This window comes from Telopea speciosissima, chromosome 5 (assembly GCF_018873765.1).
Source record: "Telopea speciosissima isolate NSW1024214 ecotype Mountain lineage chromosome 5, Tspe_v1, whole genome shotgun sequence".
Taxonomy (NCBI): Eukaryota; Viridiplantae; Streptophyta; class Magnoliopsida; order Proteales; family Proteaceae; genus Telopea; species Telopea speciosissima.
Window position 1 is genome coordinate 28,813,119 of NC_057920.1, and position 144,179 is coordinate 28,957,297.

The following is a 144,179-nucleotide window of genomic DNA, read 5'->3' on the forward strand; positions in this document are numbered from 1 at the left end:
TGAATATGTGCAAGCTGCAATCCAAGTCCCCAATAATAATAAAAGGGGGAGCGTTCTCTGTGGGGGAGCGCTAGGGCCACTCATTTGCGGTAACTTATGAGAGCATTGTTATGTGTCTAATGGGACCCACTCTAGTGTGTGGGCGTTAGATTGGACCAGCCTAGTATGAGATAGATTAAAGGGCTTGATTTAATGTATTTCGTCAACTTAAGAGCTTTTGGCGTATCGGTCAAGTACCTAACATTTGGTATCAGGGTTGGGCATCACATCACGGTTTCGAGTCACGGAAAGGGCTACCTAGAAGAGGACTACCTGGAGTAGAGTAAAAGCCGTCAAGAAAGGGCTACCTACTACTAGGCAAAAACCCAAGAGCAGAGTGAAACCGTTTGGAAAGGGCTACCAACCGCCAGAGTGAAAGCTGCCTAGAGTGAGAGCCGCCGAGGATGACAGCTGCGAAAGCATAGTGGTCTGTTATATGCCTAATGGGACCCACTCTAGTGTATGGGCACTAGATTAAGCCAACCTAGTATGGGATAAATTAAGGGGCTTGATTTAATGCGTTCCATCAGCTTCGGAGCTTTTGGCGTATCGGTTAAGTACCTAAAAAACATGCATGCTAGTATCTTTGGGAACGAGATTTTTGCTTGTCATGGGGGTAGGGTGGTCATTTCGCCTCCCACTGTGTCTAGGAGTGCCCTGGCCCCCACAGAGAACATTTTCCCATATAAAAATATAAGCTGTCATACTGCAAACCAATTGGAACAAAGAACTCATTTTCTGATGATATAAAAATGGCATTATGATACAAAGAATTTCATTTTCTTATGATATATATAAGAATGGCATTGTGACTTTCTTCTCTTCTCTTCTCTTCTCCTCTTTCATACATAGATATAAACCATCTCTCTCTCTCTCTCTCTCTCTCTCTCATACAACATATGCACACACGCAACACATATGGAACCACTCCCTAAGGTTGTATGTGAACAAATGGAACTCTTTTATTTCCGTCCAATAGTAATCTATAGGTTCCCAACCATTCCCATGTTAGAATATGATTTTTTCTTTTGTTCTTGTAGACAAAAAACAAGAACGATATTTTTTGGTATAAATTAAGCAATACTAACGATTGTCCTAGAAATAAAAGAAAATTAACAAGAATTTTTAAAAACAAATTTTTCTAAAATAGGCAAGATGTAAATACAATATCAACTTCTAATCAAATATTAGAGCAAGGTTCCCTTCACCCACGATGAAGAGAGAACCTCTCAATACATTGGATTGAACCTTCGGTTAGGCTAAGAAAGTTTCCCTGCATCCATGATGAAGAGAGAACCTCTTATACATGAGATTGACTTTTTGATTGGACTGAAACAGGATATTTTAAACCTTCGTAAATAAAGAATGGGAGTTAATGATGGTATTTACTATTCTAAGACTCCAATCATTATTCACAAAAACAACAAAAAGAGTCCAATCATAGCATATGATGTTTACCAAAAAAATTAAACATCATAGGATATGATCTCGGATGAAGAGAGAAGAGATTCTCTCTTTACCCTTGACGAAAAACTTTCTACTTGAACATTTTAGATGTATTTGTAAACAATTTTTAAGATATGATTTTCAAAAGAGAGAAAAATGTGACATTTAGTCATTATAAAATTGCCACCAATAGAAGATGCCAATCCACTACATGATCTATTTCTTTTGTTTAATAGAACATGCACAATTAAAAATGAAAGTTGATCATGTAGGACCACATGACAAATTGGATGGATCCTAAATTTTGTGTGCAAGTAGACCTTGAGATTCCTTATTGACATGTAAAATAACAATCCATCAAGAGTTTGTCAAGTGGCAAATATATGATTTGAAAATGCTTTCTTTTTTTTCGTAAATATTTAAAGCTTGAAAATTCAAAACTATGGAATAGTGCAGAGGCTTAAATGAATACATAGGAGATGCATGCCAATACATTGATTGATATTTGATAATATTAAACTCTTAAATTCTTACAAAAAAAAAAAAAAGAAAACTCTGAAATTTAATTGGTGGTTGATCCACACAATATGCTAGTTATCCAACTGTCATATTTACATTAGTATTCCATTTACAATGAACATGGCCTTACAAAAGCCAAGTCGTTTGACTTTTTTTCTTTGAAAAATATTTAAAGGAAAGAATTGCCACGATGCTAGAGTATTATTTCTCTCTCACATCAGACAATTTTTTATTTTCTTCTACACTAATCATGTGGGCCCCATGTGGATGATACTGTTCTCCATACCACTATTGATGTGGTGTATAGATCCTGGAAAAATTATCCTCTCAGGTTATAAAGATCCTGTAGATCCCCCGCCCAAAAAAAAACTATCATTCCAAGGATCCCTCATTGATTCCCTCTCCCCAAAATTGATTTAATAAAAAATAGGGAAAATTACCTTGCCACCTCTTAAGGTTTATCTTAAATATAGAACGACCCCCTGTGTTTTGAAAATATACACCCAGCACCCCTAATTTTCCACTCCGTTAGTTAATTGTTAAAATGTTGGTTAAATTTTCCCTTAAGTGACTAATATATCTATTTCAGGGTGTGAACTTACCATTTTGCCCAGGGCATCCAATGAATGTGTTTTTCCATATTTACCCCATTTCTTTGAAACACTAAATTTTTTTCCCCCAATTTTACATTTAAAATAAACTTAATGGGACCCACCTATCATCGTTCCTCCTCCTCCTTCTTTGTTTCCTTCTTCTTCCTCCTATGGAACAACGCTCTCTTTTTCTGCTCGTTGCCCTTTCTCTATCTTTATGGGAACTTCAACAACTCACACTCGCTGCCCTCCATCGTTGTGTTCTCTCACCGGACCCATCTCTCGAATAACTCTCGCAAAACCAATCTCTCATCCCTCTTTCCACTCTCTGTTCTCCTCAATCCCCAAATAGAGACAGTCAAAACAATTCCATAGCCATAAATCCTTCACTGTAGTTATGAGCAGGGTATCAACGCGTCAGAGACAAGAAGCTCACGAAACCTGAAATGGGTCACCTCAACAAGGTGGGAGCCATTCCCATGAGACATCTCTAGGAGTTTCGCCTTGTCTCTGTCGAGGGCTTGGAGCCCAATCAGAGACTCATCGTTGATGAAATTTTCAATGAAGGTGATCTTGTTGATATCTCCAGAAAATCAATCGGCAAGGGCTTCCAAGGTCTAGACTTTTTCAAATTTATCGCCTCTTTAATGTTTCACAAAGAGGACCCATGATCCATTTTTCTCCATTTTGTTGCAGGTGGGATCAAAAGGCATAATTTTCGACGAGGTCCGAGGACTCACGGTTCAAAGAGTCACAGAGCATTGGGTTCCATTGGAGCTGGAACAACGCCTGGACATGTTTATAAAGGGAAGAAGATGCCTCGAAGGATGGGAGGAGCGAAGATGAAGATTAGGAAGCTTAAGATTATGAAGATTGATAATGAACTGAGGAGGAGGAGGAGGAGGAGGAGAAAGGACCGTGATGGGGTGGGTCTCATTAAATTTATTTTAAGTGTAAAATTGGAAAAAAAATAATTAGTGTTTCAAACAAATGGGAGTAAATATGAAAAAACACCTTCATTAAGGTATTAGGGATGCCCTATGAGAAAATGATAAGTTCATATCCTGAAAAGGGGTATATTAATCATTTGAGGGAAAACTTAACCAACATTTTAACAGTTAATTAATGGAGTGGAAACTTAGGGGGTGCGGTTGTATAATTTAAAAATACATGGGGTCGTGCTGTATTTAATATAAACCTCAAGAAGTGACAGTGTAATTTTTTCTAATAAATAAGAAAAAGAAAATGAAACCGTAATGCAAAGTGGAACCAGTATTACAAGTTACCGGTTAACACTTTGACCGTATATCATGACCGTGTAGGAGTGGTCTGTCGCCTAGCCGACGATTGTTCATAACTCATACTCTCTATCTTAATATACCCCTTTTCATATCCTGAAAAGGGGTATATTAATCATTTGAGGGAAAACTTAACCAACATTTTAACAGTTAATTAACGGAGTGGAAACTCAGGGGGTGCGATTGTATAATTTAAAAATACATGGGGTCGTGCTGTATTTAATATAAACCTCAAGAAGTGACAGTGTAATTTTTTCTAATAAATAAGAAAAAGAAAATGAAACCGTAATGCAAAGTGGAACCAGTATTACAAGTTACCGGTTAACACTTTGACCGTATGTCATGACCGTGTAGGAGTGGTCTGTCGCCTAGCCGACGATTGTTCATAACTCATACTCTCTATCTTAATTCTGAACGGCCATAACGAAACGTTTAATACCGGATGATTCGTGCTCATTCGTCTAGCGTGTCAGCCCTTGAAGCGTCGTCTTTCCCGCGAAAACTTTGCTCTCTCTCTCTCTCTCTCTCTCTCTCTCCAGCACTCTTCCTCTCACTCGCCGGCCATGCCATGAAGAATCAGAACACAACCCTCTCCTGCATCATAGATGTCTTCAGATACTCCCAAGAAGGATCAAAATGCGAACTCCATCGATCCAGATTCATCATCACACCCTACTGCGTTGGACAAGAAAGAATCAGAGACTTCTTCAACCACTAGGACACCGACCACCACCAAGGGCAAGCTGAGGAAGATCCCTCCGATCCCAATCCGTCGATCTCAGTTAAGGAATGCAGAATCCACCAATGGCAACGATGACGGTGATGATAACGATGAAGACGAAGACGAAGACGATGATGACGGTATTGGACCTGGAGCAGAGGACGTCTATTCTTCTTCTCCAATCTTTGCTTCTTCTCTTGGCCTCAATCATATCAGAACTAAGTCCTTTCGCTCCTCTTCTGGTCCATCATCATCGAATGTTGTTCCCTCCAATCTCGGCATTGATAAGAGCAAGGGCACCGACGGTGGTGGCGATGGTGGTCGTACCAAATGGGCTCTTCCCCATCACCCTAATCCAACCGTGGAACCAGGTCTGTAATCCGTTTGATTGGATTTTGATTAATAGATTTGAATAATCACATTTCTGTTAATTTTGTTTTAAATTGGGTTATTTACTTGTTGAGAGATCAATTGTTGGGTAATTCTCGTGGATAGGGAAAAGAAATCAATGGGCTCAATCAAAATCTTTGAGATTACCATATACTGCCAGTCCAGGGCTTGAGGTAATGAGTTTGTACTTAGTTGAGATTCTTTTAGGTTGTTTTTTTTTTGGTGCAAATTATTTTAGGTTGGTTGAGAAATGGAGTTTCTGGCTGTTCATTTCTGTGACATATGTGCTGTAGGCCTTTTGCACAACCAAGGATATCCAGTCTCCTCGTTTCCAGGCCATAATGCGGGTTACAAGTGGCCGGAGGAGGAAAAAACCTGATGTGAAGAGCTTCTCTCATGAACTATGTTCCAAAGGGGGAGTCCGGCCCTTTCCATTCTGGAAGCCTCGTGCATTTGGGCGAACAGAGGTAATCACTTAATTCTTCGTGATATGATTTTTGAAATTTTTTCTTTTAAGATTTGTATGTTATTTTGTTCAAATATTTCCTTAAATTTTTGTGGTATCCCTGTTTTTCCCCTGCCAGGAGATTATGAGTATTATTAGCACAAAATTTGTCCGATTAAAGGAAGAAGTTGACAACGACTTAGGTATTCTGGCCGGTGATTGGGTGAGCTTACTTGAAAAGAATGAAGATGCTGATCCCAAATGGAAAGAAATTTTGGAGGATTTGTTGGTTGTTGCTCGAAAATGTGCTACAATGTCACCAAATGAGTTCTGGTCAAAGTGTGAAACTATTGTGCAGAATCTAGATGATCGGCGTCAGGAGCTCCCCATGGGGCCCCTCAAACAAGCCCATACGAGAATGCTTTTCATTCTCACTAGATGCACCCGTCTAGTGCAGTTTCAGAAGGAGGGTGGTTTTGAGGATGACCATATTCTTGGACTACATCAACTTAGTGATCTTGGAGTCTATCCAGAACAAATTTTTGGGGGTGCAAGACAGGGTTTCAAGAACTCACTGAGTGTGAAGGAACCTAGTGAGAAGCATGTCATGAAGTCAAATGAGCAAGAAGAAAGCAGTTTGACTCTGTATGAAGATCTTAATTTTGAACAAAATTTTAGTTCTGCTGCCCCTTCCACCGCCAAAAGTGTTGATTCATCTACAAGCAGGGATAGGATATCTTCATGGAAGAAACTCCCATCTGCTGCTGAAAAGAACCAGAGCAAAGGCATGGATGAAAACGATGCTCCCTTTAAGGATAAATTGGATGCCTCACAACATCCAGATAAAACAAAATCAGAAGTCGAAGATAATGCTGAAAACATTAATACTCCACAATTCCCTTTAGGTAGTACAGATCTTTCTTCAAATGAACACAAAGTTTGCTGGGGTGATCAACAAAATGTAGCATATGAGAATTCCATGATATGTCGGATTTGTGAGGTTGAAATACCGACAGTACATGTGGAAGATCACTCTAGAATCTGTGCCATTGTTGATAGATGTGATTTAAAAGGCTTAACAGTGAATGAACGGCTTGAAAGAATAGCTGAAACTCTTGAGAAGATACTGGAATCCTATAGTCCAAAAAGTTGCGATACTGCAAGAAGAAGTCCAGATGCATCAAGTGTAGCTGATGTTTTTGATCCTCCATCTCCTAAGCAAAATAGTTTGTCTTGTCAATCTTCTGAACATGAGATTGATTCTGTACCTGAAGCTGATAATGTTCTTCCCATGAATGATCTGGAGGGTCTGCCCGACGTGTCCTGTAAGTCGCATTCTGTCATCGTGCCTGATCAAGGTATAGCAACATCATCAGCAGGAAGCACAACCCCACGATCTCCTTTAGTGACCCCACGGACTGGCCAAATTGAATTGCTGAAGTGCGGAAGGAGTACATTGTCGGAGCTTGAAAACTTTCAACAGGTAGTTTCTTGTCTTAGTTCCACCCAAGACATTAGTTTATTTAACACCTATAATATCATTTTTCTGCTTATATTTTCCAGTCACAGTTCAAATGGAGAAATAAGTGAGCACAGTTTCAAATGCAAACCCAACTCTTGCCACATGTAAAATTACTAATCTGTTGAACTAAGAATACCTTCCTAGATAAATATAATGCTATTTTATGCTGCTTTCAACTCCCAAGTATCTCAATTTTGCCTCCAAGAGCACCCCAACTTGTACTTTTTCTAGGCTAGTTTGCGTGAGACATTGCCTGTTTTTGTGAACAAACTTGATGTATATATAACCATCTGTTTATTCAATATTTTTTAGTTGGAAATAATTATGTCACAGTCCAAGAATAGGCCCTATTCTAGTATCAAAGAGGTATGGACTTTTGTTTTAATTGGTATTAATTGTGATGGGCTCAGCTATGGAGCCCAAAAGCTTAGTTGAAGGTGGTAGACGAATTTTAAGTCTTTTTTCCTAGTAGCATTAGGATTTGAAAGTCAAATAGCTTGTTTGGTCCTAGTTTCATTAGGATTTCTCAAGTTGTAGTTAATCTTTAATTCCTAGTCGGTTTAGAAGTTATTTTATACTGTTTTAAGTCAATCCTTGGTTAAATAAGTAGTGGTTTGAGTTGTATTAGTATTAGGCAAGTAGGAGTAAGATTTTGAGAGTTCTATTCTGGCTAATGTCAATATGAGATTGACTGGAATAGAGATTTGTTTTGGTTTAGCTGATTTTGGCTACTTATTGTTTCTGCTCCTGCTCAAGAATTCATACTCTTATCAGTCTCTGATCTTGTCTCCACTCTAGAAACCTTACCTGTACCCTAGTTACAGTTCACAGTCCCATGACAGTACCTGATACCTTATTCTGCACTTAATTTATTCTGTCATAAGAAACTCTTCAAAGAAAGGGCATACCCAGTGCACGAGGTTCCCGCCACTGCGGGGTCTGGGGAGGGTCATAATGTATGCAGCCTTACCCTCGCTTCATGGAGAGGCTGTTTCCCGACTCGAACCCATGACCACTAGGTTGCAATGGAGCAACCTCACGGTTGCCCCGAGGTCCACCTCTATAAAAACCTCTTCAACCCTACCCTATTCCCAGCTTCTTGTAGTTCAGCCTTTCATAACTGTAGGTTGTGCTGAATCAGGAAAGTATCATTTGACTAATACATTTTATCTTTTTGTGAAATCTTGGGTTTGGAAAGATGGAAGTTGTTGTGCAGTCACTACGGTTCATCTGCTTTCATTATTTTTTCTTTCCCGTAGTAGTTTACCAAATGCATTTTCAACTGCATTGTCTTGTTTGCTCTTCTCCATCAATCTATATTCAACACCCTTGTTCTATCTTGCTATTCTGCCTTTTTTTTTCATGTCACAAACTTTCCTTAACAAACTGATTCAGTATCCATGCGTATAATCTGCATTTTTTAACTCAAATTCTTTGCATAGAGTTGCACTGCTAAACCTTACAACAAGCCCAAAAAAGCATGCTTCAAGTTGTCAGAAAATTTCTTCCTATAAATTGAAAAGCGTACTCATGTAAAGTCCTTAAATCTACATGCAAGAAAGGAGGGGAGATGTTAAAGAGAGAGCATGTTGGACAGCATAGTGTATGACCATATTAGTATGTAGCAGTAGATTAACTTGCCACCAGTACCTACAAGCTTGAGAAAAGAAAGAGAGGAGAAGGAGAAAGAGAAGAGAGAGAAGACAATATCAATGGAGAAGAAGAGAACCCCTTGAGCCACGGTAGGATTCAGAAATCGTGGCCTAGGCCAAATACTTATACTATTATTAAAAATAGAGTTCAATTAAGAAACAATTACATGTGGACCCAAAGATACATAATACTAATAAGACTCTACTAGACCAAACCCAAACATAACTAACAACTATTACCTACTATGTCTGAAGCGATATAACAAGGTGAGGGGGACTCCCACTCACGATATAACATTCACTCTCCCTCAAGATATACATTCAACACTCCCCTTGTTGCTTTACTGATACTCTCAAAGGAGTATTTATAAAGTTTACAATATTGAGAAACCTACTCATTCTAAACTAGGAAAGAGAATAATACAAAATATACATGCAATATAAATTTTACATCATTATAGGATTCAGTATCAAACTTGCTAACATATATCACATGTGACGGTAGAGTGGCCAAGAAAGGAAACATTGATGTTGAAGGCATTGAGTTCGCCAGTAATAGACTTGGCAGTGGTTTAAAGTATCGACTGATACGATATGATACAGACCGTTACGTATCAGTGTCTGTCGATACCGATGCGATACATACCGATATGTCTCTCTTTTTTTTAAATGGACTGTCTCGAAATGTATAGGCTGATACAGGCCGATAAGATACGATACGACCGATACATATCGATACCATCGATACGTCCAATAAATGGTTTTGTGGGTGGTTTAATACGTATCGATATGTATCGGCTGATAAAAAGTGGCCAAGAAAGGAAACATTGATGTTGAAGGCATTGAGTTCGCCAGTAATAGACTTGGCAGTGGTTTAAAGTATCGACTGATACGATATGATACAGATCGTTACGTATCAGTGTTTGTCGATACCGATGCGATGCATACCGATATGTCTCTCTTTTTTTTAAATGGACTGTATCGAAATGTATAGGCCGATACAGGTCGATAAGATACGATACGACCGATACATATCGATACCATCAATACGTCCAATAAATGGTTTTGTGGGTGGTTTAATACGTATCGATATGTATCGGCTGATACGGCTCGATACATACCGATACATTACCGATACATACCGATACCATCAATACTTCCCATAAAAAAGCCATTTTCACTCACAGACTTTATACAACTCCTAATCTAACAAAAAAATGAAGGAAAACTCTCAACCAAGAGTCTAAAATCTTGCATTTAATCTTGGTTTTTCACACTATTAGACTAAAAAACGAATCAATGAGTGCTCCAACATCATCCGTTGCATCATCCAATACTCTTCATTGTTATAGACGATTACAACATGTAAGAAACCTCATCTTTTATAACAATTTCAATTTAATGCACTTGTTTGGTTATACATTATTCACCATTTTAGTGTTTATGCATGACACTTGTTATATATTGCTTATTTATATTGTATTTTGTTCCAAAAGTGTATTTCCATGTGTATCTTGACCATTTCTATGCGTATCGGTATTGTTCGATACGTATCTCCGATACGATACGATACGATATGTCTCTTAAAATCACCCGACCGATATGATACTCGATATTGGCACGTTGCAAAAATTAGGAAACAGACTCATCGAGCGTTTGTTGCAGGTCTTGTAAGGCCATATTGAGAGTCATGAGAACTCTCAGATGGAGAAGAGAAAGCTGTGTAGAGAGATTGCATATCTCACGACTCGTCTGTTTTCCAAGCACCAATGGAAACACTTCCTCAGAGAGGGAAGCAATAAGGAGAGTGCGAATCATCGAGTCCTGGCGAAGCCAGGCAGCAGTAGCAGTTTGCTCTGCGGGGCAGGGAGTGGTGCCATCGAGATGTCCAAATAGGTTTTGCCCATCGAGAAAGGGCTCAATTTGGGTTTACCAAAAAAGATAGTTCTTTAAAGTGAGTTTAATAGAGATGGAAAGAAGGAGAGGCAGCAACACCAGAAGTATTTTAAACTGGGTGGGAACCTTGCTCAAGATCGGCAGTAGAGGAGTCGGTGGTGTTATCATCAGCCATGCTCGACCGGAGAAGGGGAAAAAAAAACTCGGTGGAGTTTAGATGGCTCTTGATACCATGTTAAACTCCATGAAATTGGATGCTCTGCTGTTACTCTCAAAGGAGTATTTATAAAGTTTACAATGTTGAGAAACCTAGTCATTCTAAATTAGGAAAGAGAATAATGCAAAATATACATGCAATATAGACTTTACATCTTAATAAGATTCAGTATCAAACTTGCTAATCGATGTCACATGTGGCAATAGAGTATATCACATGTGATGGTAGAGTGGCCAAGAAAGGAAGGTCTATTGGATCGTTTGGAATATTCTCAATACCCCTCAAGCTGGAGTATTTATATCTCCTATACCCAGCTTGGAACAACCACCAAGAAATGCAGGTCTGAATAGTCCCTTGGTATCTTGCCTGAATTGACAAACGGAGTAGAAATCAGTTTTTTCATATCAGCATTCCTTACAAAGTGACAATCGACCTCAAAATGCTTAGTTTTCTCATGAAAACTGGATTACTGGCAATGTAAATCGCAACTTGATTACCACAATACATTTCCATAAGTGACTGAGAATCCTAACTTCTGAATAAGAGACTTTAGCCACATAATTTTAACTGCTTTTGAGCCATAGCTCTATGTTAGAAGATGAGAGAAAGAGTTTAGAACTGAAAATGCTTGGTTAGTCTATTAGACCACCCAAACTTCTATTTATAATAGAAGCCTCAAAGAGGAAAATTACACTGGTACCCTTACTATGACTAAAAGGAAAAAAATTCATAGTAAAGTACCCTTATACCCCCACCGTATACACCATACAATTTAACACTCCCCCTCAAGTTGGAGCATAGATATCTATCATGCCCAACTTGGATACAAACGGATGAAACAGTTTTCCACTCAATCCCCTAGTGAACACATCAGCGAGCTGATCTTCAGACTTCACGAAGGGAATACAAACAAGGCCACTCTCAAGCTTTTCTTTAATAAAATGTCTGTTAATCTCCACATGTTTAGTAAGATCATGCTGGACTGGGTTGTGGGCTATGCTGATAGCAGCCTTGTTGTCACAGTATAGCATCATGGGAAGAGAAATAGGAACACCAATATCTTGAAGTAGCCTCTGAAGCCATAATAACTCACAAATACCTTGAGCCATTGCACGAAATTCAGCCTCGACGCTTGATCTAGCCACCACATTTTGCTTCTTGCTGCGCCATGTGACTAGGTTGCCACTAAGAAAAGTACAATGCCTTGTAATAGACTTGCGATCAGAAGAGCCAGCCCAATCAGAATCCATATAGGCTTCAACTCGAAAGTGATCATGTGGAGATAGGAGAATTCCCTTTCCTAGTGTTGACTTCAAGTATTGAAGAATGCGATGAACAACCTCCATATGAGTGGAATAAGGATCGTGCATTAACTAGCTTACCAGGCTCACGGCAAAGGCAATGTCTGGCCATGTGTGAGATAGGTAAATCAGCTTACCTACCAACCTCTGATAACGACCTTTGTCAACTGGTTGTCCATCACATTCCTTCAGCCTGGTATTAGCCTCTAAAGGGGTTTCACTAGGATGACAACCCAGCAACCCTGTCTCTTTTAAAAGGTCCAGGATGTATTTTCTTTGGGAAAGATATATGCCTTTGGATGATCTAGCAACTTCAATCCCGAGAAAATATCTTAGCTGTCCTAGATCCTTATTCTCAAACTCACGTCCGAGAAACTCCTTGAGGTGATTCATCTCTTCCCTGTCATTCCCAGTCAAAACTATATCATCAATATATACAATAAGAATTGCAAGCTTATTGCCATGACGCTTGATGAATAAAGTATGATCAACATTACTCTGTTTGAACCCCATAGAGGTCATAGCCTTACGAAATTTGCCAAACCAAGCTCTAGGGGACTGTTTGAGACCATATAGAGCATGCTTCAACTTACATACTTTGCCACTTGTTGTGTCAGATGAGAACCCAGGAGGAACCTCCATGCACACCTCTTCATCAAGCTCTCCATGAAGGAAAGCATTCTTTACATCAGTTGTTGTAGATCCCACCCTAGATTCATAGCACTAGACAACAGAACTCTCACTGTATTTATCTTGGCAATTGGGACAAAGGTTTCCTGGTAATTAATCCCATAGGTTTGAGTGAACTCTTTAGCCACAAGTCTTGCCTTATATCTGTCTAAACTACCTTCAACTTTTTATTTGACCACAAACACCCACTTGCACCCAACTGGTTTCTTTCCTGGAGGAAGATCAACAATATAGTTGGATTTTAGGTTAGGGAAGCAAGTAAGAAAGGCAGGAGATGATGGAGAAGGAAGAAGAAGAAGAAGAAGACAAGAGAGAAGAGAAGAGTGTATTTCGGTGGAATGTGTTGTGTGTGAGAGTGAACTCTCCACACCCATATTACTTCATTAATAGACTTTGAGAATATTACATACACCTCCCTAGGGAGGTAAACAATAAGAAAGGTAAGAAATACAAAATATATAATGGGGACACTAAATATAAGACTAGTTCCCAAACTACCCTTATTATATGAGTTCTAACAACTCTAACAGTCCCCCTCAAGTTGGAGAATAAATGTCATGCATTCCTAGCTTGCACAGGAGAGTACCAAACTGAACAGAGGTCAGAGCCTTGGTGAAGATATCCGCTAGTTGATCACCAGTCTTTATAAAAGGAGTACAAATGCAGCCAGAGTCTATCTTTTCCTTGATAAAGTGTCGATCCACTTCAATGTGCTTAGTCCTGTCATGTTACACAGGATTGTGGGCAATACTGATGGCTGCCTTGTTATCACAGTAGAGTCTCATAGGGTCTTCAGTGTCAAATCCCAGTTCCTGAACAAGCCTTTTCAACCGTATGAGTTCACACACTCCATGAGCCATAGTTCTAAATTCTGCCTCTGCATTGGATCTGGCTACAACATGCTGTTTTTTGCTTCTCCATGTAACCAAATTACCTCCCACAATGGTACAATAACCTGAGGTAGATCTCTTGTTTGTAATAGATCCAGCCCAATCGGCATCAGTGAAGCCTTCCACTCTTAAGTGATTGTGTCTGGCATACAACAGTCCTTTCCTTGGAGAAGACTTCAAATATCTAAGAATGCGATACACAACGTCCAAGTGGCCACTCTTGGGGGCATGTATGAATTGGCTCACCACTCCCACAGCATAAGAGATATTAGGGCGTGTCATAGAGAGGTAGATAAGCTTCCCCACTAGCCTTTGGTACTTTCCCACATCAACAAGAGAAGGACCACAATCTTCTCCTAGTTTGTGATTCTGCTCAATAAGAGAACTTGCTAGTTTGCAGCCTAACATCCCTGTCTCTGTCAGCAAATCAAGCACAAACTTTCGTTGACATATGTTGATTCCTCTCTTGGTCCTTGATACTTCAATGCCTAAGAAATACTTCAAGGGACCCAGATCTTTGATTTCAAATTGTTGAGCCAAGTAGATTTTCAGTTTATCTATCTTAGCCATATCATCTCCAGTGACTACAATATCATCAACATAGACAATGAAGGCTGTGATGGTACCATTGCTCCGCTTGGTAAAGAGAGTGTGGTCAACTTGACTCTGGGAATATCCATTCTTCAGAATAGCTTGTCGGAAGCGCTCAAACCTTGCCTTTGGTGATTGTTTGAGTCCATATACTGCCTTCTTGAGGAGACACACCTTCCCTTTAGCTGAAGGGTATTTTGAAGCCTGGTGGGGTTTGCATGTACACTTCCTCTTCCAAGTCACCATGAAGAAAGACATTCTTCACATCTAACTGATATAATGGCCAATCATTATTGGCAGTCAATGATAAAAGAACTCTTATAGAGTTGTGCTTAGCTACATGAGCAAATGTCTCCTGATAGTCAATCCCATAGACTTGACTGTACCCCTTGGCCACCAACCTTGCTTTGTATCTCTCAATAGTACCATCAGATTTATACTTAATTGTATAGACCCACCTGCATCCAACTGGGACAGGTCCCTTGGGAAGATCCACCAATTGCCAAGTACCATTCTTTTCAAGAGCCATCATCTCCTCAGATATAGCTTGTCTCCACTTTGGGTCAGACATAGCATCAGTAACATTCCTGGGAATAGAAGTTGTAGAGAGAGCAGCAATAAAGTCAAGACCTGTAGGAGAAAGAGCATCATAGGAAACAAACTGGGTTATAGGATTAGTACAAGCTCTTTTTCCCTTTCTAATAGCAATAGGAAGGTCTAAATAAAAAATAAGAAGGTTTAAATCAGATGGAGGAGAAGGGATATCACCTGATTGAGGAGAATGAATCTTAGGATGTGGATCTGGATCCAAAGAGGACTCTTGGCAGGTCTTCTTTCCCTTATTATGCAAGCCTTCACCTCTTTTGTATTTAATGTGGTAATCCTTCTCCTTACCAGAACCACTGTCAACAACCAATTCTGTATTCAGATCCACATGTATAGCCCTGTGCTTTCCAATGTCAAGCACAAAGGGAGATATAGGTAGAGGATAATGAAGGAAATCAACAGCCCGTTCACTTACACAATTCTCCCCCTGAAGAGGATGCTGAGAAGGTGCAAAGAAAGGGGCAAACTCAAGGAAAGTGACATCTTTGGAGATTAGGCACCTGCAAGAAGATGGGTGATAGCACTTGTAACCTTTGGTAGTAGAAGAGTACCCAAGAAAGACACTTGAGAGCTTTGGGATCAAGTTTAGTACGATGTGATTTATTAACATGCACATTAACAAACACAGCCAAAGACTTTAGGAGGAAGAGAGAAAGCAGAAACCTGTGGAGATAAGATTTCTAAGGGAGATTTGAAATCAAGAAGTTTGGTAGGCATGCGATTAATGAGAAATGAAGCAGTGAGAACAGCTGTAGACCAGAAGGTCTTCGGAACATGCATGCCAAACAAGAGACTACGGGTGACCTCTAATAAATGGCGATTTTTCCTCTCAGCAACCCTATTTTGTTGGGGTGTGTCAATACACACGAGCTGATTGATAATGCCATTATTAGTAAAGAAGGCTTGGAGGCCACCAAACATGTATTCTCCTCCTTTATCAGAATGAACAATTTTGATACGAGTATCAAACTGAGTAAGAATCATCTGATAAAAATTCTGAAATGCATCACAAACATCACTTTTATGTTTCATAAGAACAATCCAAGTAGCACGAAAAAATTATCAACAAATGACACAAAGTAACGATAGCCAAATAAATAGGTAGTAGGGGAAGGTTCCCAAACATCAGTATGCACAATATGGAAAGGAGCAGCAGTTCTATTACCATGATATGGATAAGAAGAACGACACTGTTTGGCAAACATACATGGTTCACATTGAAAAACATGAGAAGAAGCAATAAAAGAAAATAAGTGAGGCAACTGTTTCCTTATTACAACAAAAGATGGATGGCCAAGACGACGATGACATAACATAATAGACTCCACAGAACTACTATCATTACGTCCACACACATAGGACTGAGCTGTGGGTAAAAAAAGGGTCGAAAAGGTGAAGGCCTTGCTCCTTACCTCCACTATCAATAATCCTCTTCGTCACCAAGTCCTGAAAAAGGCAGTGAGAAGGATAAAAGGTGACACAATAGTTTAGAGATTTAGTCAAATGACTCACTGATAAAAGATTAAGAGTAAGGCACCGTTTGGCAACGTTACTAGTGTTTCTGTGCCGTTTCTGACTAAAAACGTATTTTGGTGTTATTGTTACCAGAATAACGTTACTGGCTCCCTGAAAGGTGTTTGATAAACCTGTTCCAGAAACGTATCCAGAACACTATTAATACTGAAAGGTGTTTGATAAAACCTGTTTCTGTAACAGTTTTGTATTGATTAATATAAATTACAAAATTGCCATTTTTACTAAAATACACAAAGTTATGGATGGTAGGACATTAAAAATTATTTTTAATAAAAAAAATAAAAAAAATGTAGAAAACCTAGGACCTGTAACTAGTAACTTGAGAGAAGAGAAAAATGAGAGAATAATAACTTGTTGTCTTTATTGATAGGAAGGCTCCTCTATTTATAATAGAGGGGAAATTACAAATAGAAAGGGGAACTCCTAATCAGATTAGGAATTCCTAATCATGATAGGATTCCAAGTTACAATAGGAAAAAAACTAGAACTAACAACTCAAACTGAAACTAAGACTAACAACTTACAGTAGAATTAGGACTTGACATAATTAGAAACTAGGACTCCAACTAGGACTAGGAAAATAGAAGATACACATATCAACCAAATCACTGTTCACATGAACAGTGTCACATGAACAGTACTTCTCAACACTCCCCCTCAAGCTGGATTATACAAATAAGTAAAGAAAGAAGATCCAGCTTGAACTAAAGAAAAAAGAACTCCTAATAATGCTAACACTCCCCCTCAAGTTGGCGCATACAAGGTACTAATGCCCAACTTGAACAAAATGAAAAAAACTAAGTTGTAGTAAAATCCAGCTTGACATATGAATGCAGCTCCCAAATAAACCTTCAAGAACTTGAAAAAATAGATCTTCAAAACTTGGATAGACATGATTAGCAAACCGGGACTGGAATGTCTTCCAAAAAAGGCAGCTTTCAACGATCTTCAATAGCTATCTAGTGATAAATCTTAGATTGTCATAGTGACTTAGAATCTTGAAGTGAAATAAGTAGAGCAGCAAGTAGCGAAAACAAACTGAATCAGGCAGCAAAAAAAAACTGTATCAACCCAATCGAAAGTCCTCAAATAGGCAACAACCAAATATCTTCAATATTTCAATACTTCAATCTCCCCCTTACGGCAGACTCAACCCAATAACAAAGTAGATACCCATTGGCAATGGTGAAAACTCTGATCGTCTATGCTTTGCACCAAGTGTTCCTGCAAGTTCTGCTTCTACAATGTCTGCAGGTGTACTGTACATAATCCCCCCCTCACGTGTAGTACACGTGGACATAACAGAGATAATGTAAAAGATAGGGCAAAAACATAATATTCCAGAATTTTCTAAAAGTGCTATGGGTAATTACAAAGGAAGGAATGACAAAATTATAATTTACCAGAAGTTTCCAATGGTGTTATGGGTAAATGCCAAAGGTATGTTTTGGGATATGAAGGGAATTAGAATTATTGAAAGGGAACGGTGTTGGAAAAAAAAAGGATGGCATGACTGTAATTTGGTGGAAATCCACTTTTAAATACAATCCAAGCCTAAGGGCAAACTGGTAATAAACCAGAATTTTCAAGGGTCAATTGGGTAGTCAAATAGGGGAATGTATTAAAAGGTAATGGCAGTTCCGTAAATAACCAGAATTTTGCACGGGCCTTTTTGGTAAACAAAAAGCAATGGGATGCAATAAGTAAAATAATGGCTATGGAGAGTGGCAATCTTGTAAATAACCAGAATTGTTAAGGGGCTCTTGGGTAGATAATTTAGATGAAATCTACTTACAAATACCACCCAAGGCAAAAGGGTAATGTTGGAATGAGCAGTAAAATAAGGACAAAGGTAGATAAGAAAAGATGATAAGGGCATAAAAAGGAACTTAAAGAATAAAATAAAACGCTAGGAATAAAGTAGAGTAACCAAAAAGGAAACCAACTCATAAAAGGAAACCCACTTTGAGATATTGGATGTCTTCCTCACGCAACCAGCCAAAAACAATATAACGCTGTCTTCAACAGTTCAACCTCACGATGGGAGAAAGAACTAACCACAAGAGGAAAACGAGCCACAGAGGAAAACGAGAACCAGCAGCCAACTGATTCTTCGATCAGAAACAGCAGCAGCTCATGGAGAAAATTAATGTAATCTCCAAAAACTCAGATCAGAAAGCAGGGAAAGGAGGAGGCGGAACAAAAGCTGCAACTTCAACCTGCAACTCCAATCTGGCGGTAGGGGAACAACAGCGATAAATATTTGACTCCGTGGAAGAACAGCTTCAATCGAACCAGCAACAACAAAATACCAGCAAAGAATCGATACCACCAGAAATCAATAGCCAACATCAGAGAACAAGAGCCCATCCAACAACTAAGCCAAGCAACACTCAGCAAGACGAAAACCAGAAAATCAGAGATCTTCCTCACGATAAGCAAAGAGAAACTGAGCAAAAATAGGGCAGGTCCTGAACTCCAGCCCCTCGATCACCGTCAAAAAAGGGATTGCACCTTCAACGAAAGCAGGTTCTTCAGAAGCATCTACAGCCCGGAACCAGGTTCTTCATTAATCGATCAACAAATCAGTATTTAATCTGCAACTCATCTGAAGAGCAGAAATCAGATTCGAAATCTGATGTAGAGTTTTCAGAATCGAATAAATGAATTGAGTACATGAAACCCTAGTTCTTCTTTTTCTATGAACTAGGGTTTTCTTCTTCAAACCAGAAATTAAAATAGACTCTCAAAACAGCAATCTTGGAGAGAATCAGTCACTGGTTGCCTAGCTTTGATACCATGTAGAAAACCTAGGACCTGTAACCAGTAACTTGAGAGAAGAGAAAAATGAGAGAATAATAACTTGTTGTCTTTATTGATAGGAAGGCCCCTAGAGGGGAAATTACAAATAGAAAGGGGAACTCCTAATCAGATTAAGAATTCCTAATCATGATAGGATTCCAAGTTACAATAGGAAAAGAACTAGAACTAACAACTCAAACTGAAACTAAGACTAACAACTCACAGTAGAATTAGGACTTGATATAATTAGAAACTAGGACTCCAACTAGGACTAGGAAAATAGAAGATACACATATCTACCAAATCACTGTTCACATGAACAGTGTCACATGAACAGTACTTCTCAACAAAAAAAATATATTTAAAAAAGGTCTTGATGGATTCGAACCACCATCCCCTTGGAACATGCTTGAGACATCCTCATGTTCCAAGTGCTCTACCAATTTGAGCTAAAGACCCAACAAGTAAAGTTTGAAATTTACAAGTAACCATGAGACCATGCCACAAACCATGCTTCAATGATAATACTAAACACAATCAACCATTTCATTCTACATGTCAAACAAAGTCAGAATAAACAAATAAAAGAAAAGAAAAGAAAAAAATATCACAAAGCAAACATTAATAGATCACAAGTGGTAATCCAATGGAAGCAACAGAATTTCGTCAACACTTATCCAAATTAATTAGCTGTGCTGTAGCAAATTCATATCATGACTCAACATTATGTATGTAATCCAGTGATCCACCATGATGACTCAACATATGGATAACAGAGAGAAATATTGACAGTGGAAAAATAATAGAGGGAGAAGAAAAAAGAGAAGAGATGGTGATCAGATGTGGGGAAGCTTGTGGTGGGTCTTTTTTGAAACTTTGAATGGGGAGAGCTTAAGTGTTCAACAGTCCAAAGAAAGAGCAAAGATTGTAGAGTCTTTTGCAAAGGATAGAATGAAACAAGTTCCATATCAAAATCCTCAACTCTTTGTAACAGGCTTTGCAAAAGATGAACATGTAGTCAGTGAAACTGAAGACGCAACACCAAAATCCTAACAGGAATTGACAGCAAACCTTCCAGCAGAAACCTTCTTCAGCCTCAGCAACACCAAAATATGGTTCTCATTTCTCAAAGTGGGTGGAGGAGGTCCTTATTAGATACCTCTGGAAGAAAATATTTTAGTACCACTCCCCAAAACTGAGAAAAGTAAGAATGATGTCATGGTAACACAAAAATTCCATCAAATTCCTCAACTTGGTTCCAAAATCCAATAGGAGCTGTCACAGGAAAACAGGCCCACCGACTGCTTCTCTCCCTCCCTTGCACTTGACCCATGAGTCCAGGACACAACTACCACAGTTTCAAGATCAAAGAGCAACCGCAAAATGATAGGTTCAATCTCCAAAATACCATAGCTGGTTGATCCAATGAGAACCATGTCATGATAAGAAAAATGGATGCATAATTTCCATGTCTACCTTCGACGTTTCCTATAGCTAGTTTATGGGACTTCCCAATGCTTTGTGAATCACAGTGACATAATCCAGTCCCAAGTGCAAATGGCAGGTTTCATCAAGCCACAAACATTGACCAAATTCTTTTTATAAACCTATACAAGCAGTGGTGGAAAATGGACAAAGCCTATCCTAGACAGCCTTAAAGTAAAAACTAACAACATTACCTTGTAGTGGATAAAAGCAAGCAAGTGATTGCCATTTTGGAAACAGTAGATAATTTGAACAACAACAACTACAAATCCATACAAACAATTTGGAGGAAGAAACTTTAACCGAGGAGAGAACAAGGTTGATGCACACAATTAAGTGACAGTTAACACAAGCTGAGCAAAGAGTCATACAGTGCAAAAGCTCTGGCAGGTAATAGGTACAAACTCTACAAAAAGGTACAACCAAATTCTCATGTACAACAATCTGTCACATAGTGAATTATTGATAATTAGTATTAGAAAGAACCACAACTTCCTCACCTTTACAGTAATGTACTCTTCAAAGGACTCTCTATACTTTCCATAGAGCTGTTGGGCATAATCATGAGGGGGCTTCTGAGTGCATAATCTTCAGCCACTTGCTAGCCTGGCAGAAGGAAGGAAGGAGTGGGTTTAGAGTTTACTGACCTTGTTACTAGAGAATGATCAAATTTATGATTGATAGGTTGGACAATTAGAGCACCATCTACTCCTGCTTCTCCCATGCACTGCAGTAGCAAGCAAAGGATAATCAATGACCACATAAATATCACTTTTGTGCTCTTCAACTAAATATACAGTAATACCCTGCCCCCAATTGGTCATAATGATATCTTATTGATGAGGGAATATAATAGGAGAGAGAACAAAACACCAGCCATAAAGTGAGGCCAGGATATGTCAAACTTGCACCTCAGGCCAGTTAGGCATTTATTTTCCATTCATTCCACTCTTTGCAAACACATCTGCCAAAACAGTGATTTAGCTAGTATAGATCCCCTCCCTTTCTTTTTGCAGGCCCCATAGGAACAAAAGCACTGCATCAAATATTGGATGGTAGTTGAAGTCGGGACTCAACCCTTGGTCCTAAGTACATTCCTCCAGATTTACCAAGATTACATGTAACCTTAATGAAATCAAATGGATAATGAAATTAATGGTATCTCAATATAGAAGATATAGAATTATCCAACTTTCAATATCCTACTGCATAATTCTTTTATAACTATCCAAATTTATAATGAACCAAACGAGTCGAGTCAAGGATGTGCAGCAAAACTAATTTCCTCTAGTTTAAAGTAACCACCACACATTTTGTACAATGAAAGTGAATTAGCTATCCCTAGTGTGCAAGCAAGGACAAAATCAATTCACATCTCTTAATGAATTTCTATGATATAGCAGATGTTGAAAATCGTATCTTTAAAGACCCCAAAAGTCGAGGACTAAAATTAAATTTAATTAAACCTTATCAGTGACCGAGAATGGACAAAATCCAAAATTTATGTTATACACTCAGTAAATGCAATTGTCACTCTATAATACAGATATGACCAGAAAGGAAGAGCTGTTGCAAGGACAAATCACAATGATCTCAAAAATGAGTTGATAGAAGTAGAAGCAATCAGAAGCAGACTCAATGACCTCATTTAAGAGTTCATGTACTGGAAGACAATCACAGGTGAATCCACTAAATTGATCTCCAACTCAGTTCACCAGAACTGAAAATGGAAAACAACTCAAAGTGTATTTCCAAAACCAAACAAATTTGAAATTATTTTGTAAATTAGAATTTGGAACACAAACTTCATTACTTCCTTGAAGCAATGGAATTTATTCTGCATCTTCAAATACCAGACAGTTTAAAGTTGGGGGGGGGGGGAAGAAAGTTAGATAAGGAAACAAATGCCAATAAAAATAAGACGAGGAAATGCTTATAAGAGAGAGCCGCACGCACCTTAAGCAAGAAATCAACGCTTCCTGGTAATGACGGTTCTTGGCCTGGGAAATAAGGGTATTTGTCGGCAGCCTACCCAGAAAGAGAAACAAAAATGGTGAAAAAAAGAACGAGACAAATAAAATTAAGCAGAGTTGGGGTTTATTCAAATTTGGGTATTTTCACCTCTTCAGGGGAAGCCCAGACATGCAAATGAGAATCAATGATTTTGGGATGAAAAACCCTCTCAGACCCAACCATTGCCATCTTCGTAGCAGAGCTTCGAAATCTGAGATTCACCATGGAAGGTTTCGGACGTAGCGAAGAATAAAAATGGAAATGGGAGGTCCAAACCGATGAAAGCAGAGGTTGTTTCAGGCTTCTTAGTGCCGTCATGAGTCCATGAATGCCAGGTCTCCTACCATTTAAGGGATTTCGAAGATGCAGAGACTAGGGATTGTGCAATGAAAAAAAGAAGAAGAAGAAAAGAAGAAGAAGAAGAAGAAGAAGCAGAAGAAAGCAATAGAACTAACCCTAGATGGCGACGACGAGTTGCAGGCGGTAGGAGATCTCGAGCGAGCGAGCTTGAGGTTGGAGAAATCAGCACTGGAACTTGAGAGCTTGAGGTTCTTGTAGAGGTTGGAGAAATCAGCGCTGGTGACGACGAGTTGCAGGTTCTTTGTCTCCTTCCCCGTATTTCACCATGGAGGTTGAGAGAGGAGAGGTTTTAGGGAAGGGTCGAGTGAGAGTTGAGGGAGAGGAGACCTTTCTTCGGCTCCCTTTCTTTAAAACACGGGTAACACTTTTGGATTTTGGACCACAAAGTGGTAATAACAACAAATTGTTGCTATGTCAAAAAGGTTTTTTTAGTCATGAATTGTTATAAATTTTGATTTTTGTTATCAAAAACACCTGAAACAAAACAGGTTTATCAAACGGTTTTTCTGTGCCATTTGTGTGCTGGGAACATTATTGGCACAGAAGCAACAGAAACAAAATGTTATCAAACTGTCCCTAAGATTATGGACATGAAGAACAGAAGTTAGAGAAATAGATAATGTAACAGGGATACTGCCCTTACCAGAGATGGAGGAAAGGGAGCCATCAACTACCCTAACCTTATCCTTACCAGAACAAATGGTATAGGAATCATAATAATGGGACGTACCAGTCATCATAGTACTATATCTCGCGATATATCGGTATCTCGGGCCTACCGAGATATCCGAAATATCCGAGATATCGCGAAATATGACCGAAATATTGCATTTTTTCTGCAATATTTCGGGGGTCCATCTCAGGGGGTATTTGGCCATATCTAGGCCTGAAACTTCATGGACAACCTTATTTAAGCTTAATAAACACATTTAAACCATAAAATTGTAAAAATGTGAATTCAAATTGGTGTTTTGGGTTTGCACCCTTGATTGACATACGGTCGACGACTCTAATGTATAAATAGCTAAATACACATAGATTAATGAAATCACAACTAAAGTTACAAATTACAAGTGCTAAACTGCTAATAGTAGTTGCTGTGCCTCCCTGGATCAATCCCACTCATGCCTCGCTGGAGTCGACGTCCATTGCTCTCTATTTGAAGGACATATGTGGACCACGGTATAGAATCAGAGAAGAAACGAGTGTAGTCATCCACAAGTGTCACGTAAATGGAATCATCAACATACTGTAGGTAACCTATCCTAGGATATAAACTAGGGTTACCAATCGATCCAGTCCGTGAAGAAGATGATCCACTGTGATATGATGTTGGCGCCGGCGCAAGAGGCGATGGCATTGGCTGCATGTATGGCTGGTGAGGTTGGTAGCTAGGTCCGCTAGGGTATGCAAAGATGTTATCTACAAAAGATGATCCAAGTATGTCCCTGGGACTGGACTGTAGTCATAGTCCCCTACCCCACTAAATCGCCCATATGATGATGATCCATATCCATATCCACCGTAAGGTTGTGATGCACCATAATCCGATGCCAATGGAGTGGTATGTGCGTCAAAAGATGGGGCACGCCAATGTCCAGTCGGTCCTCCCTCCCTATCACCCATACTCAAACCACCAACAGAGCTAGATAGGTTATCAATGTCCATGTGATCAGGTTGCAACTGTGTTTGTCGACCTCTATGCTTCCTGTTGTATGTATGTAGGGGGCCTCTCGAGGGTGGGGGTGCGGGGGCACGTGCTCCGTGGTCCGTATCTTGTGTGGCATGATCAAACTGTGTCTTTCCAGTGAATCGGAGTGGCTCTACAGGTGTCGTATCCTGGGCCTCCTGGCCTACCACATAACGCTCTCGCATCTCGTCAAATTCTTCACCAAGATCACCACCACCAACATCACCACCACCATTACCACCACCAAGATCACCATCACCACCACCAAGATCACCATCATCACCATCATCACCATCATCACTATCATCATCATTTGAGGACTTAGACCAGTCTTCATCATCGCAACATTGCCACCAGGTGGGCTGGAATGGTATGGGTGAGGCTTCCTTGCATGTATCGACCTCGTCACCATATACTGCTCCACATCGCACCAATCTCAAGCTATCATGGGGTCGGGCCTACCTCCCTCCTCATCCAACACCGGCTCACCTCTATCCCTCACCCAATCCACAATAGGGTCCTTATCGTCTGAGTCAACTTGAAAGATGTCAGCTAGATCAATGGTGCCCCTCTGTCCCTCATGTCCCATGCGTATGTGTTGCAGTTTCAGCCTCAAGTTGTAGTGCACATACACCATGTCAGGTAAACGTTGAGACCTCAATCTGTTGTGCCTCTTGGAGTGGATGAGTGCAAAGGTACTCCAGTTCCTCTCACAACCAGATGCAGAACATGTTTGGGCAAGGACTTTAATTGCTATTCTTCTTAAGTTTTCAGCCGATTCCCCATACAACACCCACCATTCAGTTGCATTACAAGTTTACAACAAAAAAGACATGTGTCAAATGTTGTTTCAACTTTCAACTTTCAAATTTCAATACATATGTAATTTAAAACTTAAAAGAATTACCAGCATCACCACGTGTTTTTTATATATTTTTCTTAATTTCCGAAAATTAAAAGAATTATTTAAGAGCAGAAAAATAAATCCGACACTGTGAAGCCGTAGATCGGCCATTGGTGTCTAACATATATTTAATTCATTACCATCTAAGTCATTTTACCCCTAATTATTTCCTATTTTAGTTGTAGGAAAATGAATTTTTAAAACTAGAAAAAAAATAAAAAAAATACATATGGGAAAAAAATTTCGACACCGTGAGGCTGTAGATCGGCCTCCGGTGTCTAACATATATTAATATCATCAACATCCAACAACATTTGTACAAAGTATTTTAAAAAAAAATAGTTTTAGAGAAATAGAATTTACCTTAAATAATGAAAATAGGCTTGGATGATGAGCTTAGATGACCCTCCGACGTCTTCCCGGCGACAAGGAGCTTCAACAATGCTTGGATGAGGCTTGGAAGGGAGGAAGAAAAGCAAAAAATGAGGAAGAAGAGAGAAAAATTGATTTTTAGCAGCTCTCGGTCGAAATATCGACCAAGAGCTGCGAAATATGGTATAAAAGGGGCCTTAGTGTGACACTATTTGTCACTTTTTCAATATCTCACGATATATCGTGAGATCCACGATATATCGTCGATATCTCACGATATATCGACGAGATATTGTATTTTTTGATTTCGGAAGTGTTTCGTATCTCGGACATGTCGAGATTTACGAAATATGGCGATATATCGCCGATATATCGCGAGATTTTATACCATGCCAGTCATGTGGTTAGTGGCACCAAAGTCAATAACCCAAGACTGGGTTGCAGTAGAAGCTGAGGTGGAAACCTGCAAAGCTGAGGATGAAGAGGAGCTAGCCACTGTGGGTGTAGGAGATGTGCTCAGCTGTGACATGACCCTGCGAAACACTGCATCAGCCAAGGTGGAGTCATCCTGTGTAGCATCTAGTTCAGTCATCACAGAGTGTGCACCTCGAGCTCCCCCTCTATGGCCACCACAAGCACCACCTCGTGTACCAAGAGGACGGCCATGAAGAGTCCAACATCTATCCTTGGTGTGCCCAGATCTCCCACAATGATCACATTTAAACCTATCTCTGCCACCGCCACTAGCACCACTTGTCTCTACTGCTCTGTCTTCCCCATGGTTAGGCCCCTGGCCTCTACCACCGCCACGGGTGTCCCGAAAAGTGGAAGAATTGAGAGCTGATTTCTCAAGAGATGATGTTGGAGCTGGTGCCATAGCAACACACCGAGTCTCCTTACTCTGTAAATAGCCACAAACCTCATCAAGAGATGAAAGAGGGGACCGGCCTAAAATCTGGAGCCTGATTAGCTCATAATTAGGGTTCAGGCCACCAAGTAAGGAAAAGACATGCTCCTTTTCAAGAGTGCGATACACCTTTGCTTCATCCTCTGGGTTGGTCAACTGGAGGTCCCTGTAGTGATCATACTCCTCCAAGAGACTAATATAAGCACTGTAGTACTCAGAAATGGTCTTGTCACCCTGCCTCATTGAATTAATCTTTTGGTGAAGCTGATAGACCTTGGCAGAGCCACCTACCTTGTCATAGGTCTGAGAGACACTGTCCCAAATTACCTCGGCAGTTTCCTTTTGCATAAACCTTCTCCCAATCTCGGGCTTCATGGAGAAGATTAGCCATGTCATGACTGTGGAATTTTTTCGGTCTCCCATTTATCATAGCCAAGGGAGCCTTGCTCTGGGGCTTTAGTAGCACCTATAATGTACCCAAGTTTCCCTTTGCTCTTAAGAGAAAGCTTCACAGAGTGTGACCAGTCCAAGTAATTAGTACCATCAAGCTTCACGATGGAAATCTGAGGATGTGAAGTCTTATACACAAACTGAGGGGCTGTTGGAGTAGGCTGTGAGTCAGCCGAACCAAGTCCAGAGGTTTCCTAGTCAGCCATGATGTAGGGAAAATGGCACTTGACCATAAACAAGAGTACCAACAAAAAGTGGGGAGTACATACTCAACCCAAATATGGAACCCAACACATAAAACAGATTCAGCAAGGAAGAAAATCCATGAATCTTGATAAAAAAACTTCACCCTAACATTCTCCAAAGGATAACACCAACTGAAACAAGCTTAATCACTTCACACAAGCTGTTTCTATGCATTTCTCAACCAACATAGCAGCATATTGCAGTCCAAATACAAGAAGAACAAAAAATCTGCAGTCTCGACTTTACATGGGCAGGAAAAGAGATTCCACGAAAATGAGTACTACCCAAATAGGTCTTTCAAGCTGCAAGGAGGAACATATGGGACTAAAAGAACACTTTTGGGCGATTCTAGTGAGCCAATCCAAGGCTTAAACCCATGCCGATAGAGAGAGAACCAGGAACTTCAGGTTGAGGCTGGCGGTAACTCTAGCAGTGGCTGGAATGGCTTTAAAACTTCAAGGGAGCTTTAACAAAGCTCAAATAACATCTTCAAACACCTGAGTAGGTTATTTCGAACCTATTTCATGCTCCTATAACAGATTTTTTACATTGGTGTCTTCTCCTTGAAACCCTTTGAGCCCTAGGATTTCAAAGAGAAGAAAAAGAATAGGAGAAAGAGGCTGAATAAAACTCTCAAACCTCAAGCTCTAATACCAAGTTGGATTTTAGGTTAGGGAAGCAAGTAAGAAAGGAAGGAGATGATGGAGAAGGAAGAAGAAGAAGAAGAAAAAGATAAGAGAGAAGAGAAGAGTGTATTTCGGTGGAATATGTTGTGTGTGAGAGTGAACTCTCCACACCCATATTACTTCATTAATAGACTTTGAGAATATTATATACACCTCCCTAGGGAGGTAAAAGATAAGAAAGGTAAGAAATAGAAAATACATAATGGGGACACTAGATATAAGACTAGTTCCCAAACTACCCTTATCATATGAGTTCTAACAACTCTAACAAATATCCCATGTGTTATTTTTCTTTAAAGCCTTCATTTCTTCTACCATGGCTGCTTTCCACTTTGCATCTGCAAGAGCCTCCTACCAATTGTGTGGAATGCAAACAGTGGAAAGAGAAGAAACAAAGGTACGATAGAAAGTAGATAATGCATCATAAGTGACAACATGAGATATGGGGTGTTGAGTGCAAGACCTAATTCCCTTACGATAAGCAATAGGTAAATCAAGATCAAGAGAAGGTTGAGGAGAAGAGGGATTACCAGTGGAGCTCGGATCTGGCTCAGAGGACTCCAACAGAATAGGTTTAGGTGCTGTTGTGGTGGAGATCCCAACTTGCTTTTTCTTTGACTGCTTTCTATGAAAGACTTTGAGGTTCGGAACATCAATCAGCCTCAGCCTTTTAACCTGAGAAGTAGGCTCCCTTGTGTTGAAATATCAGTGTTCACAACATTGTTACCGTGGACAGGAAAGGGTGAAGGAACACAAATAGGGAGAAAAGGTTCCTGGACAGGCACATCTTCACTATTGCATTCCCCCTGAAGAGGTGCGAGGAATAATAGGGGACTGATTCATGAAAGACAATATCCATACTCACCACAGTATGGCGAGCAGGAGGAAAGTAATACTTATAATCCTTCTGTGTGGGAGAATACCCAAGGAATATATACTGTAAACCGCAAGGTTCGAATTTTCCAGGGGAATGTGTGTCATGGACATAACACACACAACCAAAGGTGCAATGAGGGACAACAAAAGAGGAAGACCCCTCCAAAACCTCAATAGGAGATCGAGCACCCAAAAACCGAGTAGGCATGCGGTTTATCAGATAAGCAGCAGTGAGGACAGCATTACTCCAGTACTGTGAAGGAACATGATGAGCAAACATGAGTGCACGAGCGACCTCCAAAAGATGGTGGTTCTTTCTTTTGGCTACCCCATTTTGGGCAGGAGTGTCAACGCAGTTGGTTTGGTGAATGATTCCATGATCAGCCAAATATTTTGGAACTAGCCCTCAGTGTATTCAGTACCATTATCACTCCTAAGATTTTAATGGTAACTTGATACTGGGTCTGAACCATTTTATGAAATAGTTGGAAACAACGGAATACTTCACTCTTATGTTGCATCATATAAACCCAAGTGATACGAGAATGACAATCTATGAAAGTAACAAACCAACAGTGACCAGAAATGGAAGTACGACAAAAGGGACCCCACACATCAGTATGAACCAAATGAAAAGTAGCACTGCTTCTTTGATTAACTAGAATATAAGTAGACCGAGTTTGTTTGGCCCTAACACATGCCTCACAAAAAAACTCAGTTCGATTACATTCTTTAACAAGTTTAGGAAATAAAAGAGACAAGATCCCTAGAGGAGGATGGCCCAAGTGGCAATGCCATTGATACAAAGTAGTAGAAGAAGCTGAATGAAGCTGAGGAGGAATCGAATGAAGCTGAGAAGGCAAGGCTGTTTATGTAGAAGCACCCTCAAGCAAGTAGAGACCACCATGCACCCTACCCAAACCAATCGTCCTCTTATGCTCCAGATCCTGGAAAATACAATGATTAGGGAAAAAGGTTACTTTACAATTCAACTCTCGAGTTAGACTACTAATGGAGAGAAGATTAGTAGTAAAATTAGGAATATGCAGTACAGAAGACAATGTAAGAGAAGGAGAGCAGCTTATGGAACCCTTCCCAGATACAAAGGAGAGAGATCCATCTACTACTTGAAGTTTGTCTTTTCCAGATGAAGGGGTATACTTGTGAAAGAAGTTGGAAGAACCTGTCATGTGGTCAGTGGCACCGGAGTCAATGATCCACGGAGTGGAAACAATTGATGCACAATGACCACTGAAAGGAATACCTGACTGAGCAAAATGGGAACCTGAAGAGGCCGGTGCAGAGGCAGGGAGGATGCAGCGGAAGGCCTGTAGCTCCTTCGGAGAGAGACCCAATTCGGTAGGGGGTGCAGTGGCAACTGTCTCTGTGTGATTAGCCTTGGTCTTGGGTTTACCCTTGGCTGGACATTTGGCTTCAAAGTCAGCAGGCTTTCCATGGAGCTTCCAGCAAGTAACCTTTGTATGGAATGGCTTGTTGCAATGATCACATCGAACAGCCTCTTTCGAAGAGGCACCCAAATGAGAGGAACTATCAGTAGTGGGAGTAGGGCTGGCCCCAACCTGGAGGGCTGATCGATCAATAGTAGGATTGTGCAGCATAGCAGCTCGGTGATTCTCCTCTGTATGGACCAATGCATAGGACTGCTCCAAGGAGGGAAAAGGAGATCTGCTCAAAACTTGAACCCGAATCTGATCGTACTCGACATTGAGACCAGTAAGGAAATCATACACTCGAATCTTGTCCACATGCTTGCGGTATGAAGCAATGTCCGCAGCATTGGTATGCTGGTAGTCGGAATAATGATCAAGTTTCTGCCATAAGCTTCGAAGGACAGCCAAATACTGAGAGACAGTTAGTTCCTTCTGGGTGGTGTCACGGACCTTCTTACGGAGCTCATACACTTGGGCATCATTCCCAAATAATGATCAAGTTTCTGCCATAAGCTTCGAAGGACAGCCAAATACTGAGAGACAGTTAGTTCCTTTACACCAGCCGAGATCTGGGCAGCAGTATCAAGCAACAAGTACCCACTAGAGAGCTCAGATTGCATAGAGTTGACCAAGAAGGACATCACCATGGAGTCATTGGCAACCCGTCTTTCCTGAGTAGGACCTTCCGCAGTTGGTTTCACAGTAGTGCCAGTGATGTGTCCAGTGAGGCCTTGACTTGCAATAGTCAAGTAGGTAGATCTGGACCACATCAAGTAGTTGGTACTGCCAAGCTTAATTGCAGCTGCAAAAGGAAGATTATCACTCCAAGGTTGTCCATCAGAACCAGAGGTAGCGGAGGTAAGGTCTGGACCAGTCATGATGACCCAAAAAAATCTGCAGAATCAGCAGCAACACATAAAAGATTTCTGAAAAATAGTCACAGCAGTAACTCCAAAATATCCGGTAGAAGGAGCTCAAATCTTGATCGACTACTTCTATTGCTGAGGTGAAACACTCCTCCAAACCAAGCTGTTGTTGATGACAGATGAGAGATCGATCTGCCCAGGGTTTTAGGAGAAAACCCTAAAAAATCAGATCCAAGGTTCACACCAAATACTGGGCAGAAAGGGCTGAAACTGTGATCGAGTTTCCCTTTTATGATGCTGAAGGACTCCTCAAAATATTGGCTTGATCTGAGATGGGAAAAGCTGAAATCGATGAAGTTAGGGTTTTGAACAAAACCCTAAAATCTGAAATCAAAAGTTGAACTTCACTCTTGCAAGCAATGATGGATGCTTCCACAGGTGCAGGACTTGATCTTCAAAGGAGGAGTATGATCTTCAATGTTGATGTAGACTCAACTCCAAGTTAGGAAGACTAAAAAAATCGCAAAAAGGTAGGAAGGCTCTCCAATCGTGATAGGGAAGTACTGCAAACCATCTCTCATAGTCTGTCACAGACATGGTCCCTTGCTGCAACCGAAGGAACTCGGCTGCCTTTGCATACCTCACCGTGATAGGGAAGTACTTCTCCCTGAACAACTCCAAGAATCAGGCCCATGAGATATGCTGGCCCACTAACACGTGCTGAGTAGTCTGCCACCACTGATCAGCCTCCCTTTGCAACATGTAGGTAGCACAGGCCATCTTCTGCTCGTCCGAACACTGAAGAATTTCGAAATTTTCTCCAATTCTCTCAACCACCCCTCTGGTATTGTGGGGTCTGCAGACATGCCTCTGAATGCTGTAGGGCATTCTCCCCACCCTGGCCGGTTACCCCAATGCCGGGGAGGAAAATGCCCAAAATATCTTACTAGATCACTTGTTCACTCCATGTATCTGATCACCATGAGCACCAGGGAGAACAAGCTCTAGTTTTAAGTTTTAACTTCTCTTTTCTTTCACACATTCACTTTCATTCAGTATTTCTTATTTTAATTCATTATCATATTAAGCGTCATTTCAATAAAACATTTCATTTCATTCAATAAGACATCATTCCACATTTTAACATAATCAAACTTATCATTGCATATCTTGCATTACCATTTCATTCTTTCACTAGCATAATTGCATTACCCTTGCATGCAACATATAGCATTTCAGTAAACTTTACATAGCCATGTCCCTTACACAATCATTAAGCATATATCATGATCTCATAACACACATGGTAGGCATTTATATTATCTCAAACCGTTAGTTTCTATTTCTATTTCTAAGTATTAAATGCATAAACCATATACTCAAGCAATTACCAACATTTGTAATACAACATATCATAACACACAATATTTATACATGTCCCCTCACCTTGATTTTAATGTGTTCGACTATTGCACACGTATCTCCCAACGATAGCAGTGCCAATATGGTTAACTAGAACCTATAAAACGAGTGAAACTTATCATATTTAATAACCTTTCAAGGTTACACAGGGTCTATACTCAAACCCCAAGAGAAAAACCCCAAAACAGTCCCTAAAAAGTCACTTTTTTGCCTGACGGTTGAAGCTGACGGTCGACCAGAACCTACAGTCACATCGACCGTCGCTCATAGTAGCTCTGACGGCCGACATCTGGTCAACCAGAGCTTTGACCTACACGATCCGGTCAATCGGATCCTGGGTTTCAGTCCAGGTCCGAGCTTTGCTCTGCTCTATTTCAGCAGGGTATAGCAGCGGTTTTGACCCCTCATACAACTTGTCAGTAGTTAAAATGTATCCAAAGCCTACTCTAATTCATTCTTGTTGTAATATGGGTCCAAGGGTAAATCTGTCTGTGGGGGTATTCTTGTATGTGGGTTTTAGTCCCACATTGCTTAGTTATAGTTTTGTTATATGATTTCAATATTATAAATAAAGGCTGGGCTCTGATCACATTGATCAAGCCAGTATTCACGGAATTCCACATGGCATCAGAGCTAAAAATATTCCGGGGATATGGGAAGTAAATTTTTTTTTATTTTTTCTCTCTTCTTCTTTCTCTTCTTCGTCATTCTGCCCTAAAACCACCCCTCCACCACTTCTGCCACCTACTGCCAGCCACCAACAGCCACCGCTAGCCACCGCCAACCCTCCACCGCCTCCACCAGCTACCGCCGACCACTGCAGGCCCTTTCCCTTCCTCCCGCCACCTCCGCAGGTCCCTCCCTCCTTTTTCCGCCACCTCTACACACCTAGGGGGGGCCTTCTACCTTGTTCGAATTTTTTTTCAGCCCTTGGTGGTGAGTTGACTCCCACCAAGGGTTTGTTTTTTCCCCTATACATGTTCTGATTTTTTTTTGGGATTTGTCTTTACCAATTTATCTCCAGCCACCATACCTGACGAGTCTGAGATCACAACTGCTTCGACTGGTTCTGAGGATTCCAACCAGTGGGACTTTGTTCCCTTTCCGGTGAATCCCATAAAGTTGAATGGCAGCAATTATCTTCTATGGTCTCGTTCCTGTTTATTTGCTATTGGTTCCCGTGGGCTCTCTAGTTATATCACGGGCACTAAGGTCAGGCCTACAGAGTCTGGATCGGCTCAGGATCGATGGATGAATTTCAATTTTTTTGGTGATGTCCTATTTGGTTAATTCCATGGACCAGACCATTACTGGTCGTTATCTGCTCCTTGACACCGCAAAAATTTGGAAGCCGGCTTATGACACATACTCTCAGGTTGGGAATGCAGCCCAATGCTATGAACTCCATCAGAAGCTCCATACTACTAAGCAGCTGGAGTTGTCTCTGTCCCAATATTACAATACCATGTGCACTCTCTGGCAGGAATTGAATTTTTTAGGCACACTTAAGGCTACCACGGATGTTGACGCTATAGCCTTCAGGAAGTGGGAGGATGGTTTACGGCTGTTTGATTTTTTGGCCGGCCTAAACATTGAATTTGATAATATCAGGTCCAATATTTTGAATCGGGATCCTCTTCCCTCTTTGGAGCAGGCCTACGCCATACTTTTGGCTGAGGACACAAGGCGCACTACTATGGTTCATCCCTATCACTCAGGAACGATCAGCCCTTGTTTCTGGTTCTCAATCTTCTCGTGGAAATTCCTCTCGTCCTCCTACTGATCAGCCAACTAGTGATCGCCCGCCTATTAAATGCGATCATTGTGGGAAGGACTGGCACACCAAGGACCGATGTTGGAAGCTTCATGGTCGTCCTGCGGATACTCGTGGGCGTGGAAAGGGGGGTTCAATCGGCCCGGTTCCTCTCGTGCTAATCGGTGCTGCTGAAGATCCATCGAGCAGTCTCTTTCCTCTGTGATGGCTGAGTTGCAAAATCTGCGGGATGTGATGAATCGCTTGGACACATCTTCTTCGGCATTTGTACTCCTTACATGGCGGCTTTGGCTTTGTCTCTACCTGCTCCTTCCAATGCACCTTCTTCCATAGGTATTTCTTTTGGTGGGAATTGCACTTCGGTCATGCTTGACTCTTGGGTTATTGACTCAGGGGCAACCGACCATATGACAGGTTTTTCCTCTGTTTTTACCACATATAATCCTCTTTCAAGCCAGTCAAAGTTTCGGGTTGTTGATGGGTCTCTTTCTTCTATTTTCGGGAAGGGATCCGTTCAGTGCACCTCCTCTCTCACTCTTTCCTCTATTTTACATGTTCCTAAGTTTACTACTAACTTGCTGTCCATTAGTAGTCTAACTAAGGATTTAAACTGCAAAGTAATATTTTTTTCCGACTCATTGTTTATTTCAAGATTTGGAAACGGACAATACGATTGCATGTGGTAAGGTGGTTGGTGGTCTGTATGTGCTTGAAAGTTCCCGGACAGCATTGACATCACAGCCAGCATCTTCTACTTTTGATTCTGCATTGCTTGAGTTGAATAATTGGCATCGTCGTTTGTTCCATCCCCCGATTGGAGTTTTATCTGCTTTATTTCCTAGTTTGGTGAAACAATGTAATAAACACAATTTTTCTTGTGATGCTTGCACTTTGGCAAAGCAAACTCGGAGTATTTTTCCTATTTCAGATAACAGAAGTTTGTGTCCTTTTGGTTTAATTCATTCTGATGTTTGGGGCCCTGCCCGTTGTGTTTCTACCTCTGGGTTTTGATGGTTTGTCACATTTATCGATTGTTTTAGCCGGACGACTTGGGTATATTTGATGCATAGCAAGAGTGATGTGTTCAATTGTTTTATGTTATTCCACAAAATGGTCCAGACGCAGTTTGATGCCAAGGTGAAGATTCTTCGCTCAGATAATGGCAAGGAATATATGGATGGTGCTTTCTGTTCCTATTTGGACAGCCATGGGATCATACACTAGACTTCTTGTGTTGACACTCCCGCTCAAAATGGAGTGGCTGAACGCAAGAATAGACATCTACTGGAGGTAGCTCGCTCCCTTATGTTCACCATGTTTGTCCCTCCTTGTTTCTGTGGTGATGCGGTGCTTACAGCTACTTACCTCATCAATCAACTTCCATCTCATGTTTTGGGTGGCCGCTGTCCCTTGGATATGTTGGTTGGCAAATCCACCTTTGTGGTGCCTCCAAAAGTGTTTGGTTGTGTTGTGTTTGCACGAAATCACCACGTCCATGGTAAGCTTGATCCCAGAGGATTATGGTGCATTTTTCTTGGTTACTCACCGACTCAGAAGGGCTATAAATGCTACCATCCTCTTGCCAGAAAGGTGGTGTTGGTCACCATGGATGTTGTCTTTCGGGAGTCGGAGGCTTACTTTCCACCGCCAGTACCTCTGCAGGGGGAGACTCAAAATAATGAAGAGGTCCCGCTGATTGCTCCTTTACATGTTGAGATACCAACCATTGAAGATGTTTCTATTGAACTAGAGGATGGAGTTACAACTCAAGAACAGGAAGTGGGACAGATTGAGTAACAGGTGCAGGGGGAGAGACTTGTGAAGTAGAAATACACTCGGGGAACTGATTTTCCTACAGATGGTCCTCGGTACAAAGAGAAAGAAACCACCACTGCTGCACCACCTACGCAATCGACATCTGTTCCTACTCCAAATCTTGCTCCTAGTCATACTTCGGGTAAGCCCCCTCTTGATCCTAGTCTTGATTTACCCATTGCTGTTCGCAAACAAAAAAGAAGTTGCACTCAGCATCCTATCTAAAACTTTGTATCCTACAACTCTCTAACTCCTGCCTTTCATGCTTTCATATCCTCTTTGTCCTCTATCTCTACACCTAATACTTGGCAGGAAGCAATCGCCGAACCAAAATGGAAGGAAGCAATCAATGAAGAAATGCTTGCCCTTGCGAAAAACCAGACCTGGGATTTGGTAAGTTCTCCACATGGGAAGAGGCCTGTTGGTTGTAAATGGGTCTTTTTGTGAAGCACAAGGCTGATGGTTCTGTGGAGAGCTGCAAGGCAAGATTGATCGCCAAAGGGTTCACTCAAACCCAAGGAATCGATTATCAAGAGACTTTTGCTCCTGTAGCGAAGATGAATACTGTACGGGTCATCATTTCTTGTGCTGTAAATCAAGGATGGGAACTCCAACAACTCGATGTGAAGAATGCCTTCCTATATGGAGACTTGGAAGAAGATGTCTACATGGAGGTACCCCTGGGTTTTACCTCTTTAGAGACTCGGGGGAAAGTGTGCAAGTTAAAGAAGGCCCTGTATGGTCTGAAGCAGTCCCTATGGGCTTGGTTTGGCCGATTCCACAAGGCTATGATCGCATATGGGTATAAGCAGAGTAATGTAGACCCCACATTGTTTGTTAAGAGAGTAGGACAACAAGTTACCCTTTTGATTGTCTATGTTGATGACATAGTAATTACAAGGCATATGATGCACATGAGATTCGTGAAGCTGAAAGCTTAATTGGGCACGGAGTTTGAAGTCAAAGATTTGGGTAAATTGAGGTACTTCCTAGGGATTGAGGTTGCCTATTCAGCTAAGGGCATATCTCTCTCTCAAAGGAAATATACCTTGGATTTATTGAAAGAAACAGGGATGCTTGGGTGTAAACCAACAGATACCCCTCTGGCGCCCAACACACATTTGAAGAGTAAGGAAGGTGAGCCAGTGGACAAAGGCAGCTATCAGAGATTAGTGGGTCGATTGATTTACCTCTCACATACCCGACCAGACATCACATTTGCTGTAAGCCTTGTCAGCCAATACATGCATGATCCTCACTCTTCTCACTTGGAAGCAGCATACATAATTCTCCGTTACCTCAAGTCAGCTCCGAGGAAAGGAGTATTGTTTTCTCCACACAGCCATCTCTCGATAGAAGCGTACGCTGATGCAGATTGGGCTGGCAGTACTGTTGATAGGAAGTCCACATCTAGATATTGCACATTTGTTGGAGGTAACCTAACTACTTGGAGAAGCAAAAAACAAGCTGTTGTGGCTCGATCTAGTGCTGAGGCTGAATTCCGAGCTATGGTACAGGGTATTTGTGAGCTTCTTTGGCTCAAAGGGCTTCTTCAAGATATGGGGATGAGTGTTGATCTTCCTATGTGACTCTACTATGACAGCAAATCAGCAATCAACATTGCTCAAAACTCGGTCCAACATAATCGGACCAAACATGTTGAGATTGACCGGCACTTCATCAAAGAGAAGCTAGAACAAGGAATTATTTGTATTCCATTTATTCAGTCTAGTGAACAGTAGGCTGATATCCTCACCAAAGGAATTAGTACAAAATTGTTTTTTCTTATTATTAGCAAGTTGGGCATGTTTGATATGTATGTACCAACTTGAGGGGGAGTGTTGTAATATGGGTTGAAGGGTAAATCTGTCTGTGGGGGTATTCTTGTATGTGGGTTTTAGTCCCACATTGCTTAGTTATAGTTTTGTCATATGATTTCAATAATATAAATAATGGCTGGGCTATGATCACATTGATCAAGCCAGTATTCACGGAATTCCACAATTCTCAAACATCTCATACACATTACCAATTTAACTGATGTAGATAAGTCACCTAAAGGGCTTATTTTATTACAAATAACTTTGGGTTGGGTTATGTAGGTGTTGGACTTTTAATCCCATGGGTTTATTTTGTAATTGGCCAATTTAATGAGCCTAAAATATGGGTAGAAAGTAGGAAAACGGAATTTGCTTCATTAGTTTAGTTAGAGTCCTATTTTGAGTCTGTTTTCTTTATTATTTCACTTCCTTTGTCAATTTAGGTTACCTTATTAGTTAAGGATAGAGTTAGGCCTTTCCTTTTTAGTGTCTAAGTCTATTTTTGAGTCTTCTATATAAGTTTGAAAGGGAGGCCAGCATTGTATATGAATTTGATTAATGAAATATTGGCTTTAGCCTTTGTGAAAATCCTGAGATAGGAATCATAGGATGGGTGAGATGCCCAGGCTGAGATAGCCAACCCCACCATTCCCCATTCCCTTCCCCATCCCCGTCCATCGGTTCTTGAATCCAAAACCCTAATTTGTTCAAATCGATCTCAAGAATGCTACAAACTGCTGGGATTTCTTTTCAACAGATTGTTACATTGATTTCTTGAAGATTATTACATCAAGATCATTGTTGCTTCAACAGATCATGAGAGAGAGAGAGAGAGAGAGAGAGAGAGAGAGAGAGAGAGGGCCACATCATAAGAGTTTTGATCCCAAGGTGGATTGGCTCTGATACTATGATAGAAAATCTTGGGGAAATATGGATTGTGTTGTTATGATCACATTCTCCTTTATTTATAATAGAAGAAGACAAAGTACCAACTATACCCTTATACTCTGATACACCCATATTACAACAAAACCTTCACAAATTACACCTTCCTGATTGCTTTCTGTTGATATATACATTTACGCTTCCCTTCCCTAACAGTTCAAGCTTTTAGGTGAAACGGTGGCGAACATGGTATCAGAGCAAGGAGGTCATGTGTTTGACTCTTGGGAAGTGCATCGGAAGGTTTTTTCTTGACATTTCATCTCCCTAGGTGCCATGTGATCTTGGCCACATGTAAGGACCATGTGATCTTGGCCTGCCCGTGCGAGGGAGTATTGATATATACATTTACGCAGTCCTTCCCTAACATTTTGAGCTTTTAGGTGAAACGGTAGTGAACACGTTCCCAATGGTAGCAAACAAACCTTACACTAATCACCCTTCTGATTATAATTTTGGAAACACCATGTATCCCACAACTCTTCCAAAGAAAAGACTAAACAATGGCTTAATAGTCGGAGTTACAAATTAAAAGCAACGACTTGATTCTCAATGTAAAGCTTTGGAACCCTAAAGATTGATATGCCAATAAGGTGTATAAGTCAATGTGAAAATCTTATAAATCACTCTTAAATAGAGGAGAAGGAATAGCCAAAAAATGTCGTTGTTGGAGTCTCTAACAGCTCTATTTAAAGCAGAGCTGGTCAACAGCTTGGAATGCCGGTCGAACCCCTTGGGAAATAGCCGTCATAAATATGGCCGTTCAGAGATGTTGGGAGAAAATGAACAATACCTGATCGACCCTCCACAGAGCCAGTCGACCAGCTTCTCTTAAGTTCCAAAACTGGTGCTCTTGGGAAACTTCATTCAGCTTCAGGTTGGTTGACTGGGACTTAGTCCGGCTTAACTTTTTGGGCCAGAAACCTTATGACCTTAGGCCAGTTGACGTCTAACTTGTGTTGGTCATCAAGCCTAGTCTAATTAACCAATTTAAGTCCATGAGTTCCTGTTTGCTCATAGGTGAAGTTCCCAATTAACATTTAATCCTTTAGTCAAGGATGGGTGACTTATGACTAAGTCCTTGCGATCTAAGAGATACTTGAGAATCATTTACAACTTACTAATCTAAATGAATTACAAATTGAAACTATTCCTTACTCTTCACGCCAATGTAGAACACCCTTGAAGATGTCCTTAGCCAATCTTGCTTCGAGGCGCTTCTCTTTTTGGCTTACTGAAGTGACTCTTGAAGCTTGATCATCAATTGATGCTTCAACACTTCATATCACAGTCATCAACCTTGGTCAAATGATCTTCCATTGAGATGCTTACTTGACGACTCATTCCATTTTCTTGGACTTGCCTTCTTGCAATTCTTGATGCTTGGAGAGAATACCAATTGAACCTTAGGCTCTTTCTTCACACAAAAACACATGTGAGTAATCACAAAAACAACACAAGGCATCTCTCACCTTCACCAAACAACAGCCTGTTTCCTTCTTTATTTTTTTCTTTTCTACCTACCTACAGTAAGCTTCATTCCTATATTTTCTCTCTGAATATTCATCATCTTCTGTTATCTTATTTAATTTAGTCTGTCCATCAGATCTGGATTATGCTGTCCATGAGTTCTGACCATTAGACAGGCCATATCTATCCAGCATAATCTCTCAGATCTGTTGCCCTTTCTCAACAAAACCAAAACCTTAGATCTCTCTTTGGGCCCATTACCTGGAGGCCAATCAGATCCATCAGATCTGATCGATCTGTATCTATTACCTCACATTCCACTCCTAATATATAGTTTTTGTTACTTCGATTAAATGAATTCATGTCATCCAATTAGATTTCTTCTCCTTGCCATACTACTGCTTTCTTTCTTTCTTATTACTTTTCCTTTTTCTTGGAATATTATTCTTCCAGCGGTTTACTTAAATGGATCAAATTACATTAACTACCACAATTATTTTGAACATTTGATGTCTTTTTATGACTATAGTCACAGATATTCTGTTTGAGTTATAGTTTTGTAGTTTGTTAAAAATGTTTACTTTATGAACTTTATACAATGGCAGATAAACAAACTATTGGATATTGCTCATGCTGTGGCCAGCATCAACACTAATGACTACAGTGCATTGGAGTATTTGGTTTGCCATCTTGAAGACCTGAAGTATGGGATTGAGGATAGGAAGGTGGATGCACTTATTGTTGAGACATTTGGAAGGCGAATTGAGAAATTACTGCAGTGAGTTCGGTTCTTTAATAGAATTCTTTCATTGACTCTTTCTGTCGGTCTGTTGAACAGTTGAATCTTATCATAGGATTCTCTTTTGATTGGATTGTGTTCATTCTTTGTCCCCTGATAAAGATATATTTTTCTTTTCTTCAACATACATCTCTCTCTCTCTCTCTCTAAACTTAGATTCAACTATCCTGTCTCTACAGGGAGAAATATGTACATCTTTGTGGGCAGATAGATGACGAAAAAGTTGATTCATCAAACATCATGCTTGATGAATACAGTTCATGTGAAGATGATGGTGTTCGTAGCTTGCGGGTGAACATGAATCCAAATTGTAAGGACCGGACATCTATAGAGGATTTTGAAATAATAAAGCCAATCAGCCGAGGGGCGTTTGGACGAGTTTTCCTTGCAAGGAAAAGAGCAACTGGCGACTTATTTGCCATAAAGGTAAGAATCTTTACCTCGTTTAATGTTTGATTTGTGTGACTGGTAGTCATTATATTTCAATGTTTGTATTCCTTGCTTTTACATCAAATATTGTTTTGTGGTAATTATTCTTCTTTTGGGAGGTTAGCAAGATTTGTTAAGACAATTCCATATAAGGCAATTCTTAGGACCTTGCGTGCTTCTTATATATATTACTCGTCACTAATTGGTGGGGAAGTTAAATTATCCATATTTAAGTCTGTCAGGAACCACTCCAAGAACTTGAAGCACATGAAAGCATTATAGCTGCTAAGGAATGTGGTTATTGATTGTATGACTCCAAATTCTGTAGGACAGAATCTAGAAGGTCTGCGGGGCTTTGTTGTGCAGATTGAGAATCCAGATAACAGAGTTTAAGTTCGGTCAGATTTGTCTGAAATTTGGGTATGTTGATGGGACAGATGGGTTCTTGGATTTTGATTGCAGGTTAAGACCCAAAGGAGAAAAATTAGTTGGATGGATGGAGATTCAAGAACGGGGAGAAGATCAGCTATGGTTGTATGATTATTTATTGGCAACCATCTTCTATAAAATCTGGAAAAATCAGAGAAGAAGGTACAGAAGCAGTAGTTGCGGATCTGTCCTATTTGGCCTCTCCCTTGTCATGTTTTTCATTTCTCGTATTGTGCTGTCATAAATGGTCTGAATATGTTGATGGAGGCCACTGAAGTCTCTCTCTTTGCCCATTGGTTTTCAGTGTTTGTTCTGATAACCTTATTTCTTTCATGTTTTGGGTCAACTATTTTCTGGTTAGTAGGTTTTGTGGGGTTAGTTCAGTCTTTCAATGAGTTTCAAAGTAATTCTTATCTAATGGGCATATCATCGTGCATGTACATGCATATCTACCTATTTATCATATATTTATATGTCTTTTCTAAAACTGCCAGTTTCTTCTGTTATAAATATTGAAAAGATGCAATGAGATTTTTTTTTGTGGGAGGGTAGAGAACCTAAGGAGAAATTCCATCTTGTGAACAGGAATTAGGTTGTTAACCAAAAGAAGTTTGGTTCCCTGAGTTAAAGAAAGGTGCTTTTTGGATGGAAGCCTTTAAAAATAATTATGGGGTGGTGAATTCTAGTGGGGATCCAAAAGGGCTGAGATGTTCTAATGGGTTGGGGTATGGAAATGAGTTAAGAGAATTCAAGAGAAGGTGAGGAGTAGGATGAAGTGTGGTTCAGAATGCAGAAAGGATTTCCACGTGGTAGGATAATCAGTATGGAAATGGAAGATTTTGTGAAAGCTTTCCATCATTATATAACTTGGTGGAAAGAAAAGGAATATCCAGTGCTGATTATATTGTGAAAAGTGAAGAGGGTGTTGTGTGGAGCTTGAGTTTTGCAATTAATTTATTAGGTGGGGTGATGTTACAGGAGTTCCATGAACTATTACAGCTTCTTGAGAATCAGCAAAATGGTGAGGGGAGAAGGGCAGAAGGTGGGACATTCACCCTATGGGTCAGTTCAGGGTCTTGTCCTTTATTTTTAATTGACAACAGGTATACAAATTTCAGCTATGAAGAACAATGGGGGAAGATCATGCCACTGAGAGTGAAAATGTTTGGTTGGTTGTTGGCAGATAATAAGCTGCTTACAGCTGACAACCTTAAAAGCTGAGGCTTTCACTTGGTGAGAATGATCTGTTTCTTTTGAGGGAGGAAAAGTTTTCCATGCATATGTTTGTGGAACGCAGGTTAGCAAAGCTATTATGGATGTATTTTTCTGAGGTGTTCTTAGCTTCTGGCAACAGTGTGTGTACCTTATTTAACTGAAGGCATATTCTTGGAGTGGGAAGATGTGATTCTTGGAGGGAATGGGAAGATCTTTAAGAGTATTATTACTTTTTGCATTTTCTGGTTGCTATGGACGGAGAGGAATAGAAGAGATTTTGGCAAAAATAAGAGAAACTTGAGAGATTTATGCAGGGTTAAGGTGCTCAAATAATTGCTGGCTGAAGCTCATAGGGAATTCAAGGATACCCCAACCTGAGCTTTTGGTGATGGTTTTCAGATCATGATATTGGAGGGTTTTTTCCTTTTTTTTCTCCCCTCCCCCCCTTGAAGTGGTTGAATGATATAACAGACTTTGTACTCCAGTTTTTTCTACTCTTAACAGATCAAGGGAAAAAAAAAAAGTTACAATATTTTGGTATTTTTGAGTTGTAATGGGTTTAGATATTTCATTATATAACATTTTTTTATGGTACTGTAAGAGATCAGTGTTGAATTGTAATTGAATTTTCTGCCGGGATAACATTCTTTACTAGGTTTTCAGATTGGTAACTTCAGTTTTTCTTTGGGCCCTTACCTGTTGCTGCATCACCAAATGAGCAGAGAAGGAAGCACAGTTTCTTCTTTAGCCTATAGATAGGAAGTGAGAAAAAAACATATGACAGTTCTCCACACTCTGACCCCCTAAGCTACTGATACTTCAACTTTGAGTTAGAAGGACTCAAGTACCACTAACCCTAGGACACTGTTTTTCCCAGTAATTGTGATGCAAGTGCATTTGCCATCCTATGTGATCTTATTGAATTTTCTAGCTGCTGCCTTGGTCCAATGGGAGGAGCGTTTCATCATTCTGTTAAGCAGCACTAAGTTGGAGGCTTGGAGCTGAACTTCCCGATGAGTCCCCTGTGAAAATGATGGTGGTGCAAACCTAGGAAACTGGTAGAGAAACTTGGAAAAATGGTCGGTGAGTGTTTTGTAATGTTTATCAGTACATCAGTGAAGAAAACAGGAAGAGGATCCATCAAATTCAGAATTTTCACAAAATTAAGGCCCATCATGAAAGGATTAGGAATGAGAAGGAACACAATAAAACTTGAAGGAAAATGAGTAGGTTTCGGTATAAGTTGAAAGTTGACTCCTTGTGCAGGTTAAGAAACTCAGAAAAGGATTATTAGGGAACTGTTGGTTCTCCATTAGTTGCTATTTTGGGAACTGGTTTGTAATCTCAGTTTTGCTTATCTGTTGCCAACTGAGACTTTTAGGAATTCATATGGGATTTTCACCTACTAGTTACATCAGTTTAACTATGTATTTACCTAGGGATCAAGGGTTCCTCCTAGTTTCTAAATTTGGGCAGTAAGCTGCCATTCCAGTGGCCTTACTGTTTAATGTCCATTCTGTCCCTGAACTGTGACCAAGCTTGGTGACATGAATATCTACCCCTGTTGCTGAACTGATTATTAAGTCTGTTACTGTTGCACTTAGTTAAGGTTTGATATGCTGTCCTACAGTACATTCGATCCTATTGATGGGTTGGGATCTTGCTTTCTGTTTAGTGACCTTAGCTCCATCACTTCTTGGGTTTTGCACAAAGCTTCTCTGCTTACAGGTCTTGGCTTCTAAAGATATTACATGCGGTAATAAATACACTGGTTGGAGTCATCTTTTACTAGTTTACAAGGCTCATCTGGAAAACTAGAGGATAAATGATGGTCTCAGTAGCTCCGGTAGCCATGGATGCAATGTAATTCTCTGGTTGATTAAGCTCCCACAAACATGTTGAAATTTCTTCTTACATCTATCTCCCAAGTGCATGATTTCACTCTTCAAATGCTATACAATCCATGGAACATACTTTTTCCCCCAAAATGTTAATTGCCAGTTGTGAATCATAACGAATAATGATCTTCTGAATGTTCTTTTCCAAACGTAACATCATTCCTCTGTATATGGTGAATAACTCCATAAATAATATTTACCTGACGCACCACTGCCCACATAGGCAAATAAGGGATCACCCGCTGCATCATGGACCAATCCCCCCCCTGAGAGGCCCTATCCTGATCAAGAGATCCATCACAGTGCAATACAACTACCTCCTCTGGTGGAAACATCCATGAGCATGCCTTTGGGAGTTGGGAAATCCATACTACCTGCACTGCCCATTATCCACAAGGAGCATATTTCTAGAATTCTGAGTACTAGAAACCCTAAGAGAGTTAGACTTTATCAGAACATCCTCCTTCATGGCAGTGAGAATATTTTGTTTTGGAATAGCCTGAAATTCCATTCTTGCCATAATGGATGACTAGTAGATCAGAAAGCAAATTTTCCAATCATACCAATGGAGTCATCCCCATGGAATTCATACCTCACCCAAGTTGCTTCCTCAATGAGATTTTGTACTTGTCTCTTATTTTGGGAGCATAGGTCCAAGACATTACCCCATGGAGCCAATGTAAAGAAACATTTAAGAAACAAATGATTCTGGCTCTCCAGATCTGCCCAGCAAATGCAACAAATTGAGCTAACATTCATATACGTCTGCATATCAACTGGTCTTTTGTGGGTAAAGAATCCACAAGACATCTCCATGTTGTGAATGATTGCCTTGGAATATCACCAAAGAACCAAATTGCTTCGGCCAATCTATGTGACCTGATTTATCCTGAACCAACTGCCAAGCCCATTTAGTGGAAAACTGACCATTAGAATTACCTTTCCAAGCCACCAAATCAGGATCTGAAGGATTTAGCTTCTGCAAATCCAGTAACTGCTGCCAAGCCTCCTGTTGATCCGGTGAAAGAGAACGTCCAGCTCTCCAACCTCCATCCCACAAGATATCCTTTTACCCAAGCCATTCTACAAGAGCCTGCATCTTGGCAAATTATGTCCTCAAATATCTTAATCAACATACTAGATGGATGCCACCTATCCTGCCAGTCTCATAGATTACCCATTTCCTATGAGATGTTGCACTAAAGGTTCCACTGTATTTCTGTATTTTGGAATTATAACAAACCAAGGACCTGAAACCAGTACTTGCAAAGAGAGAGGAGAGAAGAGAGAGAGAGAGTGAGTGGACAATGGGTGAGAGGCTGTGCTGAACTATTTTAGATTCAGCTTTTGTCTATCTGGTGATGCTCTCTGTTTTATTTATAGGGGAGTAAATAGACTCTTATTAGGCATTCTACTAAGAGTCTTGTACAATTACAATAGGAAATAAAATAAGACTCGAACTAAGACTTAACTACTTATAAACTAATCCGAAACACAATAGGGACAAGCATAGACATTAAAAGCAACACCAATCTTGAACATATAGAGCAGTCATTGACACTAGTGAGCCCAGATAGAACTTCATTCTGGTAGAAATATCAACTCAAGCACACCAATCATCATCAACAATAGTATAGAAAAATCTTCTTGTCGAATAAATCCAGCCAGCAACGAACAAAATTTGCGGTAGAGAACACCAATCAGCGATGCAAAATATCATATTAGCAACAACATCATAAGCCCTTCTCAAGGAAGGCATGTAGTAGGTAGTAATCTTCACAAAGAAGACAGATACAAGTGCAAACATTGATGCACTTATGAGCCCTAAATAGAGGTCACTGATAAAGTTGCAACATAGGTTGTTGTGAACCAGGTAAAGTGCAGTATAGGTTATTGTAGCAACATCAGGGTGTTGGAGACCAAATAACTCAGCGTAAGGTTTTGTTAGGAACCAGACAACATAAAGTGTAATGCAAAATTTTCTTGTTTAATCACTCCTTTGATGTTTGTTTTAGTGTAGATGGTATCCACTTAGGTTTTGGTCAAAAAAATCAGAGTAGGACTTTTCTTTAAAAAACTGGGATTTATGGGTTTTGGCAGCCTATGAATTAAACAGATAAACCACTGCACAGCTCCAATTCACGATCAAATCCAGAATCTTTCCATGGGAGAATAGATCGAGGGAGACCTTTGTATCGGCTAAGCATAGTTGTCAAGGCGTCAGCAAGGCATCCAAGCGGATCTCTATCGTCCAAACATTAAAACCCCAAGTAAATGTTTTTATATTTGAATTTCATTTACTTAAGATATTATTCCTAAATAAGCGAATACCCCCCTATTTGAATCCAATAAAAATAGTTAAAAAATAAAATTCCAGAAAGATAAAAAGTCAACCCCCCAGTTCAAGAACAAAAACTAGATTTTTGGTGGTAGATGAAATTTTCAACTTTCTAATGCTAAGTTTTTTCTCAGATCTAAAAATTATTAAATCTTAATATGGTAAAACATTGCTAAAAACCCAAAGTGTGGTAAAATATTCATTTTTTTTAATAATTAAAAAAATATATTCATTCAGAACGATTTTGACAGCATTCGTGCACACCAAATAAGGTTTAACCGGAACATAACTCCTTCAATATAAATCATATTCAAGCAATCTTGGATTTGTTGGAAAGCTGGTTTTGTGTTCTACCTAATACAAAAAGTCTCATGTAAAAATAAATTCATTTGATTAGTCAAATTTCTTAGAGAACAAGAACATTTCTCTAAATCAAGAGCAATTTAAGTACTTATTGATAAGATCATATTATCTAAGAATAGTATAAACCATATGTATATTTTGATTGTTTCAAACTTCCAATAGCTTGCTTCTTCAGTTCTGCTGTCTTCTAGTTCTATGTTGATTTTTGATGACTTTATGTGGCTTAATATTGATTTTTTATTACTTGATGTGACATACTGTTATTTTTTATGACTTGATGTTGCTTAATATTGATTTTTTATAACTTGATGTGGCTTAATGTTGATTTTTGATGATATAAGGTATTGTAGGATACTAAATAATGTTATAAAAGAGGGGAAATAAAAAATAACACTTGGGCGCTTTGTTGCCTAAGCGCTTAAGCACCCCTCCACCGCCTTGGGTCGCCTTGCCTCCTTGACAACTATGCAACTAAGTTCACGATCTGGAGCTAAGCGGACTCAAACCGCTGATATCTGACAGTTGGGCAGATTAAAGCTGATCTATGAGCACCATTGCGCTAATGCGCAGCAATCAAACTACTGGTATAGGCTTTGGAAAATAGATTCAACCTATTTATTGCCGATCCAGTAGTATATAGCTCTTTGCAATCAAAGGCGAAACACTCCACAAAATGGAGGATTTTGATCCAGGTGGAGGCTGGCTTTCAAGGGGAGCATAGTTCACGAGCAATCCCAAAGGAATTTCTCTTTTGACAAGTAAGCTCTCATGACCCAAACCAGATATAAGTAGGGGTCCGGCCCTCACGGGCATTGATCAAACGATCACTAAAACAAATATTATTTTTCATAATAAACCATCAATAACCAAATCTCAAACATAAATTATTTACCATCTAATGTAGTCCTAGGTAGGTAGAAGACCCACTAGAAACCAGTATTATAGGATCTGCTATGAACAGGCAGTCCGATTGATGTAAAATATGGATTTAGGTCAAAATTAGGGTTAGGGTTAGGGTTAGGTTAGGGTTTGAAAGTTTGGTTATGCTAGGCAGGTGTAGGGGATTCTATCAGTGAAGGTTACGTTAAGTTTTGATGAAGGAATGTGTGCTGGAATGAATTGGTTGCAAGTTAGGTTTAGGGTTTTGAAAGGTGGAAGATGATGGAATCTAGGGTTTATAGTAACAGGAAATCAGGTGGTTGAATGGGATTAATATTTAGGTTGTGTGTGGGTAGGGTGGAGGGTAATGTATTCTGAAAGTTACAACTAAATCAGATGGTTAAATCTGGAGTTATGGAGGTTTCCTAGTAGCGGTAGAAGAGGCGTAAAAGTGTAATTTACACAATCAACTGGGTAGATGGTAATGAAATTTGGATAGAGTCTCTCTTAGGGTTTGAGGAAGATTCGATCAAAATTTTAGCAGGTTCTAACGGTTAGATTTGGCTGGGCAGAATTCTCGTGAAAATCACCTTGCATGTGACCTTCTAGAAGGGAAGAAGAACAGTTGCAGATTTTCAGTTCTAGACTTACTTGGTGATAAAGAACAGATTGGATCAGACTCGGGGTGATGTTGTCGAATTGAACAGTGCTTGATGATGTAGAATCACTCTTGAAATCATAACCTGAATATAGAACTTGAACGTAACAGCAATGGAGAAAGCAAATAACAAATTCGAACCACCTGGACTTCCCACCGCAAGGTGCCAATCAGATCAAACACCGATTCCTTTAAACGATCCACCCGAGCTTCATACCGCTAGGTGTCGGTTGGATCAAACACCAATCCCACTAGCCTTGATCAAAACATAAGACAAAAATCTTCAATGGAGAAGAAGAGCAGCAAAAACTTTTCATTAATCAAAATTAGTGTTCCAATATTTGGCCCCCTTACAACCTTATATGAAAGATTAAAAAATGGACTCCTACACTAAAAAGGAAAGGCCTAACCCAATCCTTAACCTATTAGGTAACTTCAACTGAGTAGGAAAGTGAAATAACAAAGGAAATAGACTCAAAACATGGCTGGACTTATAGAGTCCTAATCGAGCCCAACTTAAATAATTAAGTAGTCACATGACCACTTAACCAAGTCACATGATCACTTAAGTGATCACATGACCACCAACCAAATAAAAAGAAATCTACTAACTAATCCCGTATGTAACCTTATTACCCATAGTTCAGGCCCATAAAAGTGGCCTATTACATTGAAAACCCATGGGATCAAAGGCCCAACATGTAAATAATCCAACCCTAGACTTATTTCTAGGGAAAGAAGCCCATTTTGGTGATAAACCTGCATCACCATCGTAATTGAAACCATAAAAATCCTACTGGTGGCAGTCTAATGTTTTTCAAAATAAAAAAGACATTAAAACCCCAAATATCAAAGTTTACAAAGCAGAAATTCCCTAATATTTCCATCTAAAAGTAAAATAAATCAACAAGAATTGAAATCACATCCTCAAATCACCCTCGAGCACTCTACCATGATCACCTCGGTCTCAATACTCTGTAATGTCATAAAACAGGGGTGAGCTAAATGGCTCAGTAGAATAAATTATAGTAAGAGCACAACACAACACAACAAACATTCACACATGTCAAACAAATATTTCTGGTATTTCCAAAATAATATTTCTCATTAAACCCTTTCCATTATAACACCCTTTATCACTCTAGCTGGCGTTAAGGGAAATAGAGTGTCACCGCCCATCTCTAAAGGGAAACACTGCCCCTCCATAATTACTCTCTTTCGTCACCCACTCTGTGACTACAAATACACCACTGAAAACTCACTTGTGTATAGTGGGTATATTTCCGTGGCCAACGAAACATGTCTCCTCTGATGGCTATGAGTCTCCACCGGTACTATGCAGAGTATTTACCCTCAAACTCTCCCACCAATTTGAATCACAACACTCTCGATTCAAATTCTTAGAAAACACCAGAAATTCATTTTTTAGGAATATCACAAAATAATCTCAAGGATACTTGATTCAGCAATACTCATCAGAATTTCATAATAATAATAACTTCAACAATGATGGATTTTAGCAAATGCATCTCAGCAGTGCAGTGTATTTAACATCAATTTAATGCTCTTAACTATATTGTATTCCAGCGCACACATAAATCATAATACGTGGAAATAATAGTAGATAAATACCCTCCATAATACAATATTTCAGCGAGCATATGACACATAGTATATGGTAATAACAGTAGGTAATACCCTCCACAGTACTCCATTTCAGCATGTATATACAACGTAATATATGGTATTAACAATAGGTAAATACCCTCCACAGTACCCCATTTCAGCATGTATATACGGCACAACATATAGTAATAACAATAGGTACCCTCCATAGTATCCCATTTCAGCATGTATATACAACCTAATATATGGCACTAACAGTGGGTAAATACCCTCCACAGTACCCCATTTCAGCATGTATATACGGCACAACATATAGTAATAGTAGTAGGTAATACCCTCCATAACACTCCATTTCAGCAAGCATACATAGTATATTACATGGTATTAACATAGGATCAATACACTTATTAGAACATATATTTCTTAACATGTAGTTATCACAGTAATTAATATAACATGGAATCAATACACTTAACAGTTCACATATAATCCAACATACGTATTCATCACAGTGAATGGTAACAACATGGTATTGCTCCACTTAATAGTACATGTATACTTGCATACTTATTTATCATGCCACACACACACACACACAGTGAATATTCTAACTATAATCCACTACCTCAAATCGCAGTCAAGTCAAAACCAGCCTCATAAGATTCTCGTACAACAAAGAGTCACAACCTTACAACGTAAAACGGAAACCATTAGTTATAGTCCAGATCTTATATCATTCCTCTAATCTCTTAAGAAGATAACCCCCATCAAGCTCCCCCACATGCTGCCCCATAGCATAAAGTACTAGAACTCAGACGACTCAACAGTGGACTGCACAAAAGAAAAAAACTATAAAAGAAAAACACTAATCTGGTCTTCTTCTCCTTCTTTCTTCTTTCCTTTCTTCTTCTTCTCCTTGTTCATGAATTCAATAGTTGGGGATTTTCCCCCTTTTTTTCCCTTCCTTCACTCTCTCTCTCATTTTTTTCCCAAAATCCCTCCCTTCTCCTTCTTATCTTCTCTTTCCTATTTCCTTCTTTCTATTTTTCTTGTTTTTCCTATTTTGTTTTCAATCACAATCTCTCATTTCTCTCTTTCCTTGAGTCCCTTTTTATTTCCTCAATTCAAAGTTTGGGGCCCAACAAACTTTGAATCCAAAATAATTTAAAAAGGACCTAATAACCTCTTATTCAGCTAGTGTGACTTGATCCCTGGACCTTTTTAATCCCATCAAGGGTTCTAACCACTAGGCTAAGCCCTTTAGGTGCTTATTAAATACACTAATCTAATTAAATGAGGAACTAGACACTCGTTAAATATTTTTAAAATATCATACAAGTCATAATGCCAACCAAAGCAACGTTACAACTACGAAAGGTTCTACTCATAAGGGCATCAAAGAAAGGATAGTATTAAATTTGCGAAATTGCACTTGAGTTGTGAAATTACAAAAATACCTCTGGGCAGAAATAAATGCGAAAACATGTAGATTTTCAAGTTCCGTGGCATTACATAAGCATTGCCCACCTGCGCGCATTGGCTCATTAGGTAAATACTTAGCCAGGTCGAACCCAGAGAAAAATATTGATTAATTCTGATTCTTTCTTTTTCTATTGTTCTTTTCCAGGTCATCTTTTCTTTCCCTTTTTTGTTAGAACTCTGTTTTCCCCTATTTTGTTTTGTTTGGATACATGTAGCCGACCCCATTAAGTTGGGATAAGGCTGAGTTTGTTGTTGTTGTTGTATGGATCCATGGATCTATTTTTAAATGTAGATCCTGTTCATGAATTAATGAAAATGTTTCCCTTTCCACTCTCAAATCAATGTCACTATTGTTCAGAGTGTATTAATATCACGTACATGAAAATTGAAGACTCATCAGTTTATAATTAGTGATGTTGTCATTAAGAACTAAAATACCTTGAACGTTTCTACAGGTTCTCAAGAAGGCTGATATGATTCGTAAAAATGCAGTTGAAAGCATTTTGGCTGAGCGCAACATCCTTATATCAGTTCGCAATCCTTTTGTGGTGAGCATGTCCTGTGATTTTATGACTTTTAAGGTCATATAGGCAGAGAGTTAGTTTTCTAACCTGCGTTCATAATTTAATGATGAACAGGTCCGTTTTTTCTACTCCTTCACATGCAGGGAAAACCTTTATCTTGTAATGGAGTACTTAAATGGGGGAGATCTTTATTCCTTGTTGAGAAATTTAGGTTGCTTGGATGAAGATATGGCACGTGTATATATGGCAGAAGTTGTAAGAGCATGCCATTTCCCATTCTTTAGTACATTTGTGTAATTTCCAATCACCATTGCAGGTTTGGCTTGTATAATAAATGTTTAGATTAGATAAGTTGATGCATGCACGTCTTTGTACTTTTTTCAGGTCCTTGCATTGGAATATTTGCATTCCTTGAACGTGATTCATAGAGACCTGAAGCCAGACAATTTACTGATTGCTCACGATGGTCATATCAAGGTCATTTCTGATTTAGTTCTGTGCTGTGTGTTTAATTCCACAAGTTCTCTATATTATTTTGGAGATAATTCAAAATATGACAAAATAGGAAGATGCATGGTGATTTTCCATTTTATATTGTTGGGAACATTTTTTTTTTCCTGCAAAATCTGCATATGTGAAAGTAAAGGACTGCAGGAATTTGAATTGAGATAAGTTCAGAGGCATTTGACTGCACTTTTGGCTTATTCACCTGTCATCAGTTCAACCATACTTGACATCTATGATTTATTTTGCATAATTGGTCTGGTTACTGGTGACATCCATTTGTACCTTGATTATTTATAGTGAAAGAAGATAAAATAGGGCTTAGAAGGAAGTAAATCCAAAGACATTGGTTGAACTTGTACTTATTTTTTGTGCTCATATTTAACATTTTATATGATTTTGTCATCTAGTTTAATCTATGGTGGAAGAAGATCTCATCCTCCCTTGACTCATGGAGTTAATATCCTCTAAGAATTTGTGTTTCTCTGAAAATTGAAATCTTGGATGAACAAACATACTTTTTACTTAGATGTAAATAAACTAGAAGAGGGAAGCATAACAGTGATTTTTAGGATTTAGAATAGAAGAAGTATACAAATGGATTTATTTGCTTTTTTAAACATCAATTCAATTCAATTAGGTTCAGGGTACCCCCACCCCCTCTACCTCCAATTCCTCCTTCCACCCGCCCAGAAAAAAAAAAATAAGGAAGAAATATATTATGTTCCCTTGTCCCAAAAGTGTTATTGATAATTGGTTTGATAGATTGCAGACTAATTCATTATTTGATTACCAGGATTTGGCTTCTAGTCTGAGGGCAACCATCTCTTAATCTAACTGCTGTTCCTGCAGTCTTTTAGGATCCTCCAGTCTCAGTATATTATGATAATTATGTCATTGTTTGTGTTCTTATCCCCTAATTTTTTTAAGGAATGCTGAATTTCTGTTGAGATTTTGACATTGTGCATTCTCCCTGTAAAAATAATCACAAAACTTATTTTTCTGGTGCAGTTAATATCTACATGTTTTTTCCTCGACATTTTTATTATATGTCGCATTTGTTAGTTTTATCTAGGTATCTAGTGATATTATTTGTCATTTCTCACAAATTTCTAATCCCTTCTGTCACAGTTGACAGATTTTGGGCTGTCGAAAGTTGGTCTTATCAACAGCACAGATGATCTATCGGGTCCATCTGTCAGCAATTCAGATCTTGCAGATAATGAACCAACAGCTACTGAACAAGAAACATCAAAACGAGAACAACGACAAAAGCATTCAGCTGTTGGTACTCCTGATTATTTAGCACCTGAGATACTTCTAGGAATGGGACATGGTTTGTAGATTTATCTATTGACTGGAAATTACATATTTGTGCACAAATTTTTTTTTTTTTTTCTATCTTTCTGACTCTTTCAGCTTCTTGTACTTGCTGTAGGTGCAACTGCAGATTGGTGGTCTGTTGGCGTCATTCTTTTTGAGTTGCTTGTAGGTATCCCACCATTCAATGCAGAACATCCACAGGTAAGCATTTGTGTTGACATCTATAAACTTCCCTGGATTTGGAAACAATGTGCTGCAAAATAGATGCAGAATTCAATGTTCTGGTGTCCAAGGTTTTAAGCATCTTAACATATCCGCCGATACTAACCGATAAGTAAGTTGAGAATCAAAGGTTTAGGGAATGATTCGACTTGTCAATAATGATATAGGTCAGCTTTATTTATAATAAAGTTACAGCCCTAACAAACTAGGAAAGTAAGGTGCACTCAGTTATGACTCAGCATCCCTATCTACAACGACTAAGATGGTTATCTCAACACTCCCCCTCAAGTTGGTGCAAAGATATCCTACATGCCCTAACAAACTATGATAAAGTTACAGCCCTAACAAACAACGACTTGTCAATAATGATATAGGTCAGCTTTATTTATAATAAAGTTACAGCCCTAACAAACTAGGAAAGTAAGGTGCACTCAGTTATGACTCAGCATCCCTATCTACAACGACTAAGACGGTTATCTCAACACTCCCCCCTCAAGTTGGTGCAAAGATATCCTACATGCCCCACTTGGAAACAAGGGGATGAAACACCTTACAATTTAAACCCTTTTTAAACACATCAGCTAGCTGGTTGACAGAACTAACAAATGGAAAAAATATTCCCTTGTTCAAGCTTCTCTTTGATGAAGTGTCTGCCAATATCAATGTGCTTCGTTCTATCATGCTGAACTGGGTTGTGAGCAATACTAATGGCAACCTTATTATCACAGTGGAGACGCATAGCGTTTTCAGAGGTAACTCCTAGATCACACAAAAGCCCCTAAAGCCACATGAGCTCACAAATCCCTTGTGCCTTTGCATGATACTCAGCTTCAGCACTGGAGCAGGACACAACCGACTGCTTCTTGCTTCGTCATGTTACAAGGTTGTCATCATTTGACCCAGCCCAATCAGCAACAGTGAATGCTTCTAGTTTCAAATGCCCATTATTGGAGAAGAGAAGTCCTTTCCCAGGAGCAGACTTCAAATATCTTGATATATGGGGTACAACTTCAAGATGTGATGTCCGGGGATCATGAAGGAACCGGCTAACAATGCCCACACCATAGGCAATATCAGGCTGAGTATGGGACAAGTAGATTAATCGGCCAACAAATATTTGGTACTGTTCTTTGTCAACAGGTTCATCCATGGCATTGTTAAGTTGATGCTTAACCTCAATGGGAGAATCTACAGGCTTACACCTTAGCATATCAGTCTCACTGAAAAGATCTAAGACATCCTTCTGTTGGGAAATAAAAATACCTCTATTGGATCTTGCAATTTCGATCCCAAGGATGTACCAGAGAGGCCCTAGATCTTTGGTCTCAAACTCCTTTGCTAATATTGATTTTAGGTTGGATATCTCAGCATCATCTTCCAGGGGAAGGTTGCTGTCCCTGAGAGGTGGAGTCTGCCTTTGTTCTTCCATGCGATTTATCTTATCAGTAAGAAGATTCTGGTTAGCTCGCATAGCTTGCTGATCAGCTGAAAGTTTCTGCAGCATAGTCATAATTGCAGCAAGGGGGTCAGGTGGGGTTGGCAGTGTAGGGCCATAGCAGCATGGCCATGTCCTTCCATGTCTCTGATACCAATTTAATGTAGTCCAGGTAGGAATAATTCCCACTAGGAACTAGTGTAATAGGATCACCAATAAGGCTGGCCGATTGGGGTAGGGTTTGGGTAAATTAGGGTAAAACTAAGGTTAGGGCTGGATGTTGATGAAAAGGTTTATAGGGTTTTAATGGGCAGGTCTAGGGGGTTATTAAGGTATAAAAATATTAGGGTTTAGATGGGTTTGAAAATTCTGCAAAATTAGGGCAGAATTGACCTATCGGGTTTTGGGTTTTAATGGAGTATGGTGATCAAGGGGTTAGGGTAGGAATTAGGGGCAGTAACTTGGGTCGGGTGTAGGAGGGGATGAATGAAGGACTCGATGGAAGTTTGGGGAGGATCTGATGGCTGGCAGTGGGTTGCTTGAAAATCAAGCTAAGGGTTTGATGGAAGAGTTGTAGGTTTAATGGAGGGAATAAGGATGCTGGTTTGATGATCTGAATTGGATCGATGGGGAAGGTAGGTTTAGGTTAGAGGATGAGAAATAGAAGGGAATAAACTGAAATTAAAATAGCTTACTGGTTTGAAGAGATCCCCAACAACAGCAGCTTGTGCAATTGTGAGAAAACCTCCCGATCTTCACGATGCAAGGAGTCGCAGGAGTCCACCCACCCTATCCACCTTGAGATCCACAAGGATGTAATACTCTGAGAGCAATGGCAGCAAGCTTGAAAGCAGAAATTTGAATAATTGAACTGTGGGGGAGCCTCCCACGTTGAGCTTTATTTATAATAATATGGCCAAAGGCCTTAACATCAATTCAGTTTAGGAATAGAGCCTAAGACTGATTCCTAATACAAATCAAATCCTCCAGCCCTCAATAGAAACCGTGGAGGGGAACTAATAAGTTTTAAAAAATACCACTTAAACTATTAAAAGGGCTAAAGACATATTTACCCCTAATAGCTAAGTACTTGAAATAAAACTAAGCATGGGAAAAAAAAGGCTCCAATGAAAAAAGCAAAACAGCAGCCATATCATGGCTTCTTCTTCTTCCTAGTGCGTGGACCTGCATCAACCAACCTATGGTCTAAAGTGAAACTCATATTTGGACTTTGTTTTTGCAAAATCCGATAGTGCCAATGTGTTTAAATGGCGATAGGCTGAATACCAAGTTTCGACCCAAACTAGCTCTAAAACCCACCGAGTTGAGGCTTTGAGTCGGAAAAAAAAATGTACCAACTCGGCGACATCTCGACTCAGCTCGGTTTTTTCAAGGGTTGAGTTGATACCGAGTTCCGAGTTTTAGTACCTTGATCGGAAGAGACTTTCTTGTGAACCCAGTAATATTTCCAACCATTCTAACACTGGAATCTGAAGCTTTGGAGCTTATAATAAAAATACTTTTTTGACTATTAACCAGCTGGCCGGAAAATCCTTCATAATGACCAATTAAACCCATTACTTGCTTCAACGAAGACTTCAGCCCTTTGAAGAAAATGATATCATCATTGGCGAAGAGACTATGGGAGATACATGGGCATCCTCTCGGAAGTGGTAGTATGACGCACGGCCTTCTGCAAACTGATTTTCCAGGCCCTGACTAAGGACTTCTTCAGCTATAATGAATAAACTGGGAGAGAGTGGATCCCTTGGCGGAGGCCCCTGGTCGATTTGAAGTATCCCTTCAGTCCGCTATCCATTACCACTGAGAACCAGCAATTTTCAAGAGTCCTTTTAATTAAATTCACCCAAGGCTCAGAGAAGCCAAATTTTTTAAGAACTTAATTCTGTCGTAGGCCTTAACCATGTCCAATTTCAGCACCACATTACCTCCTCGCGTCTTCCTATCCAGATCCTGAATCACCTCTTGTACCATTGCAATATTATCAATGATATACCTTCCTTGGACAAAGGCACCCTGCTCTTCCGATATCAAAGAGGGTAAAAGAATAACAAAGGTTAATCTCTCTCTCTCGCCCTCTAAAATTCCATAGTAATATTTTGACAGTTTCTTTAAATGGCATGCAATAGTTTCCAAATGGCTTCTATTTTCCTTTTATCAGAACTTCTTGGGGTGTCAATTACCTCTTTCTGTAACTTCTATAATTGTACCTTAAAATGTTGTTGAAACATTATTACAACGTGAATGCATTTTTAAGGTCAGCCTTTTTATTACTATGGCAACAAGGATCTAATGTTTAAAGGGTCCTACTGCAGCAAATTTTTGACAACATAATGAACAAAGATATACCTTGGCCAAAGATACCAGAGGAAATGAGCTTTGAAGCATATGACTTGATTGACAAGTAAGTCTTTTGAAGATAAAATTTATTGTACAAAATTGTTCAACATCAGCGCAATTTCTGATAATATGGATGATTTATGTGTTTCTTTTATGTAAAAAGATAATCCATCATCAGGGCTTGAAATGTTTTATTATTCTTGATAGAAAATTCCACTCGATCACATATTTTTTTTGCCTGAATACCTTGAAATATATTGGACATTATTGTTGAATCAGTATCCAATATTGTTTCTCTTTTAGAGGTCATGGATACTCCTAAGTAATCCAAGCATGTAAATAACATCTCAATCAACCTCTTCTTATACTCATGGTTCCTTAATATTGACCGTCTACCGTCATTTGGAATGTTGTTAATGTTAAAGTAAATGCTGATAATTCTTAAAATTTATGTACAGTACCAAGTCTTGAAGCTAAAAGCTTCTTGCTTCTGAAAAACTAATATTAACCATCAAGTTACAAGTAATCCAAGCATGTAAATAACATCTCATGCAATCTCTTCTTATACTCATGGTTCATTAATATTGACCTTTTACCTTCATTTGGAATGTTGTTAATGTGAAAGTAAATGCTGATAATTCTTAAAAATTTTGTACAGTACCAAGTCTTTGAAGCTAAAACCTTATTGCTTCTGAAAAACTAATATTAGCCATCAAGTTTCAAGAATAAGTATTGTTTGAATTTATAGATGCTATTAACTATATCTTCCCTCTTTACAAAAAACTCTTTCATGCATTCATAAACTGCAATGTAAGTCTGAATTTAAATTAAATTACTAAAGTACTTGGAGAAATAACATATTTACCTTAGCAATTGTACACCATGCAACCTCTAATGGACTCAAGAGGAGAAGAGAGCATCAAGCTTGTACTAAACTGGATGTAATGATGTATCAAGAAATTTTACAGTGAAGAGCAGTTGAGATATTATACAAGTTTCACCAAGCCACGGTTATTTATGAATTAACGAATGCCAATGACTTGGAAGGAGCTACACATGCAAACGGATGAAGTGATCCAAGTTTCAACAGTTCAGAGGATTAAGTTGGGTATTTGTATATCCCAATGTAATCCTATGTAACAACTCCAACTGCCTTGATGCTCTTTAAATGTATGTAAAAAGTCACCCATAAGGAATAGGTAGTGAACCAATCTCTTAGGAGAACAAGTTGCCAATCATTCGTGATTTAATAGAGAGGGTGTTCCACCAGTGCTACATGCTGTGGACGACCGACTAAAGTTGGATGTGTTAGAGTTTATGTAATAAGGGTAGTTTGGGCATTAGTCTAGTGTCTTATTTACTTATTTTGTATTTCCTTGTTTTACCTTTTACCTCCCTAGGGAGATGGTTGTAATTTACTATTTTCATATTAATGAATCAAATAGGGGAGACACAAAGAACCATTCTCCCTAAAATATGATTTTTCAGGGGTGTGCACGTTTGGATCCCGTGGCGTAGGATAGATTTTGTGGGTTTTTGAGGTTTTTGGAATGGCGATGCCTCCTCGGGAGGATCACCCTTCTGAGCCTAGGCTTGGGGGGCCCCCTGCGGAGTCTCAACCATCGTTTGCTGCCGTTGTCTCGCAGTCTCTTGCTCAGCTGTTGGTTCAGGTTGAGTTAAAGATGCCCTCTTCCTTCTTTGGGGTTCCGGCAGTTTTCTTCTCCAAAGATGAAGTGGCTCTCTCGGAGCGTGCTTTCGCCACTTCATTGATCGCTAAGTGCAGCTATGGGGCGTCCCCCACTCTTTGCGATCAAGGAATTTTTGTAGAAGAGATTCTTTCTTCAGGGAGAGGTGGTGGTCTCAGTGTTGGATCCGCGTCATGTACTGCTGAGGTTCTTAATTCTTTCTGATTTCGTCAAGACCTGGTTGAAGGAACAGGCCCATGTCCAGTGCTATCTGCTACGTTTTATGAGGTAGACATTGGATTTTACCCCCGACTGGGAGTCTTCGTTTGTGCCGTTGTGGGTCTCACTGCTTGGGTTGCCGGCCAACTTCTACCAGGGCAATTTCCTTGTTTCTATTGCAAGCTCGATTGGCAGGGTACTTAAAGTGGATGGTGCAACGGTGAGCTGCACTCGCACCTTGGCAGCGCGTGTCTGCGTTGAAGTGGATTTGAGGGCTTCCCTCCCCTCGCAAGTATGGGTTGGCTGCTGCTCTGACGGATTTGATTAGAAGATCGTGTTTGAAAGGTTACCCTTGTACTGCAGTTTCTGCTCAAAGATTGGCCATTTAAAGGAGGTTTGCAAGAAGGCGCTAAAGGTGTCGTCGAAGTTCTTTGGCCCTCCTTTGTAGGGAGGTAGCGATGGGGTTCAGGGCTCTGTTCCTAGCAAGGGGGCAACTATCGCGGCAAAGGTGATTGAGCGCAACTCTTTGGGGGTCTTTATCCCTATGGGAGAGGGGCCCTCGTGACCTGGGTTTCTCGCGGCTGACGGTGACTCCAATGGGAGGGGAGGTAGGTGGAGACCTGCAGGTTTGCTTGCTTATTTTGCTCGGAAAGGGCTGCCAGGTGTGGCTGCCCCAGCGGTGGAGGCTTAAGTGATTACTGTGGAGGAGGAGGGGAGGCCTGTTGTGGCTGTTGAAGCAGGGGCTCTTACGCCAGGTGTTCTGGTTACCGAGAAGGAGCTAGCGTCAGCTCTGGCCGGTTCGGATGGCACGACAGATGTGTTGCTCTTGCAGGTGGCCTCTGGTGTGGGTGCAGGCCTTATGGACAAGCGTTCTCGGTCAGTGGATGTGGACACACGTCCTTATTTTGAAGGGAGGTCAGGGGTGCTCTGTGGTAGGAATGACTTACATGTGGATGAGGTGCAGGTGGCTCAAATGGATCGGGATGCGCTGCTGGAAAGTTTTAAGGCCTTCCGGGCCTCTCTTGGGGGAAGGGTTTGCTGGGCGCTTTAGAAGGTTGGTGATGGCTGCTGTTGCTCCGTTGGACTCCCCTGTGGTGGGGGGGGGGCAGCTGGCCATGGACTACGCTGCCAAGGTATATAAAAGGCATTTGCGCAAATAGAGACGATTGCTAACTGGTGCGCGGTGGGAACAGCTTGGCTACAAGAAAGTTAAAAAGAAGGGTACTCGGTAAGTGCATGGTGGAAGCCAGCGACATGTCACAAGGTCCATGGGACCGGCCCGTTCACATCCTACAACCCCCTCATGAATTGTCTTTTTTGGAATGCCAGAGGGGTTGGGAATAAGCCTACGTCTAGGCGTTTGAAGACCTTAATCAATCTGCACAATGCAGACATTGTAGCCATCGCTGAACCAAAAGCACAGCCTTCAAAGGCGCGTTTGATTCAGAGGAGGATTGGCATAGATTATGTACATCTTTCATAGAGGATCTGGATCTTTTGGAGGGCTTCGATGCAAGTCTAGTTGGTTGTGGAGAATGGGCAGTTTGTTACTTTGGATTGCTTGATGACAAACTCATGCGTTTCTTTGTCACTGTTGTTCATGGTTTATGCTCGGTATTGGAGAGAAGAGTGCTGTGGGACGCTCTTGCTCAGTTTTTTGTTGATTTTGGCCTCCCTTGGGAGGTGGGAGGCGATTTTAATGCCATTCTGGTGCCTTATGAGAGGTTGGCAGGAGGCTTGCATGCTCGATGGCAATGGATGAATTTGGAGACTGTGTCAATACGGCTGGTCTCATTGATATGGGTTATGTGGGCAACATGTTCACGTGGTCAAATAACCAGGAAGGCGCGAGCAGGATGCTGGCGAGGCTCGACCGCTTTCTGGTTAACTCGGCTTGGATGTCAGTGTTTCCTAGGTGTGAGGTGTCTCACTTGAACAGGGTGGCTGTCCTCTACCTCCAGGAACTAGTCCTTATCAAGCTTTAAATTCCAGCGGATGTGGCTACACCACTCGAATTTTCAGAAGTTCGTCAAGAATCAGTGGGGGTTCCGGTTGATGGCTCTCTTCTTGTGGTATTGTTTTTGAAGTTGAAACGCTTGAGGGGCTCCCTTCGTACCTGGAATAGGGAGGTGTTTGGTAATGTTCACCAAAAGGATAGGGATGCAGAGGATGCGGTCGGTAGGGCAGAGGTGGCCGCGGACTAGAACGCAGGCCCTCAGGCTCGGGAGGTCCTTGAGGAGGCCAGGAAAGGCCTGGAGGGGGTTCTGTTGCAGGAGGAGATACTAGAAGTAGAAGTCCAGAATCTCCTGGTTGAAAGAAGGGGATAGGAACACCAAAATTTTCCACTCTATGGTCAATGTTCGTCGAAAGCAGGGGGAGGTCCGCAAAACCAGGTCTAGTGATGGTTCCTGAGTCACTTGTCAGGAGGGGGTGCAGGCGGTCACAGTAAACCATTTTTCTGACATATTTACTTCTCAGGGTTGTGCTGTGGATGAGGAGTTGCTGTCTTTCACCCCTCAGGTTGTGATGGAGGAGGATAATATCTCTTTGCTGGCCCCGCCTTCTTTGGAGGAGGTGAGATTGGCAGTTTTTTTGCTCTCTAGCGATAGTGCCCCGGGCCCGGATGGCTTCTTCGGGCATTTCTTTACGGCCTATTGGGAAGTGATTTGCTATGATTGCTAGGCGGCGGTCAAGGACTTTTTTGGTGGTGGGGATCTCCCAAGGAGCTATACATCTGCTAATCTTGTGCTCATCCATAAGAAGGACAGCCCCGAGGTAATGTCGGATCTTCGGTCCATTAGCCTCTGTAATTTCTCATATAAGATTATCGCCAAGATCTTTGTCTCCAGGTTAGCAGGTTTACTACCCTCCTTGGTTGCGGAGGAGCAGGGTGCTTTTGTACAGGGGCGGAGCATACACGATAACATCTCAATTGCTCAAGAGGTCACCTTGGACTTGAATAGGAAGACACGGGGGAAATGTCGTGTTGAAGCTGGATATGGCTAAGGCCTATGACAGGTTGGAGTGGAAATTCCTTTTCTCGGTGCTTGCTAGGTTCGGTTTCGCCATGGCCTAGATAAACTTAATCAGGAAGACCGTGGAGAATTGTTGGTTCTCTATTGTGCTGGGGGGGGGTCAGGCGTCTGGTTTCTTTAAGTCAACAAGGGGTGTGCGACAAGGGGATCCCCTATCCCCGGCGTTGTTTATTCTAGCTGAGGAGGTTCTTAGTAGGGGCATTAAAACTTGTTTGCTGAAGGACGTGCAACCTACTTCTCGCTTCCGCGCGGATGTCCTGGCATCTCCCATTGTCTATATACGGATTACACTTTTACTAGGGGTTTAAAAACCTCTCTTAAGCAAATCATCGTGTTTATTAGTAAATATGAAGGTTTTTCAGGGCAACTGGTCAACATGCAGAAAAGCTGTTTTGTGGTGGGTGACAAGGTCTCGGGGGCTAGAGCCCGAATGGTTGGTGCGGTAACTGGTTTTTCAAGGCGGTCTCTTCCTCTAACTTACCTTGGGGCTCCACTTCATTCGGGCCGGCTGAAGATTAGTTTCTTTGATGATTTGATTGGTAAATTGAGAGGCAGGGTGGAAGGGCAAGCTGTTATCTTCAGGTGGACAGATTACTCTGTTGCGACATGTGTTGTCTTCCATTCCCCTACATGTGCTTGCTACTTTGGAGCCCCCAAAGGCGGTTTTTCGACGGATCTATGGTATTCTGGCTGATTTTCTCTAGGGCAACTCAGATTGGGGAAAATGCAGGCACTGGGTGGGTTGGCATAAGGTGTGCAGGCCTCTTGAGGAAGGAGGGTTGGGGATCAGACTGTTGGAGGAGGTTGGCCTCTCACTTAGATTGAAGGGCCTCTGGAGGGTCATGTTGGATCGCTCCCTTTGGAGGGACTTTTTCATGGCAAAGTTGCTGAAAAATTGCCATCTCGCCTTGACTTTCTCTCATGGGGTGGGCTCCAAATCTTGGAGAAATACCTTGCCTTGCAAGGACACCCTGCTGTCCAGGTCTAGGTGGCTTCTTGGTACAGGTGACATTTTCTTCTGGTTGGATGATTGGACTGGAAAGGGGCCTTTGATGGATCATTTAGATAATGCTCTCTAGATTGACACATCTCTTTGGGTTTATGATGTGTTGGGGATGGATGGCGGCTGGGACTAGACTATTCTAGGACAAATTGACTCTGATGAGGTACGACAGAGTATGCTCCAGGGTGGCTATGCGCTTTCAGGGAAGGAGGACAAACTGGTTTGGACTCCCTCTAGTGATGGTCGTTTCTCAGTGAAGTCTGTTTGGAACGAGATGAGAGGTCGCTCGCCTGAGGTTCACTATTCCAGATGGATTTGGAACCAGACTCTGCCAACAAAAATTGCTTTTTTTACTTGGCAGCTTTTTAATGGCTCGATACCTATGGACAAGTCTGTGATGGAGGTTGGTATTCCCCTGGCTTCAAAGTGCAATTGTTGCGGGAGCCCTAGAAGCGAGTCAACAGATCATTGTCTCGTGTCTGGTGGGACTGCTTCTAGGGTTTGGAGCTTTTTCTCAGGGGTTTTTAATGTCCCAGTCATTCTTGCTCAGGATGTTAGAAGCCGGATTTTGCTTTGGTATGAGTCGACTAGTTGCAAAAGTCTCGCTGACTACATCGCTGGGTTCCTGCCCTCCTTGATCATGTGGGAGCTTTGGAAGGAAAGGTGCAATAGAAGGCATGGGGAAAGGATGAGGTCGGCTCTGAGTATCATTGGCAGCATAAGGGCTTGGGTGAGGTGCTTACCGTTGCCCTCCAAGCTTAGAAGAAGTTCATCGATGAGGGGGCAGCAGATTCTTGGTGCCCTTGGGATTGCGGCTCCCTCACGTAAGATAGCTCGGCCTATCCCGGTTTATTGGTGCCCCCCTCCTTTTATGTCGCTGAAACTGAACATGGATGGAGAATGTAGAGGGAACCCTGGTGAAGGTGGAGGGGGAGGGGGTTATAAGGGACAGCGAGGGTGTTGTCCTGGCAGCCTTTGCAAACTTCTATGGCCCCTGCACGAACTCCATTGCTGAGCTGCATGCTTTGCGGGATGGTTTGAAGTTATGTCAGGATTTGAGCCTTTCTGGAGTGGTGATTAATTCGAACTCTGTTTCCACGGTGCGCATGATCAACCTCAAAAGGTGTGGTTTATGGCAGGGATGGTACTGGTTTCAGGAATCTTTGGTGCTGATTGGCTTGGTCAGGCCTTGCATTTCCTTCGCATATTGAGAGAGCAATAGGGCGGCAGACTTGCTAACAAATCATGCTTGCGATGAAGGGCTCTCCGCTACGTTCCGTCAGTGCAACTTGCCACAGGGAGATTTCCAACGTATCCTGAGGGAAGATAAATCAGGTTTGCCTGTTCTCAGGCAGTAGTGTCTCATGATTCTTTATTTTTTATTCTTTATTGGGTTAGGGGTAAGGCGGCATGCCCCCCCCGTGTATTCATTTATTCTTTTTGGAACTTAATAAAAGTCTAGCGGCTGCCCCGGGTCCCAGGTACTATTCGGGTTAAAAAAAAAAATAGGGGAGAGGAAGATACTCTCCAACCATTCGGTTGTCATCTCTTTTTCTCTTCTTCTCTTCTCTCCTTCTCTTCTTACTTCCTATCTTCTCCTCTTATCTCTTGGATTAATATTACACCATTTCCAACTTGGTATCAGAGCACTCTCTGATTCTGGTTTGAGAGTCGTTCTACACTTAGCTTCCTTGTATCCTTCTTTGGAACCCGAGAAAATGTAGAGGGTTCCAATAGGAGGTTATACCATGTAAAGAATTACACAAAAGTAATATAATGAAGTTCTCTCATCATCAAGAAGGTCTTACAAAAGAAGTTTGAGAAGTTTGAAGACCACTCAAAGAAGACATTTGGCTGTTTGCAGCTCAAATCGAAAAAAAACAGCCCAGATTACTGTTCCGTGAACAGTAACCCGAGAACTGAAATGCTCTCCTTCCTCATTAGAGCTTTGTTGGAGTTGGTACCTGGCCCATTGAAGTCGTCTTAGGGCCTCCTTTCAAACCCCCAAAAGTTTGGTTGTAAAGGAAGACAGCCCAAGGTCTGCAACTTCTTTTTTTGGCTGCTGCTACAGTAAATCCGCCAGCTGTCTCTTCAATCTGTGGTTTCTCTCTCATCAGGTCACCATTTGCAACATGGCTAGGCTCATTTGAATCGTCCAAGGAGTGGGAATCTTTGGTTTGTGGTCTTGATTCTTGAGGTTGGGAGTTGAAGGTGCATCACTCCTTTCTATCGGTTTCCCTCAGTACCACCAGGTTTGCCTTTTTTGATATTTTTGGTCTGAAATGGTGGTGTAGTTGTGCTTAATTTTTGGTGGTTGGTTCATGAAGTTTATATGGAGTTTGTTTGCTGGTTTGAGGTGAAGTTCCATTACACATAGCATGGTTGAGTGGCTTCCCTTCATTTTTTTTCACTAGTTTATCACCCTGCAGAATTTTTTCTTACTCCTTGGAAAGAAGGATTTGGGTAGAGATTCTCCCCACTTTGTTGCCTATTATGTCGGAGGACAAACGAAGAGGCCAAGGGCTTCTTGTTGTTAATGAAGAAAGTAGTTTGAGCTTATCCAGTTGTGGTGTCAAATTTCTTTGAGTTGTTTGCCTTGTTTGGCTGTTGGATTGTGTTTCTTTTTTTTTTTTGGGGGGGGGGGGTTGAGAATATACTCCCCATTGGATTTAAGTATCATTTCTTTTTTTGGGTATTCCTACATTATGTTAGTTCTTGGAGCAAGAAGCTAGGATCCACCCCAAGGAAATGATAGAGATAGGTTCCATTGTGACCATTGTGGGAAGTCTGGACACACGAGAGAGAGATGCTGGATACTTTATGGCTGTTCCCCTGGTATGCACGGCAGCAGGAGAGGGGGAGCCAAAGCATGCTCCATATGGACTACAAACAGACACTATATCGCTCACTCAGGATGATATTGCAGCATTTCGCAGAGTTTTGCCATATCTAGATAGCCCTACTTCTACACCTACAGTGCCAGATTCTTCAGCTTTCACTTTACAGGCCTCTACATCTGTTCCTTCCACTACCTCTACTTGGATTATTGTCTCTGGAGTCACTGACCATATGACCGGCACTTCTCACTGTTATGACTCATACTCTATCTGTTCTGGTAAGGACAAGGTTAGAGTTGCTGATGGTTCCCTTTCCTCTATTTCTGGTAAAGGTAGTGTTCGTGTCACTTCTTCTATCTCCATTGACTCTGTTCTTCATGTTCCTCAGTTTCATACTAACCTCTTATCTGTGAACCACCTAACCAAATCCTTGAATTGTTCTGTCACTTTTTTTCCATCTCATTGTGTTTTTCTGGATTTGGTGACAAAGAAGGTAATTGCCTGAGGACGTGAGGAAAAGGGACTTTCCTTCTTGATCAAGGGACTTTACCTACTGCTCGCTCCTACACATGTGGGCGTAATGACAATAGTACTGTCGACTCTGTGATGTTGTGGCATCAACGTTTGGGCCACCCTTCTTTTGGGGTTATGAGGACAAAATTGCCCCACTTATTTTCTTCCATTCCTTCTTCCCATGTGTTTCAGTGTGAACCCTGTTTGTTTGCCAAACATTGTCGTTCTCCTTATCCTAATCAGGGTAATCGATCCACTATTCCCTTCCATATTGTGTACTTCGATGTTTGGGGGCCTTCCCCCACTACTTCTTTGTTTGGCTATCGCTATTTTGTTTCCTTTGTTGATGACTATTCCAGGGCCACTTCGACCTTTTTGTTGAAACAAAAAAGTGAGGTCTATGATGCCTTTAAAAATTTTTATCAGCTCATTTATACTTAGTTTCGTACTCGCATTCAAATTGTTCGTTCTGATAAAGGGGGGGGGGGGGGGAGTATATGTATGGGGGGCTTCAACAGTTTTTTACTGATCATGGCATTATCCATCAAGTTGCTTGTGTGGACACCCCTTAACAGAATGGGGTGGCTGAAAGGAAAAATCGTCATTTGTTGGAAGTCACTAGAAGTCTCCTATTTGGCATGCATGTTCCAAAAACCTTTTCGTCTGAAGCTTTTCTTACTGCTTCCTTTTTAATCAATTGCATGCCCACTAAACTTTTGGGCTCCAAATCCCCTTTAGACTTGTGGTCTCCTCAGACTTCTGCTTTCTCTTTTCCTCCCAAGGTGTTTGGGTGTGTCTGCTATGTCTATGTCAACAAATGTGCTCGGTCTAAGCTTGATCCTAAGGCACTCAAATGTATTTTCCTTAAATATTCCTCCTCTACCAAGGGGTATAAGTGCTATCACCCCTCTTCTCGAAGGCGACTTTTCTCAAAAGATGTTACCTTCTTCTATACCTTTATTTGCTTCTTCTCAACACCCTCTTCAGGGGGAGAATTGTGGAGATGAAGAGGCTGTCTCTATCCCTTTCCTCCCACCTTTGCTGCCTTCTCCATTTCTGTTTGATATTGGGAAACACACAGAAGGGGCTGTTGTTGATACTGATACTCATTCTGGTGATGATGCTAGCAATGAAAAAGAAGGGGCTGTTGTTGAAAATGGTTCTGGTAATGAGGAAGATTACCACATTAAATACAAAAGAGGTGAAGGCTTGCATAATATAGGACAGAAGACCTGCCAAGAGCCCTCTTTGGATCCACATCCTGAGATATATCCTCCTTAGTCAGGTAACATCTACCTGCCAAGAGCCTTCTTTGGATCCACATCCTGAGATACAACCTCCTCAATCAGATAACATCTCTTCTCTTCCTTCTGATTTAGATCTTCCCATTGCTACTAGAAAAGGAAAGAGAGCTTACACTATTCCTGTAGCCCAGTTTGTTACCTATGATGCTCTCTCTCCTACAGGTGTTACCTTCATTGCTGCCCTCTCTTCTATTTCCATCCCAAAAAATGTCATTGAGGCCATGTCTGACCCAAAGTGGAAGCAAGCCATGTCTGAGGAAATGATGGCCCTTGAGAAGAACTGTACTTGGAAACTGGTTGATCTTCCCAGGGGGAGAGTTCCAGTTGGATGCAGATGGGTCTACACAGTCAAGTACCGATCAGATGGTACGGTTGAGAGATACAAGGCCTGGTTGGTGGCTAAAGGCTACAGTCAGGTGTATGGGATCGATTATCAGGAGACATTTGCTCCTGAGGCAAAGCACAACTCAATAAGAGTTCTTTTTATCTTTGGCGGCTAATCAAGATTGGCCATTCTATCAGTTGGATGTGAAGAACGCTTTCCTCCATGGTGATCTAGAAGAGGAAGTGTACATATAGACTCCACCTGGCTTCAAGTGTCCCTCAGTTGAAGGGATAGTGTGTCTGCTCAAGAAGGCACTATATGGTCTCAAGCAGTCCTCGAAGGCTTCGTTTAAGAGGTTTAGACAGGCCATTTTGAAAAATGGGTATTCCTAGAGCCAAGCTGACCACACTTTATTTACCCGGCGAGGTAATGGTACCATCACTGCCCTTATTGTCTATGTTGATGATATTGTAGTGACTAGAAATGACAGGGCTGAGATAGCTAGGTTGAAGACCTACTTGGCTCAACAGTTTGAGATTAAAGATCTAGGTCCCTTAAAGTACTTATTAGGTATTGAAGTGTTAAGGTCTAAGAAGGGAATAAATATATGTCAAAGGAAGTTTGTCCTAGACTTGTTGAAAGAGACAGGGATGTTGGGTTGCAAACCAGCAAACTCTCCTATTGATCAGAATCATAAGCTAGGAGAAGACTGTAGACCTTCTCTTGTTGATGCAGGGAAATACCAGAGGCTTGTAGGGAAATTGATCTATCTCTCTTTGACTCACCCAGATATCACCTATGCAGTTGGGGTGATGAGTCAGTTTATGCATGCCCCCAAGAGTGGGCACCTGGATCCTGTTTATCGGATCCTCAGATACTTGAAGTCTTCTCTTGGAAAAGATCTCCTATATGCAAATAACAATCATTTGAGAATTGAAGGCTACACTGATGCTGATTGGGCTGGTTCAGTTTCTGACAGACGATCTACATCCTAGCTATTATACTTTTGTGGGTGGTAATATGGTCACATGAAGGAGCAAAAAGCAACCAGTTGTGGCTCGGTCAAGAGCAGAGGCAGAATTTAGAGCTATGGCTAATGGAGTATGTGAACATCTATGGTTGAGACGGCTGGTCCAAGAGTTGGGATTTGATACTGAGGCACCTATGAGACTCTATTGTGATAACAAGGCTGCCATAGCATAGCACAAAACCCTGTGCAACATGACAGAACAAAGCACATTGAAGTGGACCATCATTTCTTCAAGGAGAAGTGTTGGTTGAACCGTGGGTCAGAGAGAGGGAATAAAATAATTGAATTGTTTGTATTAATGAGAGAAAGGCCCCTCTATTTATAATAGAGGGGAAGTTACAAATAATAGAAGCTAGGCGATGTGGGACTAAAACCCACATAGCCGACATAAACTAATAACACTTAATAACATAAAAATAACCCCAAAAGGACCAGAATACCCCCACAGTATTCTGGAGTACATTATTCTAACACTCCCCCTCAAGCTGGATTGTACAAATAAGAAAGAAGGAAGATCCAGCTTGGACTTAAAGAAGAAAAAAACTCTAAAAGAAAAAAAACTCTCTCCATAACAATGCTAACACTCCCCCTCAAGTTGGCGCATACAAGGTACTAATGCCCAACTTGAATGAAAAATGAGAAAAATAAGTTGTAGCAGAATCCAGCTTCAGAATGAATGCAGCTCCCAAATAGACCTTCAAGAACTTGAAAAATATAGACCTTCAAACTTGGACCGACTTGATCAACAAAAAAGGCATCTCTCACCAATCTTTGTCCAATAATAAATCTCTGAAGTATAATCTTGAAGATAAGCAACTAGGGTAGCCGGCAAATGAGTTAAGCAGCAGTAAAGAAGATTAAGCAGCAGAAAAAGCAACCAAACTGTAGGATCTCATACATAGTTGTCATGGCGTCGCCATGGCAACGCCATGGCGTCCTGGCGCTGGAGAGGGTTGCATGGTGACCTATGCCATGGAGACCCTCTTTGATTTCTTCTTCCTGTCTCTCTTTCCCTCTTCGATTTCTTCTTCCTGCCTTCGATTTCTTCTTCCCTCTTCGATTTCTTCTTTCCCTCTTCAATTTCTTTCGATTTCTTCTTTCCCTCTTCGATTTCTTCTTTGATTTCTTCTTCTTGTCTTCTTTCCCTCTTCGATTTCTTCTTCGATTTCTGAATTTTCTTCTTAAAACTTAAGAAACAATAGAGAAAAAATAAAACATGGCTTGAGTATACATCTATTAACACATTAAAAATAGAGAAAATAAAAAATAAAACATGGTCGACATGCTTGCCATGGCAACGCCATGGTGGGCGACATGTCGATATATCGACGTGACACCCCTCCACCGACTTGGATCGCCGTGACAACTATGATCTCATATGGGCAGGCAATAACCAAACATCTTCAAAACTTTAAGGCCAACCTCCCCCTTATGACTAACTTTAACCCAATAACAAAGTAGATACTTATTGGCAATGGTGAAACCTCTAACCTTCTCTATGTTTTGCACCAAGTGTCCCTGCATGTTCTGCTCTCTGCAATGGCTGCAGGTATACTATATATTGTATCCCCCCTCACATGTAGTGCACGTGGACATAAGAGAGATTAGGTTAGAGATAGGGCCAAACATAACATTCCAGAATGGTTCAATGGCTGCCAAGTGTAATGGAAAAAGAAGAAATGGTAAAGAAGAGAATACCATTAACTTCCAAGGGTGTTATGGGTAATGCCAAAGGTATGTTTTGGGAGGTGGTGAAAGAAAAACAGCAGTGGGATAATGGAATAGGATTAACTTGGGTAACATAGAAAGCTCTAACCTTCTTCCATCAATCAAACACACATTTTGAATGGAAACCCCTGCAGGGGAGAAACTCCTAACCCCAATATTCAGATCTGAAAAAGATACAAATCTGATTCGAAGTAAGGAAATGCTCCAATTGTCAAGGCTTGTTCCATCTTCAAACAGGGAGGATCAATTGTGCAAAAGATTCCATGGTAGAAACTCCCACATGCTAGACAGTACTAAGAAGATATCCGGACAGCAATGAATGGAAGTAGCCTCAACAAAACTGGATCAGATCTGAATCTGTAACAATGCTAGTATGCAAGCTCCAAAGTATGCCGGATATTAACCAGAAAGGCTCCACATGACCGAATAGTTTCGTAGGTGCAACCAAAAAATCGTGGAACACACTGTGGTAATCCCAAATAGGCTGATCTCCAGGGTAGTAGATTCGAATCTTCAATAACGAGAGAAATTCGATCTCCAATAAGAGGAAACATAGTCACAATTATAGGGCAGCAGTATTCCACATTAAGGCAGCAGTAACACATCAACCCGTCATACTTACAGAAGCCAATCAATAACACCAGCCAGGTAGGTAGTGAAGCTCATAATAACCAACCAAATAAGATAAATAACCAGACAAATCCATAGGTAGTTGAAGCAGCCCGCCATATAGGAACAAGAAAAACAGCTTGATAATTGAAGAAACCAAGCCAACAGAATGAACTGGAATTTTTTTTACTAAAAAACCTGATGTAAGATGCTGAATAATGGGCTGTATACTCCTCTGATGTTGATAAAACTCTCCTCAAAAAATTAGCAACTGTGGACTGCCCTACCCCTTAGATCGATTATAGCCAGGGTTTTATAAAAAACCCCTGAAAGTGAATATCGATTGTAGGGAAGGGGTCTTCAACAAAGGTGAGGCTGACATGTCAAAGGTATTTGCTTATTGTAATACTTGCTGACCAAAAACTGCTGGAATGGATCTCCAGTTCGAATGACCAATCTCCTTGGTAATTGAGACTTGATCTTCACATGGGAGAAATACCAAAAAATCGCAGATAATGAGGACAGCAGCTATCTTGGGCAGTAGACCTTCTTCAAGCCATAAATAGTTGAAGTAGAATGTCCTTCGTGATGGTAGAAACACCAACAAAAAATTCCAAATAGCAGCAAACATCCCTAGCCCAAATCGATTTTTATCGGGGTTTTGGAAAACCCTGAAAAGAAGAGATCGATTGGGGTAGGGGTCTTCAAAAAACTTGGATAGGTGCAATATTGAGGTCGATTGGTCCTTGAAGTGAGATGTATCAACCCTCCAAAAATTAGCAAAAACTGAAACCTGAAAGTCACGATTTTTGGTAGGTAACCAAATTAGCAGGTTAAGGAATTTTTGCTGTAGAAACAAATCCAGCCATCAGAAAGGGTCCAAACTTAGGTCGAGTATGGCTTGTAGTAGTAGGGAATCACCCCCAAAAAATTAGCTGCATCTGAAAAGGGAAACCCTAAAATCGATTGGAGTCAGGGTTTTGAAAAAACCTGACAAGTTGAGATCGATTAGGGTAGGGGCTAGAAAGGTTAATGAAAGATGGAGAAATAGAAAAAAGGAAAGGAGGTCAATGGAATAGGGTAGGAAGGTGCTGGAAAAGGCTGCATATGGTGCTCCAAAAGTGGAGGATCAGTCTTCTTACGGGATAGGAATCTGATCTCCAAAGACAAAAGGGAAACTCCAAATCGCAGATTAGGGTCCAGCAGGATTTTAATGAAAAACGATAGAAGAGAAAGGGGGGCAGAACTAAATCATCGATATTATGTCTACCTCATTAGTACTGCCCCTGTTTTTGGGCTGAAAGGGAGAAGAACAGGAGCAGGAAAAAACGAGAAAAGGGAGAAGAGGAGGTGAGATCGATTGGAGGAAAAGAAGGGAGAAAATAGGGTTTTTCTCTCTAACCTAGATCAGACCAGCTCTGATACCATGTTGGTTGAACCGTGGGTCAGAGAGAGGGAATAAAATAATTGAATTGCTTGTATTAATGAGAGAAAGGCCCCTCTATTTATAATAGAGGGGAAGTTACAAATAATAGAAGCTAGGCGATGTGGGACTAAAACCCACATAGCCGACATAAACTAATAACACTTAATAACATAAAAATAACCCCAAAAGGACCAGAATACCCCCACAGTATTTTGGAGTATATTATTCTAACAAGAAGATTGACTCAGGATACATTTGTACTCCTTTTGTTAAGATAGGTGATCAGTTGGCAGACATTTTTACCAAGGGGCTCATCCATCATCAGTTCAGTACCCTATTATGCAAGCTGGGAATGTATGACATTTATTCTTCAGCTTGAGGGGAAGTGTTAGAGTTTATGTAATAAGGGTACTTTGGGCATTAGTCTAGTGTCTTATTTACTTACTTTGTATTTCCTTGTTTTACCTTTTACCTCCCTAGGGAGATGGTTGTAATTTGCTATTTTTATATTAGTGAATCAAATAGGGGAGAGGAAGATACTCTCCAACCATTCAGTTGTCATCTCTTTTTCTATTCTTCTCTTCTCTCCTCTTCGTACTTCCTATCATCTCCTCTTATCTCTTGGATTAATATTACACCATTTCCAACTGGATGATGACTAGATAGGAATTCCCTTGCATCAAGCGATCCAATCGAACCTCCCCTGCTGGACGGATGACTGACCCAATGGATGATCAACTGGATAATACCTTTCTCTGTCTAGAAAAACTTCCCAAGAGCAAGGGTTTTGGGCAAGGATTGTGGACCAAGGTTTAAAGCATTGGTATTGGGTATCGTATCGGTCGGGCGATTTTAAGAGATGTATTGTATCATATCGGAGATACGTATCGATTGGTGCAGAAACGAATGAAAATGATCAAAATACACATGAAAATACACTTTTGGACATCAAAAACAATATTGTAGAATTCCGTGAATACTAGCTTGAGTCAGAGTGACTATAGCTGTCTTTATTTATAATGAAGAGAAGAACATTCTGGAATGACTACAAGGATAAAAATACCATTAGGACAATTCTACCCTTAAACCCGTATTACAACACTCCCCCTCAAGTTGGAGCATACATATCAAACATGCCTAACTTGCTAATTATAGGAAAAAATAACTTATTACTGATTCCCCTTTGGTAAGGATATCAGCCAGCTGTTCACTAGACTGGATAAACGGAATACAAATTATTCCCTGTTCTAATTTCTTTTTGATAAAGTGCCGATCAATCTCAACATGTTTGGTACAATCATGTTGGACCGGATTGTGAGCAATGCTGATTGCTGACTTGCTGTCATAGTTGAGTCGCATTGGAAGATCAACATTCATACCCAAATCTTAAAGAAGCCCCTTGAACCAGAGAAGTTCACAAATACCCTGTGCAATAGCTCAAAATTCAGCTTCAGCACTAGATCGAGCCACAACAGCTTATTTTTTGCTTCTGCAAGTAGTTAGGTTTCCTCCAACAAATGTGTAATACTCGGATGTTTACTTCCTATCATCAGGACTACCGGCCCAATCTTCATCAGTGTACGCTTCTATCCGGAGATGGCTATGTGGAGAAAATAAGACTCTTTTCCTAGGAGATGACTTGAGGTAGCAAAGTATTCTGTATGCTGCCTCCAAGTGAGAAGAGTGAGGATCATGCATGTATTGACTGACAACACTCACAGCAAATGTGATATCTGGTCGGGTATGTGAGAGGTATATCAATCGGCTGACTAACTTTCTTTGAGAAAGAGATATGCCCTTAGCTGAATAGGCAACCTCAATCCCTAAGAAATACCTTATTGCCCAAATCTTTGACTTCAAATTTGGTGTCCAAATAAGTCTTTAGCTTCTGGATTTCATGTGCATCACTGCTCGTGATTACTATGTCATCAACATAGACAATCAAAATTGTCACTTGCTGTCCCATCCTTTTAACAAACAATGTATGATCAGCATTGCTCTGCTTATACCCATAAGCAATCATAGCATTATGGAATCGGCCAAACCAAGCCCTTGGTGATTGCTTCAGACCATACAGAGCCTTCTTCAACTTACATATGTTTCCCTGAGTCTTCGAAAAAGTAAAACCAGGAGGTTTCTCCATGTAAACATCTTCTTCCAAGTCTCCATGCAGGAAGGTATTCTTCACGTCAAGTTGTTGGAGTTCCCATCCTTATTCACAGCATAAGAAATGATAACCCGCACAGTACTCATCTTTGCTACGGGAGCAAAGGTCTCTTGATAGTCAATTCCTTGGGTTTGAGTAAACCCTTTGGCAACTAGTCTTGCTTTGTATCTTTCCACTGAGCCATCAACCTTATGCTTCTTCACAACAAAGACCCATTTATAACCAACAGGTTTCTTTCCTAGTAGAGAACTCACCAAATCCCTGTGTCTGATTCTTCTCAAGGGCAAGCATTTCTTCATTCATTGCATCCTTCCATTTTTGTTCAGCTATTGGTTCTTGCCAATTGTTAGGGATGGAAGCCATGGAAAGCAGGTGTTAGGGAGTTGTATGACACAAAGTTGGAAATAGGGTGTTGTGGACAACTCCTCTTTGGTTTTCGAATAGCAATGGGTAAATCAAGATTGGGATCAAGAGGAAGCTTATCAGAAAAATGACTAGGAGCAAGACTTGGAGCAGGAACAAATGCCGATTGTGTAGGATCGGTGGTGGTGGTCTCTTTGTACCGAGGGCCATCCAAAGGAAAATCAATACCCTGAGAGTAAGTCTTTACATTATTCTCCCCCTAGACTTGTTGTTGCTGCTCAGTCTGTCCCACTTCTTGTTCCTGACTTGTAACTCCATCTTCTAGTTCAACAGAAACATCCTACTCCAAGAGGAGCAATCAGCGGGACCTTTTTACCACTTAGAATCTCCCCCTGTAGAGGTACCGGCCGTTTAAAGTTAGCCTCAGACTCCCGGAACACCGCATCCATAGTGACAAACACTTTTCATGTAGGAGGATGATAGCATTTATACCCTTTCTGGGTAGCTGAGTAATCGAGAAAAATGCATCGTAGTCCTTTGGGATCAAACTTGCCGTGTATATGGTGATTCCTGGCAAACATGACACAACCAAAGACCTTGGGAGGCGCAACAAAAGTGGATTTCCTAAACAGAATGTCCAAAGGATAGTGGCTACCTAAGACTCGGGAGGGAAGCCAATTGATAAGATAACTAGCTATAAGGACAGCATCACCCCAGAAACGAGGAACAACCATAGTAAACATTAGAGAATGAGTAACCTCCAATAGATGTCGGTTCTTGCATTAAGCCACTCCATTTTGAGCAGGAGTGTCAACACAAGAAGTCTGATGTATGATTCCATGGCTATCCAAATATGAGCGAAAGGCACCATCCAGTACTCTTTTCCATTATCTGATCGGAGAATCTTCACTTTGGCATCGAACTGGGTCTGGACCATTTTATGAAATAAAGTGAAACAGGTGAAGACGTCACTTTTACTATGCATCAAATACACCCAAGTCGTCTGGCTAAAACAGTCAATGAAAGTGACAAACCATCTAAACCCAAAGGTAGAAACACATCAGGCAGGGCCCCACACATCGGAATGTATCAAGCCAAAAGGACTCAAGCTTCGGTTATTAGAAATAGGAAAAATGTTTCTAGTTTGTTTGCCAAAGTGCAAGCATCATAGGAAAAATTATGTTTATTACACCGTTTTACTAAACTAGAAAATAAATCAAATAAAACACCAATTGAAGGATGACCCAAATGACGATGTCAATTATTCAACTCAAATAGTGCAGAATCGAAATCAAAAGACGCAGGTTGAGATGCCAAAGCTACCTGGGAACTGTCAAGCACGTATAGACCACCAACCACTTTACAACAGGTAATCATACTGTTCGTTGCCAAGTCCTGAAACAAACAATGGGTTGGGAAAAAGGTTACTTTGCAGTTTAAATCCTTAGTTAGGCTACTAATGGAAAGCAAATTAGTAGTAAACTTCAGGACATGCAATATAAATGAAAGGCTAAGAGAGGAAGTGCACTGCACAGATCCTTTCCTTGGAAAAAAAAAGGATGAAGAACCTGTCATATGGTCGGTTGCCCTTGAGTCAATTACCTAAGAATCGGGCATGATCGAGGTGCAGTTCCCACCAAATGAAATACCTGTGGAAGAAGGTGTATTGGGATTGGTAGGCAGAGACAGAGCCAAAACAGCCATGAAGGAGATACAGATGCCGAAGAAGATGTGTCCAAGCGATTCACCATATCCTGTAGATTTTGCAATTCAGCCACAGCTTGGGAAAGAGATTGATCAGGCTGTTCTTTAGTAGCTGCCTGATGAGCACGGGTGTTACTGGGCTGATTGGAACCATCCTTCCCACGCCCGCGAGTATATGCAGGGCGACCATGAAGCTTCCAACATCGGTCTTTGGTACGCCATTCCTTCCCACAGTGATTGCATTTAATGGGAGGGCGATCACCAGATGTTTGATCAATACTAGCATAACAGGAAGAATTTCCACGGGAAGACTGGGAACCAGTATTAAGGGCTGATCGTTCCTGAGTAACAGGATGAACCATGGCTGTACGCCGACTGTCCTCAGCCGAAAGAATTGCATAGGCTTGCTCTAAAGTTGGAAGTGGGTCCCGATTCAAAATGTTGGCACGAATCTGATCAAACTCAATATTGAGGCCGGCCAAAAAATCAAAGACTCGTAAACCATCCTCCCATTTTTGGAAGGCCGTGGCATCAACATCACAGTTGGCGGTGAAGGTGCCCAGAAAATCCAATTGCTGCCACATGGTACACATGGTATTATAATACTGAGAAAGGGACAACTCCAATTGCTTAGTAGAATGAATCTTCTGACGGAGTTCATAACATTGGGTGGCATTCTCAACCTGAGAATAGGTGTCCTGGGCTGCCTTCCAAATTTTCGCAGCCGAATCAAGGAGGAGATAACTTTCGGGCAATTTCTTAGTCCATGGAATTAACCAGATTAGACATAACCAAGAAATTGAAGTTCATCCATCTATCCTGTGCAGAACCCGCCTCAATAGGCCTGATCTAAGTGCCCGTGATGTAGCCAGAGAGACCACGGGAACCAATTGCAAATAAGCATGAGCGAGACCATAAAAGATAATTGTTGCCATTCAACTTGATGGGATTTACCGGAAATGGAAGGAAGTCACGTTGCTACGAACCATCAAAACCAGAGGAGGCAGAAGAGATCTCAGAATTGTAAGGCATTGTGGCTGGTATAAAAAAAACGCAGAAATAAATCCCCAAAAAATTCAGAACATGAGGGAAGGTAAAAAACCCTTGGTGAGCGAGAGGCCCTTCGGGGCTGGAGAGAGTGGCGGAAGGTGGTGGAGAGGCTTGCGGGGCCTGTCGAAGGTGGTGGAGGGGCTTGTGGAAGGGGGAGGCGGCCTGTGGTGGTGGGAAAGCTTGCGGTGGTGGTTGTCCTTAGGCAGAATCACGAAGGAGAAGAGAAAGAGAGAGAGAGAGAGAGAGAGAGAAAAGAAAAAAAAGGAAAAGAACTTAATTTCCATATTCCCGGAATATTTTTGGCTCTGATGCCATGTAGAATTTCGTGAATACTGGCTTGAGTCTGAGTGACTACAACCATCTTTATTTATAATGAAGAGAAGAACATTCTGGAATGAGTACAAGGATAAAAATACCCTTAGGACAATTTTTGAAAACCGCAGTAAATTTAAACTTTGGAACTTGTGTGATTTCAGGTTCCAGTTCTGAGGCCATGGTTGCTTCGATGCTATGGGTTTCATCGGTCGAGGATACAGATGAATCACTCGACACACCTATGGAGGATTCCAGGGATTCTTCCCAACTTGCCCTTCTGGAGTTAGAGGACCCCGATGGAACCCCACACCTAAGTTATCTATGTCTGATTTGTTGCCTGGACAGCATGCAGAATCTCTCCATCAATTAAAGTCATGTGAGTATGAAATTACTTGTATTTTATAATGTACTGTACGACCAATTAGAGTTTATAGGGGCAGTTTGGTAAATTAACTCTGTGGGACTCACATCCCCAGTGGGGAATCCTAATTCTAGTATTTTCCCGTACCCAGATTACCCCTGATGTCATATGACATCATTATCCTTAGTTAACTAACTATATAAACATAAGGATATTCACTATTCATAAGTCTTAAACCATTAGAACCGATTCAGACTTAGAAATTAGAGAAGAGAGAAGAAGGAAGGAGAAAGGAAAAGAAGAAGGGAAAAGAAGGCTAAATCGTGGGGCTATACCAAGGGCTGGTTCTCTCCACCTGAAACTGAAGCTTGGGAGTCCAATTAGTAACCTGACTGCTTGGTTCAAGGCTACTGTCCACTGATTTCAGGTAAGCCTTGAGAATCCCTGCTGGTTCCCATCTCTTTCTTCCCTAATTTCAGTCTAATCTTAGCCTAAACTATTGGCAGCCATTAAAGCTTTAAAACCAAGCTTAAATAATAAAAATCCTGCTTGTAATAGATTGTTTTAGGTCAATTTTGATTCAGATAGACCTGAGACTTCATGGTTGATCCCCTTTTGAACCTAATTACTGGTTCTATTGATCAATTGATGAACCCTAAGACATTTAATTTGCATTTATTTGTCAAAATTCCAAATTGGACTTAAATGATAAAATTGAACTATCAATTTAGATGGACCCACCTTAGATTAGGGTTGAATTATGAAATTGAGGCCATGCATGTCAGGATCTGGGGGTTACAAGTAAAACCTCCAATTCTGACTTTCCAATCGGATGCAAATACAGGATTTGAACCAGTCGACCGGTTCATCTGACCTCTGAATCTGGTTCAGTTATTTTGGACCAAAATGCCCCTTGAACCTTGGTTGGAGCTTAGCCTGTCTCTTGACCCTAATACTTGATGTTTTCCATTATTTTAGGATTGTTTTTGCTCTGTTCTTGACTGTCTTTGCCTGATTACTAGAGTTTATCCACCCTAGGCTAGTCTATCATCGCCAGGTAGGGGAATTTGACTTAATTTATGTGTGTTTATTGTCTTAATTTCTTCTTGTTCAATATGCCATGTCATGCATCATTGATACTAATCAGATCATGTAGTTTACTAGCTCTAAATTCTTTGCATTTGACTGCATGTGAATTAGGTTGCATTGGCATACTGCATTGCATTGATATTACTTGGTACTGTACAATTGATGATAATGATGCACTGTTACTTTACAATTGAATTGTACATACATATGCCATCATGATTAGACTGCATTGGGTTAGGATGCTTCATTACCCAGTACTACGTCCCTTACCAACAGGGGAAGAGGTGTTGGATAACCCGTGGTAGGTTCAAAGGGATGATTCCGAAATGCCATTCACTGTCCCATGTTAGCGTGTGTATTCCCCTGTGGGAACAACTAGTAGGGTTAGTCACTGGGAGTCTGTTAGCGTCAAATGTATGATGCCTGAGCTACCAGGTCTCCACCATAGTAGAATGCTTTCGCTCGGGTGACCGACGTCTGGTTATGTGTTTCCGGGACTGAGGCTAGTATTCCATTACAGTAGTACTTATGCCTCATGCGACTTAGTATCCATGTTAGGAGCATGCTTACTTAGGACATTCATCATGGACTGTTGTGATGTGTTTGCATGCATTTCCTTACTGGGCTCAGTGGAGCTCACCCCTGTGTATACCTTATTTTTTCAGATGACACTACTATTTCTGGTGCTTCTGTGGGAGTCTCCTCTACACAGGACTCTCCTTCAGCTCATGGAGTTGACACTTCTTTGACGGTGCTGCACGATGCTTCGTGCTTGTGCGATGACTGTGCGTTCTCTTGAGTCACTACTAGAGCAGGCTTCTTCCCCTCTTTTGTTTATACACTTTTGTATAGTTTATGTAAATAAGTCTTTTGTTTTACTCTACTGCTTTTGGAAGAAACACTGTAGCACAGATCTTTATATATATATATATATATATATATATATCACAGTTCATCTTTAGTCTTCTTTTATTACTGCCTTATTTATGAATTTAATTGCTTCCGCTGCATTTAATTCTGTATTTGTGGATATAATTGCGAATAGAGTACTGCACTTGCGATCCTGGTGGGTTGGTTGGATGTGAGAGACATCCATTCACACTTGGCCCTTATAAACCGGGCCGGGGTGTGACATTTAAGTGGTATTAAAGAGATCATGCTCTATTTCTATTCGCAGTCAAGTTCATGGTACGGTAGCTCTTGGACTCATTGATCTGAAGGTGAGTCCAGTTTAGGGTTAATTAAAAAACTCAACTAAAGTTACCAATAAAGAAACTTGAGTGTAGACTGTAAATGTAAGGATAAGAACTTCTATTATGTATATATATTTGAGTTTATACAAAAATTTCAGCACTTAGGCTGATTGGGTTATAATAAGTTAGCAACCTGTAAGCTGGGGGACATAGCCGTTATAAGGAAAACAAGAAAAGAAACTACAAGGTAAAAACTAAACTAAAAAAAGACTAGAAATATGTAGTGATCATTGTGGTGGTGGACCCTATCCATGAAAATGAGATCTCCACTCTGTATGCTGGGTCTCCAGTGCGCTCACTCTCCCACTCAACTGAGAAAAACCCTGGTGCACTGCTGTCTCTAAGCTGTCCAATCTACTAAACAGCTGAGCCCAGTTGGTGCCATCACCGGTGTACTCTGGAGCAGCAGAGGAAGAAGAAGCACCTGGATGCCCAAATGGTGCGGTAAGCTGTGGCACTGTGGGGTGATCAATAAGCATCTTTGCTCGATCATCATCATCATCTAGGTCCTCCTCAAATGCAGGTAACTCCTCCTCAGCTGCAGGCTGACCCATCTCGATACAATCTGGATGGCCTAGCTGTGGTGAGAAAGTTGGCATTGGGATGCGCATCTTCACCAATGTCACCCTGTTCACATTCAACACCTTTTTGGTTGAATGTTCTTCATCTAATATGGGTACCCTGAAACTCTTGAATACCTTGGTGAGGAGTCGACAGTATAGGAGGTTCCCTGACCTCGGGTGATCATGCAAATAAGCCATAGTGTGCATAATCAGGTAGGGTAGGCAGATCTCATATCCACAATATAAACTGTATGTAGTGATGATTTGCATCGAAGTTAACTCGGTGCGATGGCCTGACTTAGGAGCTATGCAGTGACCGCAGATCCTGGACAGTACACGTGCTGATGGGATGAAATCTAACTCAGAGAGCACTCTATCATATGATACTCCGTTGGTGAGCACGGAGAATAACCATCGAATCTCAGTCCGTGCCAAGAACTCTATAGTCTCTATCCTGGGAGGACAATACCTCCACTCCCCCCTGTTAGAGATCCCTAGTATCTGGGCTAGCTGCCCTGTGTTGAAGGAGATCTCCCTCCCCTTCACGTGGCTCGTAATATAGAAGTCATTACCCTCGTGCCTATAACCAAGGTTGCTGTAGAACAACCGGATAAGTCTGGGGTAACAATGGCGCTCTGGCTGAATCATAGGCAGCCACCCTATCGCCTCAAATCGCTCTTGGACCTTGAAGGCCCGTAGATCATCGAGGACCACTCCTCGCTCAATCTCTATATTTCTTTCCATGAAGTGCTACCCGTAGCGGGTCTCTTCCTGTGCGTTTCGAAAGAAGAGAGGCTCAAACTCCTCATCTAGATTGGCTGCCCCCTCTTCCCCTTCCCCTATCTCCTCTACCTCTCCCTCGGGCTGCTGCCATTTGGTGATCAAAGGCTGCAAGCAATGTATAAATAGGTGGTAAGTAATAGAAATAACTCCATGTGTGTTAACGTATAGGACAGCAGCCTATATGTAAATACTGTTGGCTAAAATACAGCAATTAAACATAGAATAAAACAGTAAGAAGATGCTGAAATCGAATGGTATATGTCTATAAACCTATCCCTAACTAGTAAAGTGTATGTATGCGCATGATAGTATACAAAAGTTTAATTAAAAACATATATTAAAAAAAAAAAAAAACTCACATTAGGCTCACAAATGAGAAAACTTAGCTTAAAAGTCCATAGAAACATTTTATCAAACATTTTACATGCACATGTAAACATGGTTTTAGGGGCAAAAGAAATAAATATCAAACACAAATAAAAAAAATGAAGTATTTATAAAGAAAGTACTTTAAAATGACTATTTACTTAGTTTGGTTGCTTGAAATAGTAAAGAAAACAAGAAAATAGTCTAAAAAGACCAATGGGACATTTATACAAACACTTACTGTGCATAAAACAGTGCACAGTTTGTGTAAGCATAGGAATTATATAGGAAATGGAAGAAAAGAGGATGAAACCAAGTAATGGAGGAATGCATTGTAGTAAGATGAGCAAAGAGAGAAGAAAAATACGAAGGAAGAACCATAAGACCTTATCCATCCAAGAACATGAGAGAAACAATAAGAAACCTAACCTAAATCCAAAGAAGTAAAAAAGGAAGAGAAGAAATAAGATTGGAGTACTTATATTAAGTTTAGAGTGTGAGATTTTGTATGTAGATGTCCTCCCAAGCCTTGAAATTCCCTTAGGGAACCCCTCTTTAGAGTTTTAGAAACTTAGAAAGGAGCTAGGAAGGCTAAAGACAGAATAGGAGTTGAAATAGAGAGTTGCAGGAAAATCACGGTTTTATAAAGTTTGGTCATTGTCGAGTGAACCGGTCGACCAGTTCAACCCGGCAGTGAATCCGATTGACTTTTAGTGGTGAATCCAGTTGGGTTTAAGGTTTTAAAAATAATTTTAAAAATTATGTAATAAATATATAAACAGATATAACTTATATATAATGTAATACCTCAAATAAAAGAGTATTTATAAATACATAAAAAAAATAATAATAATAATAATATAAATAAATAAATAAATATAATAATAATAATAATAATAATACAATATTACTTATAAAAAAAAAATAAAAATTACTAAAAAATCAAATAAAATAGAATAAAATTTTATTAAAAATACTTATATGTAATATGTAAATGATACATGTATATATGTATGTATATATATATATTAACTATAAAATTATACATAAAGTAATAAATGTTATTTAAATATTATATATGTATGTTGTATTATTATTATATTATACTATATTATGTTGTATAATTTGCATGTTTCTTTTTAGGAATCCGGGATGTTGGCTTAACATATAACTGCAATTCAAAATGAGTTATGTGTTAAGGCCAATCGAGGAGTATAATTACAATCTCGAAAACATCGATGAGTTGAATCGAAAGCTCGAGCTACTCACCAATGATCGGTTATACCTTCAGTCAATTCTCTGGAATGACGGCAAGTCCTTGATGACCAGGGACTTCTACATCATCGATCGAAGGGTAGAATACCTTCAATTCCATACCACTCGCATCGAATCTATCCTCCACAGATGGGCGGATAAACTTCAAAGCCTTCCTTGAATTCTGTTAAGTATGATGAATCATACTTTACTGTTCTTACTGTATTATCATTACTGTGCACTCTATTATATCAAATTGATGCATATGCTGATAGTTTGATGTTTACCTTCTTATCTCAGTTGACCATTATGGATGGATAGTATCTTAATACTTATAGGAGGCATAATGCACAAGGGCGTGCAAATGCAGCCTCTTCCTCCAACCCTGCCCATAATGATCCTCCAGTTGAGGGTGCACAGGGAAACCCTCCTGATATGCCCATGCATGATGTGGCTAGTATTGTGGACACCATAATGGAGAGGCAACAACAGCAAATGCAACAAATGATGAATACCATGGGTGAACAATACCAGGCAGTCATAAGAAACCTACAGATTCCCAGGCAGCCCCTGCAGCCCCTGTTGTCCCTACCCCTCCTGCATAGCATAATGATGCTGAGGGACGCCTAATGGAGAGATTTCTCAAGATCCAGCCTCTTACCTTCGCTGGAATTAGTAGAGATACACTGTTGCCCGTTAAATGGGTTAAAGAAATAGAAAAAGCTTTGAAGTTTCTAGGATGTACTAATGAACAGAAACTGGTCTGTGTTGGATACAAGCTCCAATATGAGGCAAAGGCTTGGTGGGACACAACAAGGCCTATCTTAGAGGTTGCCCACCCAGTTTTGTCTTGGGAAATTTTTAAAGAGGCCTTCTTTGGAAACTACTTTCCCGCCAGTGTAAGGAAGAAGAAGGAGATCGAATTGGCTGAATTGACACAAGGGCCAAAATCTGTGTTGGAGTACCAACAGAAGTTTGAAGAGCTATTTTTCTTTGCTCCCCCTGATCTTAATAATGATGAAGCAAAGTCACAGAAGTTTGAAGACGGATTGAGGCCACAGATTGCCTCTATTATGTCCACCAGAGTGAACCAAGGGTATTCTGAGGCTGTACAGATGGCTAAGAAGATTGAGGATAAGCAGAGGGTTGCTTATCATGTCAGTCAAGCATCCAGCAAGAGAGCAGCACCCTTCATTGACAGGGGATTCAGCAAGTTCATCAGATCCTCTGGACCTAGTGCAGCTCCAGCTTTGCCACAGAGGAGCGAGTCTGAGTCTTCAGTGTCCAGACCTATATATGCTAGCCCCAGTACCAAGGCAATAGATGCAGCAGCTCCAGCAAGCACTGCAGAGTTTAAGTGCTATACCTGTGGACAGATGGGGCATACCTCCAAAACCTGCTACAACAGGAGGCCTGTTCTTCCCCCTCGCCAGCCAGCCAGTAAGCCTTAGGGCCGAGTATATTCTGTAACTGCAAGTGAGGCTGAGGCTAACCAAGCAGTGGTTACTGGTATCATTCTAACTTATACCTAATTGTATTTTCATTGAATGATATCATGCATACGAAATCATCAAGTCATGGCATATAGGTACCATTCTCATCTGCTCTACACCTGCATACACCTTATTTGATACGGGAGCGACGCATTCCTTTGTGTCACCGTCATTTGCTAAGAGGACAGGTGTATCACTTAAGTCTCTGACAGAGGGTCTAGCAATTAGCACACCTACTGGATCAAGAATAGACTTGAACACATTATATAAGCCGTGTGCTATGAGAATTGCTGGTAGAGACATGAATGCTCATCTGATCCAACTCGATATGACTGACTTTGATGTCATATTGGGGATGGATTGGTTAGTAGCGTATAAGGCTAATATGTTATGTGCAGAGAGGAAGATTGTATTCCTGCCTAGGGGCGAGAAGGGATTCATCTTTGTGGGTGATAAGAAGAAGAAATCCAGAAAGATGGTGATTTCAGCCTTAAAGATGAAGAAGTTGTTGAACAAGGGATGCCAAGGATACCTTGTGTCAGTTATGGATACTAGGACACAGGTTAGGCCTATGTCAGAGATTCCTGTTGTAGGGGAATTTCCTGATGTCTTCTCTGATGACTTGACAAGTCCACCTCCACTAAGGGAGAATGAGTTTGTGATTGATCTAATACCTAGAGCAGTGTCTGTATCTAAAGTACCTTATAGAATGGCACCGAGTGAATTGAAAGAATTACAGGCTCAACTTCAAGACTTGTTGAAGAAAGGATTCATAAAATCGAGTATCTCACCTTAGGGTGGTCCAGTGTTGTTTGTGAAGAAGAAAGACGGCTCCATGCGAATGTGCATTGATTATAGAGAGCTGAATAAACTGACAATCAAGAATAAATATCCTTTGCTAAGGATTGATGATCTCTTTGATCAGCTTCAGGGTGCCCAAGTCTTTTCGAAGATTGATCTCAGATCAGGGTACCATCAACTTCGAATTAAGGAAGCCGATGTTAGCAAGATGGCCTTTAGGACTTGATATGGACACTACAAGTTCATGGTAATGTCTTTTGGCCTTGCTAATGCCCCAGCAGCTTTTATGACCTTAATGAACAGAGTCTTCCATGATGTCTTGGACAAGTTTGTGATAGTCTTCATTAATGACATCTTGGTTTACTCCAAGAATGAAGAAGAGCATGCTCAACACTTGAGGTTTGTTCTACAAAGGCTAAGAGAAAAACAACTTTATGCAAAATTCAGCAAATGCGAATTTTGGTTGCCTCAAGTTGGGTTCTTAGGGCATGTAATTTCAGCCAGAGGGATTGAAGTAGACCCTGAGAAGGTTGAAGCTGTAGTGAATTGGGAGAGTCCCAAAACTGTAACTGAGATAAGGAGTTTTCTGGGTTTAGCTGGATACTACAGAAGGTTCATAGAGAACTTCTCGAAGATAGCAATGCCCATGACACAACTTACCAAAAAGGGTGCTAAGTTTGAATGGAATGAAGACTGTGAAAATAGTTTTCAAGAATTGAAGAAAAGGTTGGTAACAGCCCCAGTTCTTGTCCTTCTTGAAGGAACTGAGGGGATGGTTGTGTATACAGATGCCTCCAAGATAGGGCTAGGCTGTGTGTTAATGCAAAATGGGAAGGTTATTGCCTATGGTTCTAGACAGTTAAAGGACCATGAGAAGAACTACCCTACACATGACCTAGAATTGGCAATAGTTGTTTTTGCATTGAAGATGTGGAGGCATTATCTGTATGGTGAGAAGATTGAAATCTTCACAAATCATAAGAGTTTGAAGTACTTCTTCACTCAGAAGGAGCTGAATATGAGACAAAGAAGATGGTTGGAACTCATTAATGATTATGAGTTTGACATTCTATACCATCCAGGGAAAGCCAATGTTGTGGCTGATGCACTTAGCAAGAAGTCCTCTAATTGGGCAACAGGCAGGATAGTGATAAATGATGATATTCTGAAGGACTTAAGTACATTGAATGTGGTGCTCATATTTGGAGAGACTGAAGAATTAATTTCAGTATTGATGGTGCAGCCATCACTGCGGGCCCAGATCATTGCAGCCCAATCTTCTGATGTAGAGTTCCAACACATAGTAAGAAGTACTTGGGCTGGGACATAGAAAGATATTGATTTCACAGTGATAGCTGATGGAGTTCTGATGTTCATAGACAGACTGTGTGTACCTGCTGATAGTCAGTTGAAGAGTCTGATTTTGCAAGAAGCCCATCAATCTCCTTACTCTGTGCATCCAGGTGGTACAAAAATGTACCGAGATTTGAAACAGTACTTGTGGTGGCATGGAATGAAGCATGATGTAGCAACCTATGTCTCCAAATGCTCTACTTGTCAGCAAGTAAAGGCTGTCAGACACCGACCACAGGGACTACTGCAACCCTTAGCTATTCCAGAGTGGAAATGGGAGAATATCACTATGGACTTTGTCACTGGCCTTCCTCGCACTAGGAAGGGAATGAATACAATCTGGGTAATTGTGGACAGATTGACCAAGGCAGCCCATTTTATTCCAATGAAGATTACCTATTCTATGGATCAACTAGCTAAGCTCTATGCAGATAATGTTATCAGATTACATGGAATACCAGAGTGAACATTGTGTCTGACAGAGATCCCAGGTTTACTTCTAGGTTCTGGAAGAGTCTACAGCGGGCTATGGGTACTGAGTTGAACCATAGTACAGCACATCATCCTAAGACGGATGGGCAAACAGAGAGGACAATTCAGACTTTAGAAGATATGCTCAGGGCTTGTGTGCTTGAGATGACTGGCAGCTGGGATGAACATCTATCCTTGATAGAATTTGCTTATAATAACATCTACCATGCATCTGTTGAGATGACTCCATTAAAGGCCTTGTATGGCAAGACATGTCGTACTCCACTGTACTGGGATGAAGTTGGACAGCGACGTATATTGGGCCCTGAATTAATCTAGAAGACCTGTGAGAAGGTTGATCTGATAAGAGAGAAGATCAAGGCTGCACAGTCCAGACAGAAGAACTATGCAGATAGAAGAAGGTAGTACATTCAGTTCAGAGTTGGTGAGAAAGCATTCCTGAAAGTGTCCCCAATCAAAGGTGTTGTGAGATTTGGGAACAGAGGGAAGTTGAGTCCTCGATACATCGGCCGGTATGAGATTATAGCCAGAGTTGGTGCGGTGGCCTATCAGCTTACACTGCCCCCATCACTCGCCGGTGTACATGATGTATTCCATGTCTCTGTGCTGAGACAATACATTCCTGACTCATCACATCTGCTGCCTCAGCAACCAGCTGAACTCATTGCTGATCTGACCTATGAAGAGGTGCCTGAAGAGATTATTGATGTAAAGGAGCACAACCTGAGGAATCGAACTATCTCTTTTGTTAAAGTCAGGTGGAGTAACCACTCTATAGCTGAAGCATCTTGGGAAAGAGAAGACTTGATGAAAGAGAAATATCCTTATCTCTTCGATCTCCCAGGTACGTCAATTTCGAGGACGAAATTCTAATAAGGAGGGTGGAGTGTGAAAACCGCAGTAACTTTAAACTTTAGATTTTGTGTGATTTCAGGTTTCAGTTCTGAGGCCATGGTTGCTTCGATGCTATGGGCTGCATCGGTCGAAGATAAAGATGAATCACTCGACACACCTATGGAGGATTCCAGGGATTCTTCCCAACTTGCCCTTCTAGAGTCAGAGGTACTTGTATTTTATAATGTATTGTACGACCAATTAGAGTTTATAGGGGCAGTTTGGTAAATTAACTCTTTGGGACCCACATCCCCAGTGGGGAATCCAAATTCCAGTATTTACCCGTATCCGGATTAACCCTAATGTCATATGACATCATTATTTAATTAGAATAAGCTAATTAGGTACGAAATTCTAATAAAAATTAGATTTAAGAACTAATTTCTAAAAACTGATTCTAGCTTTAATTAGGCAAAATAGCCTTAGTTAACTAACTATATAAACATAAGGATATTCACTATTCATAAGTCTTAAACCATTAGAACCGATTCAGACTTAGAAATTAGAGAAGAGAGAAGAAGGAAGGAGAAAGGAAAAGAAGAAGAAGGGAAAAGAAGGCTAAATCGTGGGGCTATACCAAGGGCTGGTTCTCTCCACCTGAAACTGAAGCTTGGGAGTCCAATTAGTAACCTAACTGCTTGGTTCAAGGCTGCTGTCCACTGATTTCAGGTAAGCCTTGAGAATCCCTGCTGTTCCCATCTCTTTCTTCTCTAATTTCAGTCTAATCTCAGCCTAAACTATTGGCAGCCATTAAAGCTCTAAAACCAAGCTTAAATAATAAAAATCCTGCTTGTAATAGACTGTTTTAGGCCAATTTTGATTCAGATAGACCTGAGACTTCATGGCTGATCCCCTTTTGAACCTAATTACTGGTTCTATTGATCAATTGATGAACCCTAAGACATTTAATTTGCATTTATTTGTCAAAATTCCAAATTGGACTTAAATGATAAAATTGAACTATTAATTTAGATGAACCCACCTTAGATTGGGGTTGAATTGTGAAATTGAGGCCATGCATGTCAGGATCTGGGGGTTACAAGCAAAACCCCCAATTCTGACTTTCCAATTGGATGCAAATGCAGGATTTGAACTGGTCGACCAGTTCATTTGACCTTTGAATCCGGTTCAGTTATTTTGGACCAAAATGCCCCTTGAACCTTGGTTGGACCTTAGCCTGTCTCCTGACCCTAATACTTGATGTTTTCTATTGTTTTAGGACTGTGTTTGCTCTGTTCTTGACTGTCTTTGCCTGATTACTGGAGTTTATCCACCCTAGGCTAGTAGTCTATCATCGCCAGGTAAGGGAATTTGACTTAATTTATGTGTGTTTATTGTCTTAATTTCATCTTGTTCAATATGCTATGCCATGCATCATTGATACTAATCAGATCATGTAGTTTACTAGCTCTAAATTCTTTGCATTAGACTGTGTATGAATTAGGTTGCATTGGCATACTGCGTTGCATTGATATTACTTGATACTGTACAATTGATGTTAATGATGCACTGTTACTTTACAATTAAACTGTACATACATATGCCATCATGATTAGACTGCATTGGGTTAGGATGCTTCATTACCTAGTACTACGTCCCTTACCAACAGGGGAAGAGATGTTGGATAACCCGTGGTAGGTCCGAAGGGATGATTCCAGAATGCCATTCACTGTCCCATGTTAACGTGTGTATTCCGCTGTGGGAACAAACAGTAGGGTTAGTCACTGGAGGTCCGTTAGCGTCAGATGTATGATGCCTGAGCTGCCGGGCCTCCACCGTAGTAGAATGCTTTCGCTCGGGTGACCGACGTCTGGTTATGTATTTCTGGGACCGAGGCTAATATTCTATTATAGTAGTACTTATACCTCATGCAACTTAGTATCCATGTTAGGAGCATGCTTACTTAGGACATTCATCATGGACTGTTGTGATGTGTTTGCATGCATTTCCTTACTGGGCTCAGTGGAGCTCACCCTTGTGTACATCTTATTTTTTTAGATGACACTACTGTTTCTGGTGCTTCTGTGGGAGTCTCCTCTACATAGGACTCTCCTTCAGCTCATGGAGTTGACGCTCCTCTGACGGTGGTGCACGATGCTTCGTGCTCGTGCGATGACTACACGTTCTCCTGAGTCACTACTAGAGCAGGCTTCTTCCCGTCTTTTATTTATACACTTTTGTATAGTTTATGTAAATAAGTCTTGTTTTACTCTACTGCTTTTGGAAGAAACACTGTAACACAGATCTTTTATATATATATATATATATATATATATATATATATATATATCACAGTTCTTCTTTAGTCTTCTTTTATTACTGCCTTATTTATGAATTTAATTGCTTCCGCTGCATTTAATTCTGTATTTGTGGATATGATTGCGAATTGAGTATTGCACTTGCGATCCTGGTGGGTTGGTTGGATGTGAGAGACATCCAATCACACTTGGCCCTTATAAACCAGGCTGGGGTGTGACACAATTCTACACTTGAACCCATATTACAACAAATATAAACAAGCAATTTATGTCATATATCATGCATATACACTAAGAATTGTGATTAATGTATAACAGACGAGTGCGGCACTTTGAAATTGTTATAAAAGATTAAAAGATGAGATTTCTTACATTAGAAGTCACTCTATTGCCATGAAGAATGTCAAGGTGGATCAAACTCATGTCTGTAAGGGTCTTCAAGAATAGGAGCAACTAGGATGATATTGTATACTGACCGAACATAAGCACAATGCTGACCCCAGTTGAAATACTGATGGTAGTGACTACCTGATGCAGATTTATCACCAAACTGGGCATCTTTAATTAGGAATAAGTCTTGGGTTGAGTTAGATATTGTTAGAGTTACTAGAATTTATGTTCTAGGGGTACTTTAGGAACTGGACCTTATCTAGTTCCCTTATTATGTAATTTCTTCTTTTTCTTCTTTTTACCTTATACCTCCCTAGGGAGGTTGGATGTAATTTGTTTAGAGTTGTTATTGGAGTAATGTAGGTGTGGAGAGAATAATCACATACACAACACTTACAACCGAAATACCTCTTCTTCTTCTTCCTTGTCTCCCTCTTCTTCTTCTCCTTTGTTTCTCTTACCTCTTCAACCTCTTCTCCTTATCTTACTAACAGCCCTAACCTAAAACTCAACTTGGTATCAAAGCCAGGTTTTGAGAGTCGTGTTCAGCTCTTTGTTCCCATTTTTTCTCTTCTCTTTGGAATCCTAGGTCACAAAGAATTTCAAGGAGGAGATTCCTATGTAAAGCTTTGTTGAAAGAGTATGGAATAGGTTCATTCTAGCCTGTCTAAGTGGGGATTTATCAAAGTTGGTGTATGTTTTTCTTGGCTGGGATTCTTTTCTTGTATTGATTGCTTATTTGGGTTGAGGATGTACTCCCCACTTGGTTTGGCTACCTTTGTTTATGGTTGTAAAAATTTAAAAGAAGAAGAAAAGAGAAGGAATGGAGGGAGGAACAAGAAGTAGAGCTACTGCAACTCTTGCGGTTGGGACTCCCCATCGATTTCAATACATAATAGGGTAAACCCCAAAAACACAAAACAATAATAAAAGACAGAAATACCCCCCATAGAGAAATCGTGATTAGTAGTAAATCACGACTTCCTATCCCTCTTTACATCGTGACTCCTGACTCTCCCCCTCAAGCTAGAGCATAGATGATAATCATGCCCAGTTTGTTACAAATATACTCAATCCTTACACTTCCCAAAGACTTGGTAAACAAATCAGCAAGTTGCTCTCCTGTTTGAACATGACGAGGCGAAATGATCCCTTGCTGCAGCTTCTCACGGACAAAATGACAGTCTATCTCAATGTGTTTCTGTAGAAAACCTTAGACCTATAACCTGTAACTTCAGAGAGGAGGAAAGAGAGAAGAGAAGATGGAAGAAGAATAGATTGTAATGCTTGAGTGATCAAATCGATCAGGCAAGCTCTTTGTTTATAATAAAGAGAAAATTACAAAGGGGACAGAAATACCCCTACACTAGCCGACTCTATAAGAGAAGTAGGCTATACCTAATAACATAACAAATAAACCCCTAAAAGGACCAGAATACCCTCACGGTATTCTGGTGTACATATTCCAACACTCCCCCTCAAGCTGGAGTATACATATATCAAAAAGAAGCTCTGGCTTGAACTAATAAAAAAAATATTTATACTAACACTCCCCCTAAAGTTGGCGCAGATAAAGCACTAATGCCCAACTTGAACAAAAAGGAAGAAACAGAGTTGCAACAGAGTCCAGCTTGATAGATGAATGCAATTCCTAAATAAACCTTCAAGAACTTAAAAAATAGATCTTCAAAACTTGAACAAACATGATCAGCAAACCGGGACTGGAATTTCTTCCAAAAAAGGCAGCTTTCAACGATCTTCAATAGCTATCCAGTGATGAATCTCGGATCGTCATAGTGACATAAAATCTTGAAGATAAATCACTAGGGCAGCAATAGGACAGCAAGCAGCGGAAAGACATAAAACGCTGTGTCGAACCATCATCAACGAACAAAAGTAGACGATAGATAACATCAACAGCAATCCAAATATAGCAGATAGGTAACAATGCCAGATGTTCTCCAATAATTGCGGAAACTCAATCTTCAAACAAAGGAAGAATCAATTCAATCCAAATATAGCAGATAGGTAACAATGCCAGATGTTTTCCTGTCGATTTTCAAAAACACCATGCTTAAAAGATGGAGGGCAGCAAACTTCGAACGTTACTAAAGACACAAACTGATAATAAATCTTCACTGAAATAATCTTGAGAAAGGTAAGACTCTCCAATTGATGACTTGTGCAGTGCAGATATGCAAATAGTAATATCCAATTCCAATCTACTCCTCACGTGTAGCACTACACGTGAACAAATAACGGCCAATAACCAACATCTCAAAGCACGGGCGTCACAATAAATCTCATAAACAAGAGCACCGCAAATAATAGCCAGAGATAAAAGAATCCTAATATCAGTTTCTAACCTCCCCCCCCCCCCCTCCCTCACTGGAATCAACAACCACCATGCAAGGTCCAACCTTCAAAGAAGTATAAATCCCACATGTGTTCGGGGCCCACTTGGGCAACTATACTTCAAGAATTTTGAAGAAATGTCAGAATTAAAAGGGCAATGGCTCCAATCTCCCCATCAAAGAACAAACTCCAACCTCAATGTCTGGGGCCCACCAAAGCAATAACATGAAACATATGTATACCCAATGGCAATTCTGTAATTACGTCATGCAATCTCCAATTGATGTGGAACCAGGGTCAAAATACCCAATTTCGTTCGGGATGGACCCATCCAAGAATACAATAGGCAATAGCAAGAGGTAATGGCAGAACCGTAATTTAAGTGAAATCCATATATGCATAAGCAAGGCCAAATTTAAGGGAAGTGACAATCTGGTAATATACCAGAATTTAAGGGGTTTTTGGTAAACCAAAAATAATGGGATGCAATAGGTAAAATAATGGCTATGGAGAGTGGCAATCTTGTAAATAATGTAAATTTAAAAACCCATTACGAACATTGTAACAAAACAAGGATATAATGGGTATTAAATTCAAGAGGGAAGGACAGAGTAGGGATTTCAGAGAATATAGGGGCAAATCAGAAATAAATTCAGGAAAGAACAACTTTTGTATACTTTTAAAGGGATGGCCTTGTGTGCAAATACCAAAGATTTGTGTGTTTGTCTTCCTCACGGTTTCTGAAACCAAGAGTAAAACTTGTTGACAAAGGGGCAACACTAGGCAATAAAGTAGGATTTACCAAAAATGATAAAGTAGGAAATAAAACGATAAAGAAAGTTACTTCTCCCTTCCATAAAACCAGAACCAGCGGGTGGGGGCAGGGCGGTAACCTTCTAAGACCATGGAGATAACCAAGGACTAGCAGCACTTCTCCAACCTCCAGCATGAATCAGCTAGAACCCACCAAGGCACATAGCAGGAAATCTACTCCATAAGAATCGATGTATGTTCTTCAAAAAAATATATCTAAAACCTGGAAGACAAAATCGAGTTTGGAAATCCTTGCAAGATGGAGAAGAAAATACCCTGCAACTGAATCTGGCGGTAGGGTAGAAGTTTATATCTGATCTGTAGAATGATGACCAGAATCGATCTCCACAAACTAAAAAGAAAACTTCAAATCTGAACAACCATGATCAAAAACTCAATGTACAAAACCCTAGTTCTTCTTCTTCTTCTTCAATGAACTAGGGTTTCTTTCTAAAAACAAGAAACCCTAAACGACTCTCAAAACGGCAATCTTGGAGAGAACCAGTCACTAGTTGCCTAGCTTTGATACCATGTAGAAAACCTTGGACCTATAACCAGTAACTTTAGAGAGGAGGAAAGAGAGAAGAGAAGATGGAAGAAGAATAGATTGTAATGCTTGAGTGATCAAATCAATCAGGCAAGCTCGTTGTTTATAATAAAGAGAAAATTATAAAGGGAACAGAAATACCCCTACACTAGCCAACTCTATAAGAGAAGTGGGCTATACCTAATAACATAACAAATAACCCCTAAAAAGACCAGAATACCACCATGGTATTCTGGTGTACATATTCCAACAGTTTCGTTCTTTCATGAAACACAGGATTAGTAGAAATATGGATAGCAGTCTGGTTATCACACCACAAAATCATAGGAGAATTGTCAACAAACCCAAGTTCAGTCATCAACTGTTTCATCCACATCAGTTCACAAGTACTATGAGCCATAGCACGATACTCGGACTCTGCACTAGATCGAGCTACAACGGTCTGTTTCTTACTTTTCCATGACACCAGGTTCCCTCCAACAAACATACAATATCCTGAAGTAGACCTCCGATCAACAAGAGATCCTGCCCAATCAGCATCAGAAAAACCTTCAATCCTCCCATAACCATGATCAAAATATAAGAGACCACGTCCAGGAGCCTTCTTAATATATCGTAGAACTCGTATAACTGCATCCCAATGAGACGACCAAGGAGTAGACAAAAACTGACTCAGTACACTGACAGGAAAGGAGGTCAGGTCTAGTCACAGACAAATAATTAAGTTTCCCTACAAGTCTCCGATACTTCTTAGGATCCTCAAGAACATCACCATCATCTGCCATAAGTTTCAAATTTGGATCCATAGGAGTATCAAACCGTTTAGCACCCAACAACCCTGTCTTTGAAAGCAGGTCAAGAACATACTTTCGCTGTGAGAGCAAAATTCCTTTCCGTGATTGAGCAACTTCAATGCCCAAAAAATATTTCAGCCTTCCCAGATCTTTAGTCTTAAATTGTTGTCCCAAATGTACTTTCAACTTCTCAATACCAGGAGAATCATCTCCTGTGATAACAATATCATCCACATACCTATCAAAAATATCCTTCCTGCATCAGATAGCCGGAAAAACATCAAATGATCACTAGGAAATCGTGTCAGCCCAAACCCCAATACAACATCAGTAAATTAGCAAAACCACGCCCGAGGCAACTGTTTCAGCCCATACAACGATTTCTTCAGCCTACACACCTTACCAGCAGATTCCCCTTGAGCACCAAACCCAGGAGGTTGCTCCATATACACTTCTTCATGGAGATCATCATGTAAGAAGGCATTTTTCACATCCAACTGAAATAAAGGCCAATGATGTATAGCAACCAAAGAAATTAAGATGCGGACTGATGTAAGCTTTGCAACAGGAGAAAAAGTATCCAGGTAATCTACACCATATACCTGGGCATAACCTTTAGCAACAAGTCTGGCCTTTAAACGAGCCAAGAAACCATCAGGGTTGACCTTCACCACAAATATCCATCGACAACCAATAGCAGACTTACCAGAGGGTAAGGAAACAAGGTCCCATGTCTGATTCTCTTCCAGTGCAGATAATTCCTCAGTCATAGCAGCTCTCCACCCAGGAATAGACAAGGCTTCTGCAACAGACTTAGGAATAGGTTGACACTCAACAGTAAACAAACAAGCAATAAAACCAGGAGACAAAACAAAATATGAAACAAAGTTAGAAATGGGAAGGTGGGTACAACAGCGAACACCTTTACGATGCGCAATTGAAATATCTAAATCAGAAACAGCAGGAACTGTAGTAGAAGAGGAAGTACCTAGTGCAGGATCAGGATCTGCCGGCAAAGAAGGCGTGTTAGAAGCAGTCAACCGAGTGGTGTATCTCTCGAAAGGTGTAATACGGGTTACAGCCTCGTCCAGAGTGCGACGCTGAAACACAACAAGAGGTTCCGTAGAACTAGGAGGCGGAGTAGATAACAAAGGAACCTGCAAACCAGGACTGATGAACGATCCCATGCTACATCATAAAAGTACTGAAGGAAGCTGAAAAATATTCTTTAGCATTATCACTACGAAGAATTTTCAAAGAAGTACTAAATTGATTCTGAATTTCAAGAACAAAAGCACAAAAAATTGAGAACAACTCTAAACGAATTTTCATTAAATAAATCCATGTAACTCTGGAGGAATCTTCTATAAAAGTGACAAAATAACGAAAACCCAACTTAGACATGACCGGACAAGGACCCCCCCACACATCAGAATGAACCAAATAAAAGGGTTGGTCAGACCGTTTATTGACTTTAGGGGGATAACTTACACGGTGAAGTTTCCCAAATTGACAAGACTCACACTGTAAACTGGACAATGACCGAAAACGACTATCCAAAATTTTTAAACTCTCCAAAGAAGGATGACCCAAACGGCAGTAAATTTGGTGAGGAAGTGCCATACTTGAACACGCCACAGCCGATGTGTCTTCAAGTAGATACAACCCCCCAGATTCACGGCCTCTACCAATCGTCTTCTTCGACGTATGATCCTAAAAAACACAATAACCAGGACAAAAGGTAACAGAACAATTATAAGTTTTGGTGAAATTCTGAACAAATAACAAATTGAAAGGAAATTTAGGCAAATAAGAAACAGAAGATAATGACAAAGAAGGGATAACATGCACAGTGCTTGTACCCCGGACTTTCGCTAAAGACCCATCAGCTAATACAACATTTCAAGAGGACTCACGAAATGAAGAAAAAATACCTGAAACCCCAGTCATATGATCTGAAGCACCTGAATCAATGATCCAGGGACGATAAGTGGACGGAAGACACGCAGTAGCATTACCTGTCTGAACAAGTGTAGTAGTGGAGACCTGAGATGATTGGGAATGCTGAAATTGAGTAAAGCCCTCATACTCATCATCAGACATCTTCACTGTCTTCCCCTCGAACTGTGGAGATGAAGCAACAATAGAATCACTACTGGCTGAATTGGCAAACTGAGCTGGTTTACCATGAAGTTTCCAACAAAAACGTTGGATGTGACCAGGCTTGCCACAATGATGGCAAGTTCTCACAGCCCCCGAAGTCTCTGAAGTAGCCTGATTACCAGATACTGGGCCCTTACTAGCCCCACGACCACGCCCAACACTACCAGTCTCAATGCTGCCCCCACGGTTGGGAGTGAAGGATGCCAATGCAGAAGTGTCCACAGGTGTGGTATCATTTGTACTCTCACGTGAGACACGTAGAACACGAGAAAAAGTCTTTGAAAGTGTGGCCACTTTATTGCCACCAAGAATCTAGGAACGGACAACATCAAATTCTTTACCCAAACCACCTAAAAGTCCCATGACTGCGAGTTGCTCTCGCTGATTTTGCATCTGCTGTATGTCAGAAGTAATAGGAAGTAAGGAATTCAGCTCCTCATACATCCTCTTGAAGTCTCCAAAATATTGGGTCAAAGAACGACCCTTCCGATCAACCCGATAAAAGTCCTAGGATAGCTCATAAATTCGAGAAAGGTTGTTCTGTCCAGAATACAAAACATTTAGATAATCCCACAATTCCTTCATAGTATCGATATGGGTCACCAGGTCAACGATGTGATGATCCATACAGTTTAACATCTGCCCTAAAAGTCTAGCATCCACTACTGTCCATGACGTATCAGCATCATCCTTGGTCTGTGTCAAATGCTTCTCATGACCACGACCAGTCAAAACCAGCCCAACAATTTTCTTCCATTGTTGAAAATTGTTGGCACATTCCAACTTATTCTCTACTAACTTGTTGGGAGAAACTTCAGTGAAAACAGATTTGTTATCACCCATTGATCCAAGTAATCTGTCCAATTAATGAGGCAGAAAAATATAATGTAGAATCTGTCCAGAACAATATGTAGAATCTGCCCAGAAAAAAATATGCAGAAATCGATTCCAAGTCTGCCCAGAAAATGATGTCCAGAAAATAAGCAGGAATTGATGTCAAGTTTGCCCAGAAAACAATGTGCAGAAAAATATAAGCAGAGTCTGCCCAGAAATTGATCCAAAACTGATCAAACTGACTGCCCCAAACCAATCAACAACACATACCTGAATGGAGAATAAAACCGCAACCTGTTACTCCATAAATCGATTACAACAAAGGAGAGAGACCTAGTTCTCAATACCGAAACATGAACTAGTCTCTAAAACATTCCACAATACAGCATAGGAGGCTGTACCCCTTCAAACGAAAGTCCTAAAGAAGTCGCAAACCACCAACCAGAGATGAATCAACCAATATAGGTTGAAAACTTGAGAAAAAGGAGAACACAATGCTAGGGAATATGTCACAGCCCTAAGTACCTTGCTCTGATACCATGTAAAAATATAAAAGAAGAAAAGAGAAGGAATGGAGGGAGGAACAAGAAGTAGAACTGCTGCTTACGGTTGTGACTCCCCATCGATTCCAATATATAATAGGGTAAACCCCAAAAGCACAAAACAATAATAAAAGACAGAAATACTCCCCCCCCCCCATAGAGAAATCGTGATTAGTAAATCACGACTTCCTGTCCCTCTTTACATCGTGACTCCTAACAATGGTTAAGTACCTCTTTTTCTACACCATGCCTGGTTTGGATGTCTCCGGGAGTTGTTTGGCTGATTCCCAACCCACTCTGATAGCCCCTCAGTTAGCTTTTGAGAATCCACATACACAGATCTCCATTATGAAGCTTGATAACACCAACTACTTGGACTGGGCTCACTCTGTGAAGCTTTCCCTTAGGAGCAAAGGGAAACTTGGATATATTACTGGGGCTATTACAGCCCTAGAGTTTGGCGATCCTACCTATCAGAAATGGGAGACCGAAATCATGACTTGGCTGATTTTCTCGATGAAGCCCGAGATTGGGAGAAGATTTATGCGAAAAGAAACTGTTAAGGACAGTTGGGATAGCATCTCCAAGACCTTTCACAGAGTGGGTGACTCTGCCAAGGTCTACCAGCTTCTCCAAAAAATTATTACATGCGGCAGGGTGACAGGACCATTTTTTAGTACTATAATACCTTTGTTGGTCTCTAGGAGGAGTATGACCACTAGAGGGATCTTTTTATTTTATTTTGGTGAATACTACAGGGATCTTCAACTAACCAATCCAGAGGATGAAGCGAAGGTGTACCGCATTATTGAGAAGGAACATGTCCTCATTTTACTTGGTGGCCTTAATCCTGGCTATGAACCAATCCAGATCCAGATCTTAGGCTGGTCTCCTCATCCCCTCTTGATGAGGTCTGTAGGTACTTACAAAGTGAGGAGACCCAGTGTGTAGCCATGGAACCAGCATCATCACTTGAACGGTCTACTCTTACTTCTAGTTCTCACAGAGACTTTCGTGGTAGTGGTGGAGACCCAAGGCCTACCTGTGGGGAAGACAGAGACAGATTCCGATGTGATCATTATGGGAGATCTGGGCATACTAAAGGGAGGTGCTAGACTCTTCATGGCCATCCTCCTGGTACACATGGTGGTTCTACTGGTATACGTGGTGGCCGTAGAGGGGGAGCTAGAGCTCACTCTGTGATGACTGAGGTAGATGCCAGGGAGTATCCACCTAGCACACAAGCTGATTCCACCTTGGTAGATGCAGTGTTTCGCAATGTCATGTCACATCTGAGTACTTCACCTTCTACGCCTACAGTGGCAACTTCCTCATCATCCTCAGCTTTGTAGGTCTCCACATCCGCTCCTACTGCAGCCCAGTCTTGGGTCATTGACTCTGGTGCCATTGACCACATGACTTGTACATCTCACTATTATGATTCCTACACCATTTGCTCTGGTAGGGATAAGGTTAGGGTGGTTGATGGCTCCCTTTCCTCTATTTTTGTTAAGGGCAGCATTCTTGTTACATCGTCCATTTCTCTTGATTCCATCCTTCACGTCCCTAACCTTGTTGCTAATCTTTTATCTATGAGTTACTTAACTAAATCCCTAAATTGTTATGTCGCCTTTTTCCTTCTCATTGTCTTTTTCAGGATTTGGTGACGAAGAGGATTATTGGCAGTGGACATGAGGAGAAAGGCCTCTACTTTTTTTAACCTTTTTGCCCACAGCTCAATCCTATGTGTGTGGATGTAATTATAGTAGCTCTGTGGATTCTGTTATGTTATGGCATCGTCGTTTTGGCCGTCCATCTTTCATTGTACTAAGGAAACAATTACCTTATTTATTTTCTTCTTTTGCTTTCTCTTATGTTTTTCAATGTAAACCATGTATGTTTGCAAACATTGTCGTTCATCTTATCCATATCAAGGTAATACCGTAATAGATCTACTGTTCCTTTTTATATTGTGCTTACGGATGTTTGGGAACCCTCTCCTACCTCTTTATTGGCTATCGTTACTTTGTTTCATTTGTTGATGATTATTCTCGCACTACTTGGACTGTTCTAATGAAACATAAAAGTGATGTATTTAAGAATTTTTATCAAATGGTTTTTACTTAGTTTGATACTCGAACCAAATACGTGTCCTCCAAACCTTCTTTGCTAATGATGCCATTATCCATCAGTTAGCATGTGTTGACACACCCCAACAAAATGGGGTCACTGAGAGGAAAAATCGTCATTTATTGAAGGTCACCCGTAGTCTTTTATTTGGCATGCGTGTTCCTAAGACCTTCTGGTCTGATGCCCTTCTAACTACTTCCTTTCTCATCAATTGCATGCCTACCAAACTCCTTGGTTCCAAATCTCCCTTGGAAACCTTGTCTCCACAGCTTTCTGCTTTTTCCCTTCCTCCCAAAGTCTTTGTATATGTTTGTTATGTTCATGCTAACCAATCCTCTCGAACTAAACTTAACTCCAAGGCTCTCAAATGCCTCTTTCTTGGGTATTCTTCTACTACCAAAGGCTACAAGTGTTATCACTCTTCTTCTCGTCGGTGTCTCCTCTCCAAAGATGTCACCTTCCTTGAACCTGTACCCTTCTTTCCCCTCCTCAACATCCTCTTCAGGGGGAGAATTGTGGGTGTGAAAAGGCTGCTGATAATATTCCCTTTCTTTCTCCTCTACCTATTTCTCCTTTTATGCTTGACATTGGGAAACACAGAGAAGCGGATGTGGTTGATATTGATGATCAATCAGGAGCTGATTCTTGCAATGAAAAAGAGGTAGTTGTGTACAAAAGAGGTGAATGCTTGAAGAGAAAGAAGACCTACCAAGAGTCGTCTTTGGATCCTCATCCTGAGCTCTATCCTCCTCAGTCAGGTGACATCCCTTCTCTTCCTTCTGATTTAGACCTTCCTATTGCTGTTAGAAAGGGAAAAGGAGCTTGTACTAATCCTATAGCCCAATTTGTTTCCTATGATGCTCTCTCCTACAGGTCTTTGCCTTTACTATTGCTCTCTCTTCTGTTTCTATTCCCAAGAATGTTACTGAGGTTGTGTGTGACCCAAAGTGGAAGCAAGCTATGTCTGAGAAGAAGATGGCCTTGAGAAGAATGGCACCGGGAAATTGATAGATCTCCCCAGGGAAAGAGTCCCAGTTGGATGCAAGTGGGTCTACATAATCAAGTATCAATCTGATGGTGTTGTTGAAAGCAAGGTTTAAAGTATTGGTATCGGGTATCGTATCGGTCGGGTGATTTCAAGAGACATATTATATCATATCGTATCGTATCAAAGATACGTATTGAACAATACAGATACGCATAGAAATGGTCATAATACACATGGGAATACACTTTTGGAACAAAAAACAATATAAATAAGCAATATATAATAAGTATCATGCATAAACACTAAAATGGAAAATAATGTATAACCAAACAAGTGCATTAAATTGAAATTGTTATAAAAGATGAGGTTACTTACATGTTGTAATCATCTATAGCCATGAAGAGTATTGAATGATGCAAAGGATGATATTATATCACTCCTTGATTCATTTTTTAGTCTAAAAGTGTGAAAAACCAAGATTAAATGCAAGATTTTAGACTCTTGGTTAAGAGTTTTCCTTCATTTTTTCGTTAGATTAGGAGTTATATCGAGTTTATGTTATGGAATGTATCGATGGTATCGGTATGAATCGGTAGTATCAAGCCGTATCGGCAGATACGTATCGATACATATCGTTACGTATTAAACCACCCACAAAACCCTTTACTAGACGTATCGATACCTCGTATCGGCTGATACATTTCAATACAATTCGAGACAGTCCATTTAAAAAAAAAAAAAAAGATGTATCGGTATCGACTGATACCGATACGTTTCAGTCCGTACCGTATCTTATCGGTCGATACTTTAAACCATGGTTGAAAGGTACAAGGTAAGATTGGTGTCCAAGGGGTACAGTCAAGTATATGGAATTGACTATCAGGAGACATTTGCTCCTGTGGTTAAGCATAACTCTATAAGAGTTCTCTTATCATTGGCGGCTAATAAAGATTGGCCATTATATCAGTTAGACGTAAAGAATGCCTTCCTTCGTGGTGACTTAGAAGAGGAAGTGTACATGCAAACCCCACCAGGCTTCAAACTTCCTTTAGCTGAAGGGAAAGTGTATCTTCTCAAGAAGGCACTATATGGTCTCAAACAGTCACCAAAGGCATGGTTTGAGCGATTCTAGCAGGCTATTTTGAAGAATGGATATTCCCAGAGTCAAGTTGACCATACTCTCTTTACCTGACGAGGTAATGGTACCATCACAACTCTCATTGTCTACGTTGATGATATTGTAGTAACTGGAGATGACAGAGCTGAGATAAATTGGCTAAAGACCTACTTGGCTCAACAGTTTGAAATCAGAGATTTGGTTCCTTGAAGTATTTCTTTGGGAATTGAAGTATTAAGGTTCAAGAGAGGAATCAACATATGTCAAAGGAAATTTTCTTGATTTGTTGAAAGAGAAAGGCATGTTTGACTGCACACCGGCAAATTCTCCTATTGAGCAGAATCACTAGCTAGGAGAAGATTGTGGTTCCTCTCTTATTGATGCGAGAAAGTACCAGAGGCTAGTGGGAAAGCTTATCAATCTGTCTATGACTTGCCCAAATATTTCTTATGCAGTGGGAGTGGTGAACCAATTTATGCATGCTCCCAAGAGTGGCCACTTGGATGTTGTATATCGCATTCTCATTGAAGTCCTCTCCAAGAAAATGACTATTGTATGCTAGGCACAATCACTTAAGAGTAGAAGGCTTCACTGATGCCGATTGGGCTGGATCCATGTCAGACAGAAGATCTATATCTCGTTATTGCACATTTGTGGGAGGTAACTTAGTCATATGGAGAAGCAAAAAACCACCTGTTGTAGCCAGATCTAGTGCAGAGGCAGAATTAAGGGCTATGGCTCATGGAGTATGCAAACTCATATGGTTGAGACGATTGGTCCAAGAGTTGGAGTTTGACACTGAAGGTCCTATGTGGCTCTATTGTGATAACAAAGCATTTATCAGCATTGCTCACAACCCGGTGCAACTTGATAGAGCAATGCATATATAAGTGGATTGACACTTCATCAAGGAGAAGATAGACTCTGGCTGCATTTGTACCCCTTTCGTGAAGACTAGTGATCAACTGGCAGACATTTTCACCAAAGTGCTCACTTCTCTCCAGTTTGGTACCCTATTATGCAAGCTAGGAGTGCATGACATTTATTCTCTAGGTTGAGGGGGAGTGTTAGAGTTTATGTAATAAGGGTACTTTAGGAAATAGTCTTTTGTCTAGTTACTTTATATTGTATTTTTTTCATTTTTACTCTTTAACTCCCTAGGGAGGTGTATGTAATTTCTTTCTTGTTATCAATGGATTAAAATAGGTGTGGTGGAGACAACACTCCAACACAACACATTACAACCAAACTCCTCTTCTCTACTCTCTTGTCTCCTTCTTCTCTCTTCCTTCATCTTCCTCTCCCTATCTTACTTGCATTTACTACCTAAAATCCAACTCTGCCGTGGGATACTTCACTTCAGGATTGTACAGTGTTTAGTAGTCTCTGGCAGGTTCGAATGAAGGCCAGATGTTTTTAGAATTGTGATTACATAGGTTCATGTGATGGTAATGTGTATGGGGGAATTTTCGGAAAGCCAAATGGCATTTTTGGAAGGAGGTGAAAACTGAAGAAACGTAGTTCTTCGGGTTTGTGTTCCAGTGTTTTTGGTTTCACGTCGTTTCGACACCGGACGGAGGAGATACAATTATTCCTGTGCAGTTGCACCAAAAAGAATCATCTGAGAAGTTTTTGGAATTTTTGAGATATCTTTGTCATAATTTTGGAGGAGCTCAGACCATAAGAAATGAACATCATTGAGTTAGCTTTCTAGCTAAAGAAGAATTGGGTCAATCGCAGTCCAAACTAGGAAGATATGAAAGTTTGAGTGGACACATGTCCGGAAAAGGGTCAGACAGGATTTAGAGGCAAAATCCGGCCGACCGGTTAGTGAAGCAGTGACCATTTCTACTCAGATCAAACTTCCCGAATAGATACCTCTTTTCATTTCTAGAAGTCAGCATCAGCCGGTTGCCCAAGCAGTCCACCAGATCCTCATCCGACCGAAGTGGCAGTCGACCGGATGGACGTTGAACAAAGTTTTGGATTGGGATTTTTGAGCTTTTTAAGTGGTTGTTAGGGCTCATTTTTCAATGTATCCTCAAGAAGAAAAAGCAAGAAACCTTAGAGGAGAAAAGAAAAGGAAGAGATAGAAGGGAAGATCATTGATGTTGCATTGTATTACTCTCAACCACCATTCTTGTTGCCTCAAGTGCGCACACACTTGTTGAAGGTTCCTTGCAAGAAAGAGAAGGAGAAGGAGAAGGAAAGAAAAGGATAAAAACAAAGAAGTAAAGGGAGAAGAAAGAAGGAAGAAAGAAAGTGGTGTGCGCACTCAAGGTGTTTGTGAAAACACCAAGGAAGAAAAAGAGAGAGAAGGGAAGAAGGAGAAGAAGGATTCCACTGCTGGGAAGCCTTCACAAAGATTTCACAGCCACTCAGGAATCTCTCGATGTACTAGGAATTGATTCAAGCCGGGATTGTGAGTGTTTTCATTGCTTGTCTCAATTGTATTTCCTTGTATACATATATGTATGCTAGCCCTAGGTTTACTACTGTCAAATACCTTGGCTAGAAGGGATTGCATTGTAGGGCATTGTTATAAGCCTAATCTAATTTTGTATTTGGTGTTCAGTAGATGCTGAACACAGCGACAATGTGTTCCTTGGTAGCTATTGCTACCTAAACAGTTTTGCTATGGGTGCAGCCTCCTATATGTATTCTTGCCCAATAGCTCCTTCAGTGGCTGCAATAGCTTCTTTTTTTTTTTTTTTGGGGGGGGGGGGGGGGGGGGGTGAGGGTGGGCAGGGATGGGAGGCATGGATTTTCCAAATCAGTTTGTAAGAGTAGAGCATGGCATTCTACAGATTGGGAATAGATGCAACAGAGAAGAATTTGGATGAAAAGGTCTTAGCAGAAGTGAGTGTCCAAAATGAGTATCTGGCTCATAAAAAGGGAATTAAGCATCCAACAAAAGAATGCCAAATCTGTGACCTCTTGAACTTCAGAGTCTCTTACCTCTCTCCTAAACCCTAAGTCCTAAGATGGCCCACTCCTATCAACAGTTACACATTCCTGCACAATATTACCCTTGCTCCTAAGGAGTTTGTACAGTCTAGGAAATTTTGAACTAAAGGTATTATCACCCTACCAAAGGCCCTCCCAAAACCTAATATGCTTACCATCACCCACCTCATACCTGATAAATTGAAAGCAAGAGAGAAAAAATTTCCAACACTCTGCCACAAGCACTGGGAATTACTCTATAGGTCAATGCCAGATTCCACCACCCGTTTTTTGATCTTATTGCTGACTAATACAAACTCCTCTCCTCCCTCGGGTTATCTCCACATCCACTTTGGGAGGAGCCTCATTCTTCTTTGGGACAGTCCTAATCCCAAGACCACCATTATGAATAGTCATACACACTAATTTCCCACTTAAATTTGTTGTTTCTTAGGTGTGGATCCTGCAAATTTCAAGATTTCAACCTACAAGCATTCAATTGAACTATGTACTTCTCTGACAAGGAGTCCTAGCAAAGATGAAATTTTACCATATAACAGCAAATAAAGTAATAGATAAGTATAGAAGGATCCAAAATGGATGAAAAGTAAAACTCAAAGTTATTGCAAGATCGGCTTGTAGATCAGTAATGCTCTTCTGCTTAGCAGTTGGGTATTCTACTCCAATTATTTGGCTGGTGATTCTGTTTGTCATCCATTATAATTTTTGAAAAATAATATCAGAGACCCTACAACGATTTCTATATCACGTACTCCACTGTACTGCATATATTTTTAATTATTACTCTTTTCCGGTAAAAGATGTTGCATTTATTTCTTTCTACTTGGATGAAATCCATTATTTATGGGTTAGTGATGTCTGACTTTGATTGAAGATGTGGAGTAGCTTTCACATATATATGTGTCTTTCATTTTCTTTTTTGTCCAGATTGCTTACTGAAAATCCTGTTCAGAGACTAGGAGCTACAGGGGCGAAAGAGGTGAAGTCTGACTAGTCATTGGTGAAGAATTTTTTCCCCCCTGTTGTTTCAGCCAATTACTATTGATGAAAATGTTTCCTCTGAAAGTCATGATAAATTCTTTGAAATACTTATCATTCTGGCAGGTGAAGCGCCATAGTTTTTTCAAGAACATCAACTGGGACACACTCGCCAGGCAGAAGGTCATTTTTTTTTACCACCAACTGCCCCCCCCCCCCCCCCAAAATAAAATAAAAAATTACCTCTTCTTTTGGTTTGATGATTTTAAGAAGGCGTAAACACCTAACTGCGGAGCCAGTGTCATGGAGAATGCATCCCTACTAAATCAGTGAATAAAGAAACCAAGAGAAAACCAATGGAAGGAGTGTTAAATTCAGTCATAAACAAAATAGAAATTATAGTTTCCTGCCTGTCAGCACATGTACTTCCTTTACAGTAAAGTGATGGATGATAAACCTTTCCACCACCTCTTATTTTGTTGCACTTAATCAGAAACTACAGTTGATTTCTGCAAATTTTCACCAGAACAACAACAAAAAAGACAACTCAGCCTTATCCCAACTAAATGGGGTCGGCTACATGGAATCTTGCCCTCCAATGAGCTCTAATCAAGGTCATTGCTAAACTATGCATGTCCTTCCTCACCACTTCTCCTAGGATCATTTTAGGTCTGCCCTTGGCTCTTTTAGTTCCTTCAATCTGAGTCAAAATCACTCCTGCGTACTGGAGCATCCAAAGGCCTCCGTTGAAAATGCCCATGCCACTTCAAACAACTTTCTCGTAGCTTATCATGTATTGAAAGTACTCCCAAATCAGCTCTAATATGATCATTCCTTACTTTATCCTTCCTAGTTTTTCTACACATCCATTTCAACATCCTCATCTCCGCTACATTGAGTTTATCTCCATGATGTTTCTTAACTGCCTAACATTCCGCACCATACATCATAGCTGGTCATATGACTATCCTATAAAATGTTCCTTTAAGTTTTAAAGGAATACGTTGATCACACAACACTCCGGATACACCTCACCACATCATCCATCTTATTTTAATTCTTTGTGGAACGTCATCTTCTATATCACCTTCTTTATTTATGATTGAACCCATGTACCTAAAATAATCACTTTGCGGAATCTCCCTCTCATCAATTTCACCACCTCATTATCCGTCCTATTGTAACTAAAGTTACACATCATATACTCTGTCTTCGCTCTACTTATCTTAAAACTTGTTGATTCCAAGGTTGATCTCCATAACTCCAACTTCGCGTTAATCCCTGCTTTTGTCTCATCCACCAAAACAATATCATTAGAAAAAGCATACCTAAAGAACCTCATCTTGAATGTCTCTAGTTAAATCACCCATGATAAGCGCAACAAATAAGGGCTTAAGACTGATCCTTGATGTAACCAAATTGTAATTGGGAATTCACTACCTTGATTCCCCATAATTCTTACACTAGCCACCACAGCATCATACATATCTTTAATTATGTCCACATATTTACTTGAAACATTTTTCTTCTCTAGTACTTGCCAGATTAAATCTATAGGGACTCTGTCATAAGCTTTTGCTAGGCCAATAAAGACCATGTAGAGATCCTTTGTGCAATATCTAAATCCTTCCATGAGTCTTTTATGTAAGTAAATAGCTTTTGCTATGGATCTTCCTGGTATAAAACCAAATTTGTTCTCCATGATAGTAGTTTCTTGTCTTAGGTAGGTTTCAATAACCCTCTCCTATAATTTCTTAATATGACATTAGTTTTATTCCTCTATAGTAATTACAAATTTGAATATCACCTTTATTTTTATAAATTGGAACCACAATGCTTCTCCTCCATTCATCTGGCGTTTTCCATTTACTCATAATCTTATTTAACAATTTATTTAGCCAAGACAAGCCACATATTCCTAAGCTCTTCCACACTTCTATTAGGACTTCTTCTGGGCCTTGTGCCTAGCCTACTTTCATCCTCCTTAAAGCTTTTTTACTGGACATCTTAATTTTTCATATATATCTACGACATGTGGTGTCTTGATGGGTAATGTAGTCTTCCGGGATACTGTTACTCGAAGTGTTTTGATTTAGTAGGCTGCAAAAATAACTTTTAATACATCTAACGAGGTTCGACATCTCTACGCTTCCTTTCCCTCATTTTAGCTATCTTATAGATAGTTTTTTCCCCTTCTTTTGTACTCAGATTGTTATAAAAAAATCTTCATATCCAACACAAACTTGATGGATATAATCCTAGCTCCAAATCTTTTGATATCCACCGCATCATTCTTTAAATCTTTATCCACTACTATGCCCATTCCACTCCCATTACTTTTATCCCCTTGTATTCCCAAGTTTAACCCTTTCACTAGAAACATCAATTTATGAAAGTCTTGCAATTTCTTACAGGCTGCATTCATACCATCAGCAGAAGGTGCATTCGATACAAGTTATTTCACAAGTCGTTATGTATGGAATATGTCAGATGAAAACATTCGTTCGACAGCTTGTGACTTTGACAACATGTCCGAAACAGGCAGTTTATCCTGCAGCAGCAGCTCATTCAGCAACCAACTAGATGAAGATGTATGTGAAATTCTATTAGGCTTTTTTTCTTGATGCATTTTGCACTGTATCTCGTCCTTCTAACATGTGGATGCTTTTGAATCAGGGAGATGAATGTGGTAATCTGGCAGATTTTAGTGCCCCCGCCCTTACAGTAAAGTATTCCTTTAGTAATTTTTCATTCAAGGTAGAACTTGCCACAAAGCGATACTTTCTGTTATGTTTATTAATTTGAAGAATTTAAATATGATCCCTTGTTTTCTTGGTATGTATTCAGAACTTGTCTCAGCTGGCATCTATCAATTATGATCTCGTCGTGAAGAGTAGCCAGGATTCTCCAGAAGCATCCAAACCATCTATTCCATAACACTTTAATTCACAGAGTTTCTATAGAAATGCAAATTCATTCTCGTTGATCCAGATATATGTTTACAAGTTCATCCTCTCCCCAAGCTTAATGTTCATCTATGGTTAGTAAGGATGGTGGACACAACCTTAGAATTCAACTATATATCCCTTGTTGGCTTGATTGGGCTTGTACTTCTGAACTTGTTTCCTTAGGGCGAAGTTAAATCACCAAGATCCAATTTTGTTGTGTCTCCATCCATGTCATGCTTCCTAGATTATTGAGAACTGTTGAAGCTCGTGAAACTACATTCCTACAGTTCATTTCTCTATCACAAAGAAAATACATCACTGGTCCAACAGTGCAGAGGCATTCTTCAGCTTTCATTGTATATGTATATATATTTTCTCTCTATTTTTTTTTTTTTTTTTTTAAATTTATCTGCCTTTGTTTCCTTCAGACCATTTTTTTTTTTTTTTTTTAGATTCCTTCAGACCATGTTACATGGTGTGAGCTCATATATTTTATCTTCATCCAGTAATATCCAAAAACTAATGGTGTTCTAGTACAGTTTATTAATTGAATACCTTTGGATCACTATCTCTTGTGAGTTTCTTTTCAAAAAATTGAATCAAAGGGTAATCAAAATAATCATTGATAGTAGTTGTGGACCAAGGTGTTGATATTCATTGTTATTTTCCTTATCTAATAGCTCGAACTTTTGAGATAAGCGGTTGTAACATGCTACTAGAGTAGGGCGGTCGAGTGACGATCCCTAGGAAGTGCAACATGGTACTCCTACACTTGTTGCCCTTATTTAATTGCTCCGAGCTTTTGGGATTAGAGGTTGTAGATCAGAACTAGGTCTATTCACCATGACGCTATTTATCATTAAATGAAATTGAAGAGGTGAATAGCTTTGGGCAGTAGGCATTATACCAGAACTGCCAAAGTTCACTTGCACAACCCAATCCACTGCCGAATTTTTTTCATGTACGGTTCCCTGACCGGTGCGGTTCCCTAGTTCCTCTCACAAGAGGAGGGTGGACCCCACCTGGGCAAACTGTTCGGTCAGGTGCCCAGGTGGGGTCCACCCTCCTCTTGTGAGAGGAACTAGGGAACCTCACCGGTCAGGAACCGTAGACGATAATTATCCATCCACTGCCTTGTAGCTGTGTAAGTATTAGATCATGTTTTAAACTACTACTAAGGCAGATGTCGGCAATCTATTCTTTTTTTTTTATTTTTTTGGTGAGAAAAAAAAGAAATACTATATTAATATAAAGGGGTATAAACAGTATTCTTGGCCTGTGCATGGCGGGCCACACCTATACAAAAAGAGTTTCCTTGTTTTGGAAATCTAACATCATAATATAAGTCCGAAATATAAAGCAGATCTGTAATATGCTTCCAAGGCTAGGTGGATTTGGTTGGAGATGGAAGAACATCAGTGATCATAGGGTAAGAGCACCATACTTCTTGAATCTTCAACCCCAAAATTGATGCATGATCCAAGCTAGACCGAATACTATATAATACAGGCTTCAGATGTGAAGAAGCAGTCCGGTAACTTGCAACAAAAAAGGTAAATCTTCCTCCTGTCAAAAAAATGTACGACCATCCTGCAGTACTCAATCCAGGTATATAGTATCTTGCACAGATTAAGACATGAAAATCTAGTTTTGGTAAGCCATAGAAATGAGAAGTTGGCAAATAAATGGCATGATAATAATTTACATTGGAGGATGAAAAGTTGGTGGGGACAGCTTTAAGTCAGACAAATATCGCATAATTAAATTCATTACCCGGGTCGGGTTTGGTTTTTCTGTGCCAAACACAGATTTGTTTTGAGAATTTCAGATGAAATAACATGTGATAATAAAATCATTAAAAAACCAAATAAAAGATTGTTTATCTAAATTGGTATTGGAGAAAGTAGCAAAGCATAATTCTTGAAGATTTGGAGAGGCCAGAAATTTTGTTCTCAGGCCCAGAGGTTCCGCCACCCAAAGATGCTTAACCCAATCACAAGATATGAATAAGTGCCAATATGATGCGGCACAATTTCCACAAAGAGCACAGGAAGGGTCGATCGGAAGCCATTTTGAAAGAGAAGCCTTGATTGGGAGTCTTGCATTTAGAACACGCCAGAAGAAAGATTTAAATTTAGGATGAAGTTTGAGCTTCCAAAAGAATTTCCACCAAACAGTGTTAAACAGATTACTATTCCTAACATTAGAAATCAGCTCAGTGGCAGCCAACTTAGTACTAAATTAAAGAGGCCATTTTTGGATTTCGTATAACACCATAAATCATCAGAGTTTGAAAGATTAATTAAGGATATTTGAGAAATGATGTTTGAAGGCAAAACTTGGTTCAATGAATCGGTATTCCAATTCTCCTCGAACCTAAACTTATCAATTGAATGAGTACAATTTTCAGTGTTTAGAGGAATTAAAGAAAGGGCAGACAGGTTACCTGGGATAGAGGGATTCCATCTGTCAGTCCAAAAAAAAGGTGGTTTTACCATTCCCTACTTTCCTAATAACCGATTTTGCGAGGTTCGGAATGATGTGGGCAATGCTATTCCAGGCCCACGATCCTTTTCTCTTCCTGATCATGGGATCGAAAAAAGATTTTTTGGGGAAATATTTTGCTTTGAGAATTCTAGACCAGACTGAAGAGGTTTCAGTGATTAACCTCCAACCCAGTTTCATAATGAGGGCCTTATTGTGATGTTCGGCTTTTCTAAAGCCCAGACCTCCAAACGCTTTTGGGAGACACCATTTTGTCCCAAGAGATACTATCAGTTTTCTTCCGTTTACCATCTGAACTTCCCGACCAGAAATTAAGACAAATTGAGTCAATTTGTCAACACACTTTAAGCGGAAATAAGAAACAATTCATTAAATAAGTTGGGGTAGCAGCTAAAGCAGATTGTATTAAGACCGAGCGTCCTACATAAGATAGGCTATTAGATTCCCAAGAAGCCAATTTGTTATATCCGTGCCCAAAAATCTGGGCTAATTTGAAATTTTGATATTAAGTGTTGCAATACCGACGACTGACGACATCGTTGACCTTGGACTATAGCAGTCAAGGATAAAATTATTGACAGAAATAATGAAAAATACTTTTACCACAGTAGAACTGTTGACTACCCTCTGTGCACGTGTTGTGGTGCGGAGACAATCGGGAGGGGAACCCGAACCCCCCACTCGGATGATTAGTGATAAGTGGCTAACCGTGAATAATTAAATTCAACCATGCATGGTTGCTAATGACATTTGATGCGTATGATCCATAGTATTTATGCCCTTGAAGGTGTGCGAGTGAACTGGGGAAAGTCTCAGCTCTATCCGAGTCAAAAATAGGCCATTTAAGCTTTAAAACTGGATTAAAGGAATGCGGGCCCCACCTAGCCCTAAGTGAGACCTACCCCTACTTAATGTTAACTTAGTCTAGGGGTATTAAAGTCAACTCACCCCAAGTGGTGCTTGTAATGAAGGTTTATAGGAGTTATTGATCGGAGCGTATGTATGTATGCTACCTAGATCGGGTGGGACCTACCTACTCCTATATGACATTAAATTGGGTTAGAGACATTAGCCCACTTTACTCTTTTATATGGACTGTGGGCCTAAGTTGGTTAGAGGGCCCAATAACTTAAAAAGGGACCTAAGTTGTTAGTGATTAGCCAAACATACCCTAGGAAACTAAGTATAATGTCTAACCAAACATGCCCTAGTGGCCATGTGTGTTAAATAGAGACCATTACACTATTCACCCATTTCTCCCCCAAATTAGAAACCTAAATCGATTTGGAGTAGAAGAAGGAGGAGGAAGAGAAGAAGAAGAAGAAGAAGAGGAAGAAGAAGAAGAAGAAGAAGAAAAAAGAAAGAGAAAGAGAAGAAGAAGGTGAGAGGAGCACACCCTTTACGTTGCCTCACCATTGTAAGTACATTCCTCTTCATTTCATTTTCCTCTGTCTCTATGCAATCTTTGGAAGAAATCATGGAAGAACCATGTCCTTCCATTGATGGAGCTCTACCTAGCAAGTGGGGAGTGCCATCAATAAGGGATGTTAATGCTTTGATGCTTGTACTAAGTGAGCTGTTATGGCTTCCATGCTTCCATAAATGTTATTCTAAGACCATTTGGTAAACCCTAACCCAAGAGCTTGTGATGATAGGTTTCTCCTTAGAACCTTGGGTTAAACCTCCATGGTTATGTATCAAACAATTCATGGAGGTTTGATTGAGCACATCTACCCTTCTTATGCACTTCCATGTACCAAAAAAAATCCTACTATTATGGGATAATCCATCAATGCCAACTCTAGCACAAGAATTTATAAGCTAGGGTTCATTGATTTTAAATCTATCACCCATCTCATGTGTAAGCTTAGGTTTATAAACCCTCTTGGTGATAAGACCTAAAACCCTAGATTTGAATAATAGTTCTAACTAAAATTGCATGGTATAACCCTAGGATATACCTATTTAAGCCATGAAACCAAAGCCCAAGCCAAGTATTCAATGTAAGTCTTTTCTGTAAAAAGGTAGATGCAGTCGGCTGAAAAAGGTAGAAGCAACCCAGGTGCCCTTCTACCTTTTTCAGATCTGCCTTTCTACCTTTTTCTCTCTGCCTAAAAAGGGTAGAATGAAAACGGTAGAAGCAACCCAGGTGCCCTTCTACCTTTTTCAGATCTTCCTTTCTACCTTTTTCTCTCTGCCTAAAAAAGGTAGAATGAAAACGATAGAAGCAACCTTGAACCCTTCTACCGTTTTCAGAAATTGCTTCTACCGTTTTTTTGACCTTTACCCATTGTTTTGATCATAACTTCGTCGATACATACTCAATCGATGCAATTCGAATTGCGTTATAAACTAGACTTGAAGGGTTACATTTCATATAAAGATACCTTTAGCCAAATCTGAGGGGAAGGCCCTATAAATTGGGTTCAAAGATGATTAATGTGCATTGATAGCTTTACCACAATCAAATTTACTTCAGTGACCTCGCCTACTTCGACAATGCTTAAGTAGGGGTTTTAAGGGATTTTAATAAGGGTTATCTACAAATGTTAATGTCTTCTAAAATATATTAAATTAGGTAACTACAACCGTCTGGAGGAGCCGTACCGATACACGCGAGGATTTGAATTTTGGTTAGCATAATTGATTCGAAGAACAAGGTGAGGAAATCGGATATCCGACCCTATTTTGGAATGTTTTATATCTTGTTGTGTGACTGTCTTACATGTATCTATTTGTTTAATGGTCTAGAGTGTATAACTAATAACGCCTATTTGTTAGAGATAAATTGGTATAAATTCTTCCATGTTTAATATAGATGCTAGAATGTATTTTATATTCGAATTACTATTGTGATGAGATTTTGAATGAAAACATAGTTGTGTGACGAGACTGAGAATGCGAATGTGATTGAATGATGAGATGGACATGTGTGATGGGGGTGGTTATGGTTATATATGTTGAGATTGAATATGGTTATGGGTGTTGCGATTGAATATGATTATGTGTGTTGAGAACGGATATGGCCATGTGTTAGAATGTGGAAATATGTGGTGAATGTGAAATATGTGAGATTGAGGTGATCCAAGTGTCGTAGTGTGCACCGGACTTGGGATTTGAGATATGAGAATGTGTGATGAGTACGAGATGTACGAGATTGATGTGATCTAAGTGTCGTAGTGTGCACCGGACTTGGGATCAAAGATTGAAAATAATTATATGTATACGTGTAGGCTAGAGGGCGCGAGAGGATAGCGAGCCCGACATGGAGGGACTATGAACTCGACCTCTGGCCTATACATATGCATGCACCTTTACTCATTTAGAAGCATATGGTTAGGATCACACTTCCCCAGTGCTACACCCCTTACCAACAGGGGGTAAGGTGTTGGGTAATGGGTGGTGACTTCCGACGGATTGGGGGCACCATTCTCAACAGATCAGTTCCATAGTGGGCGCCGGGACCGAGTGACAGCTAGGGTTATATCAGGGGTTTGCCGTACAGGACGTACACGTGTATGGCAGGCTTCCAACGGCAACTCGGGTGGACATCGTCGGATAGGCCATCCGCGTGTGAGAGATGGAGGACCGGGGATGCTACCTAGGGTGTTGCAATAGCACTAGACCTGACTCAGGCATTTCTTTGGTAAGTGGATAATATGCACGTGTTAGTTAGAGGGCGCGAGAAGATAGCGAGCCCGACGTGGAGGGAATATGGACTCGACCTCTGGCCTACGCGTGTACGTACCTTAATATGCATTAGATGTATGCTGGTTAGGATAACACTATACCCGATGCTACGACCCTTGCCAACAGGGTTTTATGTGTTGGATAATCCCCCCATGGGGACACCAGTGTGTACCGATTGAGGTGCTGGGAGCGGCGATTCCGATACGAGGACCGAAACCGAGGCAGTGGGGTTATATCGGGGGTTTGTCGTACAGGACGTACACATGTATGGCAGGCTTCCAACCGCAACTCGGGTTGACATCGCCGGATAGGCCATCCGCGTGTGAGAGATGGAGGGTCGGGGATGCTACCTAGGGTGTTGCAGTAGCACTAGACCAGACTTAGGCATTTGTTTGTTAGGTGGATAATAATAAAAATTGAATTCATGTGGCATTACAGTAAATCAAACCTGATGTACGAATTATCCTGGTGGTATGGGACGCTGTGGGATTCGTTTATCATGTTTGATTTGCACACTTGTGATTGCATTTATGAATATTGTAGCCATTTGCATGATTCGATTTGCTCATTGGGCTCAGTGGAGCTCATTCCTCGTGGAAACCTCCTTTTTAGATGATGGTGCAGGTATGGTGGAGCTGGTCGGCTCAACGTATGATGTCCCTGAGGGCATTAGTGATGGCTGGTGTGCTCCCAAGGTTGGGGAGCATGGATCGGACTGCTACTGCGAGGCTCACTACCAGGGGGAGTAGTAGCTTGGGTTGTGGGCCGCATTTTTATGCTTTATGTTTTGCTACATTGATACCTTGCTACCTTATTATTTTGACTCATGTCATGAGTGAGGTGTTATCGAAATATTATGTAATACATAAGTCCTAATGGGAATGATCTATAACTGTTGACATCTTGATGTGATGAAATGGTAACTTTGGATAAACTGCCACAGTCAATATATCTATGTTATCACATAGTCATCACTACTCTGATTATGATTATTTATATTTCATCTAGTCGTTTAAATTAACGCGTGTGGTGTGGGTGAGTTAGCTTAAATACTGCATCAGTGATCCTGGTGGATGTGTGGAGCGTATTTGTAGGCTCCGATCATGGATTCCGATGGTTTAGGAATCTGGGCGTGACACAATTTGTGTTGCATTTGGAGAACTACCCCATTAAGTTCTTTTACTTTGGACCTGCAATGAAAAAGGTTAGTGCCCGGGTACATAGAATCCCTGGTCATTTCAAAAATGCCAATGAGAGAACAGCGTGAACGCCTTTCAGTGGTGGATATATTATTACTGAAATGGATTTCACTCTTTTTAAAGTTAATTTCTTGACCAGAGAGATCGAAAAAAAGATCTAATATGGCTTTGATAGTCAAGAGGTCCTCCTGCTCAACACGACAAAAGATGAATATATCATCAGCAAAAAATAAATGGGATATTTCGGGAGCAGACCTGGAAATCTTGATTCCTTGAAAAAGGTTAAGATCTCGGAAAGTAGTGAGTAATCTAGAGAGGACTTCCATGGCGACAATAAATAAATAAATAAGGACTAAGTGGGCATCCTTGTCGAATTCCTCTCGAAGCCCTAAAATTGTCAAATGGACTCCCATCCAGCTTGATGGAGAAACTAGTAGTGGTAATAAGATTGTTAATCAAGGAACACCACTTCTCTCCAAATCCCAAAATCTGAACAGGGAGGTTATCAAACCCCACTCGATTCGATCATAAGCCTTAAACATGTCAATTTTTATGGCAGCAAACTTCCTCTTACCTTTGGTATGATTTAGAAAGTGAAAGTTTTCCTGGGCCACAATAACATTGTCAGTGATCTGTCTACCAGGCACAAAGGCAGCTTGGAACAGAGAGATAACCGAGTTTAGAAAGCCTTTAAATCTATTAGCCATCAATTTAGAGAGTATTTTATATGTAACATTGCACAGGCTAATAGGCCGAAAACCTTCCACTAAGGTAGCATTTTCCCTCTTGGGAATCAAGCAAATGAGAGTGTGGTTAAGGCCATGAGGAATGGTACCATCCCTAAAAAAGGAGAGAGCCAGATTTAAAAGGTCAGGACATACCAGATCCCAATATTTTTGAAAGAAAACTGCCTGGAACCCATCAATTCCAGGCACTTTCAAAGGCCCCAAGGAAAAGACCACTTTCTTGATTTCATCCAATAATGGGGGTGAGCAGAGATTTTCAGAATCATTCGAGGAAAGGATCTGGGGCAATAAACATTCAAAGAAGTTAGCCTCAAGGGGGTTCAAGGAAGTGAAGATATCCTTCAGATGGAAGGCAAAAACATGAGCAATGGCTTTTGGGTCCTCCACTTTATTCCCCAAAGGATAAAAAATGAAGTTGATTCTTCTTTTCCTGAGATTGGTCTTAGCCACAACATGATAAAATTTAGTATTTTGATCTCCATCCTTGACATAGAGATGCTGTGACTTTTGAATCCAAAACGCTTCTTCAGCATAAAAAATCCACCCTGCCTGCTTTTGGATTTTACATAACAATTCAGCATCCGGGTTAGAATCTTCAAAAATGGTATGGAACTGATTAAAAAGTTGGGATTTAAGGTTGGTAATATGGCCAAAAGTGTTTTTGTTCTAGGTTCTCAATGAGTTGGCCAGCAAGCTTAGTAGTGATTTGGTCATGGTGAGAATTACTCCACATGTTATCACAGAAAGTTTTGAACTCAAGGTGGAAGGTCCATGCATCTTGGAAATGAAAGATTTTTTTATAGCAAGGTCAGGGGCCCGAGGTTGAGAGGAGAAGCGGGTTGTGGTCTGATCCGATAGCAGAAAGTTTGGTGATTGCAACCTCAAGAAAGGTGAAAAACCACGAAGGTTGAGTGAGTGCTCGGTCCAGACATTCCTTTATTAACTTTGGAGGTTTGTTGGACCAAGAGAACTTGGGTCCTTTAAATCTCACATCATCAAGGGGGGAGGAAGAAATGATTTCACGTAATAAGTGAGTGCCAGGAATGGGGTGGAATTGGGTCCCACCGATCTTTTCTGAGCTATCAATTATTTCATTAAAATACCCGAACAAGCAAAATGGCTCCCTCAGGGAAGCAAGAAAGTCCAACATTTCCTTCCAGAAAGCAATCTGGGTTGGCAGTTGAGGAGGGGCATAAATGCAAACTAACCAGAACTTGAAATTATCACTAGTACTAATAAGCACAGCAATCATATTGGCATTTATTTCCTGCTTCAAAATTGTAATAGAGTGGATAGCTAACAACCATAATCCACCTTTCTTTCCTTTTAACCCAATACTATTTACAAAGCTCACAGAATTGTATGAAGATAAAGGTTGCTTAAGCCTTAAACATGCATGATCTGCGCACTTAGTTTCACACAGAAAAATTATATCAGGTTTACGTTTGTTACCATGGAAGGCAAGACAGTTCTGGGTGAATTTGTTATTAAAACCACGGGTATTCCAAGCAAGAATTAACATAGTAGTGAATTAAGAGGCATAAATATATATACAAAATCGAAAGAAACGACGACGAGGAATAAACTGTCTTCGAAGAGCACGTTGATTTGGTTCCAGATGCTAAAAGAAATACTGAGCAGGATGATAAAGAAGACAGAATAAAGCTTAAAAAAGATACTGAATATGAGAATAAAGGAATACCGGATCAAGTGTTTGGGGTTCCATGGCAGTTCCAGTGTCCCGGTTTAGGGCAAACCCAATAGCATTAGTAGAAGCAGCAGGCCTCGCAATAGACTCAATCTGGAGCTCAGCAACCCAGTTTTTGACCAAATCAAGCAAAGAGTTAGGGTCCGAAGAAGTCATGGACTGTTTCAGAAAAAGGCAAAAAGTGGAGAACTCAAAAGCAATGGCCGGAGGAACAGGAGAGGAAGCAACTATTCTTTTTTTGTACATTGGCACTCCAATGAGGTCTTCCCTATAGATGACGGGCTGGGTGGTTTCAGGGCACGGAGCAGGGCCGGAGACAGAGGCAGCAGCAGTAGTAGAAGAAATCCCATAAAGTGGATCAAGTTCTAGAGGGAGAGGAGTACTCCTACTACCAAAAGCACTCCCCATAAGCCCCCCAAAGAGAGAAGCCGAGTGGCGTGCCAAATCATTCTCCGAGAAGCGCCCAGGCTGTGGCTAAAGTAAAAAATCAGCAATATAATCCGCAGAAAGCACCGATTCCTGTGGGTTGCTAGTAGTCCCATCCAAGGAATCCAACAAGAGAGGAAACTCCAGTTGACCCGCAAAACACCCAGAATTCAGTCCAATCCCCGAATCCAAGGCCTCAAGCTCTGACAACTCCCAGTCCATGGGGATCTCTTTATCATTTACCGCAGTAGATTCAAAGTTCAGTTCATCAGTAATATCTGTGATAATTGGCTCAAGTGGGTCAGGGTTGAGAAGCTCTCATCCAAGTCATATCCCAAAAGCTCATTACTTGAAGAGTACGGCACATCCGAGAGACAAGTGAAGTTCATGCGGAGAGGACAAGTCAAAGCTTGCTCAAAAAGGCTCGATGAAGTTTGAGAGCCCAAAACACTGGAGGTACCTGTTAGAGAAGGGCACGTGGTGATGTCGTGGCACAACCGACCTTACTTCCTGCAGATCCTGAAAGCCTTTTTATTTAGAGTAATGGGCAGAAGGTCCCCCGATTATTACGAATTTTGGAGTGCAAGCAGATGGGTCGGCGCCATTTAAAGAGGACTTTTACTCTTTGCTACATTGGAAGGTAATCCCAAGTCTGACTTGAGGTAGATTTCAAGAATTTTCCTGACACACGATACAGTTTGTTTGATTGTGTCATAGGAAAAAGCCTCCACAGGAACTGGGTTAACTTAGACCCACAAAGGCACCGCTTCTCTCTCAGCAGCAACAAATAGAGCATCATCTAATGCATGGGAGACCAGATGGATCAATGCATTGTCACACCACCACGGACAAAGTGATAGCAGTCTATCAGGAGCAGCCAACGACTTGATCTCAATCACGAACATTCCATTATCAATCCACATAAAAGAGAGCAAACCCACCGGTTTCCATATAGCAGAAAATAGATTGCGCATTGAATCTTTAGTAGGTTGTGGAACTCCCACTGTAAATCCAAACAACACTGGGTTTGGACAGTTGTAATAAATCTTGAGATTTCAGTCCTTCAAACCCAAATCAATAACCACAAGGACATCACTGATGCCTTCACCAGTTCTGTTAGAAGAACCAAAGCATGCAGGCCTGAGATTGAAAGAACCAGAACAAGAAAAGCCTGAGCTCCAATGTCCACGTTGATGTCGTCGAGCACCACCCCCAGCCGATCTATATGGGTTACCTCGAGAAGCCATGACAATCTGGGAAAGCACAACAACAGCAAAAAAAAACAAAAAAGAAAAAAGAGGAACAAGATTGGGGGGAAGTCAAGCAGTGGTAATATTTCAACGTGAGAAACAAGCCACAGGCAAGCGAAAATAGCCTGAAAAAAGCAGAAATCGCAAGTGTTCAACAACAAAAGTAGTGGAGTGGGAGAGAAAGACCCTACACCGAGGATCAAGCCCAACAAAATAGTCAAATTGAAACAAGCAAGAGGTATTTCCCAGAAGAATGAAGGGGATACTTCAAGCGCCTGATGTAGTTGCACACCAAGTAGTAGAGGTCAAGCGAATGGATTTTCACAGAAGAGGTAGAAGGGAGAGCAAAGCCACGGACAGAATGAAGCCATTAAGCTCGCTACCGGGTCGCCTCAGCTCAAGACACCTCCCTTTGATGGAACCCGCACTTAATCCAGTAGGTGAAGGGAAAATGAATGGCGAGAAGAGTTAAAGAAATGGCTAGCTGGGTGTTAGTGGCAGTAATAGGTCATGGAGATGGATAGATCATGACAAAGGCTTTAAACATCCTAATAATCTCCTACAAGACGTCAGCTTCCAACAGATGGAGCCACTTGATGTATTGATTATGCTGGATATTTTGTCTCCGGGAGTTGAATAGCTAATTTTTTATTATATCTTGTCTACAACTCTAACATTCTAACAACTAACCACCGACCACTTTTAGTGCTACCCTCCGCCCCCCAAAAAAAAATAGAGAGAGAGAGAGAGAGAGAGAGAGTCCAAAAGGAACCATAACAACCCTAACCTAGTCTGAGGGGAGGATGCTATCACATTCAGACCACAACCATTGGTAGAGTCAATTGAAACTCGAGCACTAAAGGAGAAGATAGAGAAACTAGAACATACTAGAACACCCCCTGAGAACGTTAAAGGAGATGATTGACTCTGGAGGTCTTTGTTTTTTTCTGGAGGCAAGGTTACTTGACATCGCGTTTGGTTGCGTAAATTCGTAGGTGTTACATCTGTGGATGCAGAATTCTCAATTTTTTAAACCGTTTGGTTGGCTATTTCTGCAGATTCACAAACATCCTCAACATCCTCAGATTCAATAGTTTAGCCTAAAAGACTGAATCTCAAGATTTTATCTCATGAGGTAAAATCTAGAGATTCATGTATTTTTGTTTCTTGAGATTCACATATTATCGAGAGAGGGGAGACTAATTCACGGAGCTCCATCAAAAAACCGCCATTGCCACTTCAAGTACCTGCAATATCGCCGGCGCTCCTCTGCAAATCATGGAGCTCCAACCTCACTGGATCGTCGACACTCCTCTGCAATATCACCGGAAGAATCTCTCTCTCTCTCTCTCTCTCTCTTCTATTTTTTTTTGGAGTGCGAGAAAAAAAAGGGAGATGGAGAGAGAAATCAAGAAAACAGAGTGAGATTTGGGGTTTTGGTTCTAGATTTTTTGGAGACTTCTCAGGCGATTTTCAGAGCTCTATTCAAGGATTTATCTCAAATGAGTGGTCTCCTTTTCATCAACGTTCAAAGCTTCTGAATCAAGGATGATCGCTGCAGATGCATCAATCAAGGATCAAAATCAACAATCTTTAGAGATCCATCTTCTTTTCTTTTGGTTCTTATAATTTTGTTTGTAATTTCTTTTTGGAATTGGTTTGCAATAAGTCCTCTCTTCCTCTGAGTCGACCCATTGCTGCAAGATCATCTACACCGTTCGAACATCCCGTTTAGTTAAGCACCTCTTCCTTTCATTTTTTCTGATTTAGTAATTTTTAGATGTAAAATGTGCTATCTCTGTGATCTCTATCTCCTATTTTCTGTGATTACATATCTTTAGTCCTCTATTCCTATATTTTTACCGATGATAAACATGACCCGATCCCCATTTGATATTCCTATAATTTCTATTTTCTTTTTTTTATTTGCATTCTGTAGTAAACATTACCCAATCCCCATTGATATTTCTCCAAACCTCATCGGATTTGCTTTAGCTTCTTGAATGTCACTCTTGCAAATTGCCATTGCTGCTTCAATTTTTTAGATAGATTCAAGTTTCATAATCAGGGTAACCAAATAGTTATTCTGGTAGATTCAGGTTTCAGAATCAGGGTAACCAAACAGTTATCTTGTCAGAATTTTCAAATCCACAGATACTCTGATCTATGGATGTAACATCTAAATTAATGCAAGCATCCAGAAATTTACCCAACCAAACGCGATGTGATGGATTCAAGAGAAAATCTAAGAAGTTTGATGGAACCGATGATGCACGTTCTATCTTAGGGCTTACGCTAGCTAGATGCGAATCAGAAACTTTACAGACCAGTAGATGGGCCAAGGATTCCAGATGACTTTGACTGAACCCACCCTAAGATGATCATGTCTTTAGATTCCTCCATGGGAAGACACAGTGAATGCCTTTAAGAACTAATAATACTCATACAACACTAAGATGGAATTGACCCGAACAGATCATGAGACCACAAAACAAGAACACAACGAAGGATTTACTCTGTATTTGATGAGGTTTAGAGGAAAGGGCGTACTCATGTGGGATCACCCAACAGAAAAAGGAACAAGGCAAAATCATTATCAAGAATTTGCAAATGGCATACAAGACCCACTTGTTTACCCAACCATTAACCATCTTTGAAGCCTTGGTAGAGGCGGGTTAACAAGTAGATGATGCTTTAAATCCACCTAGGTTGATTTGAGGGAATTCTAAGCAAGACATGTCATACCCGCGCCTAAACCGGGTTTAATCAATTATTATTATATTGTAGGACCCATTGATGCTCCCACTGACACTGGTGATGTGTGGACCATGCTTGTTGAAGACTAAAAGGTGAGTGTTTAAGTCTATAATTGTTACAGTGAAAGTCCTTGAATCATAAGTTGAAGATTAAGTATTGTAGCATTCACCAGACAATCACACTGGTCGATCCCCTTGATCAACCGGTCAGATCATCGGGTAGTATTGTACAACAAATTACATTAATCTGTTGTGGGGCCCACATGGCTCATGGTGGGTCTTCTTGCTCGTGTCTCATCAAAATGCAGGATCCTTTATGTACTTTATGTACCTTACAGAGTGAAGATGACGGATCACTCAATCTAATGTGCGAGATTAATATGATTTAAGTTTTAAAGTTGTCCAAGCAAACAGACCCTAGTAGCATACAAGTATAAATAGGAAACTCAAGTTCTAATTCAATTTAGGGAAATTTTCATCGACACCCCCTCCATTGGACCGTGGAATTAATGCCACCCTACTAAGGGCCAATATATCAATTTGGGCCCAAAAGCTGACGACAATAGCCTTGTAACAGTTAAGTAGTGCTGTCACCATGTTAGTAAATTTGTAAAGTCAATTTTTCCCTTCCCATTACAAGAACTAAACCTTACCTATCTTCTTCTTCCATAGTCTACCTTCTCATCTCTGCAACTCTGCCCATCTCCACCTTTGCACTCTTGCACCCCACCCAGCTCGCATCACCTATTGCAACTGGCTAAAATCACCTCTCCAACCTCTGCAGCGGGCCACACTCATCTCTCCAACCTACGTTTCACCTCTACAATTCTGCTCCACGTCTTGGCACACATACCGGCGACCAAAGAACCCTAGCAAAAGCTCTGAAGAAATGACCTCACTCCAAATGTAACTTCTCACAAGACCAGGGTCCTCAAAATCGAATTTTTGAGTTTCAAAATCGATTGTTTTTGCCCTAACCTTCATTTGTAAAAGCAAATTTTTTTTCCCTAACCTCCATTTGTTGGATCCTGTAAATGCATCATATATTGCCATTAATAACCATGATCAGCCCATGGATGTACCCTAGAGTATACTCACACACCACTCACTGACTTGCAGACACACACACACACACTCGTCGAGCCCTAACACACATACACACATATAGAGATTAGGGTGCTAGCTTGCCCCTGCTGCACCCAACACACATACACACACACACTCCACCCCATTGCCCCTGCTACACCTAGCACACACACACACACCCTACCCCCATTGCCCCTTGCTGCACCTAGCACCCACACACACCCACACACACTCCCCCCCCCCCCCCCTTCTGCCCTTATTGCACCTAGCACGTACACACACCCCACCCCTTCTGCCCTTGCTACACCTAGCACACACACACACCCACACACCCCCTTCTGCCCCTATTGTACCTAGCACACCCACACACACCCCCTTCTGTCCTTGCTGCACCTAGCACACACACACCCCACATCCCAACCCCATTGCCCCTTACTGCCCATAGCACACCTACACCCCCCCTTTGCCTTTTCTGGGACTAGCACGCACCCCCCCCCACACACCCACCCCATTGCCCCTTACTGCACACAGACACACAGACACACACACACACACCATTGCACCTTGTTGCACATAGAAGACACACACACACACACCATTGCACCTTGTTGCACATAGAAGACACACACACACACCCCATAACACCTTGCTGCACATAGTAGACACACACACACACACACACATCCACGCCCCCTTATTTGTGGAATGTTTTACTGTTAATATGTACCTATTTGTCTAATGCATGCAGGATGGATTTTTTCACAGTTTATTACTATTATGATGGGAATGTTTCACATAAGATAGTTGGCAGAGATAGGTATGGATATATTGATATGGTGCATGACATCTATAGCATAATCCTAGGTCATCTACCAGATGGTAGGGGTTTAACTTTCAAATGCAAAACCATATTACCTAGAGGTGTGGGATGATCAATCTGTGATACAGCTATTTGACATCTATGATAATGATAAGGTCATTAGACTGTATGTCTCCAATGTGAAAGAGAGAGAGCCTGAGCAAAGAATGCAATCTTATAAGATTAATGGGTTTGAACGTGTTGTGATTGGTAGGACCTCTAATGCAAGAAGGCAAAGATATATAATTGGTGAATCTACAAGGGTGAGACAAGAAAGTGCTATTGCTCCTAGTAGTAGTAGACTGCCAAAGAAGACTGCCGAAAGAGGGGGTACTACAGGCCTTGGTGTATCAAGTAGGACACCTTCCAGTCTTGCATGATCTAATGAGTATGAACCTGTGGAATTGAATGAATCAGGTGATGATGATAAATGAGAGCTTAGTGAGGATTAGCTGGATAAAGAAAGTGGTGGAATTTCATATTCTACAACTAATGGTGATTGTTTGAGTTAAAATAATATCGCAAGCGTACGGGTCAATCGTAGCTACGGGTCAAACACGAGGAGATATACACCACTCTATTTAACTAACTTAAAAGTAATGCAAAGTGAACCAAATTAAAGTGTTAAATTAAACTAATTAAACTAATGAAAATTAATGCATCCTAACTCATAAGCATCTAACAAAATTAAGGGATTAAATTGACGTCCTAACACATGAACATCTAACCTATCAAACTAAAGCGAATTGAAAGGAATAACAAAAATGAAGCCACACTTCATAATCACATAAAAAGAAATAAGAAAATAAAAGTGCATCCACATACCACAACCATATAAAAAAAATAAAAGAAATAGAGGGAGAAGAAGAAGATAGAGAGAGATAGAGGAGAGGGAGAATGAGATTAAGAGTTTAGATAGTAAAACATGGATGTGCTTGCATGAATGTAATTGAAAAGCTTGAATACTTGCATAAACTTACCATGGCCTCCTCTTCTAAATCTTCAAGTCTTGTCATCAACTTAAGAACTTAGACTAGAAAGCTTAAAACCTAAACTAGAATTAAGAAATTACCACCCAATTGAAGACTTAAATTAAAATTAAAGCATAAACTAAACCTATTACAACCATTAAATGAAAATAAAAAAGCAAACTAGAACTTAGAAAAACCAAAAATCACAACTTAGAAGGAGAAGAAGAAAAGAAATTTTATTAAGTGAATGAACTAAAAATTACACTAAAAACTGAATTAAAATTGAACTAGAAACTAACTAAAAACTGAACTAAAAAACTAACTTGTTACAACCCAAAGGGCAAGGGGCATTTATAGGGGGAAGAGAGGAGAAGAGAGAAGAGGGAAGTGTAGGAGAAATATTCCCTAAGAAAAGAGAATATTCTCTTCTCCTTCCTCTTTTACAATGCCTTGAATCCTAAGAAAAAAGGAAAAAAATAGAAAGAAGAAGAAAAGAAGATTGTTTACATAGACCTTCTATTTCTAGAAAAGTAAACTTCCAATTTTAATAAGTGTTTTCTTTGTAGATATCTTCTCCATGCAATAAAATCAAAGCATCTTTGACTTTTGAACTTTTAATAGGTGAGAGAATATCTTTCAAATAAATCTATCCCAAGTAGAATTTCAGAAGTGCCCTTGAGAAGTTGGAGGAGAGAGAGAGAGTAAGGGTGATGACTAGGATTCCTTCAAGAATAAACAAAATACTCATTCTGTCCTTTAGAAAACGTGGAGCATGGGGTACTTATATAGGCCTCGCCATTGTGTTCCTTGCGAAAAATCACCCAAAATAGACCCAAATTTTGTCCAATTTGGAGTTGGGGAGCCCAATATATCTCAAGTTGAAGTTGGACTATCCAGAGCCTTCCAAATGGAATCTTTCGGGTACAGGAAATATAACTTCTGGTTATTGCGTTAAGGCCCCTAGAATCCGAACTTTTGCTTCACTTTATTCTCGGCCGACTGTCAATAATTACAAATAAACCCCTATAGACCATTTTCGCGCGTTGTTACGAAAACGGCCGTAACTTCTTCGTATCAACTCGGAATCAAGTGCCGTTTGAACCATTAAGAAGCTGACTCGATGGGCTATGCATCCATGCCATTAACACCTCTAAATAGCTTAAAAACATTTTCTTAGCATCATCTCCTCCATTTTCACAAGAATTCACCTAAAACCTGAAAAGCACAAGAAAACACCGAGTAACTCTGTCCAATGTGGTAAAATGTATGCTTTATGCCCTAAGATTTCACACATAAATGTGTTCATCAGGTTCCCCCAGACTTGAACGTTGTCCTCAAGTAAAGCAAAAACAAAAACTAACCTAGAATGCAGAAAATCCTAACTCACTTTCGTAGGAATCACGGTTGCACTTAGCATTTGCAACAAGCCTTTAAACCCCTAGGTTACCCCTAGTGGACGAGTTGTGCCTCGTGGGTGTTTGCAGTGAATATACTCCAAAATTCAATTGTAAATGAATGCTGTAAATTTTAATCATGGCATAAGTAGGACAGTGCACATAATCCTAAAAAGTGTTCAACTAAAGATCAAGGAGCCAAAGGTTCCCCCACACTTGAATTTTATCACCCCACATCAATTCAAGTAACAAGCATGCATCAAGTTCAAGGAATCTCCTCATATTTTCTGAACACTACTCACCTTCAAATAAACCCCCCCATAGCATCGATGGAACCAAAGACTTAGGCATTGAGTATTGTTGACCATACTTTTTTTTTTTTTCAGGCATTAAGGTAAAAAAAAAAATTTCTCAACCACAAATTCTATTTCTACTCTACTACTGTTCTCTGAATGACATGGTAGAGCATACACCAGACACCCAAATACTTGGTAGCTTCGCTTTTTGCATATATCCATAGAGACTTTGAGACATTGATGCAAGAGTTTTTTGAGTTTCCTTCCAAGGAATTTTGATCAAGTCATCCTGCTTCATGAGGCACAGTGCCCTGTCTAGTCCCAAGGAATTCCACTTTCTTTCTGTTCCTTGTTTTTTTTTTTTTTTTTTTTTTTTTTTTTTTTTTTTTTATTTTTTATTTTCATTCACTTCCACTTTCATGCCTTGCCTTGCTACAAACAACTTGGTCTCAACTACTAGCCAAAAGATCAAAGGGTCCATAAAACACATAGAGGAATCTAGCCATCAAATGACATAACGCTCATATTTTTAAACTCAATCCCCATCACCGGATACAAACCAACTACCGTCCTTGAAAAGAGATTTTTTATTATTTTGCATGCTAGGACACCTAATTTCCTCTCTCTCTCGTTTTGCAATAAAAAAGACATATGCACAAAACCAAACTATTGCCACAATCAAAATTCACCAATTAAGCCCAACATCCCCCCCACACTTAATTCATGCAGTGTCCTCAATGCATGCATAAAAGAAAAAAAATAAGGACAAGGGAGGAGATGAAGGGGCTTACTAGATATAATTAACAAAGAGGATCATGAAGAGTACTCATGAGATCCATAAAAAGTGCTAGGAGCAGTAATAGAAATCTCAATCCATGGCCAGTAAATGGAGAAATAGCTTCAGAACCAGAAAACACTCGACCATGAATTTTAGTAAAGCGAGAAATAATACGGAAGTTAAGCACAACTGAGAAATATCCAATAGAAAAATCTGTCCTCATGGGACAGTGAAAAATGAAGGTAATAAAACTCAGGCCATAAATCCTTCCCTTCTCTCCCATTTGCAATGTAGAACACCTATCATTCTTTAAAAAACCAAGCAAAAATGGATCACAATAAGCATAAAAAGGATTATGAATAACCTCATCTAAATAATCATCAAAAATTGGAAGTTTACTCAAATCAATCCTAGCAATACAACTATCCGCTCTTTGCATAACTTGGTTTACCAAATAAGGATCATGGAAATATGTTTAAAAGACATTATGACTAACATTGTCCTCCTCAATAAAATCGTCAAACCTAGGAGGTTTGGACAAATCAACATGTGAGACAATGGAATCCTCAAAATGACAATTATCTAAGTTTTCCAAAGAGAGAGGGGGAGATCGAATTTTCTAGGTTTCTATGTTATCATGAAAATCTGATTCTAAATCAATAAAAACACTAGGCTCACTAAAATCAGAAATTTCAGAAAAAAGTTGGACTTCCCTAGGTAGCTCATCAAATCTCGCTTTACTAATATCCTGAGGAGACTCAATCTCAACAAATAAATCATCATGAAAATCAGCTTGTTGGGAATGACTCTCATTAACCTCAAACTAGGGTGGTGAACTTTCAATATCATTAAACTGGGGATGGGGCATTTCAGTCTGACTAGGTAATGTACCCGTTTCCTCCTCTTGCACCATGGTTATCAGTTGAGAGAGTTGCTTCTCCATGGTATTTTGGCTTGTTGTGAGAAGGTCTATGTATTTCTCAAGCTCAGTCAGTCTGACCTCCTCACCCATGTTTTGAAACTCAAGGGGTTGGTGATATGGTTCAAGGAGAGGTGGCCCATTGAGATTTAATGGAGGATTGGGCATTGGAGGACCAAACTGACCATGAAATTGGAAATTGGGTGGTCCAGCTTGGTTATTCCATTGATCCCACAAGAAATCGGGATGATCACTCCACCCCTGATTGTAAGTGCCAAAAGAATTGTATTGAAATTGAGGACTCACATTCTCATCACTATAGCTACCCCCATAAAGATTAGGGCATCCTTCCATAACATGGATTGTCTGGGGAAATGACCAATCAAAATTTTTCGAAAGCCCATAGTTGGGTTGGGGAGCAAAATTGTACTGGGGTGGTGCAAAATTGTTCTCTATCTCACTACTTTTGGCTTCCCTAACCTGTTTAAACATTTCCTCCAAAATCATGGTTGCCTTAGCATAGGTCCATCTTTCCCCCAAAGTCTTATATGGAAGTGTATCTCCCATTATTCTAAATTAACCACCTATCCCAAATTGAGGTCTCCCATAAAAAAAAGTTTAAAGAAAAATAAAAGACTAGAAAAAAAAATACTAAAAACAAGAGGGAGCCCAAGGTAGATAGTGCATCTATCCCTCAGAAATCGAAACAATGGTTCTAAAGCTGTAAGGTTGTCATATAGGTTGACAGCAAGGGAACCCGTATAGTCTTCACGAGCTACCTACGGGCGACTCCAAATGGATTCTGATGTAGGTTGGAGGACTACTATACGTTTATGTTTCCAACGCTCTCACTATGTTGCTTTCCTGTTATCAAGAGTGGTCACCTCCAAAGATAAGTCACATGCCAATCCAAACCACCCAACGAATCAAGGGGCACCAAGATTGGCTGGGTTTGGGCATATGAAGGACTTTAGATTGGGCGCACACTATTTGAAACAGAAGAGAAATAAGAAGAGATTTTCAAAAACTTTTTTTTTTTTTTTTTAAAAGAAAGAGGAGAAAGAGAAGAAACTAAAGCACTTCGAATTACTTAAAAATCAAAAAAATAAAGTGGTCAATAATCTCCCCGGCAATGGCACTAAAAACTTGTTTGAGTTAAAATAATACCGCAAGCGTACGGGTCAATCGTAGCTGCGGGTCGAACACGAGGAGATATACGTCACTCTATTTAACTAACTTAAAAGTAATGCAAAGTGAACCAAATTAAAATGTTAAATTAAACTAATTAAACTAATGAAAATTAATGCATCCTAACTCATAAGCATCTAACAAAATTAAGGGATTAAATTGGCGTCCTAACACATGAGCATCTAACCTATCAAACTAAAGCGAATTGAAAAGAATAACAAAAACGCAACCACACTTCATAATCACATAAAAAGAAATAAGGGAATAAAAGTGCATCCACATACCACAACCATATAAAAAAAATAAAAGAAATAGAGGGAGAAGAAGAAGAAGGTAGAGAGAGATAAAGGAGAGGGAGAATGAGATTGAGAGTTTAGATAGTAAAACCGCATGAATGTAATTGAAAAGCTTGAATACTTTCATAAACTTACCATGGCCTCCTCTTCTAAATCTTCAAGTCTTGTTATCAACTTTAGAACTTAGACTAGAAAGCTTAAAACCTAAACTAGAATTAAGAAATTACAACTCAATTGAAGACTTAAATTGAGATTAAAGCATAAACTAAACCTATTACAACCATTAAATGAAAATCAAAAAGCAAACTAGAACTTAGAAAAGCCAAAAATTACAACTTAGAAGGAGAAGAAGAAAAGAAATTTTACTAAGTGAATGAACTAAAAATTACACTAAAAACTAAATTAAAATTGAACTAGAAACTAACTAAAAACTGAACTAAAAAACTAACTTGTTACAACCCAAAGGGCAAGGGGTATTTATAGGGGGAAGAGAGGAGAAGAGAGAAGAGGGAAGTGTAGGAGAAATATTCCTTAAGAAAAAAGAATATTCTCTTCTCCTTCCTCTTTTACAATGCCTTGAATCCTAAGAAAAAAGAAAAAAAATATAAAGAAGAAGAAGAGAAGATTGTTTACATAGACCTTCTATTTCTAGAAAAGTAAACTTCCAATTCTAACAAGTGCTTCATTTTCTTTGTAGATATCTTCTCCAAGCAATAAAATCAAAGCATCTTTGACTTTTCAACATTTCATAGGTGAGAGAATATCTTTCAAAATAAATCTATCCCAAGTAGAATTCCAGAAGTGCCCTTGAGAAGTTGGAGGAGAGAGAGAGTAAGGGTGAAGATTAGGATTCCTTCAAGAATAAATAAAATACCCATCCTATCCTTCAGAAAACGTGGAGCATGAGATGCTTATATAGGCCTCACCATTGTGTTCCTTGCAAAAAATCACCCAAAATAGACCCAAATTTCGTCCAATTTGGAGTTGGGGAGCCCAAGATATCTCAAGTTGAAGTTGGACTGTCCAGAGCCCTCCAAATGGAATCTTTCGGGTACAGGAAATATAACTTCTGGTTATTGCATAAAGGTCCCTAGAATTCGAACTTCCGCTTCACTTTGTCCCCGGCCGACTAACAATAATTACAAATAAACCCCTACAAACCATTTTTGCGCATCGTTACGGAAACGGCCGTAACTTCTTCGTTTCAACTCGGAATCAAGTACCGTTTGAACCGTTAAGAAGCTGACTCGATGGGCTACGCATCCATGCCATTAATACCTCTAAATAGTTTTAAAACATTTCCTTAGCATCATCTCCTCTATTTTCACAAGAATTCACCTAAAACCTGAAAAGCACAAGAAAACACCGAGTAACTCTGTCCAATGTGGTAAAATGTATGTTTTATGCCCTAAAATTTCACACATAAATGTGCTCATCAGTGATAATGAATCTGAAGAAGTAGTGGGTGATGAGAATACAGAGAAAGTTGGTCAGGAAGGGGATGATGAATCAGATTATGTTCCTAAGGAAAATAAAGGTAAAGATGAGTCAGATAGGGATGGTATTTCAGATTATGATTCTGAGGAATACCATTAACAATTTTTCAAAAAAAGTGGAACCAGTGATGGAGGAATATTGGAGTTGGATGAAGGGATGGCTTTTGATTCTGTAGATGAATATAGATCCCACTTGAAGAATTATGCATCTCAAGAGGGGTTTGGACTTTATAGCCTAAAAAATGAAAGGACTCGAATAACTGTGATTTGTGCAAATGATGGATGCCTTTAGAGGATACATGCTTCTCCTACAGTTGATGGCAAGACTTTCATTGTAAAATCATATGCAGACAAACATACTTGTAGTGGAAGAAAGACAAAATTGACAGCAACTAACTCCGGATGGATAGTTGGTAAACTTAGTCCCCACATCAGGGCAGATCTTGCAATGACTATTAAAAGCATGGAAGCAATGATGAAGGTACAGTATGGACTGCAACCAAGTAAACAACAACTATATAGGGAAAGAATGATTGCCAAAGAAGGGATTGAAGGCAACCATTCTAAATCATTTGCATAGTTACCAACTTATCTTAATATGATTGATCAATATAATCCAGGAGCAGTAGTCAAGAATCAAATGATGGAGAGACATGATATGAATCAAAATCCTATGTTTAAGAGGGTATTTGTGTGTTTTAAAGCATGTATAAAAGGTTTTATACAAGGGTGCAGGCCATTTCTGGGACTAAATGGTTACCACTTAAAGGGAAACTATGGAGTTATATTTTTGGCAGTAATATCATTAGATGGAAATAATGGTTTATTTTCAGTTATTTTTTGGGTAGTAGAGACTGAGAGGAAAGACAGTTGGATGTGGTTCCTTGACTGCTTAAACATAGCTCTACAATCAGAGACTGACTTCATACCCCATTTGACCTTTATGTCTGACAAACAGAAGGTTAGTAAATGTGGTGAAGTTGATAGTTGTTAGATATTTTCTTACATTTATATGCATTAATTAACAAATATAATTTGTCAATCATTTACAGGGTCTAATTGATTCAATTCAGCAACAACTCCCTCGATGTAATCAGAGACATTGTTGTAAGCATTTATATGCCAACTTTAGGGGTGTTTATCCTGGAGCAATGTTGAGGACTGGCCTTTGGGCAGCTGACTTCCAGAAAGCAATGGGGGACCTGAAAGATATAAGTGTAGAAGCTCATGACTAGTTCATGAAAAACCCACCTGCAAGCTGGTCAATATATGCCTTTGATCATGGTGTCAAGAGTGACCATGTGACTAACAACATGATCGAGTCATTCAACCTGTGGATTGCATCTTACAGAGACAAGCCAATAGTGACTTTGATTGACCAACTTAGGGTGCAATTGATGACAAGGTTTCAGTAGAGGTATGCTATTGCTTGTAGTTTAATGGGTATAGTTACACCAACTATTAAGAAGAAATTGGGTTCTATTAAAAGGGAAGCAAGGGGTTGCACTGCATATGCAGCAGGACTGTATGAGTTTGAGGTCAATGATGGAAATAAAGTAGTTGTGGTGAAGTTGGATGACAGATTTGTACTTGTAAAGTCTGGGAAGCAACTGGGTGGCCTTGTAAGCATGCAGCCCATGCTATTGCTGTGAAGAGACAGAAACATTGAAGACTATTGCGATCCATACTATACTGTGTAGAGATATCAGCTAGCTTATGGAAAGATGATCCATGCATAGCCAGATATAGCAGGATTATCTGAGAGTAGTATATATGGTGGGGTGCACCCCCCCCCCTATGAGAAGGAGACCTGGCAGACCCAACAAAAATAGAAGAAGAGTTGTTAATAAAGGAGCCCCTTCAGACTTCAGAATAAGATCATCATCAGTAAGATGTAGCAAGTGCAAACACTTAGATCACAACAAGAGAACCTGCAAAGGGGGTACAGTGAAAGGGAAAAGGGAAAGTGTGGGTAGCTAGTTTTATTTCATATATATATATATATATATATATATATATATATATTTATTCATGTTAAGGTTTTTTTACTGGTGTAGAGAATGGAAAGTGGAACCAGCAGTCAGGGTGATACTAGTAACTCCCAGAGGCAAAGATCAAACACTGCATCTATAAATACAAGTGGGTGTATACAAGAGAGTGAGATCAAAGATGGTAGCCTATAGAGCAAGAAGGAATTCAAAAGTTGTTCGTAGTTTAGCCACAGAGGGTAGTGATCACTAGTTGTAGGGGTTGGTTTGTTTTATGTGAGGAGTATATTTAGGGATATTTGGGAAGTTGTTATTGTGTTTGGGAAATTTTGAAGTTGTAATATTTGTGATGGAATAAATGGATGCTATGACCCAATGTTTTGAATGTTTTTAAGTTGTAATATTTGTGATGGAACAGATGGATGTTATGACCCAATGTTTTGTTAAGTTGTAATATTTGTGATGGAACAGATGGATGCTATGGTTATGCCGCTGCAGTTGTGTGTTCCTTTAGTAGATTGGAATTAGCAAGTTGTTTGGAAAAATAAACCAACTCAATGCCAAAGACTATTCTCTTTTCATTACTAATACCATTTCATTATTAATACCAACAACTTACAGGGCCAGACTATTCCCTTCCAATAACCAAGTTTCAAAGTTGCATCATACTTAAAAAACCAGCAGTACAAAGTTCACCATACAGAGAATCAATACAATTAAACACATAAGAAATTTTTTTGCAAACATCTCATCCTTCGGCACACACACTCCATTTGGGTGAATTCCACTCCCATCAATCATGTGATTGTTTCTTGGTATAATTATAGGCATGGGCAGATTTCCCATGTCTTCCTTTGGGTAGCACCAAGCAAAGAAATCACAGCCACCTTTCCCTTTTTTGGGATAATTGTAGTAGAGCCTATTTGGATTTTGCTCAGACTCTGAATTCCTAACTACAGCTCAGAATCCACATTCACATTTCAAGTTCTCAAATTCCAATGCCCTTGAATTCGTACTGTTAACACTAGCTGATGTCGAAATTATTATCTAAAAAATACACAAAATATATTAAACTCAATACATTTCAAGTTCTCAAATTTGTGTGTATGTTGCAACAAGTGACAAGGTGTGTGTGTGTGGTGTGTGTAGTGCAACAAGGGGCAGGGGGTGTGTGTGATGTGGTTCAACAAGGTGCAGGAGCAAGGGGTGTATGGTGTGGTTCAACAAGGTGTAAGGGTAGGGGGTGTGTGGTATGGTTCAGCAAGGTGCAGGGGCAGGGGGTATGTGGTGTGGTTCAGCAAGGTGCAAAGGCAGGGGTGTGTGGTGTGGTTCAGCAAGGTGCAGGTGCAGGGGCAGGGGGTGTGGAGTGTGTCGTATGGTTCAACAAGGTGCAGGGGCAGGGGTGTGTGTGGTGTGTGTGTGTGTGTGGTGTGTGTGTATGGTGCAACATGGGGCAGGGGTGTGTGTGTGTGTCTGTGGGTGTGTGGGGGAGTCTGTGGGGGTGTGTGTGTCTGTGTGTCGTGGGGTGTGTGTGTGGGTGCTCTCAGGTATAGCAAGGGGCAAAGCAAGGGTGTGTGTGGGTGGGTGAGTACTCTCAGATATAGCAAGAGGCTGAGAAAGGGTTGTGTGAGTAGGTAATGTAGTCCTAGATAGGTAGGAGACCTACTAGGAGCCAATCAATCAGGATCTGTAAACTGCTGGTTTGATGGAGGCAGAATTGCGGTTTTAGGTCAAATTTTAGGGTTAGGGTTAGGGTAATGGATAAGTATCTTATATGGTAAAGCTAGGCAGGTTTAGGGGAGTCTAATGAGCTAAGTTTTATTGGTTTTGGATGAGTAGAAGTAGTTTAGATGTAATTCTAGGGTTAGGGTTTTGGGAAATAGGGAAGTGATGGAATCTAGGGTTTTGAGATGGAGTTAGGGCAAGGGCTTTAGGTCAAGTGTGGGCAGGGTGGAGGGGAATATATGCTGAAAGTTACAGCTAAATCAAATGGTTAAATCTGGAGTTATGAAGGTTTCCTAGTATAAGTAGGAGAGTGGGATGAAACTATAATTTCAGACAATCGGTTTGGTGGATGGTGCTGAAATTTGAATCGAGTCGCTCTTAGGTTTTGAGGAACATTCGATCGAATTTTTAGCAGGTTCTAACGGTTAGATTTGGCTGAGCAGAATTCTCATGAAAATCACCTTGCATGTTGTAAACGTTGAATTTTGTCACCCCCCCAGCGATGACAACGATCGGACGCAGATGACTGACAATGTCTCCGAAAACCAACACTATATCAGAAAACATTTCCACTCGTCCCATAAAGAGTACATCGTGAGCGCGATCCCCCAGACGGCCCCAGACAGCCCACATAACCCCACCAGGCAGCATCACGGTCCCAGCCCCGTAAGGCAGTGTCTTGCACTGCAAGGCCCCGCCACGCGGCACCACAGCCTGTGCGGCCTTGCCGTGTGGCTCTGACATGCAGCCCTGCGGGTTCCCAAAATCCAGATTTTTTTAGTTTTTGCTCTGTCGTCGTCCCGCACATTTTTTGCGGTGCCTATAAAAAGGGGGTCAATCCCCAAGCCTGCTAAAATTTCTATTGACTTTTCCTAGTTTCAGTTTCTTCTTTTGGTTTAGTTGGAAGTTTGTGAACAATATATATATTTTTTTACTGGCCTTTATCTTCTCTTCTTTTTTTTTCTTTTTTTTTTTTTAATATTTGATTATAGTCCTGTCGGCTGAAATTTTGGAACTTTACTTGTGGTTTGTATGTAGTTGCTTGTGGAGGCTAAGAAGTATGACAGCCGGATGTAGTTGGAACTCACACCAATATATATATATATATATTAACTCTTTTAGACTCTTATGTTGTTCCTATTATTTACTATAGTTTCCGAATTCCTCCCTAACTAGTCTTCTTCCTAGGTTCTGCACACATTTCAATTATGCCCGTTAAAAGCTTTTAATTTAGACCCTATTGTATAGAGTAATTCAAGAGCCCTTGGTGGACCGTGTTTGATGCAGAGCATCACACTCTGATACCACGCTGTCACGCCCCTATCCCTAGCTTATGCCATAAGCACAGTCAAAAGGGTGATTAGGATGACATACATCACCCCAATTCCCACCAGGATAAATGACACAGTGTCCCAAAGCATAGTCACCACCCAAGGACCCACCCAAATAGTTACATTTGATTAAAAGAAATAAATATTCCATTCATTGTCAGAGTTATCGTAAGCGGAAGCAATATTTATATAAGTAATTACAGTATGTTCAGCTGTCTAAGTGGTAATATAATAGTTAGTGCTGACACCAGCTGACCATGACATAAATACTCAAAACAATAGGAAGTTCTTATAGAAACTATTTATAACGGGCACAAAGGAACAAAAGAATCAAAAGGTGGGGGAAATCCCCAATCAACATCAGTGCCCTGTCCGATCAAGTACAGCAACTCCTTTTCTTGGGGAGTGGGATCCCGGCGCTGCCTACCTTTCTTTTTTCATGGGGCAGGGAGCCGCGAGGAATGTTTGATTATATAGTTTGATCTGGGTCTTGTTACGAGTTCAGCCTTATCAGTGCTCTCAGAAACCAGATCAATTAGGGCTAAATAGACAAGAGAACTAACTCAATCGAAACTAACCCAACTAAAAGATGGAAGCAATCACAACATCATCATATCAATCAAGTAATATAAAGTATGTAAGATGTGCAATCATGCTTAATAAAGTATACTAATAGCATGGTACATGTACAATTAATAATAGTAAGCCCAAACAACAACCAAACCCACTCACAATATAGGTTATGCCCCGTTGTTACAAGTTTATCGCCGCAATCGAGTAACACGTAACAAGATGGGAGTTTCAAACCTAGGCAAAGAGCGAGAATAAGTTTAACAAGTAATGGAGAAGATCCCCAAAAGGTAACCCTTAAATCACCTAAGTATAAGGTTTCAGAAGCAGGGTGGTTTTAAGGGTAGTCTTATACCCAATTCCTGAAACCACAAGTAGAACCTCTCTAGCCAGGGGCTCAAAAGAGTCTCGGCCAAGTGCGATTTTATGGGTGGTTTTTCTCAGAACATGAAACCGCACGTAAAACCTCTCTAACCAGGGGCTTACATAGGAAGGTGGTTTCAAGGGTGGTTTCTTATAGGTCTTAAAACCACAGGTAAAACCTCATACCTCCAAATCCAAGATTTAAGGGGTACTTCACCAAGGATTCCATTTCCAAGGAGTGTGAAGGCAAAGGAACACCAAGGGAGCTTCCCCCTAGGTCCATTAGGGTTCTAATACCTCATAAGTAGGTCCATACAACCCAAAGAATTTAAGAGGAGAGTCCAAGAAGAACCTATTCTAAGGCATAATAGGGTAGAAACCCTAGGTCTTTCAAATAGAATGAGATTGTGGCTCTTAGGGCTAGCAATGGAGGGTAATAACTCCTCCATAGTATAGGTTAAAGGCTCCAATCGATCCTTGGGTTCTAAGTAGAACCCTAGGTCAAGGCTTTTCCCATTTCCCGAACTCCCAAAACCCAAAATAGAAGAAGGGAAGAGAGTTTAATGGCTTACCTACCCCAAGATAGAGGAGCTCCACGTTGAGGGCTCCAAGAGGTGGGGTCTCAAGCTTCCAGCCAAGCTTCTCCACTCTCCTTCCTCCTTTTCTCCTTCGTTCTTGCTCTCTTCCACTTTTAGGGTAGATGGGAGAAGTTATGGCCAATGAATGTCCATGGGTTCTATTTATGGTAAGTGGGACTTAGGGTCCATTTGACTGGGCAACAAATAGACTAAAACCCATTTTGTGTCAAATAGATTTAAATGGGTCATTTAAATTAAATGGGTCACTCAAGTTAAATGGGTTAACTCATTAGTCTTAATAGGAAAAGAAGTCTATTAAAGGGGTGGGGTCCACATGATAATGGAACACAAGTCCCTCATACATTTCCTGAGGTAAGTGGGACCCACAGTAAAATATCCCACAAACGACTAAAATAGCCTAGGCGGTTTAAATCTTGACCCGTACTTCAAGGACATCGAAGGAAAGAGTAAATAAATAAGACAAGGGGCTAGAACTTATTTCACAACTACCATGGTGTGTCCCCCCATGACCCCGAGTAGTTTTCCTACAATAATACTAAGTTCATCACTGAACGAAGTGTCCAACTGAGGCGACGGTCCAGGGTACTCTCTCTGAAATTCTTCGTTTCCCGGGCTGGTACTAGGAGGATAGTCGACAAAGTTGACATCGACAAATTTTCTCACAGCCGATTGATGAATCTTTCCTCCATAGATAAACCTGTACTGTGGTCAATGATTTTGTAGCTGGGTTTGACCACCAATGAGAACAGCTCACCAGCATACATGGCAGCGGTAACTACACGTCACGGGAAAAAAATAATAATTAATTATAATCCCGGGTATAGGTATAACATTCCCCCCACCTTATAAGAAATTTTATCCCTGAAATTTGAGGCAGCTAGGGTCTTAAGGGATAAGGGCTATTGGATAACAACATCCAAAGTCACCCACATCTTAAACTAAGTTAAGGGTCGGGTCAAGATGAGGTAGTGCCTACATGGCACAGCAAGTCAGGTTCTACAATTCCCTTTTTC

The 144,179-nt window shown here is 40.4% G+C and overlaps 2 protein-coding genes across 3 annotated transcripts; one reads left to right on the plus strand and one right to left on the minus strand.

Annotated features, from left to right (window-relative positions):
• Positions 1 to 4,318: 4,318 nt before the first annotated feature.
• Positions 4,319 to 113,411, plus strand: LOC122662149 (probable serine/threonine protein kinase IRE). 2 transcript variants are annotated; one of them, XM_043857715.1, is made up of 17 exons: positions 4,322 to 4,987; positions 5,112 to 5,179; positions 5,300 to 5,473; positions 5,591 to 6,934; positions 41,309 to 41,481; positions 41,682 to 41,928; positions 53,275 to 53,367; positions 53,458 to 53,598; positions 53,728 to 53,820; positions 54,979 to 55,183; positions 55,286 to 55,371; positions 59,164 to 59,252; positions 110,029 to 110,080; positions 110,206 to 110,262; positions 112,494 to 112,670; positions 112,756 to 112,836; positions 112,927 to 113,411. In XM_043857715.1, exons 1-17 carry the CDS (start codon positions 4,501 to 4,503, stop codon positions 113,014 to 113,016), a joined length of 3,657 nt encoding a protein of 1,218 aa, XP_043713650.1. In that variant the 5' UTR covers positions 4,322 to 4,500; the 3' UTR covers positions 113,017 to 113,411. The 2 variants fall into 2 exon arrangements, 1 of the variants encoding a protein (XP_043713650.1); XR_006332982.1 differs by lacking the exons at positions 112,756 to 112,836; positions 112,927 to 113,411 and having other exon boundaries at positions 4,319 to 4,987; positions 110,029 to 110,101; positions 112,494 to 112,569.
• On the minus strand, positions 21,234 to 22,966 carry LOC122662151. The gene is made up of 3 exons (XM_043857716.1): positions 22,761 to 22,966; positions 22,596 to 22,667; positions 21,234 to 21,366 (listed from the first exon to the last, which is right to left on the minus strand). The coding sequence occupies exons 1-3, from the start codon at positions 22,875 to 22,877 to the stop codon at positions 21,241 to 21,243; spliced, it is 315 nt and encodes a 104-aa protein (XP_043713651.1). The 5' UTR covers positions 22,878 to 22,966; the 3' UTR covers positions 21,234 to 21,240.
• Positions 113,412 to 144,179: the final 30,768 nt, after the last annotated feature.

Bases quoted from the DNA above. Each gene is read 5' to 3' on its own strand.
- LOC122662151 (XM_043857716.1), bottom strand. From the start codon at position 22,877: ATGGTGAATCTCAGATTTCGAAGCTCTGCTACGAAGATGGCAATGGTT. The intron at 22,668-22,760 runs GTGAAAATACCC...CTTTCTGGGTAG, and splicing joins TCTGGGCTTCCCCTGAAGAG to GCTGCCGACAAATACCCTTA. The intron at 21,367-22,595 runs GTGCGTGCGGCT...TTGCTACTGCAG, and splicing joins GCGTTGATTTCTTGCTTAAG to TGCATGGGAGAAGCAGGAGT.
- LOC122662149 (XM_043857715.1), top strand. From the start codon at position 4,501: ATGTCTTCAGATACTCCCAAGAAGGATCAAAATGCGAACTCCATCGAT. The intron at 53,821-54,978 runs GTCATTTCTGAT...CTTCTGTCACAG, and splicing joins CTCACGATGGTCATATCAAG to TTGACAGATTTTGGGCTGTC. The intron at 55,372-59,163 runs GTAAGCATTTGT...GTCCTACTGCAG, and splicing joins TCAATGCAGAACATCCACAG to CAAATTTTTGACAACATAAT.